Source organism: Pelodiscus sinensis, chromosome 13, assembly GCF_052426305.1.
Source record: "Pelodiscus sinensis isolate ZL-2025 chromosome 13, ASM5242630v1, whole genome shotgun sequence".
Lineage (NCBI taxonomy): Eukaryota > Metazoa > Chordata > Testudines > Trionychidae > Pelodiscus > Pelodiscus sinensis.
The window spans coordinates 32,467,698-32,584,236 of record NC_143064.1 but is presented as its reverse complement, the minus strand read 5'-3'; the positions used below and the strand labels follow the sequence as shown (position 1 = coordinate 32,584,236).

At 45.8% G+C, this 116,539-nt stretch overlaps 1 protein-coding gene and 1 long non-coding RNA gene across 2 annotated transcripts; both read right to left on the bottom strand.

Moving 5' to 3' along the window:
- Positions 1 to 20,306: 20,306 nt before the first annotated feature.
- On the bottom strand, positions 20,307 to 87,960 carry LOC102454649 (sodium/hydrogen exchanger 2-like). The gene is made up of 13 exons (XM_025188353.3): positions 87,607 to 87,960; positions 84,272 to 84,735; positions 81,509 to 81,759; positions 73,521 to 73,738; positions 54,589 to 54,785; positions 43,905 to 43,994; positions 35,568 to 35,638; positions 34,786 to 34,950; positions 33,381 to 33,492; positions 32,027 to 32,161; positions 27,297 to 27,363; positions 24,909 to 25,041; positions 20,307 to 21,781 (listed from the first exon to the last, which is right to left on the bottom strand). The coding sequence occupies exons 1-13, from the start codon at positions 87,881 to 87,883 to the stop codon at positions 21,757 to 21,759; spliced, it is 2,205 nt and encodes a 734-aa protein (XP_025044138.3). The 5' UTR covers positions 87,884 to 87,960; the 3' UTR covers positions 20,307 to 21,756.
- Positions 87,961 to 98,070: 10,110 nt separating this feature from the next.
- Positions 98,071 to 104,384, bottom strand: LOC149523659 (uncharacterized). Its single transcript, XR_016350569.1, has 2 exons — positions 104,102 to 104,384; positions 98,071 to 98,276 (listed from the first exon to the last, which is right to left on the bottom strand). It is a non-coding gene; the product is annotated as an uncharacterized LOC149523659 (long non-coding RNA).
- Positions 104,385 to 116,539: the final 12,155 nt, after the last annotated feature.

The following is a 116,539-nucleotide window of genomic DNA, read 5'->3' as shown; positions in this document are numbered from 1 at the left end:
GTGGAGGGCTGGGAGCCCTTGGATGGCTGGCTCATCCTGTGGCAGGTGCAGGCTGTGCAGGCATGGGTGCTTGCAGCCTTGCAACTGGCACAAAGTGTGTAGCCAGCCCGCGGCCCTTTAAGGGCTCCGGGGCCAGGAGGGGGGCAATAGAGTTTCCCTGGTGTTGGCCAGAGTGGCCACCAGGGAAACCTGGGAAGCCTTAGCCTCCCACTAGTTCGAATTAAGGGTCTACACAGCCCTTAATTCGAACTAGCTAGTTCGAACTAGGCTTAATCCTCGTAAAATGAGGATTACCTAGTTCGAACTAAGCGCTCCGTTAGTTCGAATTAAATTCGAACTAACGTAGCGCTAGTGTAGCGCCTAGGAAAGTTAGTTCGAACTAACGTCCGTTAGTTCGAACTAACTTTGTAGTGTAGACATACCCCAATTCACTAGATAAAGATTGCTAGTCTCATGTAGACCACAGGGACTGGGACCCAGGAACACTCAAATCCAGCAACATGCATAATATCAGAGTTTTCTGAAGAAATTCAAAATAAGCTAAATAGGTTCCCCACAGAGTTTAAACTAAGTTATGTGGTCCACCTCGAGATGTATGTAGGACATTCCCATGCAACAGGAACTATGTGCATGTATCTGAACACAGGGATAAATAGAATATTTCCAGCCTGGTTTTAGATCTCTCATCAAACCAAGCAAGTTAAGTTTTCAACTGAGAGCCCTGTAAAGCTCTAGCCATCTGACGCATGAGTCTGGTTTGAAGAAACAAAAATGCAGAGAAATGAACCATAGAATAATGTACTGTACCTTGAAGGAACCTTGATAAATTATCAAGTCAAGTGTCCTGCATGCATGGCAAGACAAAGAAGCATCTAGACCAGTGTTTCTTAAACTTTTTGAGACCACAGAACACCAAACAATAATATTTTTTATGCGGAACACCTATGAAAATTTTCTTCAAAAAAAATTGTCAGATAAAAAAAGACAATAACAAAACCACAGAAGAGGCCGCAGCACATCTGCGAGTTGTTCACAGAACATCAGCATTCAATGGAACATAGTTTACGAAACACTGATCTAGACTATGCTAGACAAATATTTATCTAACCTGCTCTTAAAACTCTCCAATAGATTTTACAACCTCCCTAGGCAATTTATTCCAGTGCTTAACCACCCTGGGTATGTTTACACTACAACGTTAATTCGAACTAACTTAGTTCGAATTAGTTAATTCGAACTAAGCTAATTCGAACTAACGGATCCAGACTAAAAAACTAGTTCGAATTAGCGTTTTGCTAATTCGAACTAGCATGTCCAGACAGAGTGGACCCTGAACCGGGGTTAAGGATGGCCGGAAGCAATGCCGGCAGGACATCAGAGGAGGACTTAGAGCGCGGAGATGCTGTCTCAGGCTAGCCGAGGGCTGTGCTTAAAGAGTCCCGACACCCAGCCCGGACAGACAGTTCTCAGGGGTGCCACGCTTGCAAAGCAGTCCTGGCTTGGATTGCCCGGAATGCCCACACTGGGCACATCACAGCACTCGGCTATAAGAATGGCTGCACTTGCCACAGGCTGCCATCAGGGGAGAGGAGGCAATTGGGGGGCTGCAGGAGAGCTTCCACCCCCAAAAGCCCGCAGATCCTGCCCAGTCCTCCCCATCGGGAGCTCGTGCCCTATTCCTCCCTCACCTCCTTCCACTTACCCTTCCCTAGCCCCTCTTCTTGATGTACAAAATAAAGATAACGTGTCTTCCAAAATGGAATCTGTCTTTATTGAACAAAACTGGGGGAGACTGGGAAAAGGAGGTGGGAGAGGGGAAGAGAGAGGGTGGGAGAGGGGAGGGCAACTACAATGATGAGGGGTTGGGAACAGGTCCCAGATGAAGAGAGGCTAAAGAGACTGGGACTTTTCAGCTTAGAAAAGAGGAGACAGAGGGGGGACAGGATAGAGGTCTCTAAAAGCAGGAGTTGAGTGGAGAGGGTGCATACAGAAAAGTTCTTCATTAGTTCCCATAAAGAAGGACTAGAGGACACTAAAGGAAAGGAATGGGTAGCAGGCTTCAAACTAGTAACAGAAAGTTGTTCTTCACAAAGCAAAGAGTCAACCTGTGGAACTCCTTGCTGCAGGAGGCTGTGAAGGCTACAACTAGAACAGAGTTTAAAGGGAAGTGAGATCAAGTCATGGAGGCTGGGTCCATGGAGTGCTATTAGCCAGGGGGTAGGAGTGGTGTCCCTGCCCAAGGTTTGTGGAAGGCTGGAGAGGGATGGCACGAGACAAATGGCTTGGTCACTGTCTCCGGTCCATCCCCTCCAGGGTCCCTAGGGTAGGCCACTGTCGGCAGACAGGCTACTGGGCTAGATGGACCTTTGGTCTGACCCAGGACAGCCATTGTAAGCTCAGGGCTCAGGGTCGGGGGTCTTACTGGACTCCCTTGATTATATTGCACACCTGCTCCTGGGTGGCCAGGCTGGCAGCTCTCCTGCCCTAGATGGCCACTTTCCTGTGCCTAGTGCGGAGATCGTGGACGAGGTCCACGATGTCCGCACTAGCCCAGGCGGGTGCCCGCCTCTTGCGGTCCCGGGCAAGCTCCCGGGAGCCGCCAGCCTGGGTCGGGAAGAGGGGGAGGGCTGGGGGGCATCGGGTGGGTGGCTCAATCCATGCCAGGTGCAGGGTCTGCTGGCTGGGTGCAGCACGGGTAGTGGGAGCAGCATCTGTGCGCTCCAGGATGCAGCTTGCTTTTCATCCCGTTACCCAGATGCTGAGGGAATGTCTACACTGCAGAGTTTTTTCAGAAAAACAGCAATTTTTTTGAAACAACTTCACTTACGTCCACACTGCAATCACATTCTTTTGACAAAAAGTTGAAAGAACGGGAGGGTTTTTCTGACAGCAGTAAGCCTCTTTCTACGAGGAAGAACACCTTTTCTGAAAGACTCTTTCGGAAAAAGGCATGTATGGACAGGGAAGAGGGTTTTCTTTTTAAAGAAGAGGCCTCCAAGAAATAACATAGGTGCCCTGGTGGACACTCTTAAAGCTCGTAAAGCTGCAGGGACCCTGGACAAGCCTTGTGGCAGGAAGCTGGCCCTGGAGCAGCACCCTGACCACACAGCTCTCCTTGCCACAGGCCTTCTGACCCATGGGACAGCCACAAGCCCCCTGAGACCTACCTGGCCCTTGCAGGGAGCATGACCAGGGCTCCCAGGACCCATCAAGGGGTACCAAGTGTCAGGCCTGGAGCGGAGATCCTGTCCCTCCTCGAGCTGTGGGGGGAGGAGGAGACACTACAGGATCTCCACTCCAAACACCGCAATGCCAACAAATTTGGCCAGATGGCTGAGGCCCTGGTAATGTGAAGGAGCCCCACTAGGGCTATGTGGGAGCCAGAGAACGCAGCTCGTGCTCCGGGCCAGGACCCCAAACCTGCACCTATTACCAGGAGCTCCACCAGATCATGGAGAATGGGGAAGCCCTTTCCTCACCTGTGCTGGTTCACTCCAGCCTTCACATGCCCATCATTGCCCGGCCGGAGTTTGTGGAGGAGGAGAAGGATGAGGGACAGCAGGGGCAGGAGGAGGAGGATGACTGTGACGGGGCGGCACTGCCCCGCACTCAAGACCAGGGCAGCCACCTGGTGCCGGGGGCGGGGAGGGCTCCACCCACACAGCCCTACTAGGCATGCTCCCTGGGGAACGAAGGTATAAAAGCCTGCTGGCCTGCTCCCAAAGGAGACTGCAGTCAGAGAGGGAGCTAGTGCCCCACTGCGCAGACCGGACGGACAGAGAGGGGGTCGCCAGGCCTGCTGGATCCACCACCGCCCGTCCCTAGCAGAGCTCGACCCTGACGACGGAGCCGCCAGCCGACCACCCTCGCCGTGACCCAGGCACCGGACCGGCTGCTCCCCAGCCCCGACACAGACCGGGGACGGGCCACGACCACCACGCGACCAACGCCGACAGGTGGGACGCTACGGGCCGGGGGCAGGGGTAGGAAGCGACCCAGGGCAGGGAGCTGGAAAAGCCCCTGAGGGCTCGGCGCGTTGCAGGGAGGAGCCCCCACCGAGCCAGGGGTGGGAGCCACCCGCCACTACTAGGGCCCTGGGTCGGGGCCTGGTGGAGAGGGAGGGCCCGGGCCCCCCTCCCCCTGCTGCCCTGGACCCCGGCCAGTGGGGGCGGAGATAAAGGACTTTGGGATTAGGCCTCAGGGCCTGCGTATTGAGGACTAGGCCGGGAGGCCGTATTTCCCCTACTGCAGGGGCAGTGGACTTTGAGACTAGGCCAGTGGGCCATATTTCCTCTAAAAAAGGGGCATCACACTTCGAGCCTAGGCCCAAGCAGGCTGGATTATGCCCCAGATGAGGGCGGCAACCCCGAGCGTGAGGGGTGGCCCCCGACAATGACATAGAAATGTAGGACCATAGAGCTGGAAGAGACCTCAGGAGGTCATCAGGTCCAGCCCCCTGCCCAAGGCAGGACCAATCCCAACTAAATCAACCCAGCCAGGGCTTTGTCAAGCTGAGATTTAAAACCCCTGAGGGATGGAGATTCCACCACCTCCATAGGTAACCCGTTCCAGTGCTTCACCACCCATAGTGACGCTGTCCCTGGAGCCGGTACCGGTGAGCCTGGACATGTTGCAGGCATCATCTGATGCCGGGGAAGGATCTTCAGGTGAGTGCTCTCAGTTTGTCTCACACACAGGACAAGGGAGGCGGGTTCAGTGGGGATGGAGTGTGATCATTGCTCAGCCTGCTGGGACTGGATATGGTGCTGCAGTCAGTGCACACGGAAACACATGCAGTGTTATCGTGCACCACGCAGACTCAGTAAGCAGCCCCTCAGCATGACCACGATTCTGCTCACAGGCTGTGGGGAGGCCCCACACACATCTGACCACTGAGGTGGGGATGGCTTCCCACCACCAGACATTGCTGGAAGCGGGCGGGGGACAAGGGCACAAGCACAACCGCATGCACTCCGAGGAATGCTGCACATAGCACACGACCATGCCTGCACGCTCGAAGGACCATCTGCTCTCGCAGACAGCGCTGCTAGGCACAGGTGTGTGTGCAAGCCCCATGGAAGGCCAGGCTGCTCCAGGTCCCTCTCCTGCCCTTGGGATGCCACTGTGGCCAGATACTTCCCTTGCCTGCTTATCCGTGGGATGGGGGAGAGGAGGAAAGCATGGTCCCCTGGGCACCTTGGGGCCCCTGTGAGGCAGGACCTACTGTGCAGGCCACACATGGCCTTGCTCATGGGACATCACTGTCCTTGGCTCCGAGGACTGTTGCTCACTGCTCACACAGGAGGGCAGTGTCTGCATGGATGACTGACCGCCTCTCCCTCTTTTCCTCCACAGACGGACCAGCCATTGCTGAAGGGCGATTCATACTTCAGAGGCAGCCACCAGACCCTGGAGGAACTGCAAGAACAGGAGGGTCCACAAGGACCTCATAAGGGAGCACATGACCATCCTGCGTGACATGCAGCAAACCCTGGCCCAAAAGATGATGCTGAGTGACACAATCACAGGTGGGACCAGCTTGTGTGGCAGGGTAAAAACATGTGTGCCGCCATCCGGGAAGTGATGGTATACCCAGCTCCTGTCCCCATTCTAGCCCTCCCCACTCCAGCTCCTGCCCCCACTCCAGATCCCCCTGCCATGGCTATGCCCCCTCCCCTGGCCATCCCTGACCTTGCTCCAGCCCCCAATCCTGCCCACCTCCCTATAGTCCCAGGCCCCAGTCACCCCCGAGTTTGCTGAGGTCCCCGGGTACAAGGTGGCTACCAGCTGCCCTACACACCACTCCCAGCCCTGAGTCCCCCTTCTCTCCTCCTCCCCCCCCACTCCAGGTTCCCAGCCCCCTCCTCCCCAGTTACTTTTATTAGAAAAAAATATATATATAAAGACTGGTGACTTTATTAGGAGCATAGGGAAAGAGGCAAGGGAGGGTTGTGCTGAGAAAGGTATAAGGGGGCAAGGCACAGACCCCTAGTGGGGAGGCCCTGAGGAGAGTTACTGGGGTCCTTGAAAGAAACTCTCCCTTAGGGGCTCCCAGATGTGCCTACCAGCCTGATGTGCCTGGTGGATGGCAGCTATCCTTTGCGTCCGGCCTCTGCCTTCCACCCCAGGTGGGAGGCCTCCCTCTTGCTCTCCATAATGTTGTGAGAATATAACACGCCGTGACCACCTCGGGGATGTTGTGCTCTCTCACATCGAGATGGGTCAGAAGGCACCTGAACCACACCTTCAGGCACCTGACGGTGCATTCCACCTGCATGTGGGCCCGGATGAAGTGTGCATTGAATCGTTCCCTGCTGGGGTCTAGGTGGCCAGTGTAGGGCTTCCTGAGCACCGTGGAAAAATAACCCTTCCTGTTGATGTATTGGGCTGCTTGATGATGTGGTGCACAGATCAGGATGTGGGTTCCATCAATCACTCCCCCATAGTTGGGGAACCCCAGAGCAGCAAATCCTGCAATGATGGAGTCCAGGTCTCCCAGGCTGATGACCCTGCACAGCAGGACAGAGTTGATGGCCCTCACAACCTGCAGAAGGAGACAAAGAAACACACAAAACAGAGAATGAGAGGGAGTGCCTGAGCCCTTGGGAGGTGCCTGCCTCTCCTTCACTCCCTCTGTCAAAAAACCCAGGAGCCACCTCTATGAGGCTGCCCCCCCAGCAGCAGGGCTGTGTGAGGGTGGAATGGCACAACCTCCCAGGGATGGGGCTTCTCCCCACCCTCAGGGCATCCCTGTACCCCCCCTCCCTTTTCCCTAGGATCCCCCTTTCCAGTACTTCCTCCCCTCCTCCCTTTAAGGGACTGCAGCTCGAGCGTGCCTTACCTCCATGAGGAGGGCCCCGACAGTGGACTTCCCTATGCCAAACTGGTTGGCCACCAACTGGTAACTGTCGGGGTGGCGAGCTTCCAGACAGCGATTGCAACCCACTTCTCCAGGGGGATGGAAGGCTGTAGGTGGGTGTCGCATCCTCTGAGGGCAGGGGCGAGCCAGGCACACAGCTCCATAAAGGTGTCCATCCTCATGTAGAAGTTGTTGGGCCACTGCTGGTCATCCTACCGCTCCATGACCAGCTGGTCCCACCAGTCGGAACTGGTGTCCAGTCTCCAGAATCATTTATCAGCTGTGGGGAGAACATGAAAGGGCATTGCTCCTGAACCCAGGCAGAGTGACTCACTGATGAGCTCGGAGTCGGGCTGGGGCAGGACCATCAAGAAGGTCTGAACAAACTGCTGCAGAATGTGCAGCATAACAGTTTGGGGCCATTACATGCCCAGAGTATTGTTGTGGCATCCAAAAAAATGGGCAACCAAAACATGCACCGCAAATGCTTTGCTCTCCGTTGTAGAGGTAGGCAAGCATGCAGCAGAACATGAGAAACAGCTGTCCAGGGGGGTCCCTTTAAGTATACATCTCAGATAGCCTTAGACAACAGCACCTGGAAAAAACTGCTGACCTAATGCCCTGCCTGAACTGGTTCTGGGTGGTCTTATATGCGAGAAAGCATCCAATCAGTGTGAATGCTAACTTTCAAAAAAGCAGATCACTTTTTTTGATATACTTCTGCAGTGTAGATGCTCTCTTTCAGAAGAAAATTCCAGAAGATCTTTTCTGAAAGAAGCCTGCAGTCTAGATGTAGCCTAAGGGAGTAAGGGGAAAGTGCTTGCAATCTGTGCATGCCTCTCACACCAGCCAGGTGTAAGAGGCATGCACTGATTGCAAACATAGTTCCCACTAACGTGCGTGTCTAAGCAGCCCTGCACAAAAAAATCTTCCCCCGCCCACCGCCTCTGGAGAGCCACACTGCTGCATTTGTGTAGCCAGCAGCTGCTCTGGAGGGTGGGGCCAGCTGAGAAGGTGTGGTGAGGGAGCTGGTAGGGTGGGGGGCCAGGATCTGCTGAGGCCATGTGGCAGTGGGAGAGGCCTGCTCCGGTGGCCAGGGCTGCCACAAGGCATGGGTGGCTGGGAACAGGACCTGCTGCATGGTGAGGGGAGGGAGACGGGGTCTGCTCCAGCGGTTGGGAACATGTGTGTGTGTTTTAATAAATTGGGTACTACGGTGGCACATATCCAAAACAGCACACATGACCAAAACTCACTCTGCTCATGGTTGCAAAATCTTAAAGGGAACACTGATTGCCAAGTTTCCCCTCACTCCCTTAGCATCCGGGGAATGAGATGAAAAGCAAGCTGTGTCTAAGCACACGGCTGCTGCCTCCCCTACTCTCCTAACATGGCACCCTTGTAGGTACAACTTAAACTTCTTTATTTATTCTGTCATCAGAAGTTAAGGAGAATAATTTTTCTCTCTCCTTGTTATAACCTTTTAGGTATTTGAAAGCTGTTATATCCCCTTTCAGTCTTCTCTCTTCCAGACAAAACAAGCCCAGTTCTTTCAATCTTCCCTCACAGGTCACATTTTCAAGACCTCTAATCATTTTGTTGCTCTTCTCTATAGATTCTCCAATTTGTCCACATCTTCCCTGAAATATGGTACCCAGAACTATACATAATAGCCCAGCTGAGCCCTAATCAGTGCAGAAGAATTACTTTTCATATCTTGCATACAACACTCCTGTTTATACAGGAAGACTGAGGAAGGATTTGATAGCAGCCTTCAATTTCCTGAAGGGAGGTTCCAAAGAGGATGAAGAAAGGCTGTTCTCAGTAGTGACAGATGGCAGAACAAGGAGCAATGGTCTCAAGTTGCAGTGGGGGAGGTCTAGGTTGGATATTCGTAAAAACTATTTCACTAGAAGGGTGGTGAAGTACTGGAATGGTTACCTAGGGAGGCGTTGGAATCTCCATCCCTAGAGGTTTTTAAGTCTCTGCTTGACAAAGCCCTGGCTGGATTGATGTAGTTAGGATTGGTCCTGCCTTGGGCAGGGGGCTGGACCTGATGACCTCCTGAGGTCTCTTCCAGCTCTATGATTCTATGATCATGTTTGCTTTTTTTTACAACACTGTCACACTGCTGACTCATATTTAGCTTGTAGTCCATTATGACCCCTAGATCCCTTTCTCTGGTACTCCTTCCAAGATGTTTCAGAGGGGTAGCAATGTTAGTCTGTAACTGGAAAAACTTAAAAAGCAACAAATAGTCTTGGAGCACCTTAGAGACTACCAAAAAACGGTAGATGTTATCATGAACTTTTGTGGGCACAACACACTTCTTCAGTTGAATGGAGTTTAAGGAGTCAGTTAAACTCCAGTCATCTGAAGAAGTGGGTTGTGCCCACGAAAGCTCATGATACCATCTACATTTTTTGTTAACTTAATTTGAAATAGTTAATTCGAATTAAGCTAATTTGAAATAACGCATCAATACACAAAAACTATTTCGAAATAGCACGTCCACACTGAGTGGAACCTGAACCAAAGTTAAGACTGGCCGGAACCAGTGCTGGCAGGGCATCAGGTTAGGACTTAGTGTGTGGGGCTGCTGCCTGAGGCTAACTGAGCTCCATGCTTAAAGGGATCCTACCCCCATCCCAGACAGCCAGTTCTCAGGGTTCCCCGCTTGCTTGTCTACCTCGATGAGGGACAGCAAAGCAGTCCTGTCTTGGAGTTCCCTGAGTACCTACACTCGGGAAACCACAGCACTCGGCCACATGGAGCCAGAGCTGCCCCTAGGCATGCCGGTGCGTCTCATAGGGTCGTTGCTGCAGGCTGCCATGCAGCGGGGTCCACCAGGGGGATATCAGGATCCAGGAGGCCCTGAGGGAGAGCGTCCACCCTGAGAAGTCCTCAGAGCCTCCCCGGTCCTCCCCACCAGGGGCTCGTGCCCCATTCCTCCCTCACGTCCTTCCACTTACCCCTCCCTAGACCCCCTTCCTGACGTCAAATAAAAGACACGTATGTTCAAAAATAGAAACTGGGTTTATTGAACAAAACTGGGGGGATGAACCTCTGGGGAGACTGGGGAAAGGAGGTGGGAGAGGGGAAGAGAGAGGTTGGGAAAGGGGAGGGGGAAACCTGGGAGGAGGGATCTGGAAGGGGGAAGCAAGGGGAAGAAGGGGGAGGGGAAGTTCAGGGCTCAGGGTTGGGGGTCTCGCCAGACCAACCTGACTTTCATGCTAACCTGCTCCTGGGTTTGCATGTGGCCTTTGGTGGCCAGGCTGGCAGCTATCCTGCCATAGATGGTCACATTCCTCTGTCTAGTGCAGAGATCATGGACTTTGGGGGCATCCCCCCCAAACCTGAATAAGGTCCATGATCTCCACCCTGGACCAGGAAGGCGCCCGCCTTCTCCAGTCCCTGTCAGGCTCCTGGGAGCTGGAAGACTACTCCTGGGGAGCGGTGGAGGGCTGGCTGCCAGTGGCTTGCTGGCTCATGTTTTGGGGCCACTGGGTTAGGGGCCCCGGTGGCCACTGCTGGCTCTGGGCTGGCAGGCTTGGAGCTGACACAAGCACTGTGGCCAGGGTCTACCCCTTTAATGTCTCCGGGCTGGGGGAGAGGAGAGTAAGCTTTCCTGATTGTGCCCAGCGTGGCCACCAGGGCTCCCTGGGAAGGGCTGGAGGCCCCCTATTTCAAATTAAGTGTCTATACAACACTTAATTCCAAATAGCTATTTCGAATTTGGCATTACTCCTCATGGAATGATGTTTACCAACTTCGAAATAAGGGCTCCACTATTTCGAATTTATTTTGAAATAGCGGATTGTCTGTGTAGATGCTATTAAAGTTAATTTGAAATAACTGTTGTTATTTCAAATTAACTTTGTAGGGTAGACATACCCTAAGAGTACATCTATACTGCGCGCTTATTTAGAAAAAAGCTATTCTGGAAGAAATACTCCAAAATAGCTTATTTCAAAATAACACCTCTACACTACAGGGTGAGAATTAGTCTGAGGCTGCTTCCCTAATGTGGATGTGCTACTTGGATTTAGAACCCCAGGAGGCACTGGGGAGTAATTACTTTGAATGGCCTTGGGGAGGAGCTATTTCAAAATAGCAGCAGTGGAGCATCTACACTACTGCTATTCCAAAATAGCTATTTCAAAATAGATGTTATTCTTCATGGAATGAGGTTTACAGAAGTCGGAATAAGCCATCGGTTATTTCAAATTTATTTCAAAATAACGGAATTGCTGTGTAGATGCTCACATCGCTATTTCAGAATAATGGCCATTATTCCAAAATAATACTGCTATGTAGATGAACCCTAAGGTGCTGCAAGACTATTTGTTGTTTTTAAAATCCTTCCTAGATTGTCTTTTCTCATTTTGTGTGTTCCTTCCAAAGTGGAGTACTTTGCATTTGTCTTTATTGAATTTCATCCTATTTACTTCAGACTATTTCTCTAGTTTGTCTATACCATTTTGAATTATAAACCTATCCTCCAAAGCAGTTGCCATCAGTAGCATTAATCTGATAGTGTCCTTTCTTTTCGGCACCAAAATAAACTTCTATCAGCCAACCAACTCCCCTTCTTCATCTGCTCCTTATAAAGGGTGGGACAGCTCGCTTAATCCACAACAGCTGGGCCAGCCCTGCTACGTTTGCAATTCTGTCCTAAGCCACATAATGGTAGCTTTTCCTTTCCATTAACCCTGTTCCTAACAGTTCCTAGTCATCCATCACACACATGCACACTTTTAAATAGTTGTGAACCCAGCAAAATATCGTCATCTTAGAATTACCTGACTAGTTTGTAGGCAACAACTATTGCAATTAGATTAACTCTTTAGATTGCACAGAAAATAGTTAATTAAATAAAAAATGGTAAGTATCCATCAATTAATCCTCAATAAATGTAATTTAAATCAGTTTCCATTTACTAATGTATAATACTGGCTAAATCTGTTTTAAGTGACAAGGAAAAGCAGTTCCCTTCAGTATTAGTGACCTGTTGCTTAAAGGTGAAACGAACTGGTTTTAGAAATCTTGGGGATGCTTTAAAAAGCTCAGTTAAGATATGAGTTTGGATTGCAGATGTGAGGTCCTTTTTGTAGATTGCCTTATATCTCAATAAATAATTATCTAAGATCTTTAAGTAAAAACAAAATATGGGCACTTGTTCTTTTTTTTTTAAAGGGTGCTAATGCATTTTTCCATAGTTTTTTGTATGCTTTCTAGTCAATAGCATGTGCTTTGAATTTTGAATGCTAAAACATAGCTGCAATCTAGTTCTTCCATTTGGAAAATTTCCTGGTTGAAACTTAATCCCTTTGGCAGAAAAATAGTATGTAAGTGAGAGAAATCATTGTGAGCACCCTGTCCTTGCTCTAGCTTGATTGTTATGCGCACAGGCATTTCCCAAATTCTTAACATACAGAATAGGAATTATTTTTAGAATGTCAAAATGTCTCTGTTTAATTAGCTTCCCTTTCTCCTCAGCACGCCCCATACATGCATTCTTCAGCATTAAGATCAGGAAAAAATCCTGAACCTGATAAACAACAAAACTCTGGGCTAGACTTCAGGCCCTCATTTACACTACGGTTCATTTCAGTAGAAAAGAAAGATTTGTGTTTTCAAACTATGCTTCTTCATTCATGCTTAGGACTCTAGTTGTTTTGATTTATCCATGGGATAATTAGAAATACTGAATCAGAATAGGGCACATCCTACATTTATATAGGGTCTGATTTTCAAACATATATATTTATATATATATGGATGGGATTTTCAGCCATTCCTAAGTGAGTTAGGAATACAAGTTAATCACTAGTCCCACCAGCAATCAATGAGATTTGTTCTCTTAACTCACTGGCATGTTTGAAAATCATACCCTATATAAATATATATATATTTACAGGAATTTCAGAGTTTGAATTCATTTTCCTCCCTTACTGTATAGGGATCATCTCCTTATCGATAAGTGCTTTGCAGAGCTGCTAGAAGAAGTTAAAGTTGTAATAGTTTACATCCTGGTAATAATTATGATGTCTCCAAAAAACGAGACACCAATAAAAAAGAAGCCCCAATTCAGAGACCCATCTTTATGAATTAAGAAACTGGTTCCTGATTCCTAGAGCAATTAGTGTGAAAAAATGTACAGACACACTGTCAAAAGCAAACGCTTGCACTATGTGCTTCAAAGTTTTGGATGTCAAGGAAGGTGTCTTGTGCACCCAAGAAGGTAGGTACCAACATCAGTGGCCACTTTTGAATATTTTGATCTTTACATTTAGAAGACTTCTCTACATTTTCTGTGTAAGCCAAAGAGAAATAACTCTATGAACTGCTTAGGGAATCAAACTGTTACAATTTATTTCCAAAAAGCCATGAAATATTCAATGATACAGTGAATCAATGTTTTAAACACTTTTTAAAGGACTAAAACTCTGCAAAGAATTAATTAGCCATGCACCGCAGCCCAGGCATTTAACAGTTTTCCATTCAATTGTTAGATTTCAAGACCACCAACACTGGATGTGGGCAAAGATTGCCAAATGTACTCTAGGCTGGAATTTATATTGGCCATAAGGCTAGGGCCACTGAGCAACTGGAAAATGCTTCATGAAAGCTTTGGCTCAGCTCTTATGCTTTGCTTAAAGAAGCTTAAAAATATTCCATACTTTCTGAAAGGTTAAATTAGGGGCATAGTGAATCATTGGGAAAATATGCACTGTATAAAATACTAGTGTTGCTCGGTTCCTTAATGTGATTAATTTTGTTTTTTAGATCATAGAAGGAAAATGTATATGATTTATTTAAATGATTATATTTTTCAAAAATGCAGTGTTATTTTTTGTAGTTAATTTTTATTTTGGATTTCTAAAAAAAAAAGGATTGTTAAAATGTGTCCATTTTTTTAGTAATTTTTTAAAATGGGAATTCCATCAAGTGTATTTTTTCTTAATCCCTATAAACTCCTTTCATTCACTATGTTTTATTTAAAAAGAGCTAAAGTCAATTTGGTTTCCAATAACATTTTCAGACCTTAAGAATTGAGTTAGCTATGCCAAAACAGAAAACTACTACAAATTTCTCTTTTCTGAAAGGTTTATTGAGGAGTAATCCTAGTCCAAGTTCATCCTCTTTTTCTGGCTCATCCTGGTGCAGTGTCTTTTCACATTTGCTCAGTTATGTCAATTTTGAGAACTGGACTTAATTTGGTGAGTCTGTCTCTTTTCTGTTTGGTTCTATGAGAAACAATCCAGTTCTAGGCACATACCATTTTCCTGGCACAACCAAACCCTGAGCTTGCTTTAAGTTATGATGAGAGGTGATGCTAGTTCTTACCAGCTGGGAGGATATCTCAATCAAATAGAAAAACAGATAAGATCTCTAAAACAGTGTTGGACAACCTGTGAGAATGGGCTACATGCCGCCCATTGGGACTCCACCTGCAGCTTGCATGTCCCCTGTCATCCCCTCTCCCTCATATATCTCTAGCACACTGGGGCACCAGAGCCCCACACTTCCCACTCTTTCCCCTCCTTTCCAGCACTTTCAGAGTATGTCAATGCACTGATTCACCCTCTGTTCCCACTCCTCCTCCTCCCTCCCAGAGCTGAAACATTGCGAGTCAGCTATTCATGGTTGTCCAAGCTCTGGGAGGGAGGGGAAGGAGCGGAGGCGGGAATGCAAATCACTGGATTTATATGCTCTAAAAGTGCTGGGAGGAAGGGAGAGAAGTAGGAAGTGTGAGATTCTGGTGCCCCAGTGCACGAGAGAGGTATGAGGGCCAAGGGAAGGTAGTGGGGCCGAGGGGCCACAGGTGGCACCCCAGTGGGCTGCAGGCGTCTACGGCACACTGAGGTGAAAGAGGGCCACTCAAGTGGCCCATTCCCTATTCTTGGTTGCCCATTGCCGCTCTAAAATATTTTGGATTGTCTTTTCGGCAGATCACACAAAATGTTAACACAACAGAAATCTGTTTTACAGCCCCAGTCCTGCAAAAGTGTCTAGCTCTTGTGGCTCTGGTGAAAGCTTCAGAATGCGACCCCTGTGTACTCTAAAGCAGGGGTAGGGACATTTTTTTCTATCCAGCGCTGATGAGGGGTTTCAGTGCAGGAGGGGGCCAAGGGGTTTGGAATGTAGAAGCAGGCTCTGAGCTGGGGCAGGGGTTTGGAGTGCTGAGTCTGTGGCAGTTAGACTGTGGGAGGGGGGTTCAGGGCTATGCCAGGGGTTTGAGGTGAAGGACACAGTTCAGGCTCTGGCTTGGTGGCACTTACCTTAAGAGGCTTCTGATTGGCAGGGTAGCAGGGCTAAGGCAGGCTCCCTGCCTACCTTAACTCTACACTGCTCCCTGAAAAAGCTGGCATGTCCCGCTACTGGGCCAGTGGATCTGTGCAGTGCCTGGCCAATGGGAGCTGAGGAGCTGGCAATGGGTATGGGGGCCCCTGCACCCAGGGGCCATAAGGACGAGCCTGGGGCTTTTGGCCCATGGCACAGAAGCTTGCTGCAAGCCAGATGAAATGAAGCAGCGGGCCAGATCTGGCGTGCAGGCTGCAGTTTCCCCACCCCTGCTCTAAAGGCTCATAAAGTAGAAGGCAAATAAAAAGAACATCAAAACAATTATTTTGACATAATCTCATGATTTTAAACCCAATCTCCTTATTTTTGGTGAGCCTGACATCATTTTTGAAAACTTGAGGTTAGTGATACTAGTGAAATAATAAGCTTCATTTACTCCTTTAAAGAGAGAATACCAGCAGCAGGCCACATTAACTAGAGTTAACAATTACGTCAATTCAAAACAGAGCATCAGGTTGCTTTATATTAAAATAAAACAAGTTTATTAATAGAAGAGCAGAGGATAAGTGATGCCAAGTAAGAGAAATAAAGGCAGGGAGGATTAAAAGCAAATAAAAGTGAAAACCATCTCTCAGTCAGTACCTTCCATAGAACTACAAGATACTGGTTTCCTTTCTTATCTTAGGGTACGTCTACACTACAGCGCTAGTTCGAACTAACTTAGTTCGAATTAGTTAATTCGAACTAAGCTAGTTCGAACTAACGCATCTAGAACTAAAAACTAGTTCGAACTAGCGTTTTGCTAGTTCGAACTAGTAAGTCCACATTGAGTGGACTCTGAACAGGGCTTAATGATGGCCGGAAGCAGTGCCGGCAGGGCATAAAAGGAGGACTTAGAGCATGGAGATACTGTCTCAGGCTAGCCGAGGGCTGCGCTTAAAGGGTCCCGACCCCCACCCCGGACACACAGTTCTAAGGGGTGCCCCGCTTGCAAAGAAGTTCTGGCTTGGAGTGCCCTGAGTGCCCACACTGGGCACATCACACCACTCGGCCATCAGCCCGGCTGCACTTGCCGCAGGCTGCCATCTGGGGAGAGGGAGTAATTGGGGGGCTGCTGGAGAGCTTCCACCCCCAGAAGCCCGCAGAGCCAGCCCAGTCCTCCCCATCGGGGGCTCGTACCCCATTCCTCCCTCACCTCCTTCCACTTGCCCTTCCCTAGCCCCCCTTTTTATTGATGTACAAAATAAAGATAACGTTTCTTCCAACATTGACTCTGTCTTTATTGAAAAAAACTGGGGGAGACTGGGAAAAGGAGGTGGGAGAGGGGAAGAGAAAGGCTGGGAGAGGGGAGGGCAACTAACATGATCAGGGGTTGGGAACAGGTCCCAGATGAAGAGAGGCTACAGAGACTGGGACTGTTCAGCTTAGAAAAGAGGAGACGGAGGGGGGACAGGATAGAGGTCTCTAAAAGCAGGGGTTGGGTGGAGAGGGTGCATTCAGAAAAGTTCTTCATGAGTTCCCATAAAGAAGGACTAGAGGACACCAAAGGAAAGGACTGGGTAGCAGGCTTGAAACTAGTAAGAGAAAGTTGTTGTTCTTCCCAAAGCAAATAGTTAACCTGCGGAACTCCTTGCTGCAGGAGGCTGTGAAGGCTACAACTAGAACAGAGTTGAAAGGGAAGTGAGATCAAGTGATGGAGGTTGGGTCCATGGAGTCCTATTAGCCAGAGGGTAGGAGTGGTGTCCCTGCCCAAAGTTTGTGGAAGGCTGGAGAGGGATGGCACGAGACAAATGGCTTGGTCATTGTCTTCGGTCCATCCCCTCCAGGGTCCCTAGGTTGGCCGCTGTCGGCAGACAGGCTACTGGGCTAGATGGACCTTTGGTCTGACCCAGGACGGCCATTGTAAGCTCAGGGCTCAGTGTCGGGGGTCTCAGTGGACCCCCTTGATTTTCATGCACACCTGGTCCTGGGTGGCCAGGCTGGCAGCTCTCCTGCCCTAGACGGCCACTTTCCTGTGCCTAGTGCGGAGATCGTGGACGAGGTCCACGATGTCCGCACTAGCCCAGGAAGGTGCCCGCCTCTTGCGGTCCAGGGCAAGCTCCTGGGAGCCGCCAGCCTGGTCCCGGCAAGAGGGGGTGGGCTGGGGGGCATCGGGTGGGTGGCTCTGTGCCGTGCCAGGTGCAGGGTCTGCTAGCTGGGTGCTGGCAGGCTTGCACCTGGCACGGGCACCGTAGCCAGCCCGTGCCCCTTTAAGGGGTCCGGGGCCGGGAGGGGGGCATAGAGTTTCCCTGGTGTTGGCCAGAGTGGCCACCAGGGAAACCTGGGGAGGGCTAGCCTCCCACTAGTTCGAACTAAAGGGCTACACAGCCCTTAGTTCGAACTAGCTAGTTCGAACTAGGCGTTAGTCCTCGTAAAATGAGGTTTACCTAGTTCGAACTAAGCGCTCCGCTAGTTCGATTCAAATTCGAACTAGCGAAGCGCTAGTGTAGCGCATAGGAAAGTTAGTTCGAACTAACGTCCGTTAGTTCGAACTAACTTTTTAGTGTAGACATACCCTTAGATAGAAGATAAAGATGGAGTCTCCCCCTGGACCTTACAGTCCCAAAGAATTATCTTTATTCTCAGAGTTAGGAAAGTCCTCTGTCTGTGTATTACTTTTCCCTAAGGTAGGCTGTCTTCTTACATAGGTTCTAGTAAACTTATATAGGGAACATTCATTACCTCACATATAAGATTAACACAGGGATTGTACATTATACTAATGACAAGCACGCTGTTAGTTTTCATATACTACTTTACAAGGACTATTTTCTGCAGACATTATTAGAATAATGTGGAAGGTGTGAATACAGAATCACTTAGATTCACACCCTCTGAAACTTCTGGCACTCACCACTGTCGGAAGACAAGTGTTGGGTGAGGTAGGCCATTGGTCTGAATCAGTATGGCCATAGTGATGTTCTTAACCAATCCATAATAAAATATTTTATTTAGATATTTCTGATGGCAATGAATTTGGGGGGAGGGGGAAGTGACCATTTCCATGGAAAATTTTGATTTTCAAAAATTGAATTTTCTGAAAAAAAATCATTTCAACATAAAATTCCTGACTAGCTCTATTCACCATATATTGCAGCTTTGCAAAGAAATCCAAGCAGGTGGAAAAAAATTCCCATTTCATAGGTTTCTTGTCCAATGAGAGTTTATTTGACAAGATATGAAACCCATAATTTAAAAGAAAAAATCATTTTTATTTCATATACCAAAAATATGCTAGTACAGTCATCAGTACAGATACCATGAGCAAGAAAGACATGAGCCAAAAACACAAAACCATCAATTAGCCAAGGGGTTAAAAAAGTTTCCATTCTTTCGTTCAAAAATTTTTTCGCTCGATTACTGAATTCTCTGCATTTCTGCTCTCCAGCTAAGAAATCTGAACACATCCATCTTTGTAAATCTGTACATAATTATACATACCATGTAAAATGTAAACAGTAATTTAAACAATAAAAAATGAAACTATAGGTAAATAAGAAGGTGGGACTCGCTTTTCGTTAAATATCAGTCACTAATTAATCAAAAAGTCATAAATGGACAAGCTTCCTTCAAAATATTAGCTCTCTGATTCTTCTTATCTCACGTGTACATAATTACTAGTGTCAATAAATAATGTAATGTAGTTGTAGCCATGTCAGTCCCAGGATATTAGAGAGACAAGATGGGTGAAATAATATATTTCATTGGACCAACTTGTGATGAGAGAGACAAGCTTTTGATCTTACACAGAGTTCTTCTTCATGTCTGGAAAAGGTCACAGCAGAATGCAAGGTGGAAGAGTTTGCTCAGTACAGGCAGTCCCCGGGTTACGTACAAGATAGGGACTGTAGGTTTGTTCTTAAGTTGAATCTGTATGTAAGTCGGAACTGGTGTCAGCCGCTGCTGAAACTGATCAGTTTCAACCGCGGCTGAATCTGGATGTCAGTTCTGACTTACATACAGATTCAACTTAAGAAACCCAGGCGTCCCCAAGTCAGCTGCTGCTGAAACTGATCAGCGGCTGATTCCAGGAAGCCTGGGGTAGAGCAGCTGGGGTGCTGCTGGGTTGCTCCAGTAGCGCAGCTCCTCCGCGCTACTTGAGCAACCCAGCAGCACCCCTGCTGCTCTGCCCCAGGCGTCCTGATTCAGCCGCTGCTGAAACTGACCAGCAGCAGCTGAATCAGGATGCCTGGGGCAGAGCAGCTGGGGTGCTGCCCGGTTGGTCCGGAGCAGCGCTGCGGGACCAACCCGGCAGCCCCCAGCTGTTCTACCCCATGGGTAGGCAAGAAAAGCCTGGTCTGCTGGGGGGGCACTAGCTGCACCCTCCCCCAGCAGACCAGGGAGACGGGGGTGGCGGGACTGCCCAAGTTCTCCACGGCTTTGCTCCGTCTCCCTGGTCTGCTGACCTGGGAGACCCGGAGCAAAGCCGCAGAGCACGCGGGCAGCGGGACAGTCCAGGCGCGCCGCGGCTGTCCCACTGCTGGCGTGCTCCAAGGCTTTGCTCCCCATCTCTCTGGTTTCTTGGTCAGACCAGGGAGATGGGGAGCAAAGCCGCAGAGCACGCCCACAGCGGGACAGCCCAAGCGCGCCTGGGCTGTCCCGCTGCGGGCGTGCTCCAAGGCTTTGCTCCCCGTCTCCCTGCAGACCAGGGAGACGGGGAGCAAAGCTGCGGAGCACGCCCGCAGCGGGACAGCCCGGGCGCGCTTGGGCTGTCCCGCTGCGGGCGTGCTCCAAGGCTTTGCTTCCCGTCTCCCTGCAGACCAGGGAGACGGGGAGCAAAGCTGCGGAGCACGCCCGCAGGGGGACAGCTCAAGCGCGCCCGGGCTGTCCCGCTGCGGGCGTGCTCCGCGGCTTTGCTCCTGTCCCCCTGGTCTGCTGGGGGGGTCCAGCAAAGCCGCTGGACCCCCCCAGCAGACCAGGGACAACAGAGCAAAGCCGCGGAGCACGCCCGCAGCGGGACAGCCCGAGCGTGCTTGAGCTGTCCCCCTGCCCGTGTGCTCTGCAGCTTTGCTCCGGGTCTCCCAGGTCAGCAGACCAGGGAGACGGAGTAAAGCCGTGGAGGACTTGGGCGGTCCCGCCACTCCCGTCTCCCAGGCGGCGGCTTTGCTCTGGTGTCCCTGGTCTGCTGGGGGGGTCCAGCGGCTTTGCTGGACCCCCCCAGCAGACCAGGGAGACCGGGAGAAGCTTTTCTCGCCCTGGAGGACACGGGTGGCAACCCGCCGCCCGTGAGCTCCGGGGCGAGAAAAGCCCCGTTCGTAAGTGCGGATGCGACATAAGTAGGATCCGCGTAAGTCGGGGACTGCCTGTAGAAGTAGTTATAAGGAACTATTCATGTAGCCTGTAAACACTCTGCATACTAAAATCTGTAACCTGCTAACTTCCTCTTTTTGTCCTAAGATTGCAGATTCCAGCTACATACACACACACACGGTCTATATAAAATAAAATGGAAAGCAGATCCTTTTTTAAATTAAAGTGTCAGATTTTCATTTGCATTAAGGCCATTTTATACTGATCTGGCAGTGTAAAAAGAGGGCCTTAAAAGGCTTAGTTCTAAGGCCTATTTATGTCTGTTTTCAAACCTTTTCAACTGCCAGATCACTATGGAAGGGTGTTAGTGTAGAGAAACAGGCCCCAAATTTTTGTAAAGTAATTATAATCAGTAAAGTGTGATTAGCTAAAAATTGAATTATGCATCTGCTTTAGTGGTACAGTGTTACCCAGTGGAATATTACTGTACATGGAGGATAAAGGCTGTGCAAATCCATTGTATCATGTAGAAGAGGACTGAGGTCTTTGGTACATTCTTTATTTTTTTATATAGAGGCTCTATTTATTTATTTATTTATTTGTGTTCTGTTAAACTCCCCCTACCTTCTATCATGCAGATTAATAGGCAGAGAAGGAAATGGTTGATGTTAGTGATCGGTGAATTTAACATATTTAGAGATTTGGTTTGACTTGGTAAAGCAAAATTCTGAGGTTTGGATGCATATCTAGAGTTTCTAAGAATTAACCAAAATTATTTAGGTTTCCCACTTGCTCGATCCTCTTACATCCTGCCCCTTAATAGCTACCTGTGCTAAGAGGAGGACATTCTTCCTTCCTTTTAGGGGAGTCTCTCTGAGGACTTGTCTTCCAAAAAATCTTTTGAAAAGAGCCTCCTCACTCAAGCTTTCTTTATGTCTCTGGACCTCAGGAACAGAAATATTCTGAGGGAGGCTTTGCCACCTTGCCTCCAGCAGAAACACACTAGCCTAGCCTAGTGATTGTGCTCTGTTTTCTCCTGTTACTGATGCAGGATTTGGAGCTCCCCAGGTGCTGTGAATCATAGCTGGAAACCCTCAGATTTTTACAGAACCATGACCAAAAGGAAGAGGAGAGAGACTTCTCTCAGGGGAACGGTCCAGGTTTGCTTCATGGACAGATAAACTCTTGGATTAGTTCTTATTTCACCTTAAGCAGGTTTTTGGACCTGTTCTCAGCAGACGTGCAGTAGTTGTGGGGGGGGGGGGGGGAAGAACCTCAGTCCAGCAAACTTCCTTCTCTCTCTATCGCTCCTTTGTGTATATTTCTCTGCAACAAATTTTTTATTTAAAAAAATCAGTAGTATATATAACCAGAGTTTTCTGCAGGAAATATTACATTGAATTCAGTAAAGCTCCCACCCTCCCAACCCCCAAATACATTAGAAAAGCAATAAAAATAACTTTGTTCAATTTCAACCCTGTTGTGTTAGATTCCCTTTAATAGTTTTGTGTTTGCAAGACTTGCCAGTCCAGTAAGACATAGAGCCCGACCTTCAGGACACAGCTAGTCTTCAAATGCTCCAGGACTGATTTTCTTAGCGCTGAACCACTCAGTAGGAAGTACTGCTCTGAGTAGGAAGTGCAGTCCCCCATCTCATCATTGCCTCCCTTGCCAGCTTCTTCCTCTGCTTAATGAAACTCTCTCTTTAGTTCTAAAATTATTCTTAACGTTTAATCTAAATCTTCCCTGCTGCTCGTTGGGTCCCCACTGACTCAAGAGAATAACTGATCCCTATTCTTTTTCAAATATCCATTTCTGTGCTTGAAGTTACAGCCTTTTTCCCTCTGCCTTTTTCTTAGACTAAAGATGCTAATATTTCCTGTTTCGCTCTGACTTTTATTTTTTGTTAGTACGGCTCTCTGAATTTGCTCAGGTTTCTTTATGTTCCTTTAAAAATGTGGTGTCCAGCAATAAAATCTGTTCTAACAGAGAGCCAAATGACACAGAGCAGGTTGCTTCCCCTATATATGATATACCTATTATTACAGCCCAGTATATGCCTACTCTTTTTTACAATTCACTTAGGGTACGTCTACACTACAACATTAATTCGAACTAACTTAGTTCGAATTAGTTAATTCGAACTAAGCTAATTCGAACTAACGGATCCAGACTAAAAAACTAGTTCGAATTAGCGTTTTGCTAATTCGAAATAGCATGTCCACATTAAGTGGACCCTGAACCGGGCTTAAGGATGGCCGGAAGCAGTGCCGGCAGGGCATCAGAGGAGGACTTACAGCGTGGAGATGCTGTCTCAGGCTAGCCGAGGGCTGTGCTTAAAGGGTCCCGACCCCCACCCCGGACAGACAGTTCTCAGGGGTGCCCCGCTTGCAAAGCAGTCCTGGCTTGGAGTGCCCAGACTACCAACACTGGGCACATCACAGCACTCGGCCATCAGCCCGGCTGCACTTGCCGCAGGCTGCCATCTGGGGAGAGAGGGCAATTGGGGGGCTGAAGCCCGCAGAGCCAGCCCAGTCCTCCCCATTGGGGGCTCGTGCCCCATTCCTCCCTCACCTCCTTCCACTTACCCTTCCCTAGCCCCTCTTCTTGATGTACAAAATAAAGATAACGTGTCTTCCAAAATGGAATCTGTCTTTATTGAACAAAACTGGGGGAGACTGGGAAAAGGAGGTGGGAGAGGGGAAGAGAGAGGCTGGGAGAGGGGAGGGCAACTAAAATGATCAGGGGTTGGGAATAGGTCCCATATGAAGAGAGGCTAAAGAGACTGGGACTTTTCAGCTTAGAAAAGAGGAGACGGAGGGGGGACAGGATAGAAGTCTCTAAAAGCAGGAGTTGGGTGGAGACGGTGCATCAAGAAAAGTTCTTCATTAGTTCCCATAAAGAAGGACTAGAGGACACCAAAGGAAAGGAATGGGTAGCAGGCTTCAAACTAGTAACAGAAAGTTCTTCTTCACAAAGCAAAGAGTCAACCTGTGGAACTCCTTGCTGCAGGAGGCTGTGAAGGCTAGAACTGGAACAGAGTTTAAAGGGAAGTGACATCAAGTCATGGAGGTTGGGTCCATGGAGTGCTATTAGCCAGGGGGTAGGAGTGGTGTCCCTGCCCAAGGTTTGTGGAAGGCTGGAGAGGGATGGCACGAGACAAATGGCTTGGTCACTGTCTTCGGTCCATCCCCTCCAGGGTCCCTAGGTTTGGCCGCTGTCAGCAGACAGGTACTGGGCTAGATGGACCTTTGGTCTGACCCAGGATGGCCATTGTAAGCTCAGGGCTCAGGGTCGGGGGTCTTGATTCTCTTGCACACCTGCTCCTGGGTGGCCAGGCTGGCAGCTCTCCTGCCCTAGACGGCCACTTTCCTGTGCCTAGTGCGGAGATCGTGGACGAGGTCCACGATGTCCGCACTAACCCAGGCGGGTGCCCGCCTCTTGCGGTCCCGGGCAAGCTCCCGGGAGCCACCAGCCTGGTCCCGGGAAGAGGGTGAGGGCTGGGGGGCATCGGGTGGGTGGCTCGATCTGTGCCAGGTGCAGGGTCTGCTGGCTGGGTGCTGGCAGGCTTGCACCTGGCACGGGCACCGTAGCCAGCCCGTGCCCCTTTAAGGGGTCCGGGGTCAGGAGAGGGGCAGACGAGTTTCCCTGGTGTTGGCCAGAGTGGGCTAGCCTCCCACTAGTTCGAATTAAGGAGCTACACACCCCTTAATTCGAACTAGCTAGTTCGAACTAGGCTTAATCCTCGTGGAATGAGGATTGCCTAGTTCGAACTAAGCGCTCCGTTAGTTCGAATTAAATTCGAACTAACGGAGCACTAGTGTAGCGCCTATGAAAGTTAGTTCAAACTAACATCCATTAGTTTGAATTAACTTTGTAGTGTAGACATACCCTTATTCTCTTAGGGTATGTCTATACTGACACCGTACTTCGAACTAGGGTGACCAATGTAGGCATTCGAACTTGCAAATGAAGCCCAGGATTTAAATATCCCGGGCTTCATTTGCATCTTTCCGGGCACCGCCATTTTTAAATGCCCCGTAGTTCAAACTACCTGCCCGTGGCTACACGCAGCACGGACTAGGTAGTTCGAATCAAAGCTCCTTGCAGGAGAAATAACGGTAGTTCGAATTAGGAGCTTTAATTCGAACTACTTAGTCCGTGCCGCATGTAGCCGCGGGCAGGTAGTTCGAACTACTGGGCATTTAAAAATGGTGGCGCCCAGGAAGATGCAAATGAAGCCTGGGATATTTAAATTCCGGGATTCATTTGCAAGTTCGAATGCCTACATTAGCCACTCTAGTTTGAACTAGGGTGGCAGTGTAGACATACCCTTATTTACATCACATTGCTGACTCCTTTCGAAACTAAGGTAAACAGTTTTTCATCTACACAGCCAGGAAACAGAGTCAGACCCCTTGGTAGGAGGCCAGAAGCATGGCTATATTCTTACATTTCTGCAAGTGACCGTTTTTCTGTTTCTTCTTCCTTAAGCAATTCAGTGCTACCAGGCTGTAGAGGTGAGCTGAAGGTCATAGACTTTGATCGGCTGCATTTCAGATCAGGTACTTTTTCTGGATCCCTTACTGTGAGAGGAGGAAAACAGAGACTCTTTTGAGAAATTTTTCAGTCAATGGTAATGAAGAAATATTTAAAGCTAGTTTAAATTATTACCTGTACGTTGGACTGAACTATCCAGTTACAATTATTATCTTTAGTTACAAAAACAATTAGCAGGCAAGAAGCACTGTTTTGATAGAAAGAAAAATACAATCTTAAAGCTGCTTTGAATTTTGAAATATGTTATTTAACCAGGAATCAAATACAGTAATTCTTTTGTCAGTCCCCACTAGTAACCACTGAATACTTAGTCAGTGTTGTAAGACCCGTCATTCATGCCAATGAGTAATTTTTAATGTTTTAAAGGAACAGATCATCTGTACAAAACGTATGACACATAAACAGTTCATGTTGGGTGCCCCCAAAACAAGCCATGTTCTATGGGAATTTAGAATTTATGGACTGAATGGAATACATTCTCTCAGTCACTCTCAAAAGTGGCCATCATGGCTGCGGGTGGCCTCCGGAGGCTTTTTCTTGGATGGAGGGAAAGCAAAGTTGTTGGGCCCCCTTTCTCCCCCCCCCCCCCCCGACTACTCCCCTCTGGAGACATGTGGGCACAACGCCAGAGGCACAGGCAGCCAGTGAGTTCATCAACAGCCCTGGGGCAGTGGGGCTCAGGCTTTGGGCTTCAGCCCTGCAGTGGTGGGTAACAGGCTCTAGTCGCACGACTTTGGGATCTGACCCTGGGCCCTATCCTCCACACCATGGAGCTTTGGGTTCTAGCCACAAGGCTTCAGGCTTCAGGCTCCAGTCCCCTGCCCCCCATCACCAATGACCCCCCATCCTGAGCTTAATTTACCTCCAGGCTTTCCAGGGCTGAATAAGTCTGCTGTGAAAAGTGATACTTATATGCTTGTTAATATCACTTTTCACAGCAGACTTACTAGCTAGCAGTAAATTAAATTAAAATGATTTGGATGTGTAAATGTGCATATCTATTCCTTTTTTCCTAAAGCTAATTAAGTATTTTAGACAAAAATGTGCAAGCAGACACCAAGAAGAGTTGGTGGCCACACTCGGTGGGCACCAAACAATTTGTCCCAAGAACCTGACCTATATCTATTGTGCATGTATTTGCTTCAGGCCACTATCTGACTTAGTGAGATAGCTGGGAACAGAACTGAGAAATTCTAGTGCCTACCTCTCCAGTCTGATCACTAAACCACATCCACATTTTTTCTGGGGAACAATGCTGCTTGAATAACTAAAATAAGCTACAATTTAAAATGCCTCCAGGATATAGTGACTGCACCAACTTTTCAAAGCCAGGCCTTCAAGTTAGTCTCCTACAGACCCGCACAATAGGCTTTTAAATAGGGCAGAGTACATTCTCACTCCTTTTCCTGTAGACTTTTACCCCACAATGAAGGGGACAATACGAAAAGCAGTAGGAACTCCTGGAACACTTAGCTATGAGTGAACATCTACTGCCCCACCTTTTTCATATCTGCCCTAGCTATGGGCATCAGAAGCAACGTTGCCTCATCTCTATCCTTAATCCCTCTCCTGTAACCCAGAAACAGTGGAAAGCTAGATTTCTGGTGTCTGTATATTTTAGCTGATAGTGCACATGGTAAGTCTGCATATTTTATTTTCCGATCTCTAATACATTAGGACTATATTTACAGCCCCCACTTTGCTTATGTGTACAACAGACTGTGACCAAAAAAGTGGGCATGTTCCCAACTTACATGTGAAAAACCCACATCAGCACATACAAGCTGGGTAGGTAATTGACTGACTGCCTCATTTGTGTGTACTAATAACTGTGTGTGCATAAAATAGCTGCCCACCCACTTTAGTAAGTGCAATCAGTTGCTCAGAGAAAAGAAGTTCCATGGGGTAGCCAAGTTAGCCTGTACAGGATAAACTTAAAAAACAAAACCTGGTCTGGTAGCACTTTATAGAGTAACAAAACATGTAGATGGTATCATGAGCTTTCGTGGGCACAGCCCACTTCTTCAGATGACCGGAGCTGTGCCCTCGAAAGCTCATGATGCCATCTACGTGTTTTGTTAGTCTATGAAATGCTACCAGACCAGTTTTTGTTTTTTAAATTTATCAGAGAAAAGAATACACTAACATGACAAATGTGCCCCCAGTGCACTAATGAATCCCAGCAACCAAGCCAACAAATCACTGATATAACACAATTTATTCTTCTTGAATATACCATAAGGGAAAACCACCATGGTCACTCATATGATTTCCCACTTACCAGTTAAGGACCGGCATAATTTAGGCTTTGTCTCAAATCTATGATGTGCAGAATAGGAGTCATCCTTCTGTGATTATGAAAGAAAGCCTGTAAATCTATAATGTATTATCTCCATAAAGGTCCTAAAGGACACTCATATTTGATAAATAAGCCATTCACAATCCCCATGCACTCTGTTTCCATTTGTTTTAATTTTTCCAGGAGAATACAAGAAAAACAAAAAGAAATGCTTCTACATATAGATTAAATACCTGGCATAGATTTCTGGGAGGAAATGTTTACAGACACTTATTTGTTTCATGTTGATGAAAGAGGCCTGAACTCTCAGGGAGTGATTTAGCAGATACAATCTGAAAGCAGCAGATCTGGAGTGATGAGGACCCAGCCAAGTATCTGAGCAGAAACTTGGCAAGGCCACATACATTTATTCCCTGGGTTTATGCCAAGTAGCCAGTGGAAAGCTTGCTAGGTAGTGAGCTCATGCTAATGAGTGCTCTCTCATTTTGCTTCAGCACTAATCTGCACTCCTGGGGAATTTCTATTAGCACAATGCAGCTAGAATTCTTTAGTATTGTTTTAACAGGAAGTAAATCCTTTATTCAACTATGATTTGGCTTGTAGGTCCAGAAACCCATGCTGCCAAATCTCTTCTGACCACCTCCCAGCCCAGTTTTCTTTTGTTGGTGCGGGGAGAGCTTCATTTTTCCCTTTAACCAGTTACCTGATGCCCTCAATCCATTGTCTGCAGTTTTGTTGATTATTTTAGTAACAATGGCTTCCAGGGTTGAACAGCAGTAGCCTAACTCCCTGGAAAACAATCCTCAAGGGCATCCAAGGACTCTCAGAGTATGCTCTTTGCAGCCCCTCTGACACATTTACTAAAGGCAATATGTAATTTATGGCCATGCCTCACAGGCAGCACCAAATGAGCCACTTAAAGGGGAGAGGGCACTATATATGTGTCGGCAAAAAAACAGAGGGAAGAATTAGTGTAAATTTACAGGGCTACAAGTGCAAGTGTTTTTTTGGGAGCTGAATAATAATTATGTGTTTTCTAATGCTCTGAAATCACAACACAAGAATTTTTAGGTTGGATCATAGCTCTCGTGCAGTATAAAGAAACCCAAAACACGCACAGTAATATAGAGTGTGTATTGTGATACATATCTATAGCAAATGGTAATAGGAGACCTTATCCCTGAATTGTCAGCTCTCTTGAATGATTCTTTCCCCTGAAAGAGGGGGTAACTAAGATCTGAAATTGAATTTTTTTTTAGAAAAAGGATGGTTTTGGGGTTAAGCCACTGATCTAGCCCTTAGAAAGTCTGGGTTAAATTCTTAGCTGTAACACAGACACCTGAAGTGACCTCAGTTAATCTCTCTGTGGCTCCACTCCTCACCTGTGAAATGGAGTAATTAAATTTCTTTTCTCCATCTGGCTGTCCTATTTAGACTGTAAACTCTCCAGGGCAGGGTTCTTATGTATAGTATAGTATAGTATAGTATAGTATAGTATAGTATAGTAGTCAAGAACAATGGGACCCGGCTCATTAGCAACTACTCACATTAAAAAAAGGATTGGTAGAAACTTTTTGCATGGAAAGTGTATTGTAGAAAAAAAATAGCCTTTACAAAAAAAAACCCCTTGACATTACGGACATTTTACATTTTTCAAGAAAATTTCCATTATATTTTAACCAAAATGTTTTCAGAAAATTTTAGTTAAATCTATATATATATTTGTGTTTACCAAAATCCATATTTTGTTATTAAAAACTGGGTTTTTGGTCAATGAAAATTTTTTAGAATGATCTCAGATACTATTATAATTAAAATATTGCAATAAATTCAGGGGAAAAAATAGAAAATGGGTCAACTTTAAACTCTGCCTGTCAAATAGATGCATCTTTGAAATTTTTCATTAAATTTTTCACCTGTTTTTAAACAGCTTTAATGAGTAATTACTTTTGCATGTATTTGCCTTTTATTTTTTCCTGAGAAAGGTGCCAAGTACTTGAAAAATGAGGCTCCTAAGTTGTTAGAGCTGAGGGATATAATTCAAAGTTAATTTTCCCTAGTAATGTTTCTTTGCTATGTGACACAACATATTGCACCAGCAATAGGGATGGTAGAGTGATCACTTGTACTTTGCTCCTAATTCTCTCTCAATTCTTCAGATTCTTGCTATCAGTCAAAGGGGATATACAAAACTAAAGTTTATTTCAGGTTTCTTTGATTTCAGTTTAGGTGTGTGAATATAATTGTAATAGTTCCATCTTGTGGTAAAATGCAGAATAGAACACTGCATGGAATAAGAGCACATACTTTTCTCTGGTATAATGATCTATAAACTGTCTCAAATAAAATCCTCAGGGTCAAATTTTTCCCCTGAATCTACATAAAGTAGAGAATGTGATCCTTACTTACACTTTAGTGTTCCTAAGTTCCAGCTAGACTTCTACAGAGTTTTCAATACTGGATCCCCTTTGAAGGAACATGGACCATGTGTATCAATTTGCCTTGAAACTCAAAGCCTAACTGACATAATCTGAAAATATTTGGCTTTTTAATCCGTTTTTATCAATGCATTTTAAATTTAATCCAACCAAAATCTACATTGTATACAATAAAATGATCACTCCATATCATTCCAAGTTAATATACTGAGACGTCTTTTAAAACATATTAGACATCTTCCCAGAATTTTCAGACATTAATCTCATTTCCTTCATTTCTTTTGCTATAAAAATGACATCAAAAAATTACCAAGAAAAGACCTTGATTATGCAAACAGTTACATAGGAGAGTATTTCTCTAGTGTGCAGAGTTACTCACCTGTGTGTTTCTAGCATCAGGGCCCAAGTATTTACATTTGTTCTCATTACAAAATCCAAAAACGGTGCAGTTAGCACCAAAACACGGTGATATGATAATTACTTTAACATAAAATTAACATGTTGTTAACTTTTACTTTATTAAATACTACTGCTAACTTTCAGATAGTTTTTTGTTACAATTAGCATAATGTAAAGGTATGTGTTGCAGTGCTACAGGCTACACTGAAATATGCATACTGTGCCTTGTGTCCAGTAATAAGATCTATCTACATAAATCCCATTGTGGAATTAGTGCCTTAATTGTATCTTGAGGTACCTCTTTCCCTCACAAAATTGAAATATAAGCATAAATATAGTAGAAGACATTTTGTTGATTTGACCTATCACTTACTCACCAGGTACGACACAAGTCTGAGCACATAGCAGAGTTCAGTCACTTTAAAGACCCAATACAATAATTTAGGGAAAGAATCTTCCCAAGTTTAATATCATCTGCACTGCAATATCTAACAGGCACAACAGGGGATATCTATGATGGTGTGAAATGGTTAATCCCTGAACGTCCTTACTTAAAATAAGTCATCTTGCTCACATCATTCGCATTAGTTTACTGTACCTCTTTTTAAATTTAATTATATGTACCAAATGTTCTACAAGAACATGCCATGTTGTCTGCTATCTATTTTGGATTATAAGCATCAACCAGCTTGTATATGATTAAATTAAATCTTTTCAGTTGTTTGCTTCTGCAGCTAAAACACCTTTCTATGAATGAAGGACTAAATATAGAGGCTTTTGGTACATTACTTGATACCTTGATTGGTTCTGCAATGACAGGTTTTTCAACAGAGATCTGAGTGTGGAGTAAAGCTCATGAAGGTTTAGAGCTTCCTATGCTGTGCAAGAAATCACAAGCTAAATAAACATTAATCATTCAAACACCATACTTTTCCCCTCTGTTACATAATTGTTTTATTAAACACATTAAAGCTGCAGTTTGCCTTGGACATTTGACAGCAATTCTACAAAGCACTGAAGCATGTACTTAAAGCCCACTGAACAAATGCTACATGCTCTTTTTTCAGTGGATACGGACTGCAGAATTGGGGCTTTGGAAGCTAAATATTTTGGGCCTGATCTTGCTTGCATTAGTCAGTGGAAGTAATGGATGCCATGAAGTAGTCACAGGTGTTTGAATCATGTACAGCAACTAACAAAGTGAAATATTTTTTTTTAAAATTCAGAACATGAAGGCTCATGAAGTTATGCCAATGATAAATCTGGCCCTAAAGTTGGCTCTTAGGAATTATTTTTTATTTGCTTTTATTTCTTGAAGACTTCTCAAAACTTGCAAATAGTTTTTAAAAAATAATGGTAAAGCTCTGATATAAAAGCCTTACAAAAATTATTCTGACTTTCTGAAAGAGTTGTAAAAATATTTACAGTACATCTGGCAACATGCATCACAACAACTTGTATCCCAAAATTTCAGCCTGTTATGAAATCCTATCAGAACTCCTCCCTCTTCCTATGAAAAACAAACCCTTATAACAGAAAAGCCAAGTGTTAAAACGGATAAGCAAACAATCAACACTGATAAAATATATGATAGTACAATTCAGTTCACAGTTATATAGAGGATTACTGCTCGTTTATTTGCCAGGGATCTGAATTTTTCAGATTACCCTAAGAATTTCATAATCACTAATATTCAGTACAAAAGTGAACAGACACCTTTGTTAAAAGGTACCAGAATCTCTTTTCTTTAAAATAACAACTTTCTGTAGTTTGGTGATGAAACTCCTCACCAGTCACCGCTGCATACACAAGAGAGTGAAAAGTAATCATGCATCATGCCTCTTTACAATGAAAACCTTCCCCAGCTGTCCATACCTCCTTTCTAGAGTGATCAGAGTCGCTTCTGTTCATATGGACTCGAAGGCTCCTGTGTCTAAGAATCAGGATTTCCTTTGCCTGCTCTGCTGTCCCACTTTGTCCAGGAAGGTTATGCCTGTTATATGCTGGGACCTGCTCACAGAAATCAGAAAACATATAGATCCAGCATCCACTGAAGTCAATGGGAGTTTTTCCATTGAGTGGGCTTTGTATCAGCACCATATGTCACAAAAATAAATTTCCCACATGTCAACTCTATTTTCACTTCCCCTGGTGTAGACATTGACTATGCTGGACATAATCCTGCTTCAGATGGGTGGCAAAAAACAGACCTTGACTCTTTTGTACCTGTTTTTAATTAATTTCCCCCAAAATCTTCTCTTGTTGCCTTTCTCAGCACAGTAACAAGACAGAAGGTGGTAGCTCTGTGCCAAGACGCCCACTTTTGCCCCACACCCCTACCAATTTGGTACTTCATGCCCAAGCCAAGAAAGCAAAGGCTTTAGTTGCATTTATGAAATCAGGCTCTACATACCATATAATCAGTGCTGGGCTGGGCTAGGGTAGGGTAGTACAATTGTTCTGCAAGGATTTCTCATACACCCAAGGGTGAATGTTTCATGGCAAAACTATTGAATATCTTTAAAATGTTATTATTATAGGGTCATTTAATTATTACTATAGGGTCATGCATCACTTGCTGAGGTCTTTGCACACACCAGGGGCTCCCTGCCCCTCCTCTGGTCCTCTCTCCACTGATAACCATATGTACCACCCATTCCCTTCCCTTTGGGGCTCCCTGAAACCCCCCACCACCTACTCCTTCCATGGTTCCCTCCCCTGACCAGAAGTTGTATTTGCTCCCTATATCCCCCACTTCTGAGTGCCCCTCTATTGCTCCCTTTGCCACATACCAGGGTCTGTGTGTTCTCCATGCCCTCCTTCCCCCACACTACAGTCTCCTAACCCAGGCCAGAGGCTCTGTGTGCCCTCCCATTCCCACTCTCCTCTCTATAGCTCCCTTCCCCCCACACCATGATCCCACATTCTCCCATCCCTGCTAGGGACTCTGCATGCACAGACATATTCCCTTCCTCGCCCCCTTTTCTCTCTTTCACGATGCCAGCATTTATAAATTGTATGGAGAGGGTGCACAGAACTAAAGCCATCTCGTTACACACACAAACAGAGAAATGCCAACAAAAGGAGTGTTTATCTTCACTTTGTTTAGAGGGAGACCTTTAGTAGCATATCCAAATCATCTCAATATCAGTGCATGCTGCTGAGAGTCAGAATAATATTTTACAATTCATATAACTGCTATATTGTAGCATGAATGGGAAAACCTTACTGTTCTTCTTATTCGGTATAGGTTTCTTGACAATATTTTCTGTATATTTTCCAGCACATCTGGATTCATAGAGTCTGATTCTTTGACCACTACGGTAGATCGGTGGCTGTCACTGCAAAGAAAACACCTGTGTTCTTCATCAATGCTTCATGAATGAGGTAAATTCCAAAGGCACGTAAAGAAGCTGACGTTACAATTAGCAGCTTGTTTGCTGAGCTGATAGACTACTACAAGGAAACTGGGCTGGTGAACAGCAAGATGCATAGTAGAGTAGAAATGTCAGAGTAGAGTAGAAATGTCAGGGGGAGATGGAATCACAGTCCTGTTACTTTAACTTCTGACATAATTGCCCAGACTTGCCATTATTTTCTCCATAATTTTTGAATGATTTTAAAGTTTGCCACCAAATGCATGTAATCTGTTCAGGTACAACATTGCGCACAACTTGCTGGGAGTTACACACACATGCTTGCCAGGAGAAAACTGTGAGTTTAGCTCCTCTGGCACAGCAGTGGGACAATTCACCAAAAGAACTTTCTTTACATCTGTCTAGGCTACATCATTTCTTCTCATGGAGCAGCCAGTAAGCAGGGGCATAAAGGGCAGGGAATTCATTAACTGTTCCGTCCAAGAGGATGGGCTATGCAGGTGCAGGATCCCACCCCCCCAAATCCTGAGTATCCACTGGGAAGAGAAAGTTATCCCTCATACAATGGATGCAGAAGCATTTACATTGAAATAAGGGTCAACATAGCTCCCTCAACATCTGCCCACAATCTGTGCTGATTAGCTATTAGGCAGCTGCGGCAACTGCAAACCATTGAGCTTCAGGTAATAATGCTGCTTTAAGATTTGATGTGTGAGGGTCCCCTCCCCTGCCCTCAGGTTATGTATAGCAAACCTCTTTCCTCCACCACACCCAAAAGTGAGATTAACTGTCTATGTTAACACCCCAAGCAGACAACAAACAAGAGCTGGTGACCCAGCTACTCTATGGAATCATGCGACAAATTCAACTTTCATTAGGAAATTTACATAAATTGATAAATTGATATTCCATTAGGGTTCTGATATAAAGTTATTGTACAACCATCATGTGCCAGGGGACTGACTAGCACTTTCATCTTTCAATGGGCGAGTCGCACAGAATGGATAAACCAAACATGGATTAACTGAATCTGGTTCAAATGGTTAAACAATAAAACTTTTACAATTTTTAAAAATATTTCTTTTAGTAATCTATATTTTACATAATGCCATGGACATGCCTCTGTCTGTGTTACAAATGGATACCAGTGTGCCTGTAGTCAGGATCCCCAAGCAGGGAATCAACCACCCATCAGCCTTTGTAATGTGAAGTGATTTGTGTGTGTCACTACACCAGGCCAGGGAAACAAACACTTACAGCAAAGATGTATGGGATGGCTCATGAATTAGCTGCCCTGCTTCCACTAGCTCAATGGCATGTTTCCTCTCTAGCTTTTCATAGAGCAGCACAATACTTGATTTTGGCTGGTCATACTCTCGGAGTAAGAACTTCTGAAGATATTTGCTGTTGAAATATTCCAATCTGTTCAGGAACAAAAAATAAATAAAATAAAAACCTCTGCTGTACGAATACTGCAATGCTCATGACTTGAAGGAAACAAAAATAAAACACTACTGTGCAGAACCTGCAATACTCTTGGAACAAAATTGCACTCTCTCATTCTTTCTTTCCCATGTCCCAGAACTGGTTCTGGCACCTGGCTGCTGTTCCTGTACATGCCTCATTTCCAGCAACTAGTGGGTCAGGAGCCCAACCCTGCCCTCCCTGCTTTGTGGGTGTGCAGATAATGCAGGGTTGTGCCCCACATGGACTAGATAGTGCAGCACATGAAGTTACAGCGTAGGTTATGGGAAGAGAAGAAAGGAGTCCTCTGTCAATGAAGTACCACCATGCATGACATCCCAGCGGAGGGAGGAACAGGAACAATCTGTTCTGATTTGGTGCCCAGACTACCTGGTCCCACCTTTTGAATTTAAGAAAAGAAAAACAAAGCTGTCCCTCTTTGTTTGTGGCTGTCATCTGCTTTACGACACATGGCTGAATGAAGCTCAGATATCCCCCAGTGGAACCTATGGAAACAGAAACCAGACTCCTTTTTTTCAAACATGTAAGCAGTTGTATTTTTGGCAAATCCTTACTTGTCTTTCCAGTAATACTGTCCCCAGTGTCCAGATATATCTTCTATGCCAGCCAGCAAATGATCCAAGAACTAAACAGAAAAGAGGATTTTGCTATACACTGGTGTATTATTGCATATATGACGAACTCTGTTAGATAACATCAAAAGCCAGCAGAGGAAATAGGGGACATTTTCAGCTACGTATAGTAAACTGTAAACAAGAACAGGAGCTGTCTACATGATTCCCCATTCAAACATCTATGCATATTTCTTGGTCCTAGAATACAGTGAGCGATTTGGTTTCTTTCTTTGCACAAGCAGAGAATAATCACTGAGAGGCATGTATCTGTTCTATATGATGCATGCAAGTTAGCCCATGTTCTGCAGAGCATGATTTGATGAGCTCTGGAAGCTTCATCATGAATTCTTGGAGAACAATGTGTTTCAATAAAGAGACATATTTGGTGTATAGGTGCTGACTACATAGGACTAGGTTCTACTAGACAGAGTAATAAACAGCTACTAAATAAAAATCAATGACTATATTGCATGTTAAACTCAAACAGCTTAGGTTTGCGTTACAAATTTTGAATGGGGAAATTTTCAACTTTAAAAATGTCTGAATTTCCCAAATTGCCTTTCCAGCTATCATCCTCAGTACAACAGGCTCTGCTAGGCCACTTTTTGTTCCTGTGCAGCTTCATCCAGCTGTAGTTAGAGAAATCTCCTTTTGCAGATAGAAACATACCAGGCTTTCAGCAAATAGCTGTTAATCCTGTGACAGTGCTCTCCAATCAGTCTCCTCCACTCTGACTTGCCCTGCAGCTACTACACTGCAACCTAACATGGCTTCAGATTAGGGTTGCCAGATGGCTGAAACAAAACTACCGAACACGCCCCTCCCCCTGCATCGGGAAAAAATTCTGTTGAAGGGGGGAAAAAAGGGGAGGAGACCAAAGTTGCTGAGCAAAAAAAAAATTTAAAATAAACCAGCATTAAAACCAGCATGTTCCCTTTAAGTGCAGGGATAGGAACAGGGGAGTAGTTGAGCACTAAGACCCATGCTTACCTGGTTCCCCTAGGTCTTTTGGCCAGCAGCCATTTTGTGCCAGCAGCCTTAGGGAACCAGGTAAGCATGGGGACTGGGGGTGTTGGAGGCCAGGCCCTGAGTGTTTGTAGGGTTGCCAGGTACCCGGCACTTTCGCCTCCTGACCAGGGGAAAATTCAGAAAATACCGGACATTTTAGGTAACCTACTTCAGATTTGTGTTGGGCTACACCTTGTCACAGTAAAGTAACTCAGCTGAGCTAAGAGAACTGAAAATCACATTCTTTTTGCCCATCAAGACGGGGTCTTTAAAAAGTGGCTTAGGAGGTGGAGTCCAGGACATGTTATGCCACAGAAGTTTTTTTTCTTATTTCTCTGTTACATTTATAGGGTTTCATTTTTTCCCTTAACTAGGTAATAAATACTAATAAGACAATACTTGGTCTCCCAGGCTGAGGTTAGTTTGAGTAACAAATACCCAACCCTTCTTTTTTGGATAAGTAAGTGAATTAGGTCAACCATGTAGCTATTAAAAGGTAGGGGATGCCTGCAGATATTACTTTTCTAACCCGCCCTCACTTTTTCTGCTTTCAAATCAGCAAGGATCAGATGCCACTGACAGGTATGTATTATTATTATTTTATTATTATTATTATTTGTACAGCACTAGCAGCGTGGTGCTGGCAGGCAATTGATTCCTGTGTAGGGTGGCTACAAGCCATTCTGTACTTCATCTGGAAAAGTTCTGGGAGGGGCGGAGCTGGCAGTTCTTTCTCAAAGGGTGCTGGCCTAGATGTCTGTGAGAAGTTAGAACTAGCAGGGAGGAAAATAGGGATTGGACTGTGCATCACCTTTGCGGATGGCTCACATCCATTCTCAGCCTCTGTCACGGATTCCCCAAGGCAGTAGGTCGCACATCTACTCACATTCATGGGAATCCATTTTCATTTTTGCAGAGGCAAAAGTTCCAGCTGTTTAAGGGCTGCAGAATCAGAGCCACTCTTTCTAACACTAACACAACAAATGTTTAGTTTAAAAAGTCCTAAACTGAATCCTTCAGTCAAAATGGTAAAGTGGGATCCAGATGGAGTATTACAATTAGCCCCTCTGAAAAAATAAAGGAAGAAAGCTTCCTTTGGGTTCCTGTGTGCCTGCTTTCTAGCTACCTTGTGTTGTTATCTTGTCTACTTAATTAGTACATAGCAGTTTGCAGCTCAAGTTACCCAATAAACACATCTTAAAGATGATTTAGTATTCATGCGCTAACAAAAGAAGGAAGTGTTTCCTGTTTGCTATAGGAAAAGCCTCTTCAGCCTATTGAACTGTTCCATTAACCTTAGACAAAGCCCCATAACACATACTAACTGGGAGAAAGCCAGGCTTGTTTCCTACAAGTGCTTTCAAAGCAAACACCTGTGTTTTCATTTTGTTTGTTGTTGGTGCCATCATAAAGAGAGAAAATATTCTTTAGGAATCAGTACTCAGGTAAAAATGATTTACCACAACAAAAAAAATCTATTCATAACTAGCACTTTAACTTTGACAAAATGCTTCAACGGACACGGCCTAGTAAAAAATCCTACTATCATGATACCCGCTATTGTTTCAAGCAGGTACTCTGAACCTCTGCTAAACTGTAAGCAGAGCATTTCTCTAGCAAGCTGGAATTCTCTGTCTGCCTATCTGGTGTTGGCAGCTCTACATCACCCTTCCCTGGCCCCACAGCATAAGGGCAGATCAGAAGTGCATGGGCACTTGTCCAGAGCACACTGCATTCCAGCAATTCCAGCTGGCCTAACAGCCCATAAGGGAATTTAGACCAGCCCTGAGACTGGGACAAGTATAAAGCTCCCAACCTTCATTCCCTGCTCTCAGCTGAAATTTGCCTCAGCTGAGAATGAAGCCCATTTTATCCTGGAGGCAGGAGAAAAAGGAATTGGCCTGGAAGTTTAAACATACGGGCATTACTGATGACTCTGCCACTACAGAGTGACTATGGGCAAGTCATTTAGCCTCTCTGGGCTTGTTTTTCTTTTGTTCAGGTAATTGTTTAAAAGTGGTCTCGGGGAGGCTGTGTCTGGAATTCTAGTGTGTTCACTGCTTATATTTTAGAGACTGTTCATATTACACCATATCAGATCTACCAATGCTGAAACACACTAAATAATTTTTTTTTTCAGTTACATGCAGACTCTATTGCTCACCACAGACATGGCTGATATCTAATCTCAAATAGGAAATGACCCAAGTCTACCAAATTGAATTAGTTTGGAAGTCTGTACCAATGTGTTGGGGAAACTGCATACACTGGCTTTTTAAGTGTAATAATCCCTTGCGGTTTGAAGCTAAAAACTAATATCCAATTAAATTTACCACTTCTTCAAGGCACAGCCTTACTCTGGGACTCACATGGCAACTTTTTGCAGGCTACTTGTGCAGCACTTGTGAAGAAACACAGACAGCAGGTTTGCAAAAAATGTTGTGGTGCCCAGAATTCCCACAGCCCACTCTGAAACTCAAACTCTCCCTCCCCTCCACCTACCTAAGGCCGTGAGAGGGAGTTTGGGTGCTGCACGAAGGCTCTGGACTAGAGCAGGGGATTGAAGGGCAGAAAGGGGCAGGCTCTGGGAGGGTGTTTGGTTGTAGGATGGGTGATGGTAAAGTTCTGTGGAGGCTTGCGTGCAGGTATGGGTCTGGGGTGCAGGCTCTGAGAGGGGATGTGGGTGTAGGTCTGGGGTGCAGGCACTGAGAGGAGATGTGGGTGCAGGTCTGGGGTGCAGGCTCTGAGAGGGGATGTGGGTGCAGGCTCTGAGAGGGGATGTGGGTGCAGGTCTGGGGTGCAGGCACTGGGAGGGGATGTGGGTGCGGGTATGGGTCTGGGGTGCAGGCGCTGGGAGGGGATGTGGGTGCAGGTCTGGGGTGCAGGCACTGGGAGGGGATGTGGGTGCGGGTATGGGTCTGGGGTGCAGGCGCTGGGAGGGGATGTGGGTGCAGGACAGGCTGAGAGGTTCAGGCTCTAGGATGGAGTCTGGGTGCTGGCTCTGGCCTGGGGCAGGTGGTAGGATTCTTGGGTGCAGGCTCTAGGAGACAGCTTGGGGACAGGACTGGGGCTGGAGGAAGAAGATGCAGGCTCTGGAGGGAGTGGGGTGCATAAAAGGGTTGTGGGGGAGTTGAGAGGGTGCCCACTTACCTAGGGACACCCCTCTGACAATGGCTTGGGGGGGTCTCCAAGTGCTGCTGGCCCACATGCTCCCCCAGCCCCACTGCTCCTGTGCATCTCCCAACCTCACCTGCTGCTCCTGGGTGAATTAAAACAGAGGGAGCCACCACCACTGGCAGGGCAGCAGGATTAGAGCAGCACACGACACACAGACCCCCCACTCCTGCCTCCTCTTGGCCACAGGAACACACATGTCGGCAGTTGGGGTGAGTGAGGGTACGTCTACACTACAACATTAATTTGAACTAACTTAGTTTGAATTAGTTAATTCGAACTAAGCTAATTCGAACTAACGCATCTAGAACTAAAAACTAGTTCGAATTAGCGTTTTGTTAATACGAACTAGCATGTCCACATTAAGTGGACCCTGAACAGGGCTTAAGGATGGCCGGAAGCAGTGCCGGCAGGGCATCAGAGGAGGACTTAGAGCGTGGAGATGCTGTCTCAGGTTAGCCGAGGGCTGTGCTTAAAGGGTCCCGACCCCCACCCCGGACAGACAGTTCTCAGGGGTGCCCCGCTTGCAAAGCAGTCCTGGCTTGGAGTGCCCGGAGTACCCACACTGGGCACATCACAGCACTCGGCCATCAGACCGGCTGCACTTGCCGCAGGCTGCCATCTGGGGAGAGGGGGCAATCGGGGGGCTGCAGGAGAGGTTCCACCCCAAAAGCCCGCAGAGCCAGCCCAGTCCTCCCCATCGGGGGCGTGTACCCCATTCCTCCCTCACCTCCTTCCACTTACCCTTCCCTAGCCCCTTTTCTTGATGTACAAAATAAAGGACAATTGTGTTCAAAAATGGAATCTGTCTTTATTGAACAAAACTGAGGGGGACTGGGAAAAGGAGGTGGGAGAGGGGAAGAGAGAGGCTGGGAGAGGGGAGGGCAACTAAAATGATCAGGGGTTGGGAACAGGTCCCATATGAAGAGAGGCTAAAGAGACTGGGACTTCTCAGCTTAGAAAAGAGGAGACGGAGGGGGGACAGGCATGAGTGGGGTGGAGAGGCTGCATACAGAAAAGTTCTTCATTAGTTCCCATAAAGAAGGACTAGAGGACACCAAAGGAAAGGAATGGGTAACAGGCTTCAAACTAGTAACAGAAAGTTGTTCTTCACAAAGCACAGAGTCAACCTGTGGAACTCCTTGCTGCAGGAGGCTGTGAAGGCTAGAACTAGAACAGAGTTTAAAGGGAAGTGAGATCAAGTCATGGAGGTTGGGTCCATGGAGTGCTATTAGCCAGGGGGTAGGAGTGGTGACCCTGCCCAAGGTTTGTGGAAGGCTGGAGAGGGATGGCACAAGACAAATGGCTTGGTCACTGTCTTCGGTCCATCCCCTCCAGGGTCCCTAGGGTTGGCCGCTGTTGGCAGACAGGCTACTGGGCTAGATGGACCTTTGGTCTGACCCAGGACAGCCATTGTAAGCTCAGGGCTCAGGGTCGGGGGTCTCAGTGGACCACCTTGATTTTCATGCACTCCTGCTCCTGGGTGGCCAGGCTGGCAGCTCTCCTGCCCTAGCCGGCCACTTTCCTGTGCCTAGTGCGGAGATCGTGGACGAGGTCCACGATGTCTGCACTAGCCCAGGCGGGTGCCCGCCTCTTGCGGTCCCGGGCAAGCTCCCGGGAGCCGCCAGCCTGGTCCCAGGAAGAGGGGGAGGGCTGGGGGGCATCGGGTGGCTGGCTCGATCCGTGCCAGGTGCAGGGTCTGCTGGCTGGGTGCTGGCAGGCTTGCACCTGGCACGGGCACCGTAGCCAGCCCGTGCCCCTTTAAGGGGTCCGGGGCCGGGAGGGGGGCAGACGAGTTTCCCTGGTGTTGGCCAGAGTGGCCACCAGGGAAATCTGGGGAGGGCTAGCCTCCCGCTAGTTCGAATTAAGGGTCTACACAGCCCTTAATTCGAACTAGTAAGTTCGAACTAGGCTTAATCCTTGTGGAATGAGGATTAGCTAGTTCGAACTAACGGAGCGCTAGTGTAGCGCCTATGAAAGTTAGTTCGAACTAACGTCCATTAGTTCGAACTAACTTTGTAGTGTAGACATACCCTGAGCGGCTGGAAGCCACTCTAGCCCCGGTTATGCTGCTGGTGGTGATGGCAGGGCTCCCACGCATTTTATATCGCCCAGGATGGCAAGCAGGGGCAGAGCACACAGAGCAGCAGGGGGGCTGGGGGATGCAGGGCCAGGCCACGAGTTTTGAAGGAGCCCACTCCAGGAATATTTACCAGCTCTGAACACAAACAGGGTAACAAACAGCATGGGAGTGTTCTTCATAAGCCAGGTGAGGAGACCCTGTCTGTGAAGCCTGTAAAGTGAGCATTTCCAGTGAAAGAGGGGGCATCTGTGCTTATGTGGGCCCATATAGAAAACCATTACACAGCAGCCCTTCTTGGAGTCAGTAAGATTTTCATCCCTAGAACAGGATTAATTGCTCTTATTTCTGTGGCTTGAATCAAATGAGTCTGTCATGATTATGAGGGTTAGCCAGCAGCCTGGGGTATAAGAGGTTAACTATACCTAACCAGGTGGAGTGGCCAATAGGAATGAAGGTAGGAATTTCAAACTGGGGGACAAAGGAATTTGGGTTTTTCCCTCCTTTGGCTCTTGGTGAGTTCTCTCCAGCTATTGAGGGGAACAGACACTATGGCTACGTCTACACTGGCCCCTTTTTCGGAAGGGGCATGCTAATTTTGAAAGTGGGAATAGGGAAATCCGCAGGGGATTTAAATATCCCCCGCGGATTTAAATAAACATGGCCGCCGCTTTTTTCCGGCTTGGGGAAAAGCAGGAAAAAAGCGTCTAGACTGGCGCGATCCTCCAGAATAAAGCCCTTTTCCAGAGGATCTCTTATTCCTACTTCAAAGTAAGAATAAGAGATCCTCCAGAAAGGGCTTTATTCCGGAGGATCGGGCCAATCTAGACGCTTTTTTTCCGGCTTTTTCCCAAGCCGGAAAAAAAGCGGCGGACATGTTTATTTAAATCCGCGGGAGATATTTAAATCCCCCGCGGATTTCCCTATTCCCACTTTCAAAATTAGCATGCCCCTTCCGAAAAAGGGGCCAGTGTAGACGTAGCCTATGTCTCCCTCCAAGAAAAGACTCTTTCTTCACTTTCTGTAAGTAACGTAAAGTTTAGGTTAGGTTTCTTGTTTTATGGTTTGGGTTTGGGATCTGATGTCTGTACACTGTGTAAAAGATGTTTTGGCTTTTCTTTGTAACTAAGTTCTAGACCCATGGAGTTCTCCATGAGTATATTTTGTTACCTTTCCATCTAGTCATTATGCTTGCAACAGGAATATTGTTGTAATAATAAAAGTTTTCTCTTTTCTTTTTATTAACCTGGCATTGGTTAATGGTGGTGTCCTGCTTTTTACGTTAGGGGTGAGATTTTCCCAAATGGTGTGTCCCCTGGTTTTCTTTATTAATTTGGGTGCTGGCAGCGGAAGTTTTATTCCCAAAATCTAGGTTTTAAGATTTTGGGGGGAAGTTTTATACCAAAACCTGGTAGATAAGGTTTTGGGGTATACTCGCTGGCCCCCACTTCTGCATTTATCATGCCAGAGTGGGGAAGGAGCCATGACAGAGTCTTTTCACTGACTTCAGCAGGGTTTGGAGCAAGCTGATGCTGAGGAATTTTAGCTGAGAGATGTAACTGCCAAGTATATGAATATTATATACAAAATACATTACCGCTAGACCTTCTATGATGTCCCAGACAGCCCCTGCAGCTTAGCCCTCAACCCATGTTTGGAGCAGTGTTTTCTTTTGGTGTCAGCTCTCTTCTGTTGGCGGCTATCCTGCTAGCATTTGGTGGCAGTTAGTAGCCAGCGAGAACACCCCCAAGGGCCCTAGCACACTGGCACCCTGATCAGCTTCCTGCGTGCTACTGCAATGCAAATAAGAAATAATACGAGGGCTTACTGCCTGCAACTGAACCTGAAAAGGAATCTGCATTCACAACACCCCACTGAACTCAGTAAACTCTACAAGGGTGGAGGGGTCCTCACCGGCAAATTGCTTTGCTCATAGGCCCTGATCCTGCCAAGCAAACTGAAATGCTATAATCACACATATCCTTGGGCTGGGCATAAAGAGCTGAACCACTTACCCGGATGTGAATCTGTTCCCCCACAGTGGGTGCACTTTCTCTTTTTCTCTTCACATCTAATAAGTCAACAAGAGGACGGATGGTCATTCCCTGCAGCACAACAACACGTAGACAAATCAGGCTGTCTTCACATCACATCAACTTCCAAAGTACCAGGACATTTTCTAGGTACAGATCTTTTTTGATCTGTGCTAAAAGTTTGCTGTTGAACAGCATCCCCAAGTCACCACAAAATTAGCATAACAACTAGGGTTGCCAGATGTCCAGTTTTGAACCAGACAGTCCAGTATTTGAGCTTTCTGTTCAGGAAACAAATTGAAAAAATATAAATGTCCGGTATTTTCTAAATAAGATGTAGTATAGATTGTGATGTAATGTCAAGTGTGTTCGGAATTTTTGTTGAAACCATCTGGCAACTCGAATAACAATCCAATACTTGCTGCAATTAATCCTGACTTGTTTGCAGTGAGAGGAGTTCTTTGGGCCATTCTTTCTCCTCAACTCTTTTTCATTAGGGCTATGTCTAGACTGCAGGCTTCTTTCGAAAGAGGCTCTTTCGAAAGCATCTTTCGAAAGAGCCTCTTTCAAAAGATCGCGTCTAGACTGCAGGCGGATCTTTCGAAAGAGAAATCCGCTTTTTCGAAAGAGAGCACCCAGCGAGTCTGGATGCTCTCTTTCGAAGACGGCCTCTTTACATTGAAGAACGCCTTCCTTCGAAAGAGGAACTTTCGAAGGAAGGCGTTCTTCCTCGTGAAACGAGGTTTACCGCCATCGAAAGAAAAGCCGCGTTCTTTCGAAATAATTTCGAAAGAACGCGGCTTGAGTCTGGACGCAGGGGAAGTTTTTTCGGGAAAAGGCTACTTTTCCCGAAAAAACCCCTGAGTCTGGACACGGCCTAGGAAAGAAAAATATGTGAAACCGCCATCAGCTTGAAAATCTGTTTACAACCCAAACATTTTATTTACCAACAGACAAGCTATGTTAAGTGATCCCAGGCCTACCACACTTTCATAGATTTTAAGGCCAAAAGGACTTGCTTTACCTCTTACATTATACAAGCAACAGAACTTCTGCCTCAAATCTACTAAAACTGCACAAAAAATTGATTTTTCAGTTTGGTGGCCAAACTGAAAACTCAGAAAAAATATCTGGAGTCTGAATTTTTTCTTTTTCTCTCAGCTAAAGAATTTTTAAAAAATCATTGCAAGGCAAATTAAACATTTTGTTCTATCCAATTTTTTTCATTTTATATGATGTTACGTTTTCAGGTGTGTTTTTTTAAACCCTTTTCAAAAATTCAAACAAATCTAGCTAAATTTAGAAAGAATACGTCATTTCAAAACAAAAAGTCAAAATATGATTTTAATAACATCTAAAACAGTTCATTGCAACTTAAAAAAAACTGTTTTTTATTTTTATTCAGCCAAAACTATTTGCCAAATTCAACCTGAATTCATTACACAATTTGGTCACCCTGAATCTTCATGTTGGGGTGAATAAAGTAGTCCAATGACAAATTCCACTTCTGCTTGAGCAAGAGCATATCTTGTAGAAAGAGCTCTATTTGAAATATAAAAACATTAATTGACAACTCTGCTAGTAGCACCTTGCAGGAGGGACTCGACATCTTGCAGAGCCATGCTAAGTGTTTGTTCATTGTGAAGTTAGTGACATCTTGATTTAGTGTCTCTTCCATTATTAATCTTTACTGTCAGTGTCTGTGATCTATGTGAATAACTGGTGTGGGGATGAGGGAGTGGAGTTTTTAAAAAACATTTCCATGACCTCCTGAATGAGAAATTCTGAAGTTTTGCTCTGATTATAATCCATTATATCTCTTACATTTTCCATTTTATTAAATGATATTCCTTTGCTATGCCTATGCCTGCAGTAGAAATGCTACAGTAGCTGATGCTCATGACTCACTTGAATGTCACAAGAGTTGGCACAGAGGACAGCTTTAATTGCAAGAACAATTAATGTGTCATTTTAACCACTAATGTCAATACAGAATTCATCAACATTCAGTGTAAATAATATAAATCTTACAAATTTAGAAATAACACATATTGCAAATTAAGTGGTGCCTATGTAATTTGGCCTCTTGTCTTTTATTGGGGAAAATCAGCTGGGTTTGTTTTCATTTTAAATTGACAGTTCTGTGACTATGACTCCCAACTTCTCGCATACAGAGAGATTTCTACGGCTCTGATCCTGAGCATTATTTTATGTGAGCAGGCCCCTGTGCTTGTTCAGAGTCCCACTGATACCAACAGAGTCTGGAGAAGTTGGAGAGGGGAGAGGGAGGGAAGACTCCAGTAGCCACATGAATAAACTTGCCAGATTGTAGCCTTAGTTAGTACTGATTGATGGCTGTATATAACCTGAGTGAAATGTATTACTGGTGTCAATCCAGTTGCTTATGGACAAGTGTACACATCACACAAATAATCCACAACAAAAACCTTCACAATTTAACAGTTCCTTTTTAGCAATTTCATCAGGGAGTCACAGTCTGAAGAGGCAGAGAGAGTGAACTATAAATGGAGAACATAGCATTTAGTTTTTTAAGGACATTGAGAGAAAAAACAATAAAGCTCCTTTGTGGCATTCAAGGAACAAACCAAAGGCCTTTTTGAAGACTTTATGGTGCAAGTGACCTATATCACGCCAGTCTAGAAGCACTGAGCACCTGTCAATTGCTCAAAAAATTTCACTAAATTATTGATCACTTCTGCTGTTACATTTAGGAATGTTGAGGATATTCTTTCCCTACATTCTGAAAGAACAAAATAGACATTGTGACTAGATTACATATTATATGGATATAACCATGCATGGTCAAGCCTACAGCTTAAATGTAGTGTTTTATGTCTTGTAAAGACATTGCCAGATAATAAACTGTGGCTTTCCAAAAGAAAGGAACAATTTTTGCTCCCTCAAGATTCCTTGCACATCCCTTCATCCCTCTGCACCAGCATCAGGGCCAACCACACTATGCTCTGCAGTTTTCACTCAGTCTTTACTAACTTGTTCTCCCTGAGCTAAGGATTTGCACCATTATTATTACAATCCTTTATTTCTCCCCCCTTCCATCTAAGGTAAAATGCATTATGAAAAATGCTGGGGTAATCATTCCAGGCCCAGTTCTGCATCTGATATAAGCAGTAACACTGGGTAATGTCGGTTGTTTCTTGAAGCAAATTTAAATATTTCTGAGTCTTTGGGCTATCTCTGTTCCACAATGCCACAGGTACCCAGAGTTTGAACCAAGCTAGTCTTCATGAATACTAAGTTTCTTCTGAATGACTCAAGGTCAAAGAGTCATTCTGTTGACACATACCCACAGGAGACTCCCATCCTTTTGCATGGAGATGACATCACCATTTGAGCTCTGAGGTTACACAAAAGCCCTTCCATCCTCCTGAGAATTAGTTTCTGTGGAATGGAACCGCTGCCTTAGAGCAACCTTTGACAGGGACTCAGAGTCTCTCTGCAGGAGCAGTCCTGCCAAGTGACCGGATCTTTTCAATTTCTGACCCACATTTGCATCTTAAAACTTGTAAACCTGAACCCTGCTTCTCTTTTCCTACCCCCTGGCCTCCACTCACTCCATTCAGTCTGACAGACAGGACAGAAAATTATGCTCCTTGGTTGAGATACAAATCTAGCTGCCTGTGTGACTCAGCTTCAAGTCCACTCACACTGGTATTTCAAGATCATTACTGGTTTTGCCCAATTGATCATATCAAATATGAGGAGACATGAAAGCTTGGTTGTATGGGGTCAATTATAAAACATACCAGCAGGACTGAATTTACAATGGTGTCATGCCCATGCTCAAATGGGACCCCGGCCTGACCCACTCCATTTGTGCTTCACCCTGAGCTGTTAGCTACTCTGCACCCCCCGACCCTTCTCCCCACCCACTCCAATGCTCACTCCTCTTGCCCAGCTGACCCAGGGTTTCTTCCCGCCCCTACCCTCTGCAAGCACGTCTTGGCCAGAGGCCAGTTGGTCAAGCACTCTCCTCCACTCCTAAGTGTTAGGGGTTGAGAGGAGCCTTCAGCAGCTGCTGCTCCAGTGACTGTCTGCTTTGGGCTACCTGGGGTGTGGCCTGCTTCTTCCTGCCACTCTGCAGAAGAGCATGCTGGGAAAATTGGTGGCTGCCTTGCCCCAGGAAACAACTCCTCTCTGCTGTGGGCACCAGCACTAGGTGGACAGGGCCACTCTGTGCTCCAAAGCTTCCTGCTCATATGTTGGAGCATGTTCGCGCTCCTCGGTTTACTAGTAGTTGTCGAGGGTCACCAATTTCAGGGGTCCCTAGGCACATTGGTGGGCCAGGGGCTGCACAAACAATGCAGCAGGAGGCAGTGGCTCACTGAGGTAAATAGGATGAAGTTCAATAAGGACAAACGCAAAGTGCTCCATTTAGGGAGGAACAATCAGTTTCACACATACAAAATGGGAAATGACTGTTTAGGAGGGAGTACCGCAGAAAGGGATCTATGGAGTCATAGTGGATCACAAGCTATATGTGAGTCAGCAACGTGGCACTGCTCAAAAAAAGCAAACATGATTCTGGGGTGCATCAAAAGGAGTATTGTAAGCAAAATACAAGGGCTGTGTCTAGACTGGCCAGTTTTTCCAGAAAATCAGCCGCTTTTCCGGAAACGTTTGCCAGCTGTCTACACTGGCCGCTTGAATTTCTGCAAAAGCACTGACTTCCTACTGTAAGAAATCAGTGCTTTTTGCGGAAATACTATGCTGCTCCCGTTCTTTTGCGCAAAAGGGCCAGTGTAGACAGCAGAGATTTGTTTTCCGCAAAAAAGCCCCAATCACGAAAATGGCGATCGGGGCTTTTTTGTGGAAAAGTGCATCTAGATTGGCCATGGATGCTTTTCTGCACAAAGTGCTTTTGCGGAAAAGCGTCCATGCCAATCTAGACGCTCTGTTCCGAAAATGCTTTTAACTGAAAACTTTTCCGTTTAGACTGGCATGATTTTCCAGAAATGCTTTTAACGGAAAAGTTTTCCGTTAAAAGCATTTCCGGAAAATCATGCCAGTCTAGATGTAGCCAAGAAGTAAATCTTCTCTAGTCTATGCTGATTAGGCTTCAGCTGGAGTATTGTGTGCAGTTCTGGGCACCACATTTCAAGAAAGTGGTGGACAAATTGGAAAAGGTCCAGAGAAGAGCAACAAAAATGATTCAAGATCTAGAAAACATGACCTATGAGGAAAGACTGAAAGAACTGGATTTATTTAGTTTGGAAAAGAGAAGACTGAGACCATGTCTATAGTACGAAATAAGGTTGAATGTATTAAAGTTGACTTTTTAGCACCCAATTTTGTAAAATAGAAGGTGCATGTCTTCACTGTGCACAATAATTCAACATAGTTCTATGTACCACATCCCCAGTAGGGTGGCTACTGTCGACTTTGAGAGTGATACACTGTGGGTAGCTATCCCACAGTGCCTGAGCCCCTTTGCATTCTGGATTATATTCCCAGTGCACACTGGGACCAAACCTGTGCAGCAGGTGGTTCTGGGTACATGTTGTCTGCAGACTATAATGCACTTGTTTCCTCCCTCCCCCCTTCTTGAGAGCAATGTCAAACACCCTTTTCACATCTTTTTTTCCCTTGGAGACACCATTGCAACATAAGCATGGAACCCATCATGGATCACATTAACCTAGGTGTGCCTAATGCTGGCGTATGTCCAAAGCATACCTAGCATTCACAGGAATGAGGACAAATCTCAGGAGGCAGTGAACAATGCAAAGCACTTGAGTAGAGCAAATTACAAATGCTGCCAGCATTCAATCCTCTGGGCACAGTGGAACGCCGGTTCTGGTGCCATCAGACAAGCATAGACTTATGTGACTGCATTGTGATTCAGGTATGAGACGAGCAACAGAAGCTCGTCCCTATGCGTAAGGCTACTTTCATCAAAGTTTGTGAATTGCTTTTCCCTGTCCTGACGCATAAGAATACCAGAATGAAACCTGCTCTGACAGTGGAGAAGTGAATGGCAATTGCACTGCCAGACAGCTACTCATCCATTGAGAATCAATTCGGAAATCTACTGTGGGGGTTGTTGTGATCCAAGTAGCCAAGGAATCAGTACCCTTCTTCTATGGAGGGTAGTGACTCTGGGAAAGATGAAGCACATAGCAGGGGGTTCCCTAACTGTGGTGGAGTGATAGATGGAACGCACATCGCTTTTTTGGTACCTGACCATCCAGCCAAGAAGTACATAAACTGCATGGCTCTCCCCACACAGCAATGAGGTCCAGGATCTCCTGCACACTACATGCTGGTGCTTGTCTGTGAGCCTGGGAACTCATGGAGCTCATAGAACTCATGATCAAGTGTGCTGCTCAGGTGTGCTGGCTGCTCTGAGGTCTGCTTGCCATGCTGGCCACATAGGAAATGAAATTCAAATTTTCCCAGTGCTTTTCCTATTCACCTGGAGAGCAGTAGAGTTGGAAATCATGGACAGAGCTGTTACCTTGCGGCATTGTGGGACATCTCCGGGAGGTCAAGAACATCGACTTTCCACGCGCTGCATTTGCACTACCATAAAGTTGACCATGCAAGGTCAAATTTAGCAGTTACTCCTCCTAAAAGCTGCAATACAGAAATCTGTTTTAACGGCCCTGAAAGTTAACCAAATGGGCTTGGTGATGTGAACTCATTGTTTAGAAAATTGACCTAATACAGCTAAGATCAACCTAAACTCCCAGTGTAGATCAGGCCTGAGAAGGGATATGACAACAGCTTTCAAGTACCTAAAAGGTTAGGAGAAAAATTATTCTTCTTAACCTCTGATGATAGGACAAGAATCAACAGTCTTAAATTGCAGCAAGGGAGGTTTAAGTTGGACATTAGGAAAAACTTCCTGTCAGGATGGTTAAACACTGGAGTAAATTGCTTGGAGATATTTAAGAGCAGGTTAAAGAAACATCTGTCAGAGATGACCTAGACGGTTCTTGAGGCCAGGGGATTGGGCTTGATGACCCCTCAAGGTCCCTTCCAGTTCTAGAATTCTATGATTCTATGGTTCCAATGCTGCCCAGATGATTAGCAGAGTGCCCACAGCTGGGTTTGTGTTTCTCCTGGTAGTGCACATTCACACATGCCTTGGTGCATATAACAAAATGCATTCTGCACACAGATGGAAAAAATCCACAGAAAGATGGAAATAATTAGCAGAAACATTAGTGACTCCAGCAGTCAGACTGCCTGTGGCAGTTCCCTCCAAGGAGATCCCTGCTCTGCACTGGCTGCCATGTCTGGGCTGGGATGCTGCCAGCAGGATCCCACAGTCTCGTAGGCAGCACTACAGTGACATGGCAGAAGGGGGACACTGGCAACACAGGGATAGATGGGCCAGTGTGTGTCTGGTGATGGCTCGTTTGTAAACAGGACCCATAGGCTGGGGTGCAGGCCCCCCCTGCCATGCTCTGCCCTACTGGCCCTGGCTGGCCCCTTGCTCTAGAAATTGATCTCCCCACACCATGTTTCTGGAATCTGTATGGACCTTGTGCACACGGGTGCAAGTTGTACATGGAGTTGTACAAAATGGTGCCACCCTTTACACCGACCTTACAGCTACATGCAGCAGAACTGCCCTGGGATCCATGGAGCTGCTCTTCTCAGCCAACTTTGCCAATGGAATGGAGTAAGGTGGGAAGACAAGGCTAAGTTCATACAAGGAAGCAAGAGTATGTGCTTTCCATAAGTGGTTACACAGAAATAAAGGGTCCAAACCCAACCTTGTACTTTTAAAAACAGGGTATTTTAGGGATGCTTCTCTCTTGGGAGTACCTTGACCAGATAACCTGGACTTGCATCACCTTGGGCTCTGACCTGACATACCAATTTTCAAGCTGAATTAACTACACACAAGTGCATTTAAAGGAGGTCTGAAATTTGGGCTTTTAAACAGGAACCCTGTTGCAATCATGGAATCACTACTGAAGCATGATGACAGTACAGGATGCAAGGCAGCAGAGAATCAGGACCAAAATCTTTAGCAAACTAAAAGTGTCTAGCAATATTTTAACCACTAGATGGCACTTAAATGCCAAGAGATGTTCTCAATGTGCATTTTTCCTTAAAGGGAAGCACACAAGTTATAAATGGGCACCACAATCAAATAACATACAGTATTAGCATACAACTAAAATAATGGGAAATCTTTCACCTTCATTTACATATAAGAAAGAGGAAATAGGATTCATTTTAAAATAAATAAAAAGTGGGATGTTGTAAGAAGAGAGAACAACATATAGTGAAACAACAGAAACATAGAAGATATAAATGCCATGATTTCAAAACTCTAACTTTTTTAAAAAGATTGCCATTGGAATCCCAATGTAAAATTAGATCATTTAACAGCACACATGCTTGAACTGGGAATGGAGAGGGAGAGGGAATTCTGCCACATCCTCTGGGCTTAAAGTGGTTTCCCTTGCTTAACAGAAAAGCCATTTGCTTACTGTTGAATTCTAGGGGCCTCCATTGATTTAAATAGGTAGAATCCTCTATGGATGAAAGTTTCTATCTACATCCGATCTGCAATCTGCAAACATAGTCCATGGATATCTGTATCCAAATCATAATGTGGCTATCCACAGATTTGCAAACTAACTTCAGTGCATGAAAACTAATTGCAGATTCTCTAATTTACCTCATTTTAAGTAAACATGGAAACAAATTTTGAACCTAAATCAGAAGCATCTATGATTAACAGAGATTAACAATTGTGCAGTTAAGCTCACTGAATCCTTTTTCCTTATTTCATTTCTTATTACAAAACATGCAGGCTACGTCTACATTGGCAAGATTTTGCGCAAATACTTTTAACGCAAGAGTTTTTGCGTTAAAGTATTTGCACAAGAGAGCGTCTACACTGGCATGTGCTTTTGTGCAAAAGATGTGCTTTTGCGCAAAAGCATCTGTGCCAGTGTAGATGCTCTCTTGCTCGAGAAAGCTCCCATGTCCATTTTAGCCATCGGGCTTTCTTGCGCAAGAAATTCATGTTGCCTATCTACACTGGCCTCTTGCGCAAGAACACTTGCACAAGAGAGTTTATCCCTGAGTGGGAGAGTCATAGTTCTTGCGCAAGAAGCACTGATTTCTTACATTAGAACGTCAGTGTTCTTGCGCAAGAACTCGCAGCCAGTGTAGACAAGCGGCAAGTTTTTGCGCAAAAGCGGCTGCTTTGGCGCAAAATCTTGCCAATGTAGACACAGCCCTATATAAAGTCTGAAATGCCTGCAAAGTCCGTTCAGTTGATGAAGTTTCTATCTTTTTATCTTACTAGAAAACTAATATATTTGAGTCACCTTGGTCTGTTAGACGAAAGTATTTGGCAAGCGTGTATATTATTTGTCACATCATTCTTGAGGAATTACATTTTAAAATCTACTCTTTCCACAACTGGGATGTAATAAACCATTATTTTGTTTGCTTATGATGTTTATTACTGATATAATTAGCCACACCTCCGCTCCTTTTTCAGCACAGGACAATATGGCAATTTAAAGCTAAAGGGTGGGGCCTTCATTTTATGAAACTGTCATCATAAATGCTAACACCTGCCCTTTTGTATGCATGTGAAGCTATTTCTGACATACATACCAAAGCCAAGATTTTTCAGTGACATGATTTTGATTGCACCAGTTGTGAGCATCATAGAGAGGCCTGATTTCCAAAAGAAACTGAGGCTCTTAAAATCAGGCCCTTCTAAGCTTTCTCATACAAATCACTAGTCTCTTTTTAAAATCTTGCCGTAAGTGGTAAGTGTGTTTAGAATGCTTCCTTTGTTCTCTCCCCTGGTGCAGAGAGAATTGACCTCATCTGGAGGAAGGTTTAACTAAAGTTCAATCTTACTACAAAATCCAAATCCAAATATGCTCCCTTTGAAGAGGGAGGAGGCTAGTGCACCTGCGATGGATCACTGATGCTCAGAGGGCTTAAGAGAGGGCACTTGGGTGAGTCAGGGCAGATTGGGGCTTTTGCTGCCTCAGAGAAGCAGAAAGTGTCTGCAGGTGCTCCCGGAGAATAGGGAGACAGAGCACTAGCTGGGTGGCTTGGGAAATGGGCGAAGGCACCACTAGAGAAAGAGGGAGCCTTGGGGAATGCCCCTGTTGAACAAACAGGCTACGTCTACACTGGCCCCTTCTCCGGAAGAGGCATGCTAATTACAAACTTTGGAATAGGGAAATCCACAGAGGATTTAAATATCCTACTTTTAGGTAGGAATAAGAGATCCTCCGGAAAAGGGCTTTATTCCGGAGGATCGCGCCAGTCTAGACACTTTTTTCCGGCTTTTCCCCAAGCCGGAAAAAAAGGTGCTCCCATGTTTATTTAAATCCCGCAGGGGATATTTAAATCCCCCGCGGATTTCCCTATTCCAAAGTTTGAAATTAGCATGCCTCTTCCGGAGAAGGGGCCAGTGTAGACGTAGCCACAGAGATCTGGGAAAAGGCCGGGAGTGATGTGAGACTTTCATTAAGCCCTGGAAAGGTCCGATAACTTCATGTCCAATTAGAGTCCACACTAAATCTAAAGAGTATCAGTGCCAAGCAGGTATTGGGAACAAAAACATTGTCAGGCACCGTGTAATATGTGGACTGGTGTAGGCATTCTGCCATATTGATAGTAGTCTTACCTGTACAAACACAGTGAAGAGAATAACTACAGTTGTGGCTGCAATGAAGAGTTTCTTCCTAGGAAATTCAGGGAGCAAGAAAACCAGAGAGAAACAGATGGCACCTCTAAGACCCCCATAGGCTATAATAAACTGATCTTTGCTGGTAACAGTGTTCACATGTAATCTGTTCACGAAGAAAGTCAATACAAGAACCCCTGTAAAAGCAGGAAGATAGAAAATTACCAAGCAAGAACTTACACAGCATTCATAATGGTATGAAACATCTTAAAATAAGTGTCTACTAAGCTCTGAACAAATTATGCATCAGTCGTAATAGAGTAAAAAATAATTTGGTAATATATGAAAGATTTAAGACTAGATACACTGGGTTTCTATCTGTCTGGTACTGGCCCCAGAATAGCAAGTGTATTAATATACTTATTTTGACAGTTTAAAAATTCTTTTAAAAGTCACCCTTGAATATTAACAGACAGTAATGCAAAGGTCCAAGAATTCATAGTCAACATTATAATAATGTGGAGTCTGACTCTGGGAATTGACCTAAACGGTAGTTGACTCATTCTAATTGGTAAGTAATTATTGGATTTTCTGGGTGATAAATACTCTCTCCAGTGCAAACTGGCAATGTGGTTTATTTTAATAATTTAGTTACAGATTACCTTTTGAACCTCATTTTCTTTTAAGCACAACTCAAACTAGAGCACAAAATATTTTATATATTTTGTAATTGCATAAAATTTGTGTATTTAGCAGTCTCTAATGCATAGACTTTTATACTATGTGAACTTTAAGTTTCTGAAAGGGTCCACAGCAATTGCTGCAATGTATAATCATTTGCAGTTTAACAGAGGCAAAAATCACAATAGGAGAAACTGACAATATCCCTGTTATAGAGATGAGAAAGAAACATGCATGTGGATCTAAACTAACGGCTACATCTAGACTGGCAAGATTTTCCGCAAATGCTTTTAACGGAAAAGTTTTTCCGTTAAAAGCATTTGCGGAAAAGAACGTCTAGATTGGCACGGACGCTTTTCCGCAAAAGCACTTTTTGCGGAAAAGCGTTCATGCCAATCTAGACACGGTTTTGCGCAAGAAAGCCCCGATCGATGGCGAAAATAGCGATCGGGGCTTTTTTGCGCAAAACAGTTTTTAGCTGTCTACACTGGCCCTCTTGCGCAAAAACATTTCTGGAAAAGGGCTTTTGCCCGAACGGGAACATCAAAGCATTTGCGCAAGAAGCACTGATTTCAGACAGTAGAACGTCAGTGTTTTTGCGCAAAATCAGGCGGCCAGTGTAGACAGCTGGCAAGTTTTTGCGCAAAAGCGGCCACTTTGGCGGAAAAACTTTCCAGTCTAGATGCAGCCGTAGTGTCTGAGTCTGACCTTATTAAAACTGCTGAAAATAAGGCCTTATTTCACTTATGCCAATGGAACATGTACTATGAGATCAGAATCAGGTCTTTAAAGTCTGAAACAGTGACTATAATTAAGCAATAATAACAGAGACCCTAGTCATTTCACTTCTTCATTAATTCTCATCTGCCACCCCAACATCATTGCTACTTTTTAAAATATGTCTTAAAGACATCATCTACCTTATTTGTTGGAAATTAAATTTTACAAACAACAATATACAAACATCTCCCCACATACTTCTAGTAACCAAAAATAACCAATTTCTATCACTCAGAAGAACAATATGGAAAAAACAAGAAATCTTGGAATATTCAGGAATAACAAACATGATTAACTGGAACTGTAGCAATAATCTTATCAGCCTCTTGCAACTTGAACAATCTAATTTACTATTTTTTCCTCCCCCCCGCCTTCCTTTATTTATTCTTGGAGCTGGACTTTTAATACTCCAGTCATCTGAAAAACTGGGTTGTACCTATGAAAGTTCATGATACAATTTACATGTTTCATTAGTCTTTAAGTTTCTGCTAGACTATTCGTTGTTTTTTAAGTTTTTGTGGCAATAATATATTCCCAGCTCCAGAAGCACTAAGGAATTGAGGCCAAGAAAAGCAGATGATGACAAGAACTCCAGTTTTCATTTCAATGTTCTATCTAGCTGTCAATAATACGTTTCATTTAAAACAATGCTACATAGAAATGTATTTCAGAACCAAACACAGCCAGTAGTTCACACTCATAGTAATTTCAAGTGCCATCTTTAAATAGGAATGGTTTCTAATAAATATATTTTTCATTCATAGAGTTGATTATCATTTATGTCCCCTAAATTAACTCCAGGTTTGTTAGATTGAAGATGTAACCTATGATCAGCTATTTGGGCCAAACTATTTCTCCTTTTGGAGAAGCACCATAACAAAACAGATAGCAGAAAGCTGTAACTTGAAGAATGGCAAAATATTGGTGTCCTGGGCGCTGCAATCACCCATTCAATTGCTTCATTTTTCTGAACTTTTCAAACCACCTCCAACTTATGCCAGTGCAACTCTGCTCTGCTGGCGTCGGTGGAGTTATTCCTCATTTAGTGCAGTATAAGCGGAAGAATCAGAGTGGTTCCACTAGTGGGATGAAGTCCCAGAACTTGGTAGACATGCTCCAATAACACCAAAAACCTCTTGCCACAAAGACCTTTTCACAAGAACGTTATTCTCAGATTTAGGGCACATCTACATAGCACGGCTAAAGTTGAATTGAACTACACAACTTCAGTTATGTCAATTGCGTAGCTGAAGTCGAAATAGTTTAATTGAGCTTTTGGTGCTGTCTACACAGCAGGAAGTCGGAGGAAGAACACTCTTCCTCTGACTTCCCTTACTCCTCGTGAAATGAGGGTTACAGGAGTCAGAGTAAAAAGTCCTCCAGCTCGCCATTATTTTGAAATAATGGCTTGCTGTATAGACGCGCTCTTTGTTATTTCAAAATAACGTTAATTATTCCAAAATAATACTGCTGTGTAGATATACCCTCAAAGTCCTCAGTTTGCAATAAAACACAGCAACAAGGGTTCTTATAGAAAAGAAAAGAACCGTGAACAGTGATAAGTAGCAGGAGGGGCTAGCCCAGGGCTGGGCAAGATGCTGTCAGTGGGCCAGATCCGTCCTGCTTCGCACTTTCATCTGGCCCATGGCGGCTCCTGGTTCCGCCACTAATGCATTGCCTGGGAGCTGCCAGAGAGGCATGAGTCCTTTCAACTCCTGCTATTTTAAGGGCTTGTGCCTTCCAGGCAACCACTTGACAGGCACAAGCCCTTTAAATAGCAGGAATTGAAAGGGCTCACACCTCTCCAGCGACTCCCAGGCAACACATTAGTGGTGGGGTTGGGAGCTGCAAGCTCTTTCAATTGCTTCTATTTAAAGGCCTTGTATCTGCCAGCCAACTGCTACCACATTGCCTGGCAACTGCCCAGAAGGTGCAAACAGCTGGCAGTTCCATGTGGTGCTATGCACCCCTGGCAGGGCAGCGGCAGAGACAAAGACTTCATGTGCTTCCCCAACCCCAGGCCAATCAGGGTTTGTGGGATGGGGAGCATGCAAAGTCTCCTGGCTCCCTCCTCTCCGCCCGAGGCCCCGTTCCTTCTGGAGCAGACCACAACCACTTCCAAAATTCACAAAGTGTCTCCTCCCCTTCAAAAATTATTTCCCACCCCTGGGTTAGCCACTCAGCCCTTATGGGTAAATATCTGGGTTGCTAGCTTGAGTTTCTACCTACGTTACCTTGGCTACACTACTATTTTTAGCATGCTAGCTTGATAAGAGCTAGCACAAGTGAATCTCTTTGGACTGGGAAGAAAAGGTTACTCACCTTGTGCAGTAACTTCTGTTCTTCGAGATGTGTGTCCCCGTGGGTGCTCCACTACAGGTGTCGGGCTCGTCCCGGCGCCGCAAACCGGAAACTTCTTCATAGCAGTAGCCCCCTCCGGAGGACCGCGCGTGCGCAGTGTGTCCCGCGGCGTTTGCGCCTTTTCTGCGTCGTGCGGTCCGACCCGCCAGTTCCTCCTAGCCGGAACATCTGCAAGATACAAGAGAGATCTCCGAAGCAGGGAGGAGGGCGGGTCGTGGAGCACCCACGGGGACACACATCTTGAAGAACAGAAGTTACTGCACAAGGTGAGTAACCTTTTCTTCTTCTTCGAGTGATGTCCCCGTGGGTGCTCCACTACAGGTGAGTATGAAGCAGTCACCCTCGCACTGATTGTGCTTCGGATTTACTTGTGCACGGACGAAAGGACTGCTTGAGCGACTGCTGTGTCTGCCTCCTTGAGACGGTCAAGGGCATAGTGTCTAGCGAAGGTGGATGCGGACGACCATGTCGCTGCCCTGCATATGTCTCTAAGTGATACATTTTTCATAAAAGCCGTGGAGGCAGCCATACTTCTGGTTGAATGCGCGGTTAGCGGACAGGGCAGAGATTTCCCCCTGAGAGTGTAGCAACGGGTGATGCAGTTAACTATATGTTTGGAAATACGTTGGGACGACAGCTGATGACCTTTAGAGCGATTAGCGAGTGATAATAGCAAACGCGGAGACTTCCGGAATGGACGTGTTCTGTCAAGATAAAATGCCAATGCCCTTCTAATGTCCAGAGTGTGCCAGCGGGCTTCCTCCGGTGTAGCGTGTGGTTTGGGGTAGAAAGTAGGGAAGATTATAGGTTCATTGACATGAAAGGACGAGTTGACTTTTGGCAAGAAGGATGGATGACATCTCAGTGAGACTCCCTGCTGAGTGAACATCGTGTATGGAGGGTCCGCTGAAAGTGCTGCAAGCTCTGAAACTCGCCGAGCTGAGGCTATCGCCAGGAGAAAGGTAACCTTAATCGTGAGAATTTGTAACTCACAAGTCGCAAGTGGTTCAAATGGTGGGCGGGTAAGGATGTCCAGTACAAGGCCAAGGTCCCATGGCTGCGGGATAGGCTTGTGTGGTGGACAAATATTGGAAATTCCCTTGAGAAATTTCTTCGTAAGTGGATGAGAGAAAACAGAAAAGCTCTCTATGGGAGCGTGAAAAGCCGAAATAGCTGCCAAGTGTACTTTTAGCGAAGCAGCGGCCAATCCTTGGGAGTGTAAATGCAGGACGTAGTCCAGAATACGCTGGATCTGCACATTTAGGGGGTTAATGGCTTGTGGCTGGCACCAGGCTGAGAAGCGACGCCACTTATAGATGTACGATCGTTGGGTGCTGTGGCGTCTGCTTTGCACGAGTACATCCATGACCGCTTGGGAGCAGGTTAATTCTAGGCCCTGGAGCCAGTTAGGAGCCAAGCTGTCAGGTGCAAGCGGTCGACATCCGGGTGGAGAAGGTTGCCGTTTTGTTGTGAGATCAAGTTGTTGATCCGTGGAAGACGTTGAGGTCTGGACACCGACATCTGCATGAGTTGCGTGAGCCAAGTCTGGCGCGGCCAGAAGGGAGCCACCAGGATTACTGTCGCCGAGTCTGATAGTATTTTCTGTATTACCCGCGGTATCAGCGGGATTGGGGGAAAAGCGTAGAGGAGATGGTACGCCCCCCAATTGAGAAGGAAGGCATCCCCCAAGGATTGGTTGTCTATCCCCGCTCTCGAACAGTAATAGCGGCACTTCTTGTTGTCGCGAGTGGCAAAGAGGTCGATCTCCGGGTAACCCCATGCCCGAAACAGATCGAGGGCTACCGAGTGAAGGAGCTCCCATTCGTGTTGGGAGTGGAATGATCTGCTGAGCGTGTCCGCAATTATATTGGTTTTGCCGGGGAGATAGGAAGCTATGAGCGCGATCCTGTGGCGGATCGCCCAGTTCCACAGGCGCACTGCTTCCGCACACAAAGTCCTGGACCGGGCCCCACCTTGCCGGGTGATGTAGTAAACCGTGCATATGTTGTCGGTAAGGACTTGTATGGTGGTCCCCTGTATGTGGTGGACAAAGTGGCGGCATGCGTTGAAGACTGCCCTGAGCTCCAGGAAGTTTATATGGAGTAGGGATTCCTGATGGGACCACAGTCCCTGAGTCCGGTAGTGCAACATATGCGCCCCCCAGCCTATTAGGGACGCGTCCGTGGTCAGTTGAATGGATGGGGGCTGGATCCGGAATGGAACGCCTGCTAGAGTATTGGCAGGTAGAGTCCACCAAACGAGCGATTTCCTGATTCGGGCAGGGATGGTTATGAAAGTGTTGATATTGGTAATGCCCGGTTTGTAGGCTATGAGGAGCCAATGTTGCAGACATCGCATGCGGAGGCGAGCATGGGCTATGACGTATGTGGTAGAGGCCATGTGGCCCAATAGTTTCAGGCAGGTAAGGTAAGGGACCTTCGGGGCCGTGAGCAAGACGTTCGATAGGTCTCGAATGGTGTCGGCTCTGTCCGTAGGCAGATACGCCATAGCAGTGGTAGAGTCTAGTCTGGCCCCAATGAACACGATGGACTGGGCCGGAGTTAGAGTAGATTTTGGCAGATTGATAATTAGGCCAAGGGTCTCGAAGATGCCTTTTGTAGTGGCAACTGCCATCTCGGCTTGTTCTCTCGAAGGTGCCGAGAGGAGGTAGTCGTCGAGATAAGGGAAGATGGTGATCCCCGCTCGACGGAGGTATGCCGCTATGACTGCCATGGTCTTTGAAAATACTCTCGGAGCTGCGGATAGGCCAAAGGGAAGTACCGCATATTGGTAGTGGTCGTCTCCGACGGTGAATCGCAGAAACCTCCTGTGAGCTGGATGGATAGGAATGTGGGAGTATGCGTCCTGCAGGTCGAGAGACGCGAACCAATCCCCCTTTTGTAGTGTTGGAATGATGGAACCCAGAGTAACCATCTTGAATCTGTATCTTCGCAGGTAGCGGTTGAGACCGCGAAGGTCTAGTATCGGCCTCCATCCCCCCGACTTTTTCTCTGTGAGGAAGTATCGGGAATAGAACCCCCTGCGATGGAATTCGGGAGGAACTATTTCCACCGCACCTATGGTAAGTAGGTGTACTACTTCCTGTCGTAACAGATTTTCGTGGGAGGGGTCCCTGAAAAGGGGTGGGGAGGGAGGGTTGGTGGGAGGCAAGGTGGAGAACGGAATGGTGAGTCCTGAGGTTACAATCTCCCTGACCCAGCGGTCTGTGGTGATGGCAAACCAACGAAGGGAGTATGGATACAGACGGCGGTTGAAGAGTTTGGTTACTCTCGCGTTGGGTTCTAGTTGAGGGATGGCCCGCAGACTCTCGATCAGTCCGTCAAACTTGCTGCCTAGATTGTTGCTGGTTGTTGGCCTTGTTAGATTGCTGGCGGCAACGTTGGGGGCGCTGCCTCTGTCTATGCTGGTCGTATGGCCTAAATCGTTGGTTGGTATAGTAGGAAGCCGAAGAAGGAGGCGGCCTCTGCCTGTTATATGGCCAGGCTCTCCTGCGCCTGAAGGGCGGGGTGTACATCCCTAGCGTTCGTAACGTATTTCTAGAGTCTTTTCCTGAGTGAAACACTTGGTCTGTGTTTTGAGCGAACAGGGATGCTCGGTCAAATGGGAGGTCCTCCACCTTAGGGTGTAGATCCTTTGGCACTGAAGCCAGGTGGAGCCAAGAGTCTCGTCGCATGACGATGGACGTCGCGGTAGTGCGGGAGGCTGAGTCCGCGATATCGAGAGATATCTGGAGCGCATTACGGGCCACTGTGTAACCCTCTTGCACTATGGCCTTCAGTACCTCCCTTTTGGAATGTGGGAGATGCTGTATGAGCGGCACTAACTTCGAATAGTTGTCGAAGTCGTGGTTGGCAAGATGGGCGGAGTAGTTTGCCATCCTCAATGTGGCCGTTGCAGATGAATAGACCTTTCTGCCTAGCAAATCCAAGCGTTTGGCCTCTTTGTCCGCGATGGAATTCCTCGCCTGCGCGGATCTCGCCTTTTGCTGTGCTGCGTCAACCACGATAGAGTTTGGAACAGGATGGGTAAAGAGAAACTCTGCATCCTTGGCATCGATAAAATATTTTCTGTCCGTGCGTTTGTTGGTAGGAGGCATAGATGCCGGAGTTTGCCAGATATCATTGGCTACCTCCAATATCGCTGCATCGAAAGGAAGAGCTAGCTTGGATTTACTAGAATGTTGTAAATTTCTGAGCAGCGGATGGTGTTTTGGAGGCGCCCCCGAGGTGCGTAGGTTCTGTGAATCCGCTACCCGTGTAAAAAGCTCATGGAACTGTTTGTAATCATCTGCTAGAGGGGGTTCGTCATTAAACACCGCATCGTCAGGAGAAGAGGAAGCGACATCTGTCGGGGAGGCCACTGACTGGCGTTCCGCCACTGGTGACTGAGTGGTATCGTCCTGTGGGACCGAAGTCGTGGACGCATCTCCCGTAGGCGCTGGTGGGCGTTGAGCCGGTGGAATAGAGCCTTGGGTCGTTGGCGAATATATTTGCTGTCCACTCGGAGACAAGGGTGAGCGCCTCGATATTGATCGTGAACGCTCCGAATGCGGTGAGCGGTGACGAGACGCACGATGAGAGTATTGTGGAGAATAGGACAGAGTGCTCCTATGACGATAATAGCGGGAGCGGGTAGGTGATCGAGGGGAACGAGAGCGGTACGAGTAACGGTACGGCGATCTGGAGTAGTATGATCGGTGATAGTGAGGCGGTGTGATGGACCTTCTCGGGGATCTATAGTAACGGCGTGCAGGAGAGTACTCGTGATAGTGGCTCCGCCGTCTTTGAGGTGAAATCGAAGGTCCAGGCGAGAAGGCTGCCCTGTCCGAACCTGGAGAAGGGGTACGAGGGTAGTGTGTTTTCCTCTGTGCCTTCGTCGGTACCGCTCTAGAAGTATGGGGGACCGGGCTATCTGGGATCGAGATAAGTGAGGCCCCATCAGAGATTTCCCCTGGAAGGCGTGGTGATTGAGGCGCAGGAGGTGAGGAAGGCGGAAGCACTTCTTGTCCCGACACCTAAGGGTGTAAGGTCGTCGGATCCGGTGCCGAAACGGGAGACTGGGACGGCTCCTCCACTTCCAGCGATCGGTCGGTGCGGTGCGGTGCCGACACGCCCTGAGGATGAGGAATGGCTGCGTCGCTAGGCTTTGGATGGGATCTGGGTGCCGAGTGTTTCCTCGGTGCCGTGTCCGGTGCCTTAGGTTGTTGCGGCTTAGGCTTCGGTGCCTGTTTAGGTTTCGGTGCCGGGCCGGCCACCGGTGCCGTCTTAGTCGGGGCACGGTCATGCGCCGACGGTGCCGATTGCCTCGGTGCCGAGGACCGCACCGAATCCGGCTGCGGTGCCGCTCGGAGGCTCGGTGCCGCTGATGATGGTGCCGACTCCGGACGGGTTGGCGGGGCCGATGCCCCAGAGAGTGCGGGGCTCGGCGCCGATGTGCTACGGGCTTTGGAAGGCTTTTCCATCGCCTGTGGGTGGCCCGATGCGGCTCTCGAGTCTGCCGCACTTAGGCTCCTGGACGAAGCGGAGGCCTTTTCTTTGGTCTTGTGCGTACCCTCGGTCTCTCGCTCCGTTGTCGGCGGCGGCTGGAGAGCCTTGTTGAAGAGGAGCATTTTAAGGCGCATCTCTCTGTCACGCCTCGTGCGCGCCGTTAGCTTGGCGCAATGGCCACACTTCTGAGGGATATGGCCCTCCCCTAGGCAGCGAATGCAGCGGAAGTGGCCATCCGACACGGGCATAGCCTCACCGCATGATGCGCACTTCTTGAACCCGGGAGAACCGGGCATGGTTCGCTGTTCGGGTGTAACCCCCGGGATTAAAACAGGGGGTTGAAGTAACAGGGTTTTGTTTTGTTTTTTTAACAATTAACCAATCTACTAACTAACTAACTATATAAAACTGACTAACACTACGTTGGGAAGGGGCTAACTGGGAAAACAACTGAACATATATCTAATTTTTGACTAAACGATTTCTCCTCAGGAGAGGAGCGTGTTCCAGATCCGTCTGCGGCCGTGGACGGTTAGAGGAACTGGCGGGTCGGACCGCGCGACGCAGAAAAGGCGCGAACGCCGCGGGACACACTGCGCACGCGCGGTCCTCCGGAGGGGGCTACTGCTATGAAGAAGTTTCCGGTTTGCGGCGCCGGGACAAGCCCGACACCTGTAGTGGAGCACCCACGGGGACATCACTCTAAGAAGAATCACACATCTAGCTCCAAGCACAGATATACCCTAAATAGTGTAAATAGGTGAGCCAGGGACCCAAATGATTAATAAAATTCAACCTTAGATGAATTTGAACCCACTTAGTGCAGGGGCACCATTTCACATTATGGAGGGGTAGGGCAACTTTAACCATGATCCCAGGGGCTTCTTAGGCACTTAAAAACTCTAGTTTTCTGGCAGATAATTTATCAAGTAACTGACAGGAACCCTGTATCTACTTCCTATATGAAAGAAAGACAAATATTAGACCCACTCAGCTCTCACAATAATATATTCTGTCATCTTGTAGCAGGTCACTTAAGGGACATTGTTAAGTTTACAATTGTAATATATGTCCTTACTTTGTTATAACTCTGTGGAGAGAGAGACCCTGTGATGGATAGGAGGAGTGCTAACCGGCAGCCGGTGATTAAAGGGTTAAACTTAGGTAGCTAGCAAGGGTGTCGAATGGAAGCCAGAAGAACTAATGGGATACGGAGCTGAAATGTGAATTATATATAGATACCTTGCCCGCTCTCTTTGGGTAAAAATTCTAAGTTAATGGCTGGAGGGAGCAGATGTAGTAATCAGAATTACCATGCTTATAAAAAACATTGGACATGGGAGTGAACTGGGCCTTGAAGTACGGATCAGCATGGATTGTGAGTAGAGGGAAAACGTGTGTTTAGTCACAATCAGATTATTTTTCTTTGTTTTGCTGTCTGATAAACCCTCTCTGTGTAAAATCCATGTGCTCTCTCCCCGCCATTCACTATTTAAGCTGCGCCCAGCTCTTTCTCTTAAGATGCTCTTTTCTTAGTTGCTCTGTAACAACTAGCAACCACGTATGCTTTATCAAGTACAGCTTTTTGTTTTGTTAATAAAATCACCTTTTTAAGGCAATTATTTGATTATCGTGTCCTGGAAGGAAACAGGAGGTCTGTATCTGTGTATGCATGCCTAAGGCTGAGAGGTCAGCTACCACAGACTACAATTTGGTTTCTCTTTTTTTCCCAAATTCTCTTTGGTAAAAGAGGCAAGAGCTTGTGGATATCCCTCTGGAAGAAGTCCAAATGCTTCCTTCAAGAAGAAAGGGATCTCTGTTGTTTCATTTGGTGGTGACAGCTATCTCCCAAAGTCAGTAAATGCATGAAAAACTCTGGAGAGTTTCTGTTAACAGAGCCTATAGAGGCAAGGTATGCAAGGTTTCTTGTGGGTCCCCACCTTCTGCACTCAGAGTGCCAGAGTGAGGAACAGCACTGACAGACCCCATCAGAACTCCTGGGTTGTACCACTGTTCTGGGAGGCAATAGGGGCTAGTGTAGGGCTACTCAACACGTGTCCTGTTTGTTTGCAGCCCATGGTGTAGTTTGGGTTTTCGCGGGGCTCAAACTAGGGGGCTGTGTCTAGACTGGCCAATTTTTCCGGAAAATCAGCCGCTTTTCCGGAAAAACTTGCCAGCTGTCTACACTGGCCACTTGAATTTCCGCAAAAGCACTGACTTCCTACTGTAAGAAATCAGCACTTTTTGCGGAAATACTATGCTGCTCCCGTTCGGGCAAAAGTCCCTTTTGCACAAAACTTTTGTGCAAAAGGGCCAGTGTAGACAGCTGAGATTTGTTTTCTGCAAAAAAGCCCCGATCGCAAAAATGGCGATTGGGGCTTTTTTGCAGAAAAGCGCATCTAGATTGACCACGGGTGCTTTTCCACAAATAGTGCTTTTGTGCAAAAGCATCCATGCCAATCTAGACGCTCTGTTCCGAAAATGCTTTTAACGGAAAACTTTCCTGTTAAAAGCATTTCCGGAAAATCATGCCTGTCTAGACGTAGCCGGGGAGAGGATGTTTATTCTGCGCTGATTGCATTTTTTTGTTTCCTATCTTTTGAGTGAAGTACCTGACAATGCTTTCAGGATCATCTAATGATCATTTGTTTACTTTAATAACAAGCCTTTTTGTTTTTTTAATCACCCGGCCTCTGTTTATAAACAAGCTGCCTGTGCTGTTCCAAATTTCCAGATTCATCACATGTCACTCTCAGGGCCTGCTGTAGTTAAGAGCCTGGGTGAGTAAGAGGAGCGGAGGGTGGCTATATGGCTAAATGGTGCCACTGAGACAGTGCCCTTTGAAGTCAATGGGAATTGCACCTAATTATGTCAGGTCTGATTTCTGGTGTCGTCTTCTCTTTGCTCTGTTTACAATATTAAACCCTTTACATTTATGTAAGGAGTAAATAGAGAATTTGAGGTTTGCTGCCTTTTTTGGAACATCAGGTCAGTTTGTTAGATGCATTAATGATTGTTATTGCTATTATTTCTTACTCTCCTGCCATAAGGTATTTTCAAACACGGGAAGTCCAAATGATTCCGAATGCTTTTTTCATTTAATTGAATACAAACATTTTAAACAAAGAAAGCTATTTTCTCATAGTAAGACACTCAAGGATATGTATAATCAACCAATAATTGTGCTTCCAGGTGCATTTAAGGTTCTTTGTTATTAACTGAAAATCTAATCACGTGTTAATAGCCAATAAAACATATCCTGCCATCATGTCTTGTTAATCACTTAAATCCCATTTAAGTAATTTGTTTGATGAGCCTATTAAACTTCAGATTTTAACCACAAGGATATTTCTGGTTGCTTTAGTGCAGGGGTGGAGAATCTTTTCTGGGTCAGGGCCAATGACTTGCCTCAGGGGCCAGAATCAGGCAACCAGGGGTCGTACACAGCTCCTGGGCCTTAGGTTCTCCACCCTTGTTTAAGTAGCTTGTAAACTGATACTCTATGAAGCAGCTTTCACAAATTCTAGGTGCCACCTTTCTTGGCAAAATGTACTGTGCTTGTGACAACTTTGTACATTAATTTAAAGTTAAGTTATAAAAAGCATGCCTAGAAGAAAAGAGAGACAGCACCCGAGCTATGGGCTGTGCTGCGGGGTTAAGTCCCAATATCAAAAGGCCTGATTCTCCACTCCATTATGGGGTCCTTTCTACATGTGCAAAATGGTGGTCAAACACTCCCACCCTCTCGCCTTTGCACACATGTGAGTGACTCCTTGTGGTGCAGAGAGTGGAGAATCATGCTCCCTGAATCAGAACCATTTGCAGCCCTGTACTACGTTCACTCATTTTCCTGACCATTTACAATACTTGAAAATATCATTGGTGGTTGCACCTGCTTACATGTAGTCTGTTGTTTGTCTGGTCACTGTAAAATCTAGGCCCTGGTCTACACTAGGGAGTTATTTTGAAATAATAAGCGGAGCATCCACACTGCCAGGTCCATTATTTCAAAATAATAGGCTGATTATTCTGAAATCTGTACCCCTGCTTTCCTCAGGGAATAACGTTTATTTCAAAATGGTTATTTTGAAATAGCAGTAGTGTGGATGTTCTGCTGCTGCTATTTCGAAAAAGCTCCTCCACAGTGTAATTCGAAGTAATTACTCCCCAGTGCATCTTGGGGCTCTAAGTTGAGGTAGCATGTCCACAATAATGGAGCCTGCCTCTGACTAATTTCAAGGCTCTTCTGTAATGGGAACAAGCTATTTCAATTCTGTTATTTCGGGAGTTAATAATTCAAATTTCGTTATTTCAGAATAATTTCCTTGTGTAGACATGCCTTTGGGCATCATCTTTTTCAGAATTTAAGAAAATAATTTTTCAATTCCAACTGTATTAAGAAAGGATTTTTGTGCCTAGCGCTACCCTCTGGCTAAGAACTTGGACTTGGTCTCTCCACCTGGACTCTCTATTCTCAGGTGTGGCTTTATAAAGTAGTGACAGGGAAAGCAAGTTAGTCCAGTATCTTGTTTAACTTGCCCATTTAAATAGCTACCTTTCAAATGGCATGCTGTTTTCTGGCTGTCGTGCCTCTACATGATAAAAGTGTGTTGTTTCTCTAACAGACTGTATGAATTAAAGCGGTTGTGAAAGGTGCTCAACTGACAAACCCAGAAATGGAAGCCCTCTAACTACAGTTTAGGCAATACCTGTGCAGTAGCAGTGCAAACTTCCTCACTATAAGCCTTTAAGCCACGTTTTCATCCTTAGAATTCTGAGCTGGCGAGACAGCAGCATTACTTAGGCATTGGAAGAAGCTGCTCTAAGTTACAGCCAGAGAGAGCTGCTCTGAACTGCTGTAGTATTGTATACTCCAGCATGCTAGAACTAAGGGACCCCATGCACTGGGGAAATTCTCGCAGTGTTGGCTGAAGGACTTTTTCAGAACAAAGAGCAGCCATAGCAAGAGCAAAATCCCTCCTATGTAAAACACAGTATACCTTGTGCCCAAGTAGGTAAAGAAACAAGAACAAAGATAGTAGAACAATGGGGCAAAATACTAAGCTATATATCAGGGGTAGGCAATAAGTGGCATATGGGCCAGATGCAGGCCACCGAACACTTTGTTCACCCGTGCATCTGCAGACATGGATTGTGGTTCCCAGCCAATGGGAGCTACAAGAAGTGGCATCCTGGTTCAAGCCATTTCCCACAGCTCTCATTGGCCAAGAATGGTGAATCATGGCCCATAGGAGATGCAAACAGCCATACCTGTGGACACCACAGAGGTAAATAAAGTGTATGGCAACCAGCCAGTGATTAAACCCTGGTGAATTGCATTCAGCCTGGGAGCCACTTATTGCTCACCCATGGTATATATTAAGTCTCTATATTTGCACATTACAGGCAGTCCCCAAGGTACACGGATCTGACTTATGTCGGATCCGTACTTACGAACGGGGCTTTTCTCGCCCCGGAACTCGCGGGCGGTGGGACCACCCAGACGCGCAGTGGTCCTGCCACCGCATCCTCCGGGGTGAGAAAAGCTGCTCCGGGTGTCTCTGGTCTGCTGGGGGGGTCCCCAGCAGACCAGGGACACCCCGAGCAAAGCCACAGAGGCGGCAGGGTCCCGCGCCTCCAAGGCTTTGCTCCAGTTGTCCCTGGTCTGCTCGGGGGGTCCCTGGTCTGCTGGGAGGGGTCCCCAGCAGACCAGGGACACCCCGAGCAAAGCCACAGAGGCGGCGGGGTCTCGCGCCTCTGTGGCTTTGCTCTGGAGCAAAGCCTTGGAGGCGCAGGACCCCGCCGCCTCCGTGGCTTTGCTCCGGGTCTCCCTGGTCTGCTGGGGGGGGCGCAGCTACTGCGCCCCCCACCCCGGCAGGCCAGGCTTTTGTTGTGGACGCCTGGGGTAGAGCAGTTGGGGTGCTGCCGGGTTGGTCCTGGGGGTACCTACCTGGCAGCGCCCCAGCTGTTCTGTCCCAGGCTCCAGATTCAGCGGCTGTTGAAACTGATCAGTGGCTGCTTCCAGGAAGCTGGGGGCAGAGAAACTCTGCCTTGGGCTTCCTGTAGTCAGCCCCTGGTCAGTTTCAGCAACAGTGGCTGAATCTGGAGCCAGTTCCGAGTTACGTACAAATTCAACTTAAGAACAAACCTACAGTCCCTATCTTGTACGTAACCCGGGGACTGCCTGTATTTGTTTATATACTGTCTTTAAGACAGCCTGCAAATTCTGGCCCAGGAGCAGGGCCAGATTAACTCTTCTGGGGTCCCAGGACTGTTAGATTTTGTGGGAGCTCCCTAGGTTTTGGGGAGGGGCCAAAAATGAGGGGTTTATGGGGCTGTGGGTTGAGACAAGATGGTAGGTATGGGAGGGGATGAGGGCTCTAACTGGGCCTGCAGGCTCTGGGGTGAGGCTAGTGATGAGGCATTTGTAGTGTAGGGAGGGGTTCCAGAGTGGAGCCAAATGGTTTGGAGTGTGCGGGCAGGCTCAGGGCAGGAGATTGGGGTGAGAATGTGTATGGGATCTGGGTGAGAATTAGTGTGTAGGAAGAGGCTCAGCATTGAGGTGTGGGGTCCAGGAGCGAGCTAGGGTACTGGAGCAGGCTCAGACTTAGGGTTCTGGGTTGGAGTATGGGGTCTGGGAGGGAGTAAGAGTATGGGAAGGGGGTCAGGACTGAGGTGTGGGGCACTTACCTGGGGTAGCTCACCTTTGGTGTTGCTGGGGGGGGGGGGGGGACAGGTGACCCCATGCAGCTCACACTGTCCTACATTCATCTGCAGGCACCACCCCCTGCAGCTCCCATTGGCTGTGATTTCAAGCCAATAGGAGCTGTAGGGACAGAGCCTCCAGACAAGGACAGTGAGTGGACAGAGCTTCCCTCTGGCACTCGCAGTGACATGGCTCCAGCTGGGGGTGGGAAGAGCAGGAATGGCAGTGCACAGAGCTATTTGCCTCTTCCCCAAACCCCCGCTAGGAAGGGCTGGCTCAGAACACAGAGGCTTTTAGTGGCTACAGCCCAGAACTGGGGTGCAGGTACATACCCTAAAAAGGTAATGCTGGGGGTATCACAGGGTTGCTAAGTAAAGAAGTCTACTGTGTTAAAAGTATAAGATGAGAGAAAAAGTAATATGGGGCCTCTACAGGAGAAGTGATCATCCACTGTTTGTTTTCAGTGAATCTCTGTCTGAACACTGCAGTGCCCACCCAGCTCAGTAGCCTTGTTTAATCTTCACTTTTGCTGTTTCCAGGATATGATTTGTCCATTAACATTTCCCAGCTGTTCCTACATGAGAATTTACAGCTGCCGAGGTCTTGTTTCTTGTCATTTCCCTCCGATGCTGCACAATTTGATTATCCTCTGCAAAAAAATATCTTGGTATAACTGCAGCTCCCCTCCATTGCTTATGTTTTTAGAAATGCTAATCCCAAACTTTCCCAACTCCTAGGCTTCTAACATTTTAAGGCCTCCCCATGCTCTTGTATACAGGAAAAATCTGTGTAAAAGAACAGAAAATCCCTGGACATCAGCTCACCGATTTCTTTCAGTTTTCCCATTTAAGGGCAATATTCCTCACAGAAGAAGCCAGGGATTCTGTCCTTCAGAATTGAGTACATGAAGGAGGTGTCTTTATCTCTAGGGTTGTCAGTTTTGATTAGATGTATTCCTGGAGGTTTAATCGCATGATAGAACCTTTAATTTGGGATAATCCTGGAGGGGGCAGAACAACCCCACTTGCCTCTATATTGCTCTCTGCTGCCTTTAGCCCCAGCTACACTCAATGCCTCCTTCTCTGGAACTACCACCGGACTATAAAGATAGACTAAGGGAGGCATATGAAACTGGGGAAGCTATATGAGCACCTAAGATAGAGATATCAATAGATGTAGTGAAAATTCATGGTTATCACAAACCTAATGCTGGGAGCAGAGCAAGCAGCTGACAAGGACAGCGGCATATTCAGAATGCTGATGCATTCCCATAATCTACAGCAGGTGTAAGTGCTTTTGAGGGCCCTCATTAGCTGGCATAAGTTAGAGCAATATAGAGAGTGCCTGAACTTGTGTCAGACACTAAGGCAGCCCCAGGGGCAGGGGCAGGAATGTAAAGTTGACATGGTTCAGTAAGACGGAATGACTGGAGCAAAAATGTGCTCCTCTCTATTTCTAGACAATAAGGAGATTTGCCTCCACAGTAGAACTATTCCAAACATGCTTGACAGGGTTTTACTGACTAAAACTAAAATAGCAAAATGTGGAGCCAGCAGAGGGTGCGGGTGGTGAAATCTGGCCTATGGTATTTATGGATCATACAAGACAAGTCATGTGTTTTGTGGGGTTGGTGACATGGAGGAAGTGACTTCAGAACTTATGCTGCCTGCCAGATTTCACTTCTCCTATCAATGCTGCTGGCCACTGACTATTATTCGCTGGTGAACTTCAAATCCATTGAGGAAAGCAAGCCAGACTGATTCCTTACCTCTAGGTGGACATGAAGGCACAGCCCATAATAAAGGGCAGTGCACAGCTATAAGACTTTCTTCCATAAGGAAGCGCAATAAGCTCCTGGAGTTCCAGGCAGAGACCTTGTGTGCCAGCTGTGACCTCCCTTTATGGGATACAGCTTGCTCCTCCTGCATGGGTGGCCAGCTCTACTGGACAGTGCATGGATGATTGGAGTAATGGATCTCCATCCTCCCTGCCTTTGTGGCACAGAGCAGGAGGGAGGGAGCCGTCCCTATGCTACTGTACGTGCAGGAACTGTAATTCTGTCTCCTGTTACCAAACAAGCAAGCGATGGGCTTGTCACATCCTCTCTGCCCACTGTACTTGTACAAGGGCCAGGAGGAATCTGGTCTGATTTTAGGCATTGTTCCTAATGTAGTTTTAATATAATTCCATCCCATATCTACTGTAAGAGATGACTACATGTTGTGTATAAAGACTCTGGATTGATCACCCAGCTACACAGACACATGTGGAAATTCACATTTCACTACAAAACACAAGCCTCTACTTCTCCAGCTTATAATACAGCTTATTAGCTCAGCCAGCAGACAGAACTGCTTATACATAACATCCAGTCCATCATCCTCCCAGCTATGAGCAATGATTCACATGCAATCAAGCCAATGCGTGACTTATTTCTTTCATCTAATACAGCATTTGCCTCTGAATACATGCTAGAGGAGCTGAGTACTCAGGAATCGAAGCCAATACTGAGGCACTCCTCTCAATCAATCTGTGTCCAGAGACCTATAAACACACTAGGTAAAGCCCATTGGATTCGTGCTTAAGACGATCAGCTCCAAAAACAACAAACTCCCACTAGTTAGCTCAGGAACCAGTTTATCTTATCCAATACAGGAACACTGGGAGTCAATCACATTTTCAAATGAAGGATGTGATAAAGTGAGCTGGAAACATGGTAGAAATACAAAAGGAAGTATTAAATAAGCCAGCAGTTATAATTACAGGTTATGTTCTGAATGCTAGGCAACTGGTACTTTTCAAAGAGTCACTCTCCTCCTCAGCTTAAATGAGATACATAATAAACTCAGAGATCATACATTTCAATCCCACAAAGGAACAGGATTTTTTCATCCTACCTAGTGCTCTCCAAATAAGACAGAAAATGATGGTAAAGCAAATATAAGACCAGCTCCACTCATGGTTGTCTCCAATGGTAGAGACCCCAAGAAAGATGAAGATAAGGGTATCACTAACACTGCTCCACATCTTCAGAAAGTACTTGATTGTTGTGTGAGACTTCAAAGAAATGTTTGCCTCCACATAACGTTTCATGCCCATGGCACAAGCAATAATGCTAAGGAAAGAAAATAAAGCAATTAGACATGGTAGATAGGGTGGTTAGAGGAACACACTAGATAGACAAAAAATGTTTTATAGCCTTTCCAAGACAATGTAAGACTTGGTTTAGGGTACAGTGAAACTCACACTGAGTAGTAGTTTAATTCTCAAGTAATTCAATTGAAAATCAGTGAGACTACTCTATTTGATCAAGGGCATTTGTCTCTAGCGCTTAATTAATACATGCTAAAATATTACTTTTATTGTAAGCATATAGTGACACCTATAGTTAATATTACCCAATGCTTTCCATTATACGATCCTGTTTTCAGCTCCTTATAACTTTGCCAAACTTTAACCAATTAGGCTGAAAATTTCCATCCGGGGTGTCTGTCTCAGGCTGATGTTTTCTGCACAATTTCAGCAAAAAAGGTCCAGTTGTTTCTCAGAATGAGATTAGGGGAAATACATTCGTTTGCCCATGTTAAAGTAATCTTATAAATATTTTATTGAGAAGATCTAATACCTCTCCCTGGGCTACCTTATTTCTGGCATTTCCTACATTTTCAGTGTTTTACTTTGCAACTTGGCAACATTCTTTTAATGTAACATTTTAATATAATTATTAATATATGGAATATGTTCTATCTGTGACCTCTCCATCTTTCACTTCCTGTAATTTGTTTGTCACTAGCAGTGCAACACTAAGGCTATGTCTAGACTGCAGGCTTCTTTCGAAAGAGGCTCTTTTGAAAGCATCTTTCGAAAGAGCCTCTTTCGAAAGATCGCGTCTAGACTGCAGGCGGATCTTTCGAAAGAGCAATCCGCTTTTTCGAAAGAGAGCATCCAGCGAGTCTGGATGCTCTCTTTCGAGGAAGCCCTATTTACATTGAAGAACGCCTTCTTTCGAAAGAGGAACTTTCGAAAGAAGGCGTTCTTCCTCGTGAAACGAGGTTTACCGCCATCGAAAGAAAAGCCGCGTTCTTTCGAAATAATTTCGAAAGAACGCGGCTTGAGTCTGAACGCAGGGGAAGTTTTTTCGGGAAAAGGCTACTTTTCCCGAAAAAACCCCTGAGTCTGGACACAGCCTAACAGATTCTAATCAAGACTTAACTTCAATTTTTGGAATAAAAAACTCATCAATATTAGAAACATATTAGGCCCGTTAGATGATAACCAAATTAATGTCCCTGGTATAGGACTATTCCCTATACACAATACAAATTGCTCCTTGTAGTACCCATTGTTATTTGTATTACCATGGTGCTTCAGGGTCCCAGTTATGGCTCATGCCCCTCTGTTCTAGGCTCTGTAGAAGTACGTAACAAGGAGATAGTGCCTGGCCTGAAGAGCTGCAGTGCAAATGAAAGACCCAAGAAAATGCAGCAAACTGGTTGTAGGGAGCATAAGAAATGAGACAACACTGAAGAGACAGGAATTACAGAAGCAAATTCCAAATCAAAAGTAATTCAACTCACTCAATAGAGTTCACACAAGTATAAATTATACCAGAATCTGGCCTATAAAATGTTGATCCCTCAAAAGCAGAATAGCGAATTAAAAAAAAAAAATCTCGAGAGCTTTTCCAGTGTTTGAGTGTATATCATGTCTTTTTAAAACTCCACCCCATGCAGCCCAGGAAACCAGCTGTAACTCGCACATCTGTACGCCATGTAGGATCATGCATTCTCAGAGGGGCTGTGCTGAGAAGTAGCCTGTGATAAGGAGGACTGAGGAAAATGTCAAGCACAAAAATGTTCACCCAGATTCTACACTGTGCTATGAAGCTTTGGGAACTGTATTCTGGCCCTAAAAAACTGTCATAATCAGCCACAGGGAGATCACCCCAGTTTAGTGGGGCCTTCAGAATACAGAGACTTGAGGTAGCAGCTCATGTGCTGCTGGCATGAGGGGTTTGAAGAGGGCTTCTTCAAATCTGGCTGATCCATGGCTTCTGTGTCAGACTCTCGGGGCAATGGACAGACAGCACAGCACCCAAGAAGCCTGTTCTAAGCAGCACCAGAGACAGCCCGGTATGGGGGAAGCACATTACATCCCCATCTCCAGCCTGAATAGAACTCTACACTCTTTGGCCACAGCTGTGTTGCTGATCCTGTGAATCAGCTGAAGAACTACAAAGAGCTCAGCTCATACCAAAGAAATCTTACTGACCATGCCCTCTAGGCTGTGGGATGAACACAGAGCAGGACTTCAACTGGGCCACCGTGCTCATGAGGAAATTAGAGATTGTCATTGCAGCAGTAACATTTTACCTCTTCCTGTACTGTTCTTACAAGGTTGTTTAAGAAGTGTGAATCACCAATTAAAAACTTTTACCCTTTAATTGTTCATAGATAATTGGTTCTCTAAACTACAGATACATGTGGGTTGCCTAATTCATCAGCTTTTCAAATCAATATAATTTCAACCTAGTGAACTCAGAAGGTCAAAGCAATTGAGGTTTTAAAGCGGGGGCTAATATTACTTGGGCAGAAACATTTTGTACTAAAGGTTGACGTACTGAATGCAAGACAAATATCAGTTTCTTAATTCTGGTCACTAGTGCTCGTTTGGCAACAACTCTCAGAAGCAAAGGGCCTGGTTTTCTTCTAATCTATATCAGTGTAACTCCTCTGAAGCTGTTAGCATTCCACTGAGATAAATCGGTGTGATCTACATAGGATCTAAGGGCATGTCTACCCTAGGAAATTATGTCAAAATAACTAAATTTGAAATAATAACTCCCAAAATAACAAAATCGAAATAGTTTGTCGCCATTAGGGGGAGCCTCGAAATTATTCTGAGGCAGGCTCCATTATTGTGAACGTGCTACTTCAACTTAGTGCCCCAAGAAGCACTGGGGAGTAATTACTTCGAATTACTCTGGAGAGGAGTTATTTCAAAATAGCAGCAGCAGAGCGTCCACACTAAGGCTATGTCTAGTCTACATCCCTCTCTAGACAGAGGAATGAAAATGAGGCACTTCAAAAGTGCCCAATTCTCTTGTCACCAGCCTCCACCCTCCACTTCTACCAGTAAAAAACCATTAATTACAACACAGTTATTCCTGTTTTATGTTACTATTAGCAAGGGCAGAATGAAGCTCATTTTCTTGTGACCTTTCCTCCTCTCCCCCCTCCGCCCCCCATCCACCGCTGGCTCAGCAACAGGTAATTAACAAACCCTGATAGACCCAGCTGTGTAGATATTTACAGAGCAAAACAATAAAGTTAAACTACAACAGCCATGTTTATTTCAAAACACCAAAAATACTGTATGGGCAAAATATTTTCAGGATCCTAACCTGGTATCACAGGCACGAGCATAATACAAAAAATGTGCTTGACCATATCTTTTTGAAAGGGTAGTTGAAAAGGCTTAGAGAACACAAATGAGCCTTAAGGCATCTTTATACTTCTGATAGTTAATTCTTAAAGTATAACATTATTGGTAATCACATTTTCTTATGACAAGAATTAGTTGTCCAAGCAATCATGTTGATCCAGAAAAGAAAAGAAAATGGGCTCCATAATGGGTCCAGAACACTGTGACAGAAGAAAGCGCCATTAAGATTGAATGTCTTCTCTTTTCAGGCTGATTATTCAGCATATTTATTTCACTGTTCAGTCACATGATACTAAAACAGAGCCTTAGTTTACCTTTTCTCATGAACTATAATTTTTTAACAATACTGAAATATTGCTTTGTACTGGCCATTCTAGGAAACAAATGTCTGCAAAGTATAGATGATTCCTCTTTATATAAATCATAGTATCATTGGGTACGTCTAAACTACATGGCTCCGTCGATGGAGCCATGTAGATTTGTTTTTTTGGCAAAGGGAAATGAAGCCGCGATTTAAATAATCGCGGCTTCATTTACATTTACATGGCTGCCGCGCTGAGCCGACAAACAGCTGATCAGCTGTTTGTTGGCTCAGCGCGCTAGTCTGGATGCTACCCTGTTGAAATGAAAGCCTTTTATCGACATCCCCGGTAAACCTCATCCTACGAGGCATAACGGGGATGTCGATAAAAGGCTTTCAGGTCGGCGCGGGAGCGTCCAGACTAGCGTGCTGAGCCGGCACACAGCTTATCAGCTGTTTGTCGGCTCAGTGCTGCAGCCATGTAAATTTAAATGAAGCTGCGATTATTTAAATCGCGGCTTCATTTCCCTTTGCCTACAACACTCATCTACATGGCTCCATCGATGGAGCCATTTAGTCTAGACACAGCCATTGATTTCAAAACAAATCATCCAGATTCTGCTGTATTATTTAGTAGGTGGATGTTTAATGTTTCATTTTCTTCTTATCAGTATAATCATTATTGGAGTTGTCTATAAGGCGAATATCTCTGAAATCTAGTTGCACTTTACAGTCACTAGGGAAATATTAAATATCTTTGCTTTTGTGACTGTCCACACTAGATGGCTCTGTTTCTTGAGTCAGGTTCAGAGACAGCAGATTGCAAACATTTCCAGGCAGATGGACTAGATGACCTCACACAGCATTTTCCATCAATAAGGAGTTTGATTCTGATAAGATAAGATCTCTTTGTCCATTAGAAATAATAGGTCCAGTTTTGCATTTCTTCCTCAGACACAGACACTGATGTCAATGGGAGTTTTGGTATCTTATTCAAGATTGAAGGATTTAGCCCATAGTTAATTATGTTCTTAAAGGCTAAAGTCAGATTCTTAAAATTAAAAACTAGTATCTCTCAATTACTACTTAAGGCTGTACTTAAAGACCCTAGATAGTTAGCTGCCTTTTGAAACCTGTAAAGGAGTTTTGTAAAGGTGTCTCCATTCCTAATATGAATCAGTCTCTTGAATCTTTTGTTAGACTGATACTGAAACTAATGTACAGAAGTGTTTTTGCAATATTTAAACAAAAATAATTTCTGGGTTTTATAAATTGTTGTTAAAGGAGTCACATATTTTAACTCTAGTTCAGACATCAATATTTTGCATTTATCTTCTTGGCTATCAACCTCCAGTATTTCCAGACACATAATGTAGATACAGATAGCTCAACAAATGCCATGTTCCTCCTGAACAGCCTTATGACCTTTCAATATTGCCACTTCTCCATGCACTTTCAGTTATGGAAAAGATCATCTATTTCTATATGGTCAAATGCCTTTTCCACATCTAGAGAAGGTTTCTTCAGTGCCCCCTGCATTGGGATGATCAACTGCAAGTTGAACAACATGCATATATTTATCCTTCAGTTTTCCACTGACAGTCTCAGTGCTGCCAATCCCAAGCATTCAAAACTCACTAATTAAGCCCCCATATTCAAGAAATAGTCTTAAAAATCATTAGATTTTTTTAAATAAGAAATCTGGGGTTCTTTTATTTGGTTTCTGGTTTTTAGGGTTCATGCTTTCAAGATTTACCTACAATCATGGGGATCAGAAACATACTTTTTTTAAATAGCAACTAAGATTGACTCCAGGTGCTGGATGTTTAAAAAAAATCCATTGAATGCCAAGAGACTTATAATGAAATCACAACAGTTGGCAGGTACTTCCACTCATCAGGCTACCTGAGTGGAAGTACCTGCCAAAAAGCCCTAGCTAGGTCAGTATACACTACAATTTCAAACAGACAATCATTTGTTTATACAGCTCTGTAAACTAAACACTGAAATGTAAGTACAATATTTATACTCCAATTGATTTATTTTATAACTATATGTTAAAAATGAGAAAGTAAGTATTTTTTTCAGTAATAGTGTTCTGTGACACTTTGGTATTTTTATGTCAGATTTTGTAAGTTTTTAAGTAAGGTGAATCTTGGTAGTACACAAAACAAATCAGACTTTTGAAAGAGGTACAGTTGTCTGGAAAGTTTGAGAGTCACTGGTCTACATAAACAACTTAATGCACAGCATGATAGTGCCCTAAAGAAATCAAACCCCCAAAGTGCATCATCCCACCACATAGCCACGCCCATAGTTGCACTCATCCTAGGTCATAAGCAGCAGAGCTGACAGCCTCCTCAGGTCCCTGGGCAGTGGGGGGGGGGGGCAGCTCCAATCTCCTGGAAGGGTCAGGGCTAAAGACAGAAGGGACAGGGCTGAGGACTAACCAGAGCACTATGTGCACAGCCTATCACTCCAGTGGCAATTTAAAGGGCCTGGGGCTCCGGCCGCCACTGCTATCTCAGCCCCATACCCCATTTGAATTGCCTGGCCCCAGGGCAATTGCCACCTCTCCTCCCCACCCCAGTCAGAGGACCTGGCTACCAGCTAGCCTTTGCACTCAGTTATGCCACTGAAATCAGGCATAATTTCACTGAGAATGATTCTGAATTTACATCAGTTTAGCTGAGAAATGAATCTGGCCCCTGACATCAAGGTCAGAGTGTGTGTGTGCATGTGCATGTATGTGCACACGAGCGCGCCTGTCTGTCTGTTCATCCATCTGAAGTCAAACTGGTAAGGAGTCATCACACACATTGACACTTCATAATCTAAATGCAGGGGAAACTGGTGATCACAGATACCACTGTGTGGCATCAGTTGGCAAATGTGTTTTGTGATACTTACAGGATGTGAAAGCTTATCTGTGAATTGAGTTGATCTAGAAAAACTACACCAAAACGCAAGGAACCAAATCTTGCCCTGGATAGACTAGGTCACTCTAGGAGAAGAAGATGGTGGTGAGAAATGATCCAGTCACCTGTGCAATAATAGCGCAAGATACCAAACACTCAGTGGAGTGCTATAGGACTGGCTATTGTGCATTCAAGCTCTAAGGGCTGTAGCTCAATGGGCTGCTGGCCAGAGAGGCAGCTAGGTCTTCACCAGGTACCACATATGCTAGAGTGCACACAAAGTGGAGGAAGATGTGCAGTCAGAGAAGCAGTATGCAACCTACCACATAGTCATCCCAATCACCATGAGCAATCCTGCCTTCCTAATCATACCATCAAAAAACAAAGGCAGGGTATAGACCTAAATAAGCTATTCAGTAGGGATGGGCAAATCACTGGGGATCGAGTTAGAATGGATTCTAGCCCAAAACTTAGATCAAATCTAAATTTTGCTGATTTCCAAAGAGTCAAATCAACTATTTAGTGTACATCTTCACATCCTGGTATTGATTGGGACTCAAATTAGAAGTAACAAAATACAGCAAGAAAGCCTGTTCTGACTTGACCAAAACTCAAAGCATCAGAAGTCTCACACATATTCACCATGCAAATTTTCCAGACCCAAGACACTAAACCAAGCTTGAATAAACATCCAGACATTTCGATGCCTAACTGAACTGATGAATCTTTTGACATATGTCCAGAAATATTTATGACTTCCAGTTTAAAAATACACAAGTTGTTCCACTCTCTACACCCTGAAACTTTTTGTTTTAACTTAAGTCCTCTAGCATTTCAACTCATTTAAAGTCAGATGCCATCTGTTCTGTGGGACACTGCTAAGGTCTTTTCTTTATCTTTCAAATCCTCAGATAATGTGAGCGCATTTGAATGCATATCACCATTTATGTGTAACTATATAACAGGGCTCATGATACCATCTACATGTTTTGTTAGTCTTTAAGTTGCTACTAGACTATTTGTTGGTTTTTAAGTTTTTACATGCAGTATAGTTATCGCCCAGAACTATTTCAAAGCCTTTTCCATGTTTTTGTTTTGCTTGGTACATAGATGCTTATCATGCATCTCAGACTAAGCAATGCTGATGTAACCCTGACTGACTGTTTGGAATATAGCCAAAAGCATTAATTGCATGAATAAGGAAACCTATGTGTATACTTACGCTACAATACCAGAGAGATGAAACATTTCTGCAGTGAGATAGGATAGGTAACTGTACAGGAAGACAAAGAGGGGTTCAATTACACGGATATTCTTGGTAAATCGTGTGGTAAAGGCAGCAATCATCCCGAATAAAAGGCCTACCAATACCCCTCCTATTCCAACCACAAAAAATTTCCCAATTCCTGCAAATACATCCACGGTTTTGATTGTTGACATTTCACAAAAGGATCTAAACAGCTTGTACAGCACCTAAAGGGAGATGGGGACAAAAGGAAAAAGAGAAAAAAACAAACATTAGCTAGAGATGACAGCAGACAATGAAATATCATTTCACCACTTGTGCCTATATGGTGAAATACTTCTCTAGTTTTGTGACAATGACAGCCTGTTTTTTTACCAATAGGTTTTGCCTCATAAGTACACAAATACCCAATGAAAACAAAACAACTTCTTGTATCAACATCAATGGGCTTTGACACAGAGCCTGAATAATCCTGAAGTGCGGCACTTTGCAGGATGTTGGACTTAAATATTTTCCTATAAGTTCTGGCTGGTGATTAAAATGGACAATTTCATGCTATTCTACAATCCAAATTTGATGTAGATTTTTTTATTCTCCCTCCCTGATTTTTTATTCTCCCTCTTCTTTACAGGGAAGATAAATTGTTGAGAAATGGACCTGAAATTTGTGTTTTCCTATAATTCTTCTATATAAACGAGAACAGTATGTAGTATAAAAGATACTGTGATAGGCAATGCCTGACTCCAGCTGCAGAATCTTATTTTGAACCCACCAGAAGAAATTGATATTACTGAGTCAGCATACTAGGTCCAATCCTCAATGCCCAAACCTCACACGAAACAAAAGACTGGGCACCTTAGAAATATTAGAGACACTTTAGATAAACTTTATTTATTTATTACAATAATTTATTGAGTGCTGATAGTCTGCTCAGCATTGTACAAACTAGGGATGAAATAATGTAGTCTATTAACTGATTAACCGATAAGCAAAAGTTTATAGGTTAATGCTACAGCCACACTCATTTCCCTCTCCTCCCCTCCCCCCACCACCAATAAATTTTTTAGCAGTCTGGCCACCAGCCCAGCTCAGTCCTAGCTTGCACTAGATCTGGGAGTTCAGACATGCCCTCTAGACAGGGGCTGATGGCACCCCACGCTGCTGCCTCTCTATCTGAGGCAACAGCACAGGGCGACAGGCAGCCAGTCCGTGAGGGGAGCTGGTTTTTAAACTGGCTCCCCTTGCAGACCAGCTCCCTCCTGGCATCCCACGTTGCTGCCTCTGATACAGAGGCAGCAGTGTGGAGTGGAAGGGGGATCCTTGGGAGGGGGGCCAGAGCACACTGGCTGCTGGCTCCACCACCAGGGACTATAGACTAGTCAAATAACCGATAAGAATTCATGAGGTTACTTGACTATTCAGTTAACTGATATTTAACATTCCTAGTGTAAACTACACATATTGGACATTTCCCCTCTCACAGATCTCACTATTCCAGGGCTCAACTGTGCAATCTTTACCCACCCTGGTGAACACTGAAATCAGTGGGACTGCTCTTGTGTAATAGCTCATCACCGTTTAAATGCGCACTGTTATGTGAACCCTCTGTGCTTTCCCGGGATCCGTCAGCAGATCTCTTCCAGCCTCAGGGCTCCCCTGCTGCACCCCCTCTCCTCTGCTGCCAGGGCTCCATGGCTTTGGGGCCGCCAGGGCTCTGCTGCCCCAGAGCCATTGAGGCTCCATCACCTTAGGGATGCAGGGGCCACTGCTTCAGCTCCACTCCCTGCCGCTTGGCTCCTAGAGCTCTGTGGTCCAGGGGCTCTCTGGTCCAGCACCCTCCATGGTTCTGCTGGACCAAAGAGTACCAGACCACAGAGGATTGGGGTTTAGTTCACAGCAGAAAAAAAATGAGAAAGGTGAATTCTAAAACATACCTGTTCCTATTATGACACTGCAGCAAGTGACAATAACAATACTTTAAACAATTATAGGGCCTGCAAGGTGCTGAGCTGGCTCCAAAGAACACTTCATAGATCCACAGTTTTTAAGGCCTGAGGGACCATTACGACTACAGTCTGACCTCCTGCATAATACATCTCTGAGATGGGCTGATTTCAATGGGAGCTGAGGCCACTCAGCACCAGATTTATGTTTTCTTATGTCACCAATAATTACAGCAACAGTATATTTTTGCTTCAGTTCTTTCAATATAGTTTGTTGACTGGAAAGATCCCACTTGCAAAATCTAATTCCCATATTGATTATATTTCTGAAACAAAACCTGTTAGGCTTCTCCGCAAATTTTTTTTTTCTCTCATATCTTTAGTGTCTTCAAGTGTCTATATTAACTGGAGGAGGAAGTTACTGAGAAAAGATTGTAAATATTATATTGTTAATTGTGTGTTTAGAACTGATCCTATTCTATAACCCTTTGCACTGCAGACAGTTAATGAGAAATCTCTATAAAAATCAATGGGCCACATTCCATGGACCTTTTCTACACTAAAAAAACGTACACTACTCTAATCATGACTGCTTCCCTATAAGGTAGAGAAGTGCTATTGTCCCCATTATACAGCTGGGGAGCTAAGGAACAGCAAGTTAAGGGACTTGCCCAAAATCATACAGGAAGTCTTTGACAGGACAGGGAATTTAATGAGGGTTTCTTGAGTCCCAGACTAGCACTAGGGACCATCCTTCCTCTATGCACTAAATACAAACCTAAGGAATAGTACTTACAACTGAGACAGCATCATTTAGGAGCGATTCTCCAAAAACCAAAATGTGAAGCTTTTCATTGACATGTATCTCTTCAAACACAGATAACACCGCTACGGGATCCACTGCAGCAATCAGACTGCCAAACAAGAGATTATGGAGCAACGATATATCTTGCAGGTGAAAGGATTTCACTTGGCATATCCCATACAGTGAGAAGCCAATCCCAAACACATTCCATATAGTTCCCACTACTGCATACAGAAGAATAGTCCCAATGTTCTCAAAAAAGGGACGGCTGGGCATAAAATAACCTGCATCAAGGACTATAGGTGGCAGTAAATAAAGAAAGAAGATATCGCTGTCCATGACCGGTGGGGACTTGTCATTTAAGCCATAGATGATTCCTCCCATGATGAGTCCCACAAATATCAATAAGCAGCTTTCAGGCACAACCGACGGCAGCTTGTTATACAGATGAAATGCTGGTGAAGGATAGAGAGATGACATCATTATCCAGAATCAACATAATACGCTGATATAATCATTTCATTACATTTTTCTAAAATACAAAAGAGAAATCAATCCACTTTGTAACTTTTTAGCAGCAGGTATTGTGGGGTGCGAACAGATGCTGTTAATAATAATAAATGATAATAATAATTTTCCAGGTGAAAAGTTACAGACTTAATACCAGTAGGAATCTTTAGGTGAGCATGAAGTAAATTTTTAAAATGCTTTAAATGTTGGTAAAATGCGAAGTTGATGAATAAATAGCATGCTTTAAAAAACTTAAAAAACCACAAATGATCCTGCAACACATTAGAGACTAACAAAACATGTAGATGGTATCATGAGTTTTAGTTGGCACAACTCACTTCTTCAAGAGCTACAGGACTATTGGTAGTTTTTTAAGTTTATTAAGTAAGGGTACATCTACACTAGACCCCTAGATCGATATAGGGAGCAGGGGCAGCCCGTCCATATAGGTGAACTAGGCAGTCGCCTAGGGCGCCAAGTTAAATGGGGCGCCAAATGGTGGCGCAAAATCATTACGGGGTTTGGAGGTGGGGGCACCGATTGCATGGTTCGCCTAGGGCACCAGTTGCTGGCAGGTAGTCTAGGGCCCTCCCTGCTAAGGAGGCTAATGAGGGTGACCGAAATTGCAAATCAAGCCTGGGATTTAAATATCCCGTGCTTGATTTACATGTTCCCGGCCGGCCACCATTTTAGAAATTGAGTAGCCCAAAGTAACTGCCTGCGTCTACACGCTGCAGTGAAATGGGATTCCAATTTAAAGCCCTAACTCAAATTAGTTGGTATTGCTCCTTCAATGAGGTTTACCAGCTAATTCGATTTAGGGGCTTTAAATCAGAATCCCGTTTCACTGCCGCATTTAGACACGGGCAGTTACTTCGGGCTAGTCAATTTCTAAAATGGTGACCGGCCAGGAACATGCAAATCAAGCGTGGTATATTTAAATCCCGGGCTTGATTTGCAATTTCGGTCACCCTCAATCGCCTCCCTAGATCGATTTAGGGGGCTAGTGTAGACGTACCCTTACAGACTAACACAGCTACCCCTTTAAAGCTTTTTAGCATGCTATAGCACCTTTCATCCAGGAAGATCCCAAAGTGCTTCATAGATGTATATACTCTACTGAAATACAGCCAAATTTTGGGTGAAACCAGCCATCTCATTACATCACATCACTAGACAACCTTCTTAAAGGGAAGGTGAAGAATAGCATAGATCTACTTTGCACAGATCTAATCTAGAGAGATATTCCTACAACACAAGTCATGAAATGACAAACGGAAATAAACCAAACTCAAATGGAAAAACAAGAATTTTTTTTTTTATCAAACATTTGTATTGATTGTTGGTATTACCAGAACTGGGCTCCTAGAGTACTAGGTGGTGTAGAAACATAAAACATAAGACTGTCTCTGCTCCAAAGACCTTACAATGTAAATAGGCATCAGATATTTCATATTTCTGAATAATTGCCTTAGGTTAAGGGGCTTCTGCAGTACTAATGAAGGGAGGGTGAATGGTGTTCATAGCCTGTATTCATCATTTCCCTTCTGTCACTATATTAGCCTTTTGCCTAAAGTATTCATGGAGATGGGCTGGATCTTTGCTCCGCTCCTCATTCTTAACTCCACTGATATCAATGGGAGATCCATGTGCAGAAATGTGAAAGCAGGCACATAGTGAAGGATTATTATTCCCATTTGTAATTTGTTATTCCAGTTATATAACTGCACAATTCCAACTCCCATTATCCTTACAGGATCTCCTCTCTCCTAGATACAAGTGCACAGTTCTTAAGTTCTCCATGCATAGACTTCAGATAGCTTTGGAAAGTCACTGCCATTTGCACATGTAGTACTACAACCTAACAAGCAATTGTGTGGAGGGTTTTTTTTTCCATTTGAAAACATGGCAAATCAGTGTACAGTATGTGCAAAGAAACAATCAGACCAGGGGGCTCTTTACTTTGACAGCCTGTCTACAAGTAGCCCGACCTGATGCTCCAGAGGTGAGAGGCTTTCCGTTTAAGCAGCTCAATGCCTCAGTGAAAAGACCTTGTTCTCTTCTAGCTAGCCCAAGATTTAAAAAATACTCTTGATAATCCACTTCCCACTGGAGCTTCCCCAGGTTATGAGAAGCTGGCTGGGAAGTGCACGTGTTGACAGACTTTTCTTATCCAAGGCATTTCAGTCAGACATTGGGCAGGATGGAGCACTCAGAGCCCTGGTCTATACTAGGGAGTTATTTCGAAATAACCCCCCTTATTTCAAAATAACAAGCGGAGCGTCCACACTACCAACCTCGTTATTTTGAAATAACAGGCTTCTTATTTTGACATCTGTACTCCTGCTTTTCTCAGGGAATAATGCTTATTTCAAAATAGTTGTTTTGAAATAGTGTTAGTGTGAATTCCCTGCTGCTGTTCTTTCAAAATAACTACTCCCCGGAGTAACTCAAAGTAATTACTCCTCAGTGCTTCCTGGGGCTTTAAGTCAAAGTAGCACATCCACAATAATGGAGCCTGCCTCGGACCAATGTTGAGGCTCCTCTGTAGTGTGGACACGCTATTTTGATTTTGTTATTTTGGGAGTGGATTATTTCGAATTTAGTTATTTTGAAATAACTTCTAAGTGTAGACATGCCCAGAGAGACTCTTGCTTAGGAATGGGAAGGGTTTTAGGCAAGGGCTTTCTACCCTAGCTGGGGCTTAGTGATAACATGTTCAATGCAGGGAACTAGTTCTCAGAATATCCCTCCCCTGTCTGAGCCCCCACCCCCTCCTTCTCCTGCTGCAGCCCAGAAGAAACCTGGCTCCTTACCTATTTTGGCCAGAGAAGCTAGCATGATCCAAAGCGTTATTTCAAAGGGAACCTGCACATGCTGATAATCCAGGGAGAAGAAGACTGTGTGCTCGGAGGATTCATTATTGTGGGTTTCCTGGGACTCCCAGCTGGCATTCTCTGGGCCAGTGTCGTCGGGGGGCAGCAGCAACGGTCCCTGGAGGGCACAGACCACAGGAGCACCCAGCAGCAAGCACAGGCAAGTGCCCAGCATCCATCTTGCTGCAGCCTCTGATGCCAGCCTCTTCCTCTCCATGTGCCCCGGGATCTGTCTGCCCTGGCAAGTTGGGGCTGGCTACTGCCCAGCTCCGGGCTGCTGCTGCTGCTGCTGCTTCTGCTCTGGCCTGAGTGGCTCCTGCCTAACAGGACTGGCAGAACACAGCCTACCCTCCGTGCGTGGGTGTGCATGCAAGCAGGAGTCACTCAGCAGCCCAGCCAATCTCGGGGTTTGCACACAGAGAAAGTCTCGCACTCAGCCGCAAGGTACTTAGTGTCTGCTTCCAGGAAAGCCTTGCAAACATCTGACAAAGTGGTTTTTACCCATGAAAGCTTATGCTCCAAAAAATCTGTTAGTCTTTAAGGTGCCATAGGACTTCTTGTTGTTTTTGCAGATATAGACTAATGTGGCTACCTCTCTGAAACTCCTAGTGTGTGTGTGTCTGTGCATGTATGGGGAGAGGGAGAGAGAAAAGCTGAATCCTTAATGTTTTTAGTTTAAGACACACAAATTCTGCTGCTTAACTGGAGAGCAAGTCTAACTGCTCCTTCTGCACCCTAAAACCCCAGATCCTGAGGCAACAGCAAAACTGGATCCTCCAGCACCCTCTGTGGAAGCCCTAGAATTAGGTGGCTAGGGCCTCAAGCCAGCCACCTCCAAATGGAATTAGCTAGTTTCCAATACCAGCCCCCCCCCCCCCCAGTCTAGTTCCTCCACAGATTGCTGGTGTAGATGATGCCTCTGCCCAATGCATCTTCTCTTTGGTAAACCAGAGAGTTTGGCAAAGCACAGTATCCACCAAAAATAACTACAGCCAACTGATACAATCACTTAACAAAGCATGAAGCTGGAAGGACTAGGATGGAGGCTATCTCAATAATGAATATAAATTACAGCACTAGCTTATTAACGCCTCTGTCTGGAGCAGAAGAGAGAGAGATTTTTTCTGTGTTTCTTTTTATGCAAAGCACTCAGCTACCACAGGGATGAGAGGTGGGGGCATAGAAACTAAAGGGGAGGAGAGAGAGAGAGAGATGTCATTTAAATACCGTCCCTGAACTATGGTTATTGATTTCTTGGCCATTTCTTTTCAGAACAGTGCCTTCAGCTGCAGCAGCCACTGTGGCCACGGAGAAGGATCAGGAATTGGAATCTACTGACTTCAAGGGCTACTCTCCCACCCACTTTGGGAGGCAGTTTATTTGTTTGAGACATTATCAGACACATTAATAATGTGCAGGGTGAAACAAAGAAGGTCAAATTCTGCCATGGTTTAGTTTCACGAAAATTAGGAATGTTTCACCAGGGATAAATTTAGCCCACACATCACAATTAAAATCAGGGAGCCCCAGGCTGCTACTGGTCTAATCGATGACCCATTTTTTTCCTTCAGTTGCCCAAAGGACACCAAACCTGAGCTGCTAATGACATATTGGTGATCCATTTTTTCTGTAATGGAGAGCTGGATAGGAAACCAAAATCATACATGTATGTACCCTTTGTTTGTCAGTGGCACACCATGTCCTAATTTCTGACATTATTTTGAAAGGCAGAATAATAGGAATCTTGGGAAGCAGCGATACATTCTGAAAGCTTTCCTCCTTCCCCGTTTAACATGATTGTCTGCATTAATACTGAGCCTTGCTTTCCTGACTTCTGAGCAAATTGAGATTTCAAGAGTTTTGGCAAAATATTCTCCTTTGTTCAGAAAAAAATGACAGGAAGGAATCCTGGAGCAGGGAAACCCTATTGGGTTCCCTTTGTGCATTTCCCCATCATCATGCCTTGGAGTGGGGAATAAGGCTCATCACACTTTGGAATATATGTGGGTTAAGCATATGTGTACTGTTCCTTTAAATATTGAACAGGAAGTTTGGTGGTAGGGGGCTGAATTGATCTAGGCAGAAGTTTTACAGTGAAACTAAAAAGAGGCAGAAGAGTAAAGAACATGCGAATAAATGTCCTTGTTCAGTGTCGGAAGAAAGTGACCCTGTGATCATTTATATTTTTTCACATGACATGGGATGTTTTGCCTCCAGAATCCACCGAGTCTGTGATAACTCTAGGAGTAGGGTACCCCTAAGTAAAATGAGACACCAGCCTGTGTGGGGCGGGCTTGAGCTACCTGCTCTTGCCACTCGCCTGAGCCCTGAACCTCTTGGGGCTGTGGCTGAGTACCTGAACCCTGCTCTGCTTGTGGCTGGGGCTGACACCCAGAGGCTGGAGCTGGGTCTGACTGCGTAAGTTCCATGCTGCCCAGGGCTGACAGCCCAAGCCCTGCCACCCAGTGCCTTGCATTGCCACTGAGCCCCAAATGTTCTTCTGAGCCCCTTCCTGGAATGCATCCCACTTTTTGGGGAAAAGAGGAGGTTACCTTTAGCAGTGACTAACGCTCTTCGAGATGAGCATGCCTGTGGGTGCTCCCCAGCAGGTGTTGGTACATCCCAGCGCCACAGACCGGATTGTTCACAGCATTGCCTAGGGGGGCCATGCATGCACAGCGAGCAGGGCACGTGGCACCGCGCGGCACAGCTCCCTTCCCCTCAGTTCCTTCTCTACCCAGAAACCCAGCCTGATCCAGGTCTCCAAAGTAGAGGGAAGAAAAGGGAGAATAGTGGAGCACCCACACGGATGCTCATCTCGATGAACATCAGATACTGCTAAAGGTGAATAGCCTTCTCTTTGAGAGAGTGAGACGTCTCTGTGGGTGCTCCCCAGCAGGTAACTGCAAAACAATATGTCCTAAGGAGGTAGGGACTTCAGATCTGGCAGGAAAGCTGTAGATAGCACCGCTTTAGCAACCCTACTTGAGGACAGAGATCCATGAGAAAGTGCACAGTGTTTGGCAAATGTTTGATTAGAAACCCATGTGGCCAGAGCACATATGTCCTTGAGAGGAATCTTGCAGAGACAAGCCACAACCGTGTGCATGGCTCTGGAGGAATGGGCCCGTATTGAGGTGGGTGGCCTTAGGCGATTGTACTGGTAGCACATGCTGATGAAGTCAGAGATCCAATGTGATAATTTTTGAGACGATATCTGTGGTCCTTTGTTGCATTCTGGTATAGATATAAATCTTTGGGCGAAGATCCAAAAGGCCTCGTTCTGTGAATGTAAAAGAAGAGCCCTGTGGACATCCAGGGTATGCCTTTAAAGTATTGGCATGAGGTCTGGGAAAAGATACAGGTGAGTGAATGGTCTAGTTTATGTGAAATGAAGAGTGTACTTTGGGGAGGAACTTTGGATGGGTATATAGTGTGACTTTATCCTTAAAAAGGGGGGATCTTCCATCAAGGCAGCCATCTCTCCCACTCAGATATAATTGTCAGATGTAATATGTCAGATGTAATTGTCACTAAAATCCAGTTTTCATTGATAGATGGAGAAGCTAACGGCGCAATGGGCTCAAATGTAGGCTTGGGGAGAGAGTTGAGGACCAAATGTGGGTCCCATGGCTCATTCGGCAGGGTTATGTCCAGATGGAGGCCTTTCATAAAACACTTTGTCAACAGATGTGCGAAGATTGTGGTATCATCAATTTTTGTATGGAATGTTGTTATAGCTGCCGGGTACACCTTGATGGAGCTGATAGAGAGGTTCAACTGCTTTAATTGCAGGAGGCAATCAAGGATTACAGGTAATGGGGCAGTCATAGGAGAAATGTTGTGAGGGAGAGCCCAATGTATGAAACATGACCATTTGTCAGAGTACATTATTCACGTTGAGGCTGCTCTGCTATGTAAGAGTACATTGCGCACCTGCTCAGAGCACTGTAACTTTATGCTTGAGCACCATCCAGGTACCAAGCTTTCAGGTGGAACCTGAGGTACCATGGGTGTTGGATCTGTAGCCTGGATTGGTATAGCAGCCTGGGATTGCATGGCAGGGAGATTGGCGGAAATAGGGCCATTCTGATGAGGAAAGGGAACCTCAACTGTCTGGGCCTGCATGGAGCTATGAGAATGACTCTTGCCCCATCCCTCCTTATCTTGAGTATTGTGCGGTTGAGGAGGAGAATGGAGGAAGGTGAGGCATAAAGGAAGGGGTGGCTCCACTTGATGGTAAGAGCATCCCCAAGAGAGCCTTTGCCTATTCCAGCTCTGGAGCAGTATAAAGGGCACTTTTTTGGCACTTGTGACAAAAAGGTCTATTAGCGGATATCCCCCATTGACGGAAAATTGTTGCTAATGTCTCCTGGTATCTGCCACTTGTGCCTCTGAGGTAGGGCTCTACTCAGTGCATCGGCAGTGGTGTTTAAGCCACCTGAGGTAGCATGCAATTATGGTAATGCTATGCATGCAACACCAATTCCACAGGGCAATAGCCTCTGTAAGAGAGCATGGGAATGGGCACCGTGCTATCTGTTTAAATGTGCTGCTGACATTGTCGGCATGTATTGGAGCATGCAGTTTGTGGACCAGATCCCTGATTTTTGTGAATCTGTCGAGGAGCAAGGAGACTATCACTGTCCTTGAGTCAAATTGTGCCCCTATAAACTATATGGATTGTACTGGTGTGAGCACTGACTTTGTTTCATTTATTACTAGACCCAAAGAATGGAAACAAATCATAACTATATGGGTATTGTGACAGGAATGTACTTCTGATTTCTACTTGATCAGGCAGTCATTGAGATAGGGGGAAATGATGATATTGACTTTCCTTAGGTAGGCAGTGACTACAGCAAGCATCTTGGAGAAAACCCTTGGTGCCATTGAGAGTCCAATGGTAGGACTGTGTACTGGGAGTGGTGTGTACCTACAACAAAGCAGAGAAAGCACTTGTGAGCAGGATGAATGGAGACATGAAAATAAGCTTCCTGTAAGTCGAGAGACAGAAACCAGTTGCCCAGCTCCAAAGCAGCAATGATGGTGGCCATTGTACCACCGTGAACTTTTGCCTTTTTACGTATTTGTTGAAAGCTTTAAGGTCTAGAATGGGGCACCATCCTCCATTCTTCTGAGTAAGGAAGTAGTGTGAGTAAAAACCACTCCCCTCATATCCCAGTGGGACTGCTTCTATAGAGACCAAACGGAGGAGATGGTCAACCTCCTGTTGTAAAATCTCATTGTGAGAGTGGACCCTGATAGGGATGTTAGCAAGTAGTTGACTAAAGTATCAAGTACACACTTCCCCCCTGCTTGCTGCCTCTATGACAGGCAGCAAGGAGGATGGAGGTGGGGGTGGGGGAACAGTAGCCGGTTCTGGGGGCAGGCAGCAGGGGAGCTAGGGAAAGTTGCCTGTAGCGGCACCCAGCCAGTAATCCAGGAAATACAGGACATTGCACATGTCTGGTATTTTCTGGATTATTTTACTGCACAGAGGGCCCAAAAATTGGACTGTCCAGTAGAATACCGGACACCTGGCAACCCTAGCCACGAACAGGGGCTTCTGGACTCGGCATGAGCCAGGACTGAGCAGTCCCAACTTACGCTGGTTTGGATCATTTTAAAATGCAGAGCCGCAGTGCAGGTGGTTCCCAGAGCTGGCATATGCCGAGACTGCTCAGTCCCAGCTCGAGCCGGCTCATGGAGCTACCTCCACTGCAGCTCTGCAGAGTGGTCCTTATCAACTAATCATGTAGTTGATACAAATTGTGTACTGTTTCTCTAAATATTAAACAGGAAGTAGGAGTCAGGAGATACTGCAGGGCATACACAGAGCTCCACATAGCGAGCCATGACCTTGGCACATCCCCCAAGCACACAGTAGGTCTCAGGTGATTCATATGTGGGGGAAAACCTTCTTCCTGTGACAGATCAAGGTGGGGAAAAGCCCGTGAGGGAAACACCACAGACTTTTCGTTTCCCCTACACACTTTTTGACTTGGAGGGGTGTCTATGACAGCCATAGCAAGAGTGGTAAAGCGTAATCACCATGGTGCCATTGTTCACCAAACATCTCTCTGATAACAAACATGTATTCTCACAGCAAACCTGTGTAATGATTAATTTTGCCCCTTTTACAGAAATGTAAACTGAGGCACAGACAATAAAAAGAGACCTCACCCAGTAAGGCAGAGGCAGAAGTAGGAACAGAACAAACAGACTTGACTGCCGGTCATGCTTTGCCTTATGAGGTAATCTCTAACCAGCAGAAGCTTTTGGTTCTGAAAGGTGGATTTGGAACATGTGGTCTGTTTTTAGAGACCCAGGTAAAAAGAGCTTTGTGAAACAAAAGGATCCCTTTCGATTCTGCTACATTAGAAAATGCAAGAGTCATTTTTTCCAGTTGCACTCTTATTCACCCTAAGCAAAAACAGAAAGGTTTGCATAACAGGGAAGGGGAGAGCTGCAGAACAGAGCTCAATACTGCTTTCTGCAAAATGTTTTGCCAGCTAAATCAATGCCTATTTAATCAATCACAGCAAACAAAAATAGAAGTTAGAATAGGGAAGGTGTGGAGGGAAATATCAGAGGGAAATAATGTTAACATTTACTTGACATGGCTACTTAAAAATAACAAATTATTTAGGCCAAAAGTTTAATACCAGAATCTTGAGGTGTGTGCACAAATTGCAGAGTGTGATTGCTTCACAACTTATACATTTAGAATGACCTAAACTGCACACTAAAAATCTGCCTGTCTGAATAACACAAAGTGTACTGTGGGAAAAAATCATAACTGAGAAAAGAAAGTTAAACACTTTTTGGCAGTATCCCCTGGAGTTTTGCATGAATTTGCTTCACTTGTAATTCTCAGACTGCATGAGATCATGGCCTTGATCCTGCACTGAACTCCAAATAGGCCCACATGAATCCCCCCTCCCATAACTGCCCCTTTGGGGTTTCTGTGTGCAATTAGGTCCTGATCTTGCAAAGGCTGGCACTTGCACTTAACTTTTCATATTGATATCCTCTGTCAGATCACTGCTTTACTTTGGCAAAGCATCTGGAGCTATAATGAAAGGCTCTTCATAATATACAATTTTGGGTATGATCTTAGTGGCCCTTTGTGAGTCTTAGAACTTATTTTAGCATTTCATTAAGATGATGGGTTTGGGTTTTTTTAAAAAAATATTCTATTTTGAAGTTTGATACAAAACAGCCTATCAATTCCCTTGAGAATTCAACTTTTCAGTCTCACCTTTTATTGTGAATAAAGTCAGTCTGATTTTTTTTTAATCTGCAATATGTATATATTTATCCCTCTTGTTTTAATGAGTATTGAACATATTGAACAATTTTTAATGTGGGTGTCATTTTGTAATATATTTATAGAAGTGCTTTTACTTTTTCTGATGTCATATTTTTTCCCTAGATTCATAGGGTTCCAGGTCCAGATTCTAATCCTTTTACTCGCCAGTACTTTGCTCCACAGGCAACTCCACTGAAATTAAATAGCAATACTAGAAGAGTAAAGGACTTTTAATATGAGTATCAGAATCTGGGCTCATGCAATCAAATGTTTGAGTTAAATTAATCATTTTATCAGCTTTTATATAACATTCCTTAATTTCATTAGTGCCAGCTTCTTCTTGTTCCTTACTTTTACAGTAAAGAAAAGAATAGGGGGAGACTTCAGAATTTATCCTTTCTGGCTCTTCATTCTGCTGTTTTGGTAATTCACTGCCTTTAAGTACAGTATTAGGCACAGCTGGGCATATAACACATAACTTCAATTCTTCACTATGTTTATATACACAGCATGTAATGAAATATAAACAGCCTAAGCTACACCATATAATTTACATCAGCTACTGAAATTCATGCATCATATAATTTTGAGTAAAGCAGATATGGTATACATGGAAATGAGTTCAATAATGTGCCTTTTACCTATGCTCCTGGGGCATTCAGATCCAGAAAGCACTTAAACATGTGCTTAATTTTAAGCACATGAGCAGAGCCACAGTAGTCAATGGAATTACTCACATACTTATAGATAGGCACATGCTTCTGTGCTTTGTTGGATCATGGCATTATTACTCAGATGGAGAAATGTGAACCTCCATTTAGGTAGCTATATTTATAGTAGCCAACAGAAGTAAAATGCATGGCTTCTGTTTTCACTTATATTCCTTCTTTCTGTTATATTGGGCCCAAAATTCATTTTTAGTTGGGAAATGATCCATCTGCCTCTCAAGCCAGAAGTGCTAAAGTAAAGCAGCAAAACAAAACGTCCTTAAACTTTGCCTGTGGTTTTGCAAAAATAAAGTCACTATAGCTTATTATTGACCTTCGTAGTATTGATTTTTAAAGATGACTTTTACTTACTATAACAGCATACAACATAGGGGGAAATGTAAGCCCATGCAATCCCCAACTATAAAGTTCTGGAGAAAAGATTTTGTTGTAACACAAATTTATTGTTGATGCTTATAAAACTTTATTTTTTAAACAATTCTTTCCCATGAGAGATTTTCTCTTGTGTGTGTCTTGCTGGCCTTTGCAACCCAGACACTATTGTGTCCAAACTTGTATTGGATGTGCACATGTTGCATTCATCTTCAAAATGAATCCTGTTTGGACCATCCAAAGACCTATACCATTCCTGTTGGCTAGTGATCTCTGATGAGGACACTACAGTCATGGTCCCAAGCCATCCCATCCACAGCCTCCAAGAATGAAATGTCCTCCCAGCTCATAGGAGCCAAGCCCTCAATGGTGCAAAATTAATTCTGCTGGTGCAAAATTAATTTGCCTGCTACTGATCTCATATGCTCCCTGTGAGTCTTGTGGGATGAGTTAATTAATCTACAGCAGTGGTCACCAACCAGTAGAACGGGATCTACCAGTAGATCTTGGAGCCTCTGACAGGTGATCCTGACTGGTTTGGCCAGGAAGCTATCAAGCACTTGCGCTTTAGTTGCCCCTCCATCCACTGCCATGCTGCTTCTGCTCTCTGCCTTGGAGCTGTCCCTCTGGGAGCCTCTTGCTTGCTGTGAAGAGTGTGGGAGGGAGAAAAGTGGTGGTGCTTACATCAGGGTTTCCCTCCTTCCCCCCACTCCTGTAGCCCATCTCCACACAGAGAGCAGGGGGTGGAGGGAGGTTGGCAATGCAAATCTCTGTCACTCTCACACAGTGTGTGTGTCACTGTCATTCTCACAAACACCAACTGTCCTTCACTCTCATCTCCTGACCCAACACATATGTGGGAGTTGTCGTTACTACTTTTACTGCTTGCAGAGTGGGTTTGTTTTTGGTTTTTGACTGATCTGTGCATTTCATAATTTACATTTCTCTCTCATGCTTACATTTAATTCTTTGAGTAGTAAGTTCTAAAATGCCTAACCTGTCATGGCTGGAGTAATTATCCCTATAGTAATTGCTGCTCCTGAAAGTGGCTGGCATGTCCCTGCTGCCCTGAGAGAGGCAGAGCAGGGGGTCTCCACATGCTGTCCTTGCCTGCAGACACCGCTTCTGCAGCTTCCATTGCTCAGTAATGGGAAACCATGGCCAGTAGAAGCTGTGGGCTCAGTGCCTGTAGATGAGGGGCAGCACATGGTGCCATGGAGCCATTGCTGTTCATGCCAGTTGCTTTCAGGAGTGGTGCAGGTCCAGGGCAGGAGTAAGCCTGCCTTAAACCCACTGCTCCATTATCCGGAAGCCATCTCAGTTAAACGGTGCCCAGCCAGAGCCTGCTTCCTGAACCCCTATCCCAGCCCTGAACCTCCTCCTACACCCAACCTCCTGCCCCAGACATGAGTCCCCCTCCACCCAAACTCATTCACAGAGCTTGCACCCTGAAACCTCTTCTGGGCCCCAATCCCTTGCTAAACCCAGAGCCCTTCCCTCACTCCATATCCTTGGCCCAAGACCAGAGCCTGCACCCCAGCCCTCTCCCCAAGCCTGGTGAAAGTGAGTGAGGATGAGGGAGGAGGAGGAATGGAGTGAGCAGGGTGAGGCTTAGAAGAAGGGGTGGAGCAATGGCAGGGCCTCAAAGAAGAGGGGGAAGGAAGCTGGGAAAGGGCATTTGGGATTGAGGTGGATCTTACATTGCACTTACATTGAAAAAGTGATCTTGTGGTTACAAAGGTTGAAGACCACTGATCTCCAGTGACTTTTCTGGATAATCCACACGTAAAGAAAATTTGAACTAATGCAAAATTACGCTGAGCAACCTACAGACTGTTAACAAGAAATGAACACAGAATAAATAAATCAAAGGAGACACACATTATCGGTATACCAAGATTCTCTGATGATCTGAAAGGTGTAAAGATTTTATACTCTGCCCTGACTTTAGGAGCCATTTCTTCATACATTGACAGCATGAGAAGTATACCTGTTGATAATAGCTGATTTTACTTTTCAGGAATTTGGATAGCCAAGTATTACAGAGTGGTATGAAATGTAATGAGATACTTGCTTCTAAACCTTCTTCCTGCCTAGCATCCTGGTCTTTCCCCATGGCCTTGAAATCTCACATAACAATTGGTAGGGTTCCCAGGTATCCGGTTTTGAACCAGACAGTCCAGTAGTTGAGCTTTCTGTTTGGGAAACAAATTGAGAAAATATAAATGTCCGGTATTTTCTAAATAAGATGTAATGTAGATTGTGATGTAATGTCAAGTGTGTCCAGTATTTTTGTTGAAACCATCTGGCAACCCTAACAATCGAACACACCAGTCTGGTTTTGTTCCTCGCTAAGCAGCAGTTCTAATCATACAATACTGTCTTTAAAAAATTCTACAGAGCAAATACAGACTGAATACATTTTAATAAAATGACTTGCAAATGGCCTCTGATATTTATTCTTGATCATCATTCTAGAGAAGATTATAAGTGCAGCTTCAGTAAGGGTACGTCTACACTGCAATGCTACTTCGGGATGCCGGAGTATCAAATAACTATCCTGCGTCTTCACAGCAAGCCCGTTACAGGCAGTCCCCGGGTTACGTACAAGATAGGGACTGTAGGTTTGTTCTTAAGTTGAATCTGTATGTAAGTCGGAACTGGCATCCAGATTCAGCCACTGCTGAAACTGACCAGCGGCTGACTACAGGAAACCCGAGGCAGAGTTGCTCTGCCCCGGGCTTCCTGGAATCAGCCGCTGATCAGTTTCAACAGGCTGAATCTGGACGCCAGTTCTTACATACAGATTCAACTTAAGAACCCCAGGCGTCCCCAAGTCAGCTGCTGCTGAAACTGATCAGCGGCTGATTCCAGGAAGCCCAAGGCAGAGCAACTCTGCCTCGGGCTTCCTGTAGTCAGCGCTGGTCAGTTTCAGCAGCGGCTGACTTGGGGACGCCTGGGGCAGAGCAGCTTGGGTTCTGCTGGGTTGCTCCAGTAGCGCCGCTCCTCGGCGCTACTGGACCAACCCAGCAGAACCCAAGCTGCTCTGCCCCGGCGTCCTGATTCAGCCGCTGCTGAAACTGACCAGCAGTGGCTGAATCAGGACGCCTGGGGCAGAGCAGATGGGGTGCTGCCGGGTTGGTCCAGTAGTGCCCAGAGCGGCGCTACGGGACCAACCGGCAGCGCCCCAGCTGCTGTACCACAGGCGTCCGGAGCAAAGCCCAGGCTGTCCTGCTGCCGGCGTGCTCTGCGGCTTTGCTCTGCTTTGCTCCCCGTCTCCCTGGTCTGTTGGTCTCCAGCAGACCAGGGAGACGGGGAGCAAAGCCACGGAACACGCCAGCAGCGGGACAGCCGGGGCGCGTCTGGGTTGTCCGCTGCCCGCGTGCTCCCCGGCTTTGCTCCCCGTCTCCCTGGTCTGCTGGAAACCAGCAGACCAGGGAGACGGGGAGCAATGCCTCTGAGGACGCTGGCAGGGGGGCAGCCGCGGCAGGTCTGGGCTGTCCGCTGCCCGCGTGCTCCCCGGCTTTGCTCCCCGTCTCCCTGGTCTGGGGAGATGTGGAGCAAAGCCGCGGAGCACCAGGGCAGCGGACAGCCCAGATGCACCGCAGCTGTCCCACTGCCGGCGTCCTCAGAGGCTTTGCTCCCCATCTCCCTAGTCTGCTGGTTTCGGATCCGCGTAAGTCGGGGACTGCCTGTATTTTGGGCTCGCTATTCCAATGTCCCGGTAAACCTCATTCTGCAAGGAATAAGGGACATTTTGGAATAGCGCTTTATTCCAAAATTTGGCACTATGTAGTCAGCACCAGATGACAAAATAAGGCTATTTCAAAATAGTATTGAAATAAGATACGTAATTTGCGTAGCTCAAATTACGTATCTTATTTTGAGTTATGGTGCAGTGTAGACACCCTGTAAAATAGCAAATAGGCAAACTGATCATTTATCTGTGTATGATTCTCAAAAATATTTATATGTCACATAACCCCACAGTTTGAGTTCTTTGAGACACCTCTGATAATTTACAGCAGGTGCAAATGGAATATTTTGAAACTTATGGTGTTCTGGTGAGAATAATGTCTGTCCCTTAAAAAAAATTAAGGCACTTATTTTTCCGCATCTCTTTATTTAAATGAGCACATTATCAAAGGCCCCTATATTCATCCAAATAATGCTTCACTTTAAAATCTTTTGGAAATACAGATAGGTTTAATACAAATGTCTTCTCCTTTTGATCAGTCCAAAAGCTTGTTGTGACTTCAGGAAAACAATGATTCTTTTTCTTTCTACATATTACAGATAGAGGCCCAACTAAAAGAAAAGGGACTTCTCTGAGCTACCATTTTAGTCTCCTTTGTTTAGCCGATGCTTGCCTATTCTCCGAGTATCAGGCTTCTTTACACCACAGTGGCAATGCTACACAATGGACAAGGAAGATACCAATGAAGCTGCAAACTCAACCTCCAACTGAGTCTGACCTGGATTTGAACTAGTTTATTGTGGCTGCTGCCCGCTAGAGTTTTAGAGAGCTAATTATGTATGTCAGGCAACATGCATTGCAACTGGTCCTAAAATTAACACTGTTCATTTGCCAATGTATTCTGTTGCACTGTTCAGTATAACTTTAAGGAATTTTCTTGGATGGGCACATGACCAATTATTTTATGTATTCAACAACGTAAACCATTCCCTCTAACTCTGATTGCTCTTACCATTGTTCTTGGCACATAACAGAGTTCAAAGATGTAAAGTAATGCCCTTGAGGGACATTATGTATCATGCTCTGGAATAGCATTGTCAGGGTGGAAGTCAATAAACAGTGCTGGCACTCATTTTGGGTGCATTGTGGGGGAGATGGGATTCAAATCAATGAGAAGTGCTAATACAGTTTGATGCGTTACGGCTTTTATAACATAACATTACTCCTGCCTGGAACTGTTAGCCAATTATCCTCACATCTGCAAGCTTTGCCAGCTGATGAGGACACGGGATAGCATCTATTTTGAAGTGCCTCGTAATGCATCTTAAGGTATCCCTTTAAGTTTTGATGTTGCTAAAGACTGCGTAAACAAGAGAATGTTGCATTTAAGGTAAGAAGCTTTGACATCAGGACATAGGACGGGAGGAATTGCCACAGAAGGGGAAAGCGGCCAATATTAGGTTGAGGCACACAGGAATGAGACAGCAGGAGGTGAGATATGCAGCTAGTAAAGCAGGGGTGTCACTCCAAGGTTTTGGTAAGTGGTCATGGGCCATGTTTTTCTATGGAGGGGGTGCAGAGTCTGGGACACAGGTGGTGTACAGAAGAGAGCTCAGGGTAAGAGACGGGTGCAGGAGAGAGTGCAGGGTCTGAGAGGTAGTTTGAGTGAAGGAGGGGATTTTGATCTGCGGGAGGCATACCTGGGTAGTCGACAAATGCCTTTGATGTCAACCGCGGAGTGTCCAGACTACCACGCTGAGCCGACAAACAGCTGATTGGCTCAGCGCGGCAGCCCTATAAATTTAAATGAAGCGGCGATTATTTAAATCGCCGCTTCATTTTCCTATGCCGGGTAGTCTAATTTACATGCCTCTGTCGCCAGAGGCATGTAGTCTAGACATACCCACAGTGACCTGGGGCAGGAGGGGATGGTGACTTTAGGTAGGGAGTTGGGGTGCAGGAGGGGTAAGGTGTCAGATGCATGCTTTGGATGGGAGGCACTTATGTAGGTGGCTCCCAGCCAGCAGCCCAGTGGAACCCTCAGGCAGGCTCCCTGCTGCTGCATCTCCAGTCCATTCAAAGCATTTTCAAGCTCATTTCCTGCCAATAGGAGCTGCAAGGGTTATGTTAGGGTTGGGAGCCACGTGCAAAGTCTCCCTCTCCAAAGTCTCTCCCCTAGAGGCACATAGCCCCACCAGCAGGCCACTTTGAGTGTTCTGAGACTGCAGCAGGCAGGAAGTTTGCATGAGGGTCCCAGCAGGTCATGGACTAGATCCAAAAGCTTTGCAGGCACGATCCAGCCCACAGACTGGGTTTTGCCTGCCCATGTTGTAAAGAGTAAGCATGAAGGTAGGAAAAGACAAGACTTGGTGGCTGACAAAATGAGACACCAATGGTTGTTAAGTCAGACAGATCTATGACATGAGCCATAGCTCCTGTAAGTCAATGGAAAGACTCCCATTGTCATCAGTGGGTTTAAAACTATAATGGAAGAGAACTGTATAATCAAACCACAATGGTTACGTCTGGTAAGTGATTCACATACATGTAACAGATTATCTAAAAATGTAGGTACCTGCAGTACAAATCTTTAATTTTTAAAAAAGTAGAAACAATGTTCAAGTCTCTGTTTTTAGTCTGTTTCACAATACTGGGGTTCTGCCTTATTCTCCAAAGCACACAGGACTTACTGTACCTTTCTGCAAGCACACTTCATTAGAAGCAAGATCCCATCCTGCCATGGAATTAGATTTGGAACAGATAGGTACTGTAAGGCTACATCTAGAGCGCCTTTCTGGGATACCAGAGGCCAAATTTCAGAAAAACCTCTTTCAAAAGAAAAGCAGAAAAAGATACATAAATTGCAGTTCGAATTTTGCGTCTCTTTTTCTGACTTTTCTTTGTACTCTAGACGTAGCCAAAGAGAGTGGGTACTCAGCCACTTTTTTCTCTTTTCTGCTTTTCCTCTTTGTAGAATAACCATAAACAGGTGAAAATGCCATTGAATTTATTCATTACATAAAGGGATTCAACAAATTTGTTGGCAAACTGTATGAGATCTGCGGATTGATGGTGAGCCATTTTCAGTATTTGATTTTCAGTCACCGTGCTGAGCTGATTAGTTGTGCTTGGTTAGGTAAGCCACGACTGAGTATGCAAACACTTCTTGGGCAAATACGCATGCATATGAATTTAAAATAATTCAACTTTTGGAACTTTTGCATAAGTGACTGTGAAGTTTGTATTTCATGCTAGTAAAACTTGATTTGCTTAATTCAGCAAACAGGAAAGGGAACACGAGTTGGCTAAATAAATTTATTTAAATATTCATAGAAACTAGGGGGCTGTGCCTCCTACTCACTGTACTCACCAACCTCACCCTCCCTCCTCCCCCCCATCTCTGGGGTAGGCAGGCTTGTTTCTTCCTGCAGCCACCAGGGAGGGGAGGGCCAGGGCCACAGCTTCCCTCACCCTGCCCTGGCCACTGTGGGGGAGGCCTCGCAGGCAGCCTGGGCCTCTGGTGCCCCTCCCCCACAGCCAGTATGGGTCTCTCAGCCCCTCTCTGGCCAGCAGAAAAGGACCGGGGTGGTGCAGGCTGCGTTCTGAGCTAATGGGGTTAGCAGCAGGAAGGAGGAAGGGAGGAAGCTGGGTGGCTGAGAGGGAAGGGGCTGCGAGATGAAGGGTGACGCGATGACGTCACTTTGTCAGGAAAAGGTTTCTTTAATACATAGAGAGATTTGTTTAAGGGATTTGTCCAGCTGTAATAAGTAACACAAGTTTTAATCCCTTTGAAACTAAAGAATGGACTCAGCTGTATTATACTTCCCATCTACACAACAGTATATAGGAAGCAATTGTTTTGCCTTTCCCCTCTTCCCAATCTTCTGAGGCAGAAAAGAACTTGGGACTTATTTACACAGGAAAGTTATATCCGGATAAGCTAAGGTACATTATCCCCATATAACCCCCAGGGGGATATTCATATTCCAGTATCAGAATGGCCTTTTTTAACTTATGTTACTTAGGAAGGGGTTTAAGCTAACAAGGCACCATTATGCATGAATAAGCCATACCTGTATTGGTATAACCAGTCAAACTTTCCTGCATAGAGTTTGCTGGAGAAAGCATCTGGCATGAAAAAGAGAAATAAAGGCTCTCAATTCACAGTTGCCCATATACTGATCTGTGTTGCAAGGGGATGTGGATTGCAACTGCTTTAAACACTAAGGAGAGGGGATCACCACATGGGAGTGTAAAGGATTTTTTATTCAACTAAAACTGGGAAGGGAGGGGAATCTCATTCATACACTCAATCACACTTACAGTCCCAGGCAGGACGATAAGGCGAGCAGAAGGCAGTTCATATTCTTTGATCTTCCCAAGTTGACTCCTAAGCTGGTCCGCTGGCCAGGCGATCCGAGCAGAGGGCGTTCTGGGAGGCTTCACTTGATGGTCACCACCACTGTGTCTCTGTCCCTCTCTCCTTCAAGGATCAGCCACATGCAGCCTCTGAGTCTAGGCCTCTTGGGGCCGTGTGCACACCCTGTTGGGAGCCGTGTGCACACCCTGTTGGGAGCCGTGTGCACACCCTGTTGGGAGCCGTGTGCACACCCTGCTGGGGGCCGTGTGCACACCCTGTTGGGAGCCGTGTGCACACCCTGCTGGGGGCCGTGTGTATTGTTGTTTACTCCTGCTATTTACCTCAGACATTCTTCTGCACTCACTCAGGGAAGGGCTAGGGGGTTAACAGACAACACTCCAACAGTTTAAGGAACCAAATAACATTAACAGGTGAGAAAGAACAACCACCATTTTAACTGTCCCCTTACTTCTCCTTTGCCTCCAACACCCCGCCCCTTGATCTATTGATCATCCCATTAGGTGATGTCGTTGGAGGGCAAAGGTTACCTGTTGAAGGCGTACTACTCTATTTACCAATCTACGAGTATAACAACATAGACATAAAAATACAATAAAGAACACAATTAACAATAACAAGAGTCCCACAATAGGGTGGACCAGAACTCGTAGGATAGATCTGGCAGATCCTGACCACCCTTTAAAAATGTCTCACCAATGATGTTGAGTAATTTGAACAGCCTCATCCCCTATTTCTACAAGGCGTTTACTTTGTTGAATAATGTGTATTTCTTTATTTTTAATTTGTTGTGCCACAGCTTTGGCTTTCTTGAGACTATGTTGGGCATCTTTTTGTAGTTCAGCCCAAACAGCAAAGTTAATGCTTGCGGGGGGGGGGGTCGGTATGACCATATAACTGCTTGTACAGCCAAATTCACAACTGGAGGAGGCAATAAGGCAGGTGAAAATATACCATCCACTACAACCCCGATAACGTTAGATACACAACAAGTATAATTACTGGGTGCACACCAAGAAGCATTGGAAGATGGGGTCCACACCACTGCAGTAGATAAATTTGCTCGAACCACACACATAAATAGTGGACTAGGGGTCAATACCACTACCGGTTCTTGTAATCGCTGCAACACACACATGGTTTTGGCATCCCATGGGGAATAACAGTCATCTTTGGCTGGTGCTTTGGCAGGACATATCCATCGACCAAAGCTTGGGCTTACACACTCTTTGCCTAAATTTAAAAACCCCAGTTGTGGGTGGTGATGGCTGTGAACACTACGGGGAATCCATAGAGACGGTCCTAAAGCTTGGGGCATAGGAACCAGGGTACACAGGGTAAAGTGTGGGGACTTTTGGGGAACTGCCAATAATGACAAAACCCCTGTCCATGGCCCCTTAGGCACATAGGATATACGGTGAGCGTATTTCCAATCGATTTCAGTAAAATGCTGTTGCACCACCTCTGGAACCAAACCCTGGTCTAGGAGGGTACGTTGCTGAAACCAGCTTACAAACAAAACTTGCTGAACTGTTAAACACTGTTCTGCCCAAGAATGATTGACAAAAGATTTTACCAAGGCCGAAAGGGTATTAGTTAACAGATGGAGGGGTAGAACCCCCATTGAGGCAACAAGACTCTGCCCAGCTGCCAAGTCCTCTGAAATACTAGCAGCCGTTTTTTGGGCCTTTTGAAATAGGGACCCTGTGGCAGATAACTTGTTGGCCACTACTTCAATATCTACAGCATTTAAAATGCCTGCTCCCGTGCCCAAACCTCCCAAAACCCACCCTCCCAAATCCCGCTTAGCACGGTAAGGGGGGGTTAAGAGCTAATTTCAACCATGCTTCTACCAGGCGAGAACAATTGGGCCACACGGTGGACACATTAATTAAAGACATGTCAAATTGAATCCGATACAAAACCAATTGAGCCACCGTAACCGCTTCCGCCTGTAGAGAGGGAATTTGGGCACAAATTAGAGGTGACGGCGGAGCCCGCGGGACTATCCGGCCAGGTACCCATCCCCCCCGCAGTTGCAACAGCCATCCTTTAAATCTGCGGTTCTGGCCTCCACAGTTTACATATAAGTTTAGAATACCTTTGACACATGGCTCTATCACTTGGACACTGCTATCCCACCATTGGGACCACAAAATCACCCGCTGCTGTGAGCTCAAGTTGGTGGAAAGAAAAATGGAGGAAGTAGTGGGATCCCACCTTTGAAGCCGGGCTCGAAGCCGGTTGAACCAATCACAAGTTGTAGTTCGTGCAACCATATTAGTGTGCTTACAGATTCCCTCCCACCAGATAGAGTTGCTTGGGTCAGCAAAAGATCCATTGCCATTCTGCCAGATCAGTTGAAGGGTTACTGGGCCTACCCATGGAACCCAAGGTGTACATCGTGTGTGTAGACGAGTATTATAATAATCTCCTATTCTTGATGGGTTCCCTCCCCGATTTGGTCCTAAGTGGCCACATGGGTCAATTATGGGTAAGGCGGTTCCATCAGCAGAGGAGGCAATAATTTGCAAAAAAAAAGGCCTTAAAGGAATGGAGGGATACTTGTCTACTGATTTACACCACAGAGTTGAATTAATGTTGGAATGGTTCACATGCGTGCCTGTTGTCTCATTCCACCATGGAGTCCGTTCTGCAGGTGGTGGGAAAAACTGCAAGTCCAAACGCCCTTGAGCTCCAGGATACTGGCACCATCTGTTTTAAAAGAAAACTCACATAACCAGATTAACATAAAGCATGGTAGTTTTCTTGAATCGCTGACACTCGCTTCAGTTGACCATGGTGAACCAAATGTTTTCTGGGTGAATGATTGTTTGGGCTTCTGCTAAGGAGGTGGCCTGTCTGTGGGTGGTGGGGTAACAAGGGCAGCCTGCTGGACAGCATCCAGCAAGGCTTCCACGTCTGCAGGTTCCCCAGGCCTCCATCTCCCTATTGCCTGCTGTATATACATTGGGAGACTCTGTGCAATTAGCCTTAATTCATCCACAGGTAAAGCTATTTGGACTATGGACGTGGGGGTACCACTCCTTGCTGCAACAGGCACACCCCGACCACACAGACATGCCAGGAGAACCATCCTTTCCACAAACCTAGTGGGGTCTTCCCCCGGTGCGGCAGCTGCTGAAACCAGTTCCACCAGCAATGCTCGTGGTCCCACAGCTGATGTCATTCCCATCAGCATCTCAAATATATCTTTGTGTGTGGTATCACAGGCCTGGTGTCGGGCCACCCCCGCTAAGTCCCCTCCCAATCCGGATGCAGCCTTGAGTACCCGCCGAGCCTCTGTCATATTTAGGCTCTGATCCAGGCACAAAGTCACTAGATCTCGGGACCATCCACTGAACCCAGAACGAGAGGGTCCTCCTAAGGTTTTGGCCAACTCCACCGCCTGTGCAGGGGTCAACTCAGTCTCTGCTACTGTATGCCCAATATTCAGGGCCTCTCCTCCCCCTTGGGGCGTGGGCCCATAAGTCCGGACCACCCTCCGGATCACTGCAACCTGATGTCTGAGATCTGGCCCTCCAGGGTCTGGATCTGGGTGATCCAGGTCACCCCAAGTATCCCCATCCCAATCTTCACCCCAGTCTAGGGATTGATCATTTCTCTTAGGAAGCCCTAAAGCTGCTACTCTTCCCTTAGAAAGCAGCCTTCCCTCTGGCCTACTCTCTCCCAAAACTAACTCCTTGAGACACTGCACCCTTTCACTTAAAGTTCTATTCTCCTCCTGGACATGCTCCTGTTCTTCTTCTGCAGCTGCCACTTGTATGGCAGCAACAGAAAGAGAAGAGGCTTGGGAACTGGCTGTAAGCGCCTGAGCTTTCCATATATCTCGTTCTTTCTCCAGTTCCTTCTTCTGTTCGTTCAACTGCTCCACATCCTGTGCTAGCTGACTCTTAGCTGCCTGCCACTGATGTACTGCCTGCCATAGCAGCCAAGCAGCTGCTCTCTCCTTACCTCCCTTGTCTGGCTTATACAACAACACATATTTTTCCATCATTAGTTCCAAATCAGTCACTGAAGCACCAGAGAGCACCGCCCCTTGAGTCCAGGGGTCAGCCCCTTTACTTTGGATCCATTCCCTCAGGGGTCCGGGCGTAGGTGCTGCACTCCACCCTTCTCCTCCCTTCTGGGAGTACTTTACACCTCCCTTTTCTTTACCCCAAATGGGCATCTTGTTGTCAGGAACCTGGACTGTGTGCCGTGGGTTGCTAGCCTACCACGTAACAACGCACCCCAGTCCCCCAAAGTTCACCGTCTCAACTTCCCGTGGGGAAAGGACTTTTACTTATCCCCTCCTCCCCGGCATCTCCACCAAAAATGTTGCAAGGGGATGTGGATTGCAACTGCTTTAAACACTAAGGAGAGGGGATCACCACATGGGAGTGTAAAGGATTTTTTATTCAACTAAAACTGGGAAGGGAGGGGAATCTCATTCATACACTCAATCACACTTACAGTCCCAGGCAGGACGATAAGGCGAGCAGAAGGCAGTTCATATTCTTTGATCTTCCCAAGTTGATTCCTAAGCTGGTCCGCTGGCCAGGCGATCCGAGCAGAGGGCGTTCTGGGAGGCTTCACTTGATAGTCACCACCACTGTGTCTCTGTCCCTCTCTCCTTCAAGGATCAGCCACATGCAGCCTGAGTCTAGGCCTCTTGGGGCCGTGTGCACACCCTGCTGGGGGCCGTGTGTATTGTTGTTTACTCCTGCTATTTACCTCAGACATTCTTCTGCACTCACTCAGGGAAGGGGTAGGGGGTTAACAGACAACACTCCAACAGTTTAAGGAACCAAATAACATTAACAGGTGAGAAAGAACAACCACCATTTTAACTGTCCCCTTACTTCTCCTTTGCCTCCAACAATCTGGACTTCACTACAAGCTTATATCTGTATAACTATGTTGCTCAGGCGTGGGAAAAATCCATACCCCTGAGCAATATAGTTTCACTGACCAGCCCGCTCTGTAGAGAGCATCTCTCCAGGAGGAGGAAATCTCCCCCTGGGCACTAGAAGATCTCTCCCATCAGCATTCAACATACAGTGGCTTCATTAAAGCATTGCAGCAGGCGCAAGGGCAGCTGTGCCGATGCAGCGTTGTACATGTGGACCTGCCCTGAGTGTGTCATTTACACAACTGCAACATGAGTGCAAAGTGGGTGTAAAACTCTCCCATTCTAATCTGGTCGCATTTTACATGCACTCTGAACTGCTGTGAGTTCAGGTTCAAGTTCAATTCAAAAGTGACTTGGGCATAGAGCAGGTGTAAGTTAGCAGCCACCATTTTGGTCAAAGATGCCATTTTGGACCATAAAACAACAACTAGGAATCCATCTTGATGTCTCTTCTGATCCCTCCTTTCCCATGCTTTCCACCTGGTGGCAGGAAACCCTGGCAGTCATATGGATATAATCTGCCCAGTGACTGAAATCACTACACTAGTTACATCAAAATCTGCCCGACAACTGCAGATTTTATAGGGCTGCCTCTGGGGCAGCCTGGGGCTGCCCACCTGAGTGGCAGAGTGTTGCTGTTGTCTCTTAGAGTGGGTATACTGGTCTCACGCCTAGGGTAGCTGGGTGGGAATAGGCTCGCTTGCATGCAAGAAGTCGGTGGCTATCCACTGCTCCTTATTATCATCCTCATACTTGCATCCACGATGATGCAGGGGAGGGGAGGATAAATCAAGGCTTGTCATTGTCTGTGGTGGTTAGACACCACCACCGTTCCAGCTGCTGCTGTTCCTGGTTGCTGGTTCTGACCCCTTCTGACCATCCGGAGCTGTGTCACAAGAACAAGGGAGAAAGCTGCAAGACATGGTACAGTGTTGGTGGCTCTCTATCTAGCCACCTTCCTGTCCTTTTGGGTCTATCTTGTGTCACAGTTCTGTTCAATGTATTCTGTTTCCTATATTCCTTTGTATCAGTGTAGTCCTTATAGATTTGTATGTCCATCAGTCGTATAGTTAATACTTACCTGTCATACCTTGTTTATCTCCCTTTTCCTGTTAATAAATTCCCTTTAGTTTACTACTCTTGGTCTGTCTTCTTACCTTTACTACACTGGCAGCTTCTTGTGCAAAAACTCTTTTGTGGGAGAGTTCTTGTGTAAAAACTCTTCCACAAGAGAGCATCTACACTGCCATGTGCTTTTGTGCTAGAGCATCTATGGCAATGTAGACGCTCTCTTGCGCAAGAAAGCTCTGATGGCCATTTTAATCATAGGGGCTTCTTGTGCAAGAAATTCATGTTGCCTGTCTACACTGGCCTCTTCTAGAAGAGCTCTTGCGCAAGAGGGCTTATGCCTCATGGGGAGAGGAATAATTCTTCTGGAAGAAGCCCTGTTTTCCAATGCAGTACTGGAAATTTACTTCTGGAAGAATGCTTGTGCAGTGTAGACAGCCGGCAAGCTTTCCCAGAAGAACAGCTGTTCTTGCACAAGAAGCTGCTAGTGTAGACGTAGCCTTAGAGTAAGGGTATGTCTACACTACCCCACTAGTTCGAACTAGTGGGGTAATGTAGGCATACCGCAATTGCAAATGAAGCCCGGGATTTGAATTTCCCGGGCTTCATTTGCATAAGCGGGGCACCGCCATTTTTAAATCCCCGCTCGTTCGAACCCCGTGCCGCGCGGCTACATGCGGCACGAACTAGGTAGTTCGAACTAGGCTTCCTAGTTCGAACTACCGTTACTCCTCATGGAATGGAATGAGGAGTAACGGTAGTTCGAACTAGGAAGCCTAGTTCGAACTACCTAGTTCGTGCCGCATGTAGCCGCGCGGCACGGGGTTCGAACGAGCGGGGATTTAAAAATGGCGGTGCCCCGCTTATGCAAATGAAGCCCGGGAAATTCAAATTCCGGGCTTCATTTGCAATTGCGGTATGCCTACATTACCCTCCTATTTCAAAATAGGAGGGTAGTGTAGACATACCCAAAGCTATTAACAACCCGATGATAGATGCGGTTGTGGGGACAGGTCTGACTGTTGAGATTCCTTGCAGCCAAGGTTTCTCGGCGAACACAGGGGTCAGCAACCTATGGCACTCATGGGGGCAGCTATGGGGGGAAGAAAACGTGGGGGGGTCCCCCTGCCCCAAAGCTACTTTGGCCCCTGTGTGCCTGGGTCCCTGGCAGGAAGGCAAGGGCACCATGGACTGGACCCCTAAGGGACACTGTCCCCAGCAGGGCTGGACACCCCAGGGTCACCCACCCACCCCCACTTCATCTATTTCCCTGACTCCCCCTCCTGCCATCTTGACCTCAGCCTATGTTTGCAATCCAGCATTGCACCCCCCACAAGATTAGAGCCAGCTTCCTGTGGGGAGGGGAGAAGCCCCAAGGCTCCACGCTGCAGCCAGCTTCCATGGAAGTGCGTGCATGCTGCTCCTTCCCTCCCCACAGGAAAAGCTGGAGCAGAGCCCAGGGCAGGAGACCCAGCAGGGCACACAGTAGAGAGAGCCTCTCTCTTCCCCCCCCCCCCCATCCCTTACCTGGGAAAGTGGTGCAGCCCAGGGCAGGAGGGTTAAATCTTGGCATGCCACTTTGGAAAGGTTGCCAACCCCTGACATAGAGAAATAAAGTCGATGATTTGACAGGCTAGGAAAAGGAGATGTAGAAAGAAACAGAAAGAGCGAGTGGTCATTCAGAAAGCCAGAGGCTTCTCACTTTGGCTGTGTCTACACTGGCCACATAACCCGTAATAGCTATGGAAATGAGAGAAGTCAGAACAGGGAAATGTGCGGGGGATTAAAATATCCCCCGTGGGATTTAAATAAACATGGCCGCCGCTTTTTTCCGGCTTGGGGAAAAGCCAGAAAAGAGCGTCCAGACTGGCACGATCCTCCGGAATAAAGCCCTATTCCGGAGGATCTCTTATTCCTACTTGCAAGTAGGAATAAGTAGGAATAAGAGATCCTCCGGAATAGGGCTTTATTCCAGAGGATCACGCCAGTCTGGATGCTCTTTTCCGGCTTTTCCCCAAGCCGGAAAAAAGTGGCAGCCATGTTTATTTAAATCCCGCGGGGGATATTTAAATCCCCCGCACATTTCCCTATTCTGACTTCTCTCATTTCCATAGCTATTACGGGTTATGTGGCCAGTGTAGACACAGCCTTTATGTCTACACTGCAGAGTTTTTTCAGAAAAAACGGCCATTTTTCTGAAAAAACTTCAATTACATCCATACTACAATTGCGTTCTTTCGGAAAAAAATCAAAAGAACAGAGGGTGTTTTCCGAGATTGGTAAGCCTCTTTGTATGAGGAAAAAGCCTTTTTCCGAAAGAGCTCTTTTGGAAAAAGGCATGTATGGAAGGGGAAGAGGGAGTTCTTTTGAAAGAAGAGGAAAGAGGAAAAAGCACAGTTGCCCTGGTGGCCATTCCGTCCATAGTAATCACAACTTAAATGCGCGATAGCGACCATTCAGTGTGGACACTATCTTTTGAAAAAGCAGATCGCTTTTTCGATGTGCTTTTGCTGCGTAGACACTCTCTTTCGGAAGAAGTTTTTTCGGAAAATCTCTTCCAGAAAATCTTCTTCTGAAAGAATCCTACAGTCTAGATATAGCCCCACTTATTACCACTTTAGGGACTCTTAGCCCCATAACTTTGCCCATAATTAAGCCCATAATCTACCATGACCTGAAAGAAGCTCATCCCACCACAGTATGGCACCTTTTACTTGAGGTTTTCAAAGTACACCTCCAGCACTGCTAAGTCTTTCCACACCACGGAAAGGCAGGTCATTTATCCATTGTATCAGCAGCAATAAACTGCAGTGCAAAGCGGTTAAATAAATATATTGTCCAGGGTCACAGAGTGTTATTTGCAAATCTGGCAGTGGAAAGCAGAAACGCTACGGTAGATTCCATTCCTTTACTCTAACCACTAGCACAGGATATTAGGTAATCAAATTGTTGCACAAAATAAAAGTTTTCAAAGAGAGATTTCAAGGCTCTATGCATAGAAAGTCAAAGATTACATTAGCCTCGCTTGCATTAGTAGCAACTTTACATAATGAGCGAACTTCCACATTCCAGAGGGAACTAGTGAAATCCCCTAATGCAAAACAGAACAATCAAGAAAGAATTGCCATACTTCCGTAACCAGCGTAAGGACCTCACCATCTGCCTGCTCAGAACATGAACTAAAACGTCTTCCAAGCACCCACTCAAGCTAGTTTAATTTGTTAGTAATTTTCCAGAGTAGGGGTGTTAAATATCCGTTAATTGAATAGTCAACTAACCTCGTGAATTCTTATTGGTTACTTGACTCTTCTATAATTCCTGGGCGTGGGGCAAGCAGCCAGTGTGCCAGGCAGGATCTGGTCCACAAGGGGAGCCAGTTTAAAAACCAGCTCCCCTCGTGGACTGGCTGCCTGTCACCCTATGCTGCTACCTCTGATACAGCAGCTCCTGTCTTGGGCGCGGAGAGAGGGGCTGAGCTCCTGGACCTAGCACAAGTCAGAACTGATCTAGGCTATCTTCCTGCCTGGCTCCTAATACACTTTAAATGCAGAGCCACAGCGGGGGTAAGTCCTGGACCTCGCACGAGCCAGGACTGAGCCAGCCTGCTAAAACATTTTCTGACAAGGGTGGGGGAATGCGTGTAGTCTATAGCATTAACCTATAACCTTTTGCTTATCAGTTAATCAGTTAATCGACTACACTTTTGCATCCCTATTCCAGAGATCAATATAATAACTTATAAAGGAGATACAATAGCACTGAATGAATACCATACAAGAAATACCAATTGCATAGTGACCTAAAGCTTATGAAATCTATTCAGCATTTGCAACATTATGGAAACAACAGAAAAAATTGTTACTACCCTTTCCTAACTGTTGTTCTTCAATATGTGTTGTTCACATCCATTCCAATTTAGATGTGTGTGCATCACATACATGGTCATCGGAAACTTTTTCCCTAGCAGCCTCTAGTCAAACTCTCTGAAGTGGTGCCGGTATATGGTGCTATATATGTCCCTGCTAACCCACAGCTCCCCTAGTTCCTTCTTGCTGGCAGAGGAGAAGGAAAGTGGGTATTGGAATGGATGTGAACAACACATCTTGAAGACCAACTGATATATAACATCCCTACTCGGGAAAATTACTAACAAATTAAACGAGTTTGAGTGAGTGATTGGAAGATGTGGCCAAATGAACTCAAGCAGCTCGGGCTGTAGTCATGGGGCACTGGTGTAGCGAGTGCATGAGCCGGCACATGGCCTGTAACCTGGAGTCTGGCAGGGAGGTGCTGCGTGCTGGCAGTCGTGGAGTCAAGCACTGCCCCAATGAACTCTATTCTTTGGCCAGGAATGAGAGTGGACTTATGAAGATGAGAAGCATGCCTAATCTCTGGGATCTGTCCTTGACGAGGCAGACATGTGCCTCCACCTGCTCCTTGGGTCAGCCTCTCAACAACCAATCATCAAGGTATGGATACACCTTCTCCCCTTCTGAGAAGAAATGCCGCCACAACTGCCATGCACTTCATGAAAACCTGGGGGGCTGTGGCGAGGCAGAAAGGAAGCACCATGAATTGGTAATGCATCTGGCTTACCACAAACCAAAGGAACTGGCCATGCAGCTGGTACATGGTTATATGAAAATTAGCATCCTTCCTATTGAAGGCTGCATACCGATCCCATGGATCCTGAGAGGATGATTGAAGCAAGTGAAAGCAGGCGGAACTTCAGTTTGAACAGGAGCTTGTTGAGGCCACAGAGATCCAAGATTGGCCTGAGACCCCCTTTCACTTTTGGGATGAGGAAATAACAGGAGTAACAACCTTTCCCTCTGAGCTCCTGAGGAACCTCCTCTATTGTCCGCACGGTGAGATGCAACTGCACTTCCTGTTGAAGAAGTTGCTCATGAGAGGGGTCCCTGAACAGGGACAGGGAAGCGGGGGGCAGTAAAAAGTGGTGGGGAGTGAAACTGCAGCATGTAGCCTAAGTCTACAGTTTGCAGGACCCAGTAGTCTGAGGTCATGAAGGACCATGCCCAGCAGAAGGAAGATAGGTGGCTGCCAAAACATGGGGAAGGATCCAGGGAAGACGTTGTAGCACAGCCCTTAAGCATCCCATCAAAATCTAGGTTTTGAGCCAGCCTGGGATTTAAGGGGGCTTAGGGTCTGGACCAGTGACTGGGAAGGGGACCTATGCCTGTTATTCCAGCCCCTACACCTCTGGGAAACCTGATGGAGGAAAGAGTGGAATTGGCACTACTGGTACTGCTGTTGCTGTGGTGGCCTGACGGATTTCCACTGAATGGCTGAGATGTGCATCCCCAATGATCACATCATGGCCCTGGTGTCCTTGATGGAGGCCGGAATCAGTTTTTTCAGAGAGCAGCCCCATGCCCTCAAAGGGGACATCTTGCAAGGTCCATTGTACTTCTGGAGGGAGACCTGAAGACTGTAGTCATGCTGACCTTCTCTTAATGATGCCCATAGATAGAGAGTGAGTCACAGAATTGGCCATATCCAAGGAGGCTTGGATGCCTGTACTAACCACCACCTTCCCTTCCTCCACAAGCACTCTTGGCAGGAGCGCCTTAAACTTTTAGGAGGCCTCCCAACTATTGTGCCTGCTGAGAACTGCCTGCTGGTTGGCTAGCCGCAGCTAGAGCCCTACCACAGAGTGCACTTTTCTCCCAAATATATCCAACCACTTAGCCTCTTTGGCCTTTGGCACTGGAGCTGGTTGACCCTGCTGCTCCTTTTCATTTACCCAAGAGACCACCAAAGATAATGGGGGTGGGTGAAAATAATGGTACTTGTACCCCTTAAATGGTACATAGTACTTGCTCTCTGTTCCCCTGACCGTCAGACGAATGGAGGCCAAAGTCTGCCATATGACAAGATTGTTTTTCTTCACCAACTTTATGAAGGGCAGGGCTACTCTCGAGGGCCCTTCTGGGGCTAGACTGTCCACCATAGGGTCCTTGACCTCAGCTACGTCCTCTGTTTAAATGCCCATGTTTTACAGGCCATCCTGCAGAGGAGATCCTGGTGAGCTCTATGATCTATTGGGGGAGGCCCAGATATGAAACCCCTGCCATTGCCTCATCCAGAAACAAAGAAGTGGAAGCCTCTGGGGGAAGAGAGTCATCCTGGACCTTGCCCTGTTCTGGCTCTTGCAATTCCCCTTGATGGCTAGTCGGCAAAACTTGGTCTATGGGTACTTGCACTTGAGGGGATGGATGCAGGTCTTTGTGGGCCAACCTATCTCTTGCGCTAGGTGTCATGGAAACAGAAGCCTCTGGCAAATGAGGGGGTCAAAGAAGGGGCCCTGGGTGGCTTAGAATCATGGGGACCAGAAGTTACTGAACTTGATACCATGGATGAATCTCCCAAGGCTTGGTGG

Excerpts from the sequence above, each read along its gene's own strand:
- LOC102454649 (XM_025188353.3), bottom strand. The coding sequence starts at position 87,883 with ATGGAGAGGAAGAGGCTGGCATCAGAGGCTGCAGCAAGATGGATGCTG. Across the intron at positions 73,739-81,508 it reads CATCTCTCTGGTATTGTAGC|CATTATTGCTTGTGCCATGG; the intron begins GTAAGTATACAC and ends TTCTTTCCTTAG. Across the intron at positions 54,786-73,520 it reads TCTTATTTGGAGAGCACTAG|GGGTTCTTGTATTGACTTTC; the intron begins GTAGGATGAAAA and ends CTGCTTTTACAG.